At 35.5% G+C, this 144,179-nt stretch overlaps 1 long non-coding RNA gene across 1 annotated transcript; it reads right to left on the reverse strand.

Moving 5' to 3' along the window:
* Positions 1–92,474: 92,474 nt before the first annotated feature.
* Positions 92,475–93,973, reverse strand: LOC140248821 (uncharacterized). The gene is made up of 2 exons (XR_011902892.1): positions 93,376–93,973; positions 92,475–93,245 (listed from the first exon to the last, which is right to left on the reverse strand). It is a non-coding gene; the product is annotated as an uncharacterized lncRNA (long non-coding RNA).
* Between the last annotated feature and the right edge of the window lie 50,206 nt (positions 93,974–144,179).

The raw sequence follows: 144,179 nt of genomic DNA on the forward strand, positions 1-144,179 counted from the left end.
TGTGAAGTATAACTACAATATTTGTTCAAATTGAAATTTAGATGATTCTCTCTTCACATGCATCATGACATTTTATATTTCTGTGATTTGGAGTTAATGTTTTTCCAATCTCAGACAGAAAGAGAGTTCTGATTATCTATGGAGGATGATCCACAATTCTTTTTTCATTCATCCTGGAATGAATGAGCAAATGAGTATGTTTACTCTGTCATCTGAAAAGATGATACCCTTAAACCACACTATTGAGCCTGTCACAGTCCTGTTAGAGGGAGATGACCCACTTACTGACCAAAAAGGAAAAAAAAAAGAAAAAAGGCTAAAACATACAAAGCTACTCAGAGATTTTATTTAAACAAAACTAGCCCTGCTCTGAACTACTTACTTGCTCAGGACCAAGGACTGAGGAATGATACCTTAAATGTTTACCTATTAAAAGCTACAACTAAGAACATCATCATATTTTTTTCATCACGTTCCCACATTCATTCTAATGCATCTTCTCCAGAATATGCTTTTCAATGACTTTTCCAAAACTTTAAAAAACTTTTAGGAAAATGCAGATCATTTCAGACAAAAGCAGCACAAAGTTTGATCTTAGACATAATAAATGGCACTTTTGAGATTCCCAGTGGAATTCATTGGACAACTCTCTTTCATAGACAGTAACACCAAGAGAGAGGTAATTATATTGTGCTGTTGACTTTCCATTAAGGGTCTTTACATTTTGCCCAGTTGCTTTGTACTGAGCTCAATATCTTCTGCTTAGATACAGCGTATCTTCCTGAAAAACAATCTATTTTGAACATTAGAAGACAGGGAACTGATTATATCATTTTATATCTTATTCCAGTTGTTATCCACTCACATGGCTTAGTTCAACTTCCTACCATTAGATCTTATTCTCTTTCTTTACCTGATTAAAGAGCATTCTGGTACTCTGTTTTTCCATTCAGAGAGTACGTACAACTTTACAGTCATTTTTCAGTGAAGATTTTTTAATTCACAAAACAAAATAAGCTCTTAAAAATTTCTCACTATAGATATTTTTTGAACATTTTTTTTCCTGTGGTTCTTTATTATAACATCTCCAGATTTATACAAACAAACAAACAAAAACAAAACAATCAAAAAACCCCACAAAAACAAACCACAGAAAACAAAACAACAGTAACACACAAAAACAACCTGAAACCAACAAACTAAAAATCCCCAGACCATCTCGTTAAACTGGGAACAACAGAAAAGGACAAAGTATTTTCTTATATGCCTTTAATAGTCAATTAAAAATACCAGGATTTCAAATTCTGCTCCTCACTTTCTGATTTATAGCATTTCAGATGCTGTTTTTCAGAACTGTGCCTGTTTACCCCTCTACTATAATATGTGGATCTTCCCCAGTCAATGCAGTGCTGATCTGCATATTGTTTCTCTGTTCACAGTTCTTACATTTGGCCAAGTTGCAACATGTTTTTATTTGCCTGTTTGTTTTACCAGCAATTCAGAGCACAATGTATGGATGGTTCTATTGTTCTCAATATCTTCTACTGATTCTCCAGTCCTTATAGCATCCAGAAATTTTCTAAGAATGATTTAGATTTGTGTTTGGTGAAAATGTTGAGTAACACTGAGTCTAATGCTGATCCCTGAGGAGCCTCCTAAGATCACTTCTATTTGGTGATGATTTACCACAGACCAAGTCTTTTTTGAGATCATTCACTTAACTAATTCTATATTCATTTACATTGTGGTCTGTCAAAATCAGTGGTCTGAAAAAAGAACTTTAAAAGTATCCTGGTTAGAGTGACAGAAATTCTAAGCATTCACTGTGACATAATGAAATATAAGTAGTTGCCCTAGTTGTAGAATAATGCACAGCCCTCAAGTGTCAACTGAAAACATTCCTAAAGTATATGAAGTACTTAAGCAACATTTGTTCAAATGGAAATATCATAGAATAATAGAATATTCCAAGTTGGAAGGGACTGATAAAGATCATTGAGTCCAACTCCTATGTAGATGGACTTGTTTCATATCTATAAAGATATCGCATAAATTTCTTTATTACGAAGCAAATCTAGAAAGAATTTGGATGGAAAAAAAAAACAACAAAACCAACCCAACAACCTCTCAAACTTTTACTTTTCACTGTAGATCTCATCTATTTATGATGTAACAGTAAAGGGGGACTAGCCATCTTTTCCTTCCATTTCAAATCACACATGCATGGATACTGGACATGAAGAACACTAATTCATTTTAGGATATTAGGTTCAGAGTTTCAAACATAATGGAGTTGACTAATTTAGGAATACTATGAGACTTAGAAGTATCTGCAAATATGGAAGCTTCAGACCTTAATTTGCTCAGTTGCTAGTCATTACAATGAAATAAATTGATTAAAACAGCATAGTAGTTCTTGAGGCATGTAAATATACAAAGATTTCCAAATATTACAAAAAACCTAAAAGGCTGAGCATTTAAAGTTGGCTTTGCCAGCTCATAAGGACCATCTTAAATCCTGCAACAAACGCAAGAAATCATTGGGCTAAGAAACACAGTATTCCAATTTTTGTTGAAGAATTTTCTCTCAGAAAGTCAAAACTGGTTACCAGCTATATCATCTACTAAGATAAAGGCAGTGAAAAGCAGAGACACAAACAAAAAGAAAGTGAGGTGAAATATAAAATAACATTAAAATCCCACAGTCTGTAGAAAAAAACCAAAATAACCAAAACAGGCTACTGCCAATCATTTTTGAAAAACAATGAAACATCATTTATGGTCTAACTACTGTGATCCTTAGTGACTGCTCATATACTTCAAAATACGAGTGTGTTATAAGGACATACATATTTTGATTAGAGATTACTCCCTGACAAAACTGAATATAAATATAAATTAGAATTTACTCTTCTAAAGACTACACTGACAACTAAAATAGTACAGTAGCTTCCATGTTGGGCTATGCCAAAAGGATGCCCTTATCAGAAACCTTAAAGATCACGTCAGACTGATAGAAAGACATCCAAGAGAACCAATATAGTTATTCCTGCAGCCTAAACTTGCTTAAAAATATCACTGGTGTGCTTGTGCAGACCGGATACTGTATGCCCCAGTCAGGCCCTCTTCTAACTTTATTCCAGTTACTTAAGAATGCATATTTTTCTTTTAGAACTAGTGCAAAGAATGGTAAATCCCTTAAAAATTCACATAACTTTGCTTTCATCAGATTAAGGTAGCTTAGCAACTAGAGTAGTATTTTATCTGTTTTCACTGGGATTTGGTTCCCTTTATAGCACCCTTGAACTGACCCTGATAGCTGGTGTTTCTATCTTTTATCAGCCCTGAGTCTTTTGAATCACCAGGTCATTGAGTTATGAGACACTGCCATCTTCACATGTATACCTACACTAGCTTATCCTTACCATCCAATTTGGGTCTATATTAAAGAGCCAGAAAAGGCACATCTAGGTTCCATCTTCTGTACTATGACATTAATCCCATAGGAGATTCATGGTAAAAAATCTGATAAAGTTAGCTTTATTTTCAGCATGGATTTATGATAACTAAGTAAAATTTATAGCCCACATGCTGACATGGCATCTTTTTTTTTTTTTCCTTTGAGATCTTCAAAATGCACACAGTATTCTCCAACATTTCTTATTCACTAGTCGGGCTCCTTCCATAAATGACTCATCATAGAAGTGAGTGGCTTTTTTGCCCTTTGTGGCATACTCCTTCAGAGCTGTAGCTATGGTTCTAAATAAAAGGCAGCATGCTTCCAATTTTTTTTTTTTTTTTTTTTTTTTTTTTCTCCTCTCAGGGCTCACTGGCTGAAATAGAAACCCAAGTCCGCGTGGTGATCATATTTGTTACCTTAGGGACTAATTTTCTTTTACCTCCTTTCCTGTATTCCAAAGCTTCATTGCCATCATCCTCTTGCTCCCTATGCACTAACAAAAAGATTTTAATGTATTCATTATGCAAAATCTTGTCTTTTGTGACCTTTGCCAAGAGTGCCCCCAAAGGACCGGCCAGGCTTAATAAGCTCACAAATAAACTACGATGTCAGCCAAGGGCACTACTGGCCAATTGAGCTTGCACCATTGCCCTCTCCCCCAAGCTCCCACTTCACACCTGAGATACCCCGAGGTGGGATTGCAGGGGTGTTGTCTGCCCTGGAAAACTGTTAATCCTTTCCGGCAGCTCCCAGCTAGGCAAACAATCCCCTTTGTGAAGGCTGGAACAATCACACAGGCAATATTGCCTTTTGTCTCTCCTGAGATAGACTCTGCCTTCCTTTAAGTTCCTCTTTTTCCCTTTTTCAGCCACATTGTTTAATGCTTTCATTCTTCTTATTTCATCTATGTTATATCCTGTAAAAGCTTTGTCATGGGCAAGCCAGCTGGGTCATTGGAGGAAAGGCACTCTCTCATCTGATCCCTGTGTTAGTCCTTTTTCCTCTTGTCCAGAGTTATTGTCTAGGTTCTGCAGGGAAAGCATCCACTCTCCTATTCAGTTGTTGATGCTGTGGCAGATTACAGTGGTTTCTGTCTGCTAAGCAGTCAGCCGAAGAAAGGAGTAAGAGAGGCAGAGCAGCCTCTTCATTTCATATATAAAAGCTGCAGATCAAGCATATAATATCAGAGAATAACCTAGCTGCTGAAATTCTGAATTTATTGTGGAAGAATATAAACTTTCTAAACTCTAAAAGAGATTGGGCTTATAAAAGATAGATATTACAAATGTTAATGCAAATTATTAGTAAATCTGACCCCCAATGTGTGACTATGACACACATTTAAAATTTATTATGGAACACATTCAGGGGAATAGCTTTAGGGAATTCATTGCTCATCTTTCTCTTTCTTCCTCCATCTCACACACTAGCAGTTTTCAGACAGCTTCTCTGAATTCTTCAGAAATACTGCCACTCTGACCTCTGTACCATAGATCCATTGACTTACTTCATTTGACTGTCTGGAGTGACAGCTAAGGTACTAGTACAACATGTTCTCACAACTTCCTTGGCAGTGTACACATCTTTCCAGCTCATTTCTATATTATGATGCAGAATATCAAGGCACAGAGTATTTAAATAAAATCTTTTTGAGCTTCTGACGTTTTAATATACGTAGTCCAAAGAAAAATTACGAGCAAGCAGCAGAATTCGTGTTACAACGCCTCCCTGTTTTTGAGAGCATGCCAAATGGAGAAGACTTTCAATATCATGAAAAGTTGTGGGTATCCAAGTGTCATTAGACACAATTGCACATCAATATATTATATTTTACTATTCTAATTCTTTTTTTTGTTAAATTTTGAATCTTTTTTTCCTCTCCCACACTTAATTATCTCACTTTCAAGGTTAAAGAAATGAACTCTGCAATCATAACGTTACTTTTTTTTTTTTTTTTTTTTTTTTTTTTTAAATTATATTTCTTTTTTTTTTTTTTTCCCAGAAATCTTCTATGGAACTTAAGGCCAGGATTTCATATACGCAGAAAATTTAAACAATACTGTAGGTGATCATCACTGTAAAAACCTGGTTCCTGAGTTTAAAACTCCCTTGGTAATGATTTTATGTAACTTCTCAGTGCCATAACGACAGTACAGTGCTTCCAACATTTTGAAGAAAAGCAAGTAAGCAAACAAACAAACAAAGAAAAAGCACAAAACTCCTGTCAAACCCAGAAAACTTCTCCTCATTTTACCAGGTTCCATTTGCAAATGTAGAAAACAATATATCTGTTAATCTGACAGGATACAGCAATATCAGGATAACACATTTGCCATATGTGGAGCTGGACTGTAGCCATTTGTTCTTTTAACATGTACTTCAGACACTCAGACTGCATACAGTAGGTTCTAATTATCTGTCCAGAAGCTCAGGAAGAAAAAAATAAAGTACCTTTTCTGGCATCTCTCTCTCAGGATAAGAAAAAGCCTCCAAATACTGTAATAAAAATGAAAGCAAGGGAGCTAGGAAGACTATAATATTCATCAAAATCTGGGGAGAGAATAAAAAAGAAAAGGAAAAACAAAAGGCATATGTCAATAAATATGAGAAACACCCACCCTGTATTACTGTGGTTACTAACTGCTAACAATGAGCCTCTGGCAGGCAGTGAGGTGTGCAGACAAAAGGCCCTTGAGAAGTTGTACTGCTGCATCCTGTATAATAGTCGAAATCTGTGAGTGTTTTTCAAGGTTAGGCACAAATAAAGCGAAATTTCTTTATTAAGGTTCCAAATTACTCATCTTCTCCTACATTTCACTCCATTGTGGGGCTCTGAGTACTGTAACTGACCTTTGATAAACAGTCATTTCACCACAATGATGAGACTACATAAAGACTGGTCTGCACAATATAATGCAAATTAACTGAGGGGCATCCCAGCTTTCTTTAAAAATAAGCTAGAATGACACCAGAGAATTTGCTCATAATCTAGTCAGTTGCATGTGCACATATTCTTTGTGATTTTTTTTTCCAATGAGATAATTTAAACAATTAAGAAATTACTCCTGTATATGTGGATTGAGCAATTTAAAATATTTCCTTCAAAGGAGAGTCTAGCTAATGCTTTGTCACAGGTATGAATGAACTGATGATCCAGTGTTCATATGCTTCACAATGAGGTTGATCACTGATGTTACAGACAGAGGAAAAAAAAAACGCAAATGTGAAGTTGTTATAGGTTTTGTCATGGATAAGTTTGAAGCTTCTGAGTTAAACCAGTGAATAAGCTGGTATTGTAAAACTTGCACATTTACCTAGATGTAAAACCAAGTAAATAAAGCATGCTGGGTGGCATGAAAAATCAGAGAAAGCATCATGTCATACCAAAGGTATTCTGAAATGTTGACAAGAGATCCAGCCAAATTAATTAGTTTATATAGTTTCATAAGCAAAGCCATGTTAACGGTGTAGTATTGTTTACAGTTTACATGATCAGCTATCCATATCAATTTGCAAAGGTGTTTTAGCCCACTAATAAGAAAGTCAAAGGGAATAAGATGAAAAGATAACCACTAGAACTAGCAGTACCACTTTGCTGCACTGCATTTTCCAGCTTCTGCCATTATAGCTGGTCCCAATTTATCCTTTTCTCATTTTGCAGGAAAAAAATCATAAAAGGCACTAGAGATGAAATGATCAGTATTATTGTCAAGGCATTTTAAACAAGAATGCAGAGTCCTTGGGCCAGAGCTCCAGCAGTTCAAGGCAATCTTTAATCCAGCTTTGTTTCTTTTCCCTGTGTTCTCAATTTGTATGTCTTGATGCCCATTCGGAACGAAGTCTCTAAATTACATTACAAAAGGCAGTTGTCTTTTCAGAGAAGAAGCTGTAAAATTGAACTAGAATAATGCCACACATTATTACTGAAATGGCAATATCCGAAAGTCCATGAAAATAAAATCTGCACTTGAGGATACAGATAATTGATTCACCTAAACAAAATGCTGTAGTCTATAAATAGCACTGTAAAAGGGCAAAGAACTGTTCTTGCAGGAAACAAATTTTCTAATACCACTTTTAATCTTCAGAACTCTTGGATTGCACTTGATGAGAGGTAAAACCATTTTTAAGAGCTAAATGGCTTTATTTTCAGAATTTCCAAGCAGTTAGAGCACCCAGCAGTTTCAATGGAAACTGCAGGTGCTCAGGACTACTTGAAAACCAGTTCATACACATATCTTTTATATATGTATACATACATATTCATATATTATAAGTATCATCCATATATGTAGCCATCGGTATTGAAAACATTTATCACAAAGGCATTACAAAAGTACAGCAATGCACAATACTAATGAAACATCCCCAATGAAGGCTATGGGCAGCACAAAAAACCCCAACAAAACAGTGGATTAGAGAGGCTTTCTGGGTATCATCCTGCCATCACAGTTTTCTCCACTGAGAAAGAGTATTAATCATAGAATCAAAGAATCATAGGATGGCTTGGGTTGGAAAAGGCCTTGAAGATCAAACTGTTCCTACTCTACCCGTCATGGACAGGGTTGTCACCTGTAGGGCAGTTTTGCCATCCAAATGCTTAAACTTTCTTTTTTCTTATGTGATAGAACATAAAAATTAAGCAACATGGGAGAAAATGTTAAGAAAAATAAAAAATACCACTTCAATTTCCCTAGGCCACATTAGGAAAATTGAAGAACTGGGTTTTCTATTGCCAGTGTAACTTGTTGGCTGTTGATTTCTGAATCTGATTCCTCTGCTAAACATAAGCCCCAGAAAATATTCATAGCAATCGCAATTTTTGGGGCATGAAGTACAATTTATGTAGTCAGTCAAATTTACGCAGTTTAACAGATTCCTTGATTCTTGTCTTGCTTTTTCATTAAGCCCTTTAAACTGGACTTCTTGTCAATAAATAAAACTATTGACGTTAAAAGGTCACACCTGTGACCTTTCACATGTTTCTCCAGCTCTGTATCTATATACACTGTATACTTTACCTCGAGAAGAGATTCTTTTATTTAAGAGAGCTTAAACTGTTCAAATTTGTAATGTACTGGGGATTTTGGAATATCTAGAGGGCTTAGTGGATAAAGAACTGACCTTTCATCTCTGAACTCGGTTCCCATCCAGCGTAAGATAAGTGAAAGAGTTTTGTGTCAGCTGCCCATATGATAAAACTAGCTTTACCTTGTATTATTCAACACAATTTGGCATGACTGGCAGTTTTTTCCTCTCAGGAGAAACACACTGAATATGGAAAATGAATTGCTTCTGTCTCCAGAGAGGGTGGTCCTCCAGGTTAGGCTTTGAAGTTATAAATGGGAAGTGCTGGATAGCTCGTATTATTTCTGGTTGCCAGCTCCACATCAAATGTATGGATAAACAGTGGGTCACAGTTTTAAATAAGCAATATAAGATGATTTACAAATAGTAACGTATAACCCCTTATGTGACTGTTCCTCAACTAAATGGAAACTATGCAATGTAGCCCAAAGTAGATGTGAGTAATTCCATGGTCTGCACTCACTCCTGTAGGTAGTAAATTTCTACATATATTGTAAGGGAATATGTTTATGTATTTTCCCCCCAGGAAAAAAAATAATCTCTGGATTTCCATGATGCTACAGCTCCCTTATTTCTCTCTGTATAAGGCTCCACTTCACAGAAACTACTGTGCTGGTGCAAGAAGAGGGCAACCTGCCTCCGCCCCCACCTAGTGCCACTTCTGAAAAACCACTCTGAGGTCCTGCGATCCCCAGCCCAAGGAGCTGCTCTCTTTTTACAGGCCAAGCATTGCACCGCACCCTCTGCAGGCAGTGCTCATCTCTGAGGGGAGCCCAAGAGCCAGTAATCAAAGACAGGTCCCTAGCCTGGCATGGCGATGCCCAAACTGTAATGATAGGTTTTTGTTTTCTGCTGGATGCGGAGCTCTTCCACTGGGAATATGCGTATTTTAAAAGAAGTTATGATTTATTTTGATTAGAATTATGTACTGTATCTTTGTGACAAACTTTAAAAAGAAACCTACAGCCCAAAATGTGAATTCAGTTCATTTTGTTACTGAAACTCAGAACCTGCAATCAGTTAACATGCACCCAGTAATTAACTGGATTTCTTCTGTCTGGTGAATGTATTAATTATCTGCAATATAACATAATGCTCCCTCTTTTCTTGCAGTCCTTGGAACGAAGTTTGTTTCATTTGGTACTTTTTATGACTCTTTGGTAATATAAAACCATTTTTAAAATAGCAATGAAAAACTGCTCTGCAAGTATTTCTGGAGACAAGATATTTTTATAAACAAAAAAACCCACCTCAGTGGCACTCATTGATTAAATTTATCTTTATGATTTATCTATACATCACACAGATGGAATTTTTCAGAAATGCCATAAACTGCAATTTGAAACCATGTCCACCTATTACTTGTCTCGCAGCTCTGATCTCACGTTAAAAAAATCAAGAGAATAAATTTCCTGTAAAGATAATGACATCTTTGGAATGTTAATAGTACAAAACTTTCAAAAGGTAAAATTATTTCTTAGCTGAACTAGAAAAGAAGCAGATTGGCTTAGTCCATTTTGCACCTTTGTGCTTGAGAATGGCTGGGTTTAAATTACAGCAGCTTCAGTCTTTGCTTTTCAATCCCTTAATCCTTAAGGAGCAGAGGTTTCAGTTCAAGACAACTTCACACAGAACAGAAGAAAAGATTCTGTGAGCCTACCTCAAGTATGATGATCATTTTTTCAGCTGTAATCTTTCACTTGCATCCCATAGCAAAAAAAAGAAAAAAAGAAAAAAAAAAAAAAAAAAAAGACTGAGGAAAACCAGTGTCAAATAATTAATGCATTTTCAATCAAGGGTTGCTTTTCACTATGGTTTAATGCACATGCATGAAAAGCAATAAATGCTTTCATGTGAGCCAATTGCAGATATTCATACCTATGGTTTTCATCACTGTTTTACTGGTATCCCCCCACATTAGAGAGCCTTTGTGATATGCCTGAGCTCAGACAGAAAAGGAAGCTAGCCTGGGAGGTTTTACATCTGGTAGCCAACACTATTACTTAAACAAGCGACGTCAGTTTTCTAAAAAAGCCGCATAGGTCGAATCAGGGCAATTACGTTCTGATCTGAGTTGCATACATTTGTCAATTATTTCCAGGTGTTTTCTGGGCAACATATTTTCCTTATCTATAATTAATATTTCACTAATAGGGCTGAAGTGAAATGTCAGGGGCCTCTCCACTTGTCTTGATTTCATAAAAAAATGAGTTGTGACAGTAATCATTTGACTATGCTTAGGTTTTAAAGCATTATGTTGTTTTGTGTTACAGCTATTATTTGAAGCTTAGCTTGCAGGTACTGTGTGCATTACACTTCTAAGTCGCTCTCCATATACATGCATGCACACTTACAGATACATACATACATACCTCAAAGAAGACAGCAAAACTTAACTTACTTATCTTGGAAATTAACCAGTAAATACTTGGCGTGGAAATAATAAAATTGCAGAACAATTCTGGAAACAATCACAAAATCCTTTATTTAAATTTCTACCTAGTAATTTGAATTTTCTGTTTTTTTGTTGTTGTTTTTTTTTTTGACTTCTGGAGAGTTGTGGTCGAATACTTTGAAAAATATATAACTGAACAGTGTAGGAGTAAATATACTTTACTAACATAAAAAATTCAAAGTAACCTCATACAACCAGAAACCACCGTGGCTGGCATAAGCTGTGCATAAAGACAAATACTTGAAAAAAAAAAAAAAAAGAGAGACAGAGAAAAAAGAAGTTTTGAGAATCAAAAGGGCAAACATTGATGGACAAACCAAAGTACTGTTTTGGGGGGAAAGAAGGAGAGGTAAGTGTTCCCTCTGAATTATAAGGGAAACCTCATGGCATTATGTTCATGATTTTAGGTGAGCATTTTCTTTTTTTTCTCTTTTATCGTTCATAAGTTTGTGCTAAGTACTAACATCTCAGAATTACAGAATTCAGTTCACAGCCTTTTCACTTTCAGCTGGGTAAAATAATGCATGTCACTTTTTGAGGAATGCAAAATGCATGCTGCAACACAGAGTTAAAAATTTTATTTTTGATCTTCAAACATTGTTTGACCTTAATCAATATCTTCCAACAAGCTTAATGTGACATAGCCCTGAAACAAAAACACACAGCTCTTGGGTCCAGCTCTGGAATGAAAAAGCTGTGATTATTAGTCCTCTGTGTGATCTTTTCAGATTGCACTGATGAGATGAAGTTTAATCTCGTTTCACTCCTCTCCAGTATCACAAACCACAGGCAGTTTAAGTCAGCCTGGAAATCTCTTACATCTGGAAGAGCAATAATTCATGGGATTTCACTTGACAGCCATGACAGGCAGCAGGGCAGCCAGAAACAACTGTCTCTTATGTTGTGCTATTTGCAAAAAGTCAGAAGAGGAGGAGCAGGCACAGGACCACATCCTTCTTTAGCATATGTTAGAGGAGGAAACCCTTTTATTTTCTGCCAGATGCTCCATGAATAGGTCCTAAATATTACATAGACAGTAGCTATCACTTCCAAACAAAATTCCTTGGTGTCTGCTAAGCTGCAAAGCATATGAAGGCCTATTGTCTGGCAAAGGGTCATGGTTAAATTTGCACAGATTTTTTTTATAGATATTTCAGATTCTACGTTTTGATTTATAGGCATTTGCACACCCTGCTGTGCATGAATATGATACCATCTTCTGAGCAGGATTATTTTGTGAAATGTATATGGGATTTAGCTACAGTAACTTTTACTGGGCAGCTTAGAATGGCCAGCAAAGTACTAGAATTTACTGCAGCACAGCTTGTGCTGTCAGGCTCATGGCTGGTGTTTATGATTTCTGCAGAAGCAGAAATAAACAACTTCTCCTTAATGGCTCTCTTTATGTGTAGGCAGCAGTAGCTCTATCTGGTCTCACAACAGTAGCTGGTGCAGTGGTCTGTCCCATTTCATGTGGAACCAATGTCTGAAAATTTGCATTTCTGCTTTTCGGAGTTTTCAGTGGAAGCAACCAGGAATGAATAAATCAACTGCAAATGTCTGAATGAGTAGCATTCCATTCTACCGCTTTTTTGGGGCTATAAATACATCTGGTTGAAATGGCCAGGTTTTGGAGTAAGAGCAAAATGATCAGATTTAATCTGAGTTTGTCTTAGAGTCTATAACCACACTGTAAATACTCCGATATCAACTGAGACTTACTTAAATTACTGTCTTAAGGGAGGAGGCCTGTTTTCTGAGTGTCTGTGGTCAAGTAGCTTAATCAACATTTTTATAGGCATTTATGTAAGTATTTAAGTAAACATTACAAACTGGATGAATTACACCAGCCAGTATACAGATGAATTAACGATAAATTTCCATCATGTTTATCTGCATATACAGAAAAAAAGAAAAATAAAATTAAAAAAAAAAAAAAGAGGACCAAAAAAAATAAAAAAGAGAGAATGTAATTGTCTAAGTAAAGCTTTTTTTTTGATGTAACAACTGTTTTTAAAGTTCAAACGAATGTCGACACGCACTGTATATATAAGCAGGCAGAAAATACTTTTTTTAAAAGAAATGAGACAACTACTCTATGCCAAAAAAAAAACAATTCCTTTGCCAAACTACACATTGTTAACTTAAAATGTGTTCCATGTGGAAGTAGGAAGACTGATCTGATGGAAAGGCTAGTGATCTAAAGTCAGCTGGCTCGTTGCCTGTCAACTACACATTCTGGCTTCCAGTTTTACAGTTAGAATAGGAATTATTATTTTTTCTTTTTTTCTTGGGAGGGGGAGGCATAGTTTTTTTTTTTTTTTTTTTCTTTGTTGGTGATGCAATGAATTTGCCAGTAAACTTGCATATTTAATTTTCTAGACTTTAAACAAAGAGAATATTTGGATCACTTGTACATTGTGTGTTTTAGGGACTTTGTTTCATATTGGACTCATTTGTCAAAGTGAATTTCCCACTGTTTTTGTGTACTAATCACAGTGTTTCCAGGAAGATACTGTATTACTCTATCTTTTTGGTATGAAAAAAATATAAATCCGAGTTTGCTGCATATTCTGAGGGAGGTACAACATTTTACAGTTTGCAGTATTTCAACTTTCATACTGCATAGCGTTATCTGTGTTGAACAAACCTTTAGTTTTGCCCACCTCTCCTGTACACAATATTGTCCCTATATGTGTCCCAAAGCATAATGCAAACATAAAATTTTCAGATGGATATGAACGAAACAGCTACGCTACACGTGGTAAGATCTTAAAAAAAGCCTGTCATCCCATGGCATTTTCTAAAGGATTCTCAAAATTTCATTTGTTATTCACATTAAACCTACATCCATCATCCTATTTTAGTACATATTTTCCAGCACATGCTGCATGGTAATTATGAATACAGAAGGTTCTATTCATTGTGGAATATTTTCACATTCTTTAGATACACTGAGCACTATGAGGTTGAATTTTGATTACTGTACACGATTTCTGGGCACACAAAACACACACAGAGTACATTTGCTCTTATATTTAGCTTTAAAATATTCCTGAAACATCTAGCAGATCTCCTGAAACTTAAATGGCAGAATTTCAGACACAATACAGCCAGAGCTGTTTACTGCAAATATGATTGTATGGAGCCTTTATTTCTCTTTTCTTCTTCTTCTTTTATTTTTTTTTTTTTTTCCCCTTTGCTAGAATACCCACGTTTTATTTATGATTTTGGATTTTATTTCACAGCATTCCAGTTTAGTTTAGCACGATGTATTTAATAACCATGTCTACTGTCTTAATTACCCTATAAAGCAGGGTTCCATTGGCATTTGACCCTCCACAGCATTCCAGAGAAACTGCAGGACCATGATAATTACCAACTGCCTGTGAGAAAATTAAACAAAAAAGGCCTAACTTTTAAACCACCATTTTAAACGACCTATTACATCTCAGGAATAAATCATTGATGAAATAGCCTGCTTAACAGGAAAATAGCTATTCCATAGCAAAGAATTTCCCCTTGCATGATCATGAAGAGAATATTAAGTATTCTTCAGCTCAAAAGGTTAGGTTTTATGTCTGTCCAATGCCTTTTAATGACACATTTTTTGTGTAATTTTACTGTAATCAAAGGCTTTTCCTATGTAGGTTGTAGACTGTGACTATTTTGTCAGTCCTAAGTATTTTACTATTCAAAGAATAGAAAATATGTTTAAATATGTAAAAAGAAAAGAAGTGTTTATAACTGTGGTATCTTTCATCATGAAAAGAACCTGCTTTAATATAGCACGATCTGTTTCAATTAATATGGCCATTTGCTATATGTTTTTTTAAAAAAATGGCCATTCAACTTAAACTCATGATAGTACATGGCATTAATTGGTAACACTTAAAAATTCTAATAAATTTGAAAATCTAAATCATTGCTTGATTTGTTGACTCTGTTCCTATTCTGTATCAAATGACAATTACTACACTTATTTCTATTACGATCCTTTGCTCTATTTCTTATTACTGTTCTTAACAAGAGTTTTACTTCATGTATCTTTTTCTAAATCTCAATTTGTATTTTTTCTAAATAATTCATTTTTGTTGACAACTGACATTCAGTTCCATACCAGAACAGCACTCCATGCACACAGTGTGAAGACAGGACCATGCTCAGAACAAGCAAACAAACAAACAAAAAAACCCTACAATTAAAATATTTATTTTTTTACTTTTACATGTCTGATACAATGATATAAATCAACAAAATATCTATGACTTTTAAAATTCATACCAGAACACTTTTTAAACCTCTTTAAAACATTTCACTTGAAAGCATCTCTGTTTTCAACAGAAGCAACTAGAAGTCTAATGAACAAAGAGTTTATGGAAGAGCCAAGCCACAAAAGAAACTTAAATGGTTTTAGAAAGGGAGTTTGAAAAATAATTCTGTGTTCAATCAAAAATAGTGCAACCCTTCAACTTTGTGCCTTGTGGCTCAAAAGAAGCCTTGTGACATCTATAAGCATGGTTAAAGGCCTCTAGCCACAACTTTTATTTAAATTCCAGTTTAATTTATAATCCAAAGCAGAGATTAAATGCATAGCAGACAACTGAATCCTAGTAATGTATTATAAACTTCTGGGTTTGATGATCCCAGCACAGTTGTTCCCAGCACAAATTTGACACTCCCATACTATTGTTCCCATACTATTGTCTGATGAAGCACCACCTGTGTAATCACTTAGACCAATGCTGGAGCTACTATTGCAGCTTGGGATTTTCTAGAACAGCATGTGGCTTAAAATCATAAGAGAACAAGAACAGCCATAATAATTCAAAACAAAGGTCTAGCTAGACTCATATTCTGTCTCTGAAAATGTCCTATTATATATGCCAGGGAAAAGGATAAGAACCAGGCAAGCACATAATACTGTTTCCCATATTTGTCCCATCTCTAGCAAACAATTAAGGCTTCTTGAATAAAAATTGTTTATATTCATTTTTTGGCACATGACATTTTAAAACATTTACAGCACACAGCAAAGAGTTCCACAAATTATATGTGTTGTACTCAGAAACATCTCCTTTCTTTTTTTTTTTTTTTTTTTTTTTTTTTTTTTTTTTTTTTTTTTTAAACATTCCAGCAGCTTCTTTCATTTAGTACTCCATATTCTTCTATGATAAAGAACAGGGATAAATAAAGTTCATTTCCACTGTATGCTTTTTGGATAAAAGAATCAGAAATGCCTAGTTTGTTGAGAGAAGCCTTGCATTATGTGGTGCTTACATTTTGATACACAGTACCTGACTGTGCTTCTGAGATGAATCCAAAATCACAGTCAGACATTTTGATTTCTCTAGCATCAAGTATGAAGCGTTCAAGACCAAAAAGAGGTTAAATGCAGTATAGTGCTTATCAAGTACTAAGTAGCTTAGTGATTTAGAGTCTAAACTCACACAGTAATCAACAATCATGCATGTTTTTACAAGGCACTCATCTGTGCATCTGACACGTGCCAAGTTCCTGTAATTTCTGGTCCAAAATCTTGTCAAAAATCTTTCATGGGCAGGACTTCATTATTCAGTGCACCAGTCTGTTCATCAACTCATCTCTACACTTATGTGATTCATTCACAAGCCATCCTCATTTCTGCACCCAGATGTTGTTGTGGGGAATTGTTCCTTTCAGAGGCTCTACAGTCCACCTATTGAAATCAGAGTCATCTGAAGTAGCACTTACCCCTTAAACTCAGGTTCTGAATGAATCAGGTTCTGAATGAACTGCTTCCAGGCTTGGGGCCCCCAGTACAGGAAGGATATGGAGCTCTTGGAATAGGTCCAGAGGTGGGCCACTAAGATGATCAGAGGGCTGCACACCTCTCCTGTGAGGAAAGGTTGAAGGAACTGTGCTCGTTTAGCTTGGAAAAGAGCAAGCTCCAGGGAGACCTCATTGTGACCTTCCAGTACCTGAAGGGAGCACATAGACGGGAGGGGGAATGGCTGTTTACAAGGGTGATCTTGATAGGATAAGGAGGAAATAAACATAAACTGAGACAGGTGAAGTTTATGTTAGATATTAGGAGGAAGTTTTTCACACAGAAGGTGGTGATGCACTGGAACAGGTTGCCTAAGGAGGTTGTGGATGTCCCATTCCTGGATGCATTCAAGGCCAGGCTGGATGTGTCTCTGGGCAGCCTGGTCTGGTGGTTGGCAACCCTGCACAGTGCAGGGGGGTTGAAACCTTTTCAACCCAGACCATTCTATGATTTTATGATTCTATGAAGCAGATTCTGTGGATGGTTATGGGTTAATACAGTTGTTAAATAATTCTTAAATAAGAATGTTCACTAAAGATCTCCTTTTGAATTGGTTGTTGCAGAGTGTTGGAGCCGTAGGAACAATCCCCACATGAAAAGTTTCAAGGATCAGGTAGGTACAAAGCAGAAGATGTCTCAATCTGGCTAGCTACTGCCTGGAGGACCTGTAAAATAGTGCCTTGGAAAGTGTACTTAGTAAGGGAGCAGGAAATTCTATGGTTTCCCAGATGTTGCTCTAGATCTCCAAGCCTTAGAACTTCTTTCACACCGGCCTCCTAATCTCCTTTCTCTCATTAATACTGGGCTTTTCCTGGCAGACAGGAAAGGTTAAAGGTCTTCCTCTTCAAGGTGAAATATATTTCCTTTGCCCAAGCTCCATTAGCAGGATTGTGTAATATGATGTAGTAAGGGTAGATCTTTAAACTTAAAACAAAATAAAAGAAACAAGAAACTCATTAAACAAAATAAAACAACAAAAGCAAAACTGTGAAACAAAAGCAAGTAAACAAAAAACTAAAACTTAACCAAAGCCCTCAGACACCCAAGTTGGATCTAAGAACAAAAATGAGTACTGTTATTTTTATTGTAACAACATGAGGTGTCAGTGGAATTGTTTGACAATTTTTATGAAGGGGTCATACATCTCCTTACAATATCTCCATACATGGAAGAAGTCGGATGATTGCCTTCTATATATGCCAAATTCTGAAGCAATGAATACAGAAGGAGAAGACAGAAGAAAGAAAATGCTTTATGGAAGATTTTGGGATATTAAGTGATGAAGTTTCAGAAGTTTCTAGAGTCAAGATATTGTACAGGAATGTAGTATATACTAGTAGAGATAAACACCTCTTCAGAAACAGAAGATTTGGGAGGGGGAGAAGCAATGAGGTATTTTTAGTTATTTTTAGATTAAAACAGACAATTTGGTAGCTTCTCAGAGCACTCAGGGATATATAAATTTCACAAGTAGTCAGAATAGTAGTTTGTGTACATTAAATAATGTTGCAAATTTTGTTGATAAGTCATAGCTAATACTTCAGTCAGTCTGAAGTATAGTACCAGCTATATTAGTGGAGAAATAACAAGGTGATGTATTAATTCTTCAGCAGTTGCTGAAGGTAAAGACTATAGTAGTTCTCTACAAATCAAGAATAATTCATGTTAACCATGTATTTCATGGTCATTTGTCTGGGTTTCAGTCTTACATCTTTCTTTTGCACCATCAGAGAAAAAAAAAAAAAATGGATTCAGGCTCCATTTTGCAAGACTAAATGGCATAATGGTCTTGCCAACAGCTACCCCACTATAAACTTACTTTTTAGTTTACAGGTAGAACAGGTTGGAGTACTGGAGGAAAAGGCTTTGTAGCTAGTCCACTTAGAGAGGGCACTAATATCTCTTTGAGAATAGATATTTAAGTATTAACTTCCTGTGCATCTCTTTCACCGGAAAATTTGAAATTCAACTACTCAAAGATAGTATTTCTGGGTTCAGACTCTGAGATTCCTAACCATGTTATGCTAGCAGACTGAAGTGCTTTCTGAGCAGGAAAATTTTTTATATATGCCTTTACATTCAGATACTTACTAAAAATATATTTTTTTATGTACAACTCCAACTTTGACTATTGTTTCATTCTTCTGAGGACACAGAAATTTATCTGCATCATAGTTGCAATATTATAGTGTGGCTAAGAGCTTTACAATGCTTGCTTCATTCCCATTCAGTTAAATTTCTAATATCTGATGGAAAATCATTAAAAATCTCCATGACTGCTATGCCACAAAAAACTTCCAGAATGATTCAAGCAACTACTCCTGCTAATATTTAAAAGACACATTTCACATCCACTCCTTCTTATACACTGCAAGTTAATTTTTATGTTTTGCTCTCAGAGACCTCTTTTGACTTTCAGATGCTAGCAAGAAAGCTATGTTTCCAGAAAGCATATCAGGGATTCAAAAGGAAAAAACAAATCTTATTTTCTCATGAATTTAATTGCAGATACAGTAAGAGATGCTCCTTTTCAGGATATGAGGTCTTACATACCTGACCACTACAAAAAGATTTTCAATAGTACAACTTTTGTACTTTTAATTTCATCTTTTAATACTTATGTCAAATGAAATTACTGTCAGAAGATATAGACATTGTCAGAATGAAATTATTTGACACAGTTCTGGCACCACTCTTGTCTCAGACTCATTTGGGAGCAAACACCATATAATTAGGTGATACACCTGCTCAGGACTTAAGCCATGGCTATTTTTAACACACAGAGGGAAGTACAGAATTCCAGGACTTCTGGTACTCTGTACTAGCATAACATTCTTAAAAGGAATCAGAACACTAACAAGTGGATGCAAGATGTACTAAAATATGGTTTTTGGAATTCAAGTTACTTTTCTAGGAAGCTTCCAGTGACTCACAATAACTTCTTAAAACAAAGCATTATTTATTTGCTCAATTGCTACCTAGCAATCATAGAAAGTGAATGAAACAGCAAAAGATTTATGCCTTTACTATTTAACCACAGTTTTATTATTTTTATTTGTATAGCACAGATAATTCCATTCAGCTTGCTTACATTATTCATTGGTGAGAATTATCAACAGCTTTTGTGGAACCAAATACATGTCTTTCTCTGGCAGTTTACTTCAGCTGCTTCTACCTCTATCATTTCTTAGAGTCCTTAATAGATAGATTTGATCCCAGTTGTGGTCTGGCAAGAATAAATCTTGTTAGTTAACCTTATCTGGTTTCTGTTAGGTAGAATAGCCAGGTACAGAGTTTTCAGGTTCTCTAGTGTCTCCACAAGGATTCTTCATAATATACATAATTATTAAATTTATGCACAATTGTTTGTCTTTTTAAAATATTCTTTCTAAGTTTTCTTGGAATTGCCCAGTCAGGCAGGATATGATCAACAAAATAAACTCCAGAACCACAGTTGGTATTCATAAAAATAATCCAGATGTCTCTCTCATTCTCTTCAGCAACTGATGAATATTATTCATATGGTTCTCCAGAGGTTCAAAGAGGTAAAGCTGCATTGCTGTCAAAGTTGCTTCCATTTACAAGAACAGTTAATTTTGCATAGCACAGTGTAATGGAGGAAACAGCAGTGTTGGCACCAGAGCCTATGGAGCAGCTGATATTGTATATAAGCAAGAGATGGAGGTCTATGATAAGAGATGATGTAGGGGGGTGGCTTTAATGCTCCAATTCATTTTCTTTGTGAGGGGGAGGGATGGTCTATTGAAAGTTTCATTTTAGGCCAGTTAACTAATACTACCCCTTACTGATTCTCCAGCCATGCTCAATTAGAGGGACTCCTTTGTCCTGACACCAGTCAGGATTACTACAATTCATCAACTTTACCCCGAAGAGTGCTTTTATACCATCTAGGCCTTTCAGCTCTAGCTGTGAAATGCCTACTCAGAAGGTTACCAGTAGATAATTTTCCTTGTCCCTGTAAATATGAGGCTACTCTATATAAGCATCCATAGCTACCTGATAAGAAGAAATCTAAATATATAGCAAGTGTTATATATTAGGAAATTAATTCAGAGTAGTTGTTAGCACATACAGTAAGCTGTACAAATAGTGTAGAAATCTTTTTGAGAAATTAACGACTTTGATGCAAGTAGTAGTTGAGATTGCAAGATGAGAATGTTGCGAAATCCCCCAAATAACTTTACAACAATTTGGAAAAAACCTCATTGGCTTCAGAGTCAGAACAAGAAACCACAGACAATGCAATATATCAGTTGTTGTAGCTGAAAGAAAGCCAGGCTTTGCCAGCACAGCTTGTAAACTACAGAAGGTCAAATCACAGTGATTCAAAACATTTGCATACACTGCTATGAAAACCAAATGTTTTCTCTTTAATTCAAATGAAAATGAAAATTAAACAAACAATAAAAAATGATAAAAAAATAATTTTGGAGAATATGTTGACATGCAGCAAAAAATGAGTCCTCCACAACATTAATTAAAAAGTGAGTCGAAGTAGGGAAACCATTCATGACTAGCCGTGATGCATTAACCTTTAGCTAGATCAAACACTACTGTCAAGATTTTAGCTGTCTTTCATAAGTATAGTTGAACAAGCAGTTGGTCACCAATTATAACCTCATGTACAAAATGCCTGAGCTAATCTAAATAGACCACATTTAATAGTATTCCTTTTTTTTCTTATTGAAAGTATATTCTAATGTCAGTAAGAATTTCACAGCTTGAATCAGCCCTGCTAGAGAAATAGAAAATAAATATAATATTTTTATCTTTTGACTTAAACACAAGATTTAAAAAACAAACAAAACAAACCGAAAACCAAAGCAACAACAACAAGCCCAAACTATCGTGTCCATTACACAGATATCTAAAATGAATAGGGAAACAGAAATAAAACTACTTTCAAAATATGGGGCAAAGTACAACCATGCAAAGCATATATAAAAAAGTGCTTTGCCAACTTTATAAAAGCAAAGGAGCAGGAAATAATGGTTACAGTATATGTCACCGGAGTTATATATATATATATATATATTTGTATATATATATATATATATCTCAAATTCAAAATTGTTTTTACTGAAGTCAGTGTGATCTTTGTAATGATTTAAATAGAAACATGAAAAATTCTGTGGTGATCACATTCACAAACATTATAAAAGAAAATCACAACTAAAAGCCAAAGCTAGCAGAAAAATAAGTATATCAGTCAAACTCTGGACACTGTTTAAACAATTACAGAGTATATATGTAGTTATTTCTTTTGCATAGAATGTCTCCTTTTGACATATTCTTTCCACTGATTGCAGATGGATGTAACTAGGAAAAATAAATTAAGAGTGATCTTAAACAGAGATATAGGTACCAGTAAGGGTACTGGTAATTGAGAAAGATGCTGGGACACAGGGTTCTTGATGCCCACTGTAGGCTGATTGGTATTCAAGGACCACATTGTGTACCTTTCCAACACTATAAACTTAAACACCAATATTATAGCAAAAAGTGATTAGAATGCTTCCCACATCTTTGGCAAATTTGGATTTCTGTGGACAAATGGAATGCATTTAATATACCTGAATCCTTTATTTCTTGCCAATGTAAGCAGAAATTACAGAAATTACAAATGTTTTAAATTTCATTTCAAATTTTAACTAAAACTAGGACTATCTACATATGGTTTAAGCAAAAAATAGAAAAGTAATAAAAAAAATTAAAGAATGCACCTCATTTTTAAAGAAACTCTACTATTCACTGCAAGCTCTCTCTCTGCCGTATTTTTGTCACAACTCATTCAGAGTGGCTTTCCTCTGAGCTGAAGGTGGAGGAAAGTCAGAATTAGGTCACAGACATACAGACTCACACATGTATCTATACAAAAGTCTCTGTACTTATGAAAAGTTTGGGACAAATCCAATCTCAGGTGTCAGTGAGTCAATTAACCTTCAAATCCTGTATTTCTTAGGCATTCAGGTGGTAGTATGTACTGCCTCTTACATACTGCATTAGTAACAAAGACGTATGATCCTTATCTGATATTCTGTATGTCTGTTCTGACTCAAAAAATAAAATCACAAAAAAAGGTAGAAATTAGATCAATCTACATGGCATATAATTTAGGTACAAAAGTGCTCATTTGATGTGTTTTATTTAACTTGCTTTAAAAACAAACCTGGAATCTAGGGAAAGCCAGAATTTCACACACAGATCTCTGTATGGAAACTTGAAAGCTTCTAATGTACTAGATATGATTTCTGAGCTGAATTTTCTGAGTGTCATTACTGTTTCTGCCTTCTCAGCAATCATAGAAGCTCACATCTATCATTTTCTTTGTTCTGTGAGAGACAGACTTCTTCCAAGGGAAAAAAAAAGTAATGGAAAAGGACTGGAAATATTTACTGTGATGCAATGAAAAAAATTAAAGACACCGTCAAAATACCCCCGATATTTTATATTTTAGAGGTTTAACTATTTATCAGTAGTTGCACAATACGTACTGGCATCTACTAAATTAAATTTAATATTAAATTTAATATAAAATATATTTTTATATTTTATATATTATACATATCCACTGTGTGTGTATATATATATATAAAACATATTGCATAAATCCATGTTAACATAACCACATGATATAATTAGTTCTGTTGTTATCTACTGTCTAAAAGTATACTTAATTTTAGATTAATAGCTAGGTGAAGTATTTGAGATGATAGCAAAATCCTCTTTTACCCTGTTTTCATTTATACTCAACTATTTCTACAGTTATTCAAATGAATCATTTTAAATGGAATGTGTATTGCTTGCTTTGCAATATGCATTTTAATGAGCTTTTTAGTAAAACTTTTAGTTTATTACTGACTTTTATCAGATTTTCTTTGCAGCTACCACAATATGTTTAATGTGATGTATCACTCATATATACAGAAGATATCTCTGTTTTTCTAAGGAGACTGACAATTGGAAAATTTGGCTTGAAAATTTGATCCTAGCTGAAAATGCTGTAATGAGCTGACAACAAATGAAACAGTTCCTGTATTTTATTTGGTTAATCTGTTAAATGGCATTTGGGATTGTCTGCTGCACCATTTTGTTCCTTTTTTTTTGTATTGTGATGCCACACTTGTGCCTGACTACAGCAGAGGAGGTAACTCACATGCGCAAGGTTGTTCAAGCACCCAAGCCAGCATTAAAGCAGATAAGCTATCCTCATTTATCAGTTTGAGACAAAAAGGGAATTTCTTTTCCTGGGTTATTTTAAATGAGATTGAATAGCATCTTGGGCACTTCCAACCCATTTCTTCACCTTCTAGAAGACAGTTTGACCTCCTCTTTCTCAGATATTTTTTACTTTTCAGATATGTGATGTAGATGAACAAGTAGAGTGTACTCTTGACTACTGGCTGCACTGAGGGTGCTGCACAGTTCGGTATTTCAGGCCCACTGGTCCTACCTCCAAGGAACAACAAGAGATGAAGATGTTTTAATCTTCCCTAAATCCTTGTAGCAATGAAGGATCAGGTAAACTAAAGTCCTACACAGACTACAGAACAACCGACTATAACATTAAGAAATTGTTTCTTCAGAATCATATTAACATAATTTTAACATAATTCAGAAATATTCTTAAAAAAGGCGATGACCAACTTCATTTTATAATTTATTTATTTAACTACTGCTAAAAAACAAAGGAAGGCAAGTACCAAATAATTTCTGCAATGATATAACCAGCAATATTAATAATATAAACTTATGATCATATTCATGAAACTCTTTTATCTATCCTTTAACAAGTTTTCAGAAAACTATAAAATGAGGATCATAGATTTTTTTCCTAAAATCCTTCACTCAGATGTCTATGACAGCTGCTAAGTCTTTCTTTTCCTTTATTATTTATTTATTTAAATACTAAGTACTTCCAGATCATTCTTAAAAATATATTTGTCCATGTTCCTCAAGCAAATGTTTCATGGATGGAACAACCATTGACATTCTCTGTCACAGCTAACCACAGATCATTCCTAAAATTATTCTTTCTCTAATCTCTTCCCAGGTTCAGTCTGTGGAATGACATAGGTGAGAAAACACAGCTACTGGTCTGAAGCCAATTTTCTCGCTTTTTAAACCGAAAATACCAATAAATTACAAAAATGAATATTTTCTGTTTGTTTTTGATTTTCCCAATTCAAATACCATCTTCTAAAGTGTCACCGAATAAAAACTTTTGAAAACACATTCTTCTATTTCTTTGTATCAAGATCTCTATATGAAAAAAAAAAAAATCTATTAGCATTGATAGGAAGTGGATCTCTTCTGGGTTGTGCTAAACCTGAGTGTTGTAGTCTGAGTGGTTACAATTCAGACTGTGAATCTTGAAAAGATAAACTGAGTCTGGAATGCAACCATCTATGTAGCCAAATGATGATCTATCTAGAGTTTCACGGATGAAAAAAAGGCAGGTGAAAACCTTTAGGAATGTTTGCTGCAGAAAAAAAAAAGGAGTATGGTGAGCAGATCTGAAAGAATAAGCCAAGGCTTTTCAACATGATATATAGAACCACTACAATCATCAGGAGCAGCCACCAGTAACAGAAAAACTCAGGAAGATCTAAGAGGGTTGTGCTAGTGGCAACATTTTCAGTCATGCAAAGGAGCTGTCTAACAAACTGGTCGTTGTCTTTCTGCTTTTGTTCTCCGTGCTTGTGAGCAGTGCCTTCCGCATGTTTGCTCCTAAGCCAGAACATGGTTCTTCCTTCTTTACAACTCACCCATCACCTATGCAGTTTTGTGCTGGGTCAGATAACCTTCAGCGCAGTTAAACACTGATCCTTTATCTCATGCATTTAGTTTTAACAGTGTTACCCTCTGTGTTCAGTTGTTTGGTCTAGCTGAAAAGGTGAAGTGAGTCTGCCTCTCCAAACAACATAAAACAGCAATAGATGGTTATTTGATAATTGGTGTTTTATTAACTTCTGTATCTTTCTTACTCTGAAAGCCTACCCCTTGAATTAGGGTCACTTCACCATTTGCAGTAAGGCACCATTTAAAATATTGTTGCAAAGCTGTGTCACTTACATACATACATATATATATATATATACATATATATATACATATATATATACATATATATAATCCCATTCAGTACTGAGTGCTTCTTACAGTTTTTGGTGTGCTAGAACATTTAGAAGAGCATAAAGGCAGTATTTTCTTACCTATATAAGAGAGGAACAGGTTTTTATAGTGCTCCCTTCTGGAGAACATACAAGGTGGAATTCTAAGTCTCTCCTCTGATGCCAAGCACTCTGTTATATATGCAGTTTCATTTCTAGCCCAATATTTGTGCTCAAGACCCCATCATGTGCAAGGTACAGAACAGAGGACATTCAGCCTTTTCACACTCCTCCACTACCCAGCTCCCATACTTTCTCTTCTCCTTAGCCATCAAGTAGTGAGAGTGCTCTGGCAAGGTACTTTAAATAGATTATTGCTCTTGTTTTGTTTTGTTTTTTCCCTTGTTTGTTTGTTTGGAAGATACAGACTGGGATATTTGGCAGGGCAGAAAAAATACTTTTGTGTATGAAAGATGGGAGTGAAAGGAGGGGTGGGAGACTTGAGCTGTTAAAGTGAGGGGCAGAAGCCTGCAAATTTAATCCAAATAAAAAGTCTCAGATACCAAGGGGACTAAAAGGAAGTGCCCTCCAGTCTGCACCATCGCAAAAGGAACAAACAGAATAGCGGTCCTTACTTTGGTGGGAGCAGACCTGGGAGGCCCTCACGTTTCCTTGCTGTTTTGTTGGCTCTGAGAGTTGTATGTGGCTGGGGCATGTGCTGAGGCCTCAGAGACTGCAGCAGCTGACACATTTCCCCACAGACTGAAGCAGAGCTTCAGGAGACACTGTGCCTGCCTGAGGCACCATGTGTCCTGGAGCACCTGCTGAACAGTACGGCTCTGCATCCCAATGCAGACTGTGAATATGATACACAGCCCAGCCCTGAGTGGAGCAAAGGAGGCTCCTTGCCATGTTATTATGCACCCTCCTAAGGGCTCCAGGAGAGGCACTGCGTTCATTTGTACTTCTACTGGATGAAAACTGAAAATATCTGTAAATGATTAAAATGGTAGGAGAGAAACAATCATAAATATTCATCATCTATCACTACCGATTTATTTTCCTAATGCTGTTGTTGCTCACACGGCTGGATCTGGCTTGTGTTGTCTTCAGTAGCACATGTACAGCATACTGGAACTTAGCAATACTTATGTTTGCATAAATTAAAAACATCACACAGCTAAATTAAGGGGAATTACAGGTATGACCTTTGTGGTCTGCTGTCAGATTCTTTACATCTTCTCCCAAACGTAATAAACAAATAAACAAATGCACGTGGTCTTTGGAATGTTCTTTTCAAACACACCTTTACAAGTTGCACTAAAAGAAGTGGACAACAAAAAGAACTGTAAGAATTAATGTAAAAACTATTATTTTAATGGTTTTTCATCAAGGGAGGTCTTTTTTTTTTTTTTTTTTTTTTTTTTTTTTTTTTTTTTTTCTTTGCAAATGATAGGAGCTGAATTTAATCACCCTCATATATCCATCAGGATTTCAGCTTAAAAGATTTTACTGGGACACACAATGCTTCATTTAGGAGTGAAAACAAATATATATTTAATATGCAAGAAATTAAGATTAAAACAGTGCAACATGCTAGCTGACCCACAGCTTATCTGATAGTACTGCTTTCTTTAAAAATCTCCTTTAGTTTATAGATAAATCCCTTTCTCAGGTCTGTTTTGATGTAATATTTTGCAGAAAAACAATTCATCATACAATCTATATGGCAATAAATAGCGAACCATTTCAGCTTTCCATACAACAAAACCAAATCCTGTCCTTTTATTTACTAAACCAGATGAGTTTTCTAAAACATAGGGAGTTTTTTAATAGTTATGTGGCTCAGATCCAGCAGGCAAACCTGTTTTACTGATGGGGTCTCTACTTATCCAGTGTTTCTGTCATCAGCCTGACCTTGCAGCTTTCTACAGTGCCATTATACCCTGGGTGCTGGCTTATTTTCATACAGCAGCCCCCAACTACTTGATCCCACTTCATCTACTTCACGGACACAGACATTTGTTGGGCTTATTAGCTCAGCAGGAGCCTTATCATATTTTGTATCTGAGGCTGTTGGAGATGTCAAGAGATGGAAATGCTGTGTAGCTTTTTATCCTCCCTTCTTGCACTTTCTCTGAGAGTCCAACAGTGCATTTGGATTCAATGCTCTCCTGCCACTAGCTGCTGAGATCTCTTTAAATATGTCTAGCTTTGCCATCTGTACCAATAACACTGCGAAGGCTTAGCCATGATTAGGCTGTCAAGATTTATTAAGTTAAAAAGTATCAAAGTTTCTTGCTGCAACCCCAGACCTTTTAAGAGTCCACCTTCTTTGGAAACCCTTCCCCCTCCCGACTAACACTACAGTCAATGTGCTTCGCTTGACCTTGACCAACATATGCACCCAGGGAACGCTAATGAATTTGGGCCAATTCATCTTAGAACTCCAAATTTAATCAAGCTGACATGCCAGGGAAAGCAGACTGTAATTAACTCCTAGCATTTTAGGTAATCTGTAAATTTCATAAACTTAGCTCGATCTGTTTTTGTGGTATTAGGCTTTTGTTTTTATTTTTGTTTGTGTGTGTATGTGTATTTACTTAACAGACCACAATTGTTACAATAATATAATAATAACAATTAAAAAGTAAGCATTTTCTAGTAGCATTAAATCCTTTTAAAAATTGCAGTTTGTCTAGGAGAACAGAATACTACCGAGCAATATATGCTAAGCAGCCTGCCTTGTATAACCAAATGAATTCAGTGTTATCACTTCTTTTTGAAAACGAGTCATGCAGGCATTTCATGATGGTTGTTATGGAATGGTATAAACAGTCAAAAAAATAATAAACAAGATAAAACAAAACTGCTTGGTGTTATCCTTCAAATAGTTTAATTTTGATGAAAAAGAGATAGAAGAATTAAAACCTAACCCACTGGGCTCCTATTTTGTTCTGTGTCATTTTATTATTATTTGTATAATGGTAGCACTCAGAGGTTCTGGTCAGGATCAAGGTCCCACTCTGTGAAGCATTGTGTGAATGCAATGTTCTAGCCCTGAGGGGGAAAAAAAAGGAAGCATATGAAAATCTTGATTAAAAAAAGCCCTACCAAACAACAAAAGCAACCCAGCAACAACAAACAACAATAAACCACCCTAAACCACACTATGACTCAAATCCCAAAGTCAGTGTAGTTCCTCTATTTTGCATCCATGCAGAATACCAACTCACCTCCCCACAGTACACCTGGTAGGCAAGGCAATGTAAGTGGTACTGACTAGAATAGAAGAACAAAGTCAGAACAGCAGAGAAGCAGCAGGATAGTTCAAAAAAACTGAAACATACATACATACATACTTACGTATGTGTAGTATGGTATACATGTATTTGGTAAATACTTGTTAGAGGAAAACAATCAAATAAAACTGGAGATTGCTTCTGTTGAAGAAAAGTTCTCTATTTAACCGCAAAGGCAGAGAAACACCAAAGCCATTAAATTAAGCTAACATCAACAAATTAATTAATTAATTATAATTTTGCAAACAGCTTCTCTGTATTTTTGCAATCCACAAATTAATGGATATGTTTTTTCAAAGCAGACAGCCGTATGAAGTATCACAGTTAACAAAATGTTCACCCAGTCTTGTTGATATTTTCACTCTTTCTTTTCAAAGAGAACAATGAACAGTACTTTATTGAAAAAGAATTCAAATTACTTAATCTTAGAGTTTGTAATTCCTTAAATAATCACATATACCATTAAATGTACAGTGCATCCCATCACTAAACAATGCCTTTCAGTTCTACATCCAGACATTCCTTAAATACCTCCAGGGATGAGAAATCCACCAATTCTCTGGGATATCCAGTGCTTGACCACACTCGTGGTGAAGAAATTCTTTGTATACCCAATCTAAAACTCTACTGGCACAATATAAGACGTATATAAGATCTAGGGGATGATATTTTTGATTCTGTTCCAAGTGGTTAATGAGATCATGTATGTTTAAATTGGCCATGGTGTACCTTTCACGAATATCTTCACAGTGAAGGAACTATGGTGTTGCAGTACATGATCAAGGAAGCTCCTGCACCAACATCAGGCCTGTGATCAATAAAGGCTTTGATTTCTAAATGCACTGGATCAAAGGCATGAAATCAAATACAAGTTTTTGAATTTTTGTCCAATGAAAAGAGGAACCTTACCTGTCCTCGGTATGTATTAAAAGACTATGTAGACATCTACACACTAACACAATTAAAATACTCAATATAAAAACAAAACAAAACAAAAGTGGAGTCTATATATGCATGGCCAGTAGTGGACTATAGTGGACTGTGTACTTTACGAAATGAAAAAAAAAAAAAAAAAAGTCTTCACATTTGCTATTATGATTTATTAAGCAAATTCTTGACTCTAATAGAAAGTAAAAGCTAGCAAAGTGCAACTGGCTGCTTTAATGACCGGAAACATAAATGCTGGTTCAGAGAAAGTAATCTCCCAACCATCATAATGATATTCAATAGATCTTTCAAGGCACTAAACACTTTACCAGAGTGATCTCATCACCTGCTGTTGGATGCTCTCTAAAATCTTTGTTTTGACTGGTCAATGATAATGCTGTAGTCCAATGAAATGACTTATATTAGCACACTGGAACCCTCATAATCAGGCTACATGCAGAAACAGACAATGCAGACTACTTGGGTGGTTGCAGTGTGTAACCTTCATTTATCTGGTTAAGGCATATCCAAGGTGATGTAGAAGCATTTAAAATGCTTACTGAATTGTGAGCTAGGTGCCCAACCAGAAGACACTGAAATGGAGTCCTGTAAGTACAAATCAAAATCCTCCTTTTTAGAGACAACTGCATCTCTGGAGATCATTGCAGTACTGTAATTTTACTGTACTATCACCATCTCTATCTTTTCCAATCTCTACCATAGCCTCTGCAATCAGTATATCACACCCACGCAAAAAAGGGAAAATAAAATTATGACAAAAAAAGTTTCTATTGAGACAAGGACCTGAGTAGCTAAAAAGCCACTGATAGTCAACTGAACAAGACTCTTAACATTCTTAGAGCAATCTCTTACAGGGATAAGTAAGTTAATGCAAAACTCTGAAAGGATCTATCAGTAATGTTGACTGTACCTTCAACAGAGGATATCCCTTTACTAGCTGATAATGGAGAACAGTCTTGATGTGGTAATTAGATTCACTGATAATCCTGACTGAAGAGATAATTGTGGTAAGAAATGGTTGCACTTCCACTTCCCCAGGAGACTGTACCTATTTCTGTCATAGGAAGATCTGGAAACTCTGATTCATGCTTTTATCATTTTCATGTTGCTAACTAGGAGTAAGGGCTCCAGAGAAGTTTCATCTTATGCAACACTCAGCAGCCCACCTCTTAAGCAAGAAAACCTGCCAAGAGATCATAATGGAAATCTGCACACTCTAATGGATTTCTGCATTCATTATCCAGATACAAATCAACTTCCTGGTCCTTATATTTAAGACTTAATATTTTAGATACTGGCTTCTATCCAAGATCCACCAGTGCAACTCTGCTTATTGCAAATGCTACAGTGTATGTAAGCCATATTCAAATGTGCCTAAGTGTTCCTAGCTCTAGTAGGAATGAGGTAAATTTAATATAATTCAGGACATGCCGCAAATCATATTTCAAAAACAAACTTTCCCATCATAGTTCAGCTTTATAAAGGAGAAGCAAAGGAAAAAGAAAGAAGTAAAACAGGAGAAAAGAAGTGCATACCTTCAAATCCAGTTAAGCTTAAGAAAAGATATGAACAGAATCTTTATGTAGACATCCATAATTTACTTCTGAGAGTTATGGGCTTATTAAATGTATTGATGAAATTAGTGACACTTGACAAATTTCTTCCCAAGAAGCTTACAGTCTGAGAGTCCTTGCATGATATGCTGAGAAGAGCAAAAGGAGAGATGAGTTGGGATGGAGATAAATCTTGTACATCTGCAAGGGAAAAAGAGACATAGCATCACTTTGGCAGCACTTACTTGTGTACCAATACACCCCTATACTCAGCTACATTTAGCTACATTTTTGGCTACTGAAAGATGACATACCAAATACCTGTGTTTTTTGTTTGTTTGTTTGGTTGTTGTTGTTTTTGTTTTTGTTTGTTTTTTGCGTTTTTTTGTTTTGTTTTTTTTTTTGAGGGAAACAAGGAATAAGGAATAATAAGAAAGAGTTGAACTTTAGTTTTAGCATTTTTACATGTATTTTATATTGGCATAAAATTGCATACATTTTTAGCATAGCTTGGAATTTCCTGATTGCAAGGTCTATATTTTACTCAGTTCTAAGAAAGTATGGAACATGTCCACTTCTGCTGAAAGTTTAAGCTTACTTTGGGGTTTTGGCAAAGCTTAGATGAAAATGCACATTTTAACAAGCATATATTCCTAATCTAAATGCCAACATAAAAAAACATGATATGAATCAAAATAATTTTATTGTATCTTGAATTTTTCAAATTAATATATTTTCCAATCATACGGAAGCAAAGTTCTAGTATTTAGAACAAAAGGGGAGAAGCTTTGAGATCTCAAATTGCCAATTTTTTAAATCAGGATCAATGTTCCTCTATTTCAGCATTTATTGCACTAAACTACTTACATTCAAAGTAAGTCAATTTGAAGTTGAAGACACAGAAAATATTAATTCTGTCATGTTATGACAGCGTAGAAGACTTGTTGACTGGCTGATTTCCAGATGGTTTATTCTAATTTTTCCCAGCTCTTCAGAGCTACTTAGCATGGACAAACTCATCAGCTCATCATCATTAAAATTATACTGTGATGGGCTCTCTACAGAATCTAGTAGGAACTTTCTGTCCTGTCAGGGAATGAGTCTGAGTTTCACAAAAAGGCTTGAGGATGAGGCTCCAGTGGACTCATAAAATATTTGCCAGTCTGTCATTATCACCAACCTGGTTGTTAGTGGGGTGGGGTGCTCCATCTGGCACTGGTCCCAAATTTGCTGACAGATTTATGTGAAGCAAAATATATAAAAGCTTCTATGCTCTGCCCAATGTGCTGAAGGTGTCAGTTTTTTTCCTACGTCTGGACAACCCCAAGCTAATACTATGCTATTAAGAGACTCTGATTTTGTATAGTGAGAATAGGTAAAATGAGCAAACATTTTTGGAAATTTGTCTGAATACTGTTATAAATTACTTGAATAGTGGAAACAGTAGGCTAGACTACAAGACAGATAGTAAGCCAGAGTACTTTCTTCTAAGATCTTATAACCCAATCAGCATAAAGACAAAGACCTCAATCTTGGGAGATAGTAAGTGCATACAATGGTAGGTACTATAGAACAGTCCAAGTAAGATTCCTAGGGCAACTCAAAATTACTCCAAGGAAGTGAAAGGTTAGCATTCCATTATGTTCAATGTGAAGGATGAAGCATCTTAGCTAATATGCTAAGAGGAGTAAGAGTCCAGAGCTGAAAATCTGAGAATATAACTTTGATTTTGTAGAGGTGCTTTAGAGGGTACTGGGTACTGCTGCTGAAGTACTGTTGCTGAAAGGAGGAGTAATCAATCCTAGGTTTCATTAATTAGGTGTAAGCCAGCAAGAATGACATGCCAGTGCATTTTTAGGGTTTTTATTTGCTATTTAAGAATCACTGCTCCCACTGTACAATGTTAATTTCACTGTCTGGGATTGCCTGAGATGACAACCAGGGAGATAGTTCTGGGCTTATGTACTAATGAGAATTTTTTAGGTTCTGCTTTAGGATCTACCACCATATGGATAGAGTTGTCTAGATGGAGAACACAGATGCTTGAAAGCATCTATTCAAGTCCTACTGTGTGCAGAACTTGAATGGGAAGTGGAGTGGATAGCACCAAGCAGTACATAGTAGGAATATCCATATAAAAGTGTACTTGTTTAGACAAGTATGAAGACAGAGTACTTCATTTAAGAATTTATTATCTAAACAGCATATAAAGAAAGAAACCAGTCTCGTTAGGTGCTGTCATTAGTGCTCTGAATTCACACCCTTGCTTACTGCATGCTAACTTCTTGTATAGACAAGCAGAATTTAAGCCTTACAAAATGTGTATGGTTAAAGTGATCTCATATATCCTTTCTAATGGGACATCCTGAAGGTAATGCCATTAGTAGCCAAACCTTCTTTTGGCTCTGGAGAGGCCCTCCTTACATTGCTTCTGCCAGTAGGCAGAACAGTAACTTTTGCAATCACATCACAACTTCTACTAAATATACTGATGTGCCATTCTTCCACTAGAGATGTTCAAAGTGAGACTGCAAGACGAACAGTGAAAATATGCTAATACTCATGGCATCAATTCAATGCCTATGATGCTAGGTGCTAGCCACTCCTCCAGCTGACCTCCTTGGTGCTCCAGCCGACCTTCTTGGCTCCTGCCACTAGGTATTATTTGTTGTTTGGAGACAGCAGCATTCAGAAAAGCCCAGGTACATCAGAGAGATCCCAGAGGGTGTGCCTATCTTGCCCCTCCTTGAGTTACTAGGCCTTACAAACTAGTACTTCAGTGTCATTCAGAGACTTATGAAAATCTTCCTGGTCTGTAAAACATTGACAGCATAGAATTTCCTAGGTGTATCCAATACAAAAATATATATATTTCAAAAGTTGTATTTCATAATTAACCCAAACTTATGAGTAATTTCTGGACTCAAACAGTTCTGTTCACTCTTCATAAAGTTATGACTGGGTCTGTGGTCTGTCTCAAATAGGTGTATACATTAAAAAGCAGTCGTGCATTGCAACACTCTGTAGGTCAGGATTTGTTCACATTTAGAGTCCAGTGACCAACTTTGTCTCATAATGTTGTTTCAATTAATTTTCAGCCTGCCTTTCTTTCCTTGATAATTTACAGTAACTCAGTTCTCATTCCACATCATCAATTAATATTAAAAACTGAAAAAAAAAAATAATAAAAATCACTGTCCATGTTAGTGAACATGAAAATTAACCTCTTCTTTTAATGGCATTCTGGAAAGAAGTGAAGAGAAATGGAGCTCTTGTGCTTTGCATAGTCTTTTCAAGGAGAGTGAAGACAACACTTTGCAGACTCTGACTGAAGTCTGTAAGCTCCAATGGTTGCCCAGAACTGAGTTAGGAGTTTAGGTATCCATGTACTTGTGTGCCATGTCCAGTTTGGTCCACTTAACAACATGTCAGCAGAGCAGCATAAGATAACTCACCTTTGCTGTGCCACAGCAGGATTCAGTGGACACCACTGTGACTGCCCAGAAATAACAAGTTTTCTAGCCAAAAATGTAGTAAATGTACCTGTACAAGGTTAATTTTTCTGCTGTCCTCATCTGTTCCTGACAATCCAAGAAATTTCTATGGGCTTGTGGTAAAAAATAAAAAAATAAAAATGACCAATCTCTCTATAATAGCAAGCAACAAAGAACTGAGAATCACAGTGCTCATTGATCAAATGTGGTTTTTACCTCCTATGGAGCTCTGCAATCCACGTCTGCAAACAGGTAAGTGTTCTACCCCTTATGCCCCCATCTGCATCAAGCTGATCTGTGAAACAGTGTGGCGTGGTACCCATTTGTCTTATCTGTACGGGAAGACTTATATACTGTGGGTTTAGCTGGTCCTATGAAGAGAACAGCATGTGACTAGATATAGTCACAAAAGTATATCAGGCTATTAGTTATTTAAAAATGGTCAAAAAGATAAAAAATCAATTTAAGGGAGGAGGATTGTGGACAGAAATAAAGGAGTAAGCACAGCAATACACCCATCTTCTCTGCATTTAACTGTTCAGTCACCACTCTCTAGAAGGAAAGCAAGCTTTAAAGCAGCTGGCATAAATTCAGGAAGCATCTCTGAAATCAGTGATTTCAAATGAAAGCACCATGTTGCAGTTTTCATTGTTTCTTAAAGACCAAATGAGTTAGATCACTGTATTTTATAGGAGGATGATGTAGTGGGCATAGGTTAGCTGCTTGCTGAATGGGAACGTATTACAGTTGCAGTGCATTTATATAGAGAAGCAAAGTGCTTGCATTTCTGACTAAAAAATAAAGGGCAAAAAATCATAGAAATTAACCCTTCTGTAACAAATAAAAGCCTAGGTTTTTAAGCAGGTATTGTGTAAAACAGAACAACCGTATACATGTGGGTGAATGTGTGAGAGAGTAAGACAGACATGGAGAGGGTGAGAGAAATGCAGACAGGGAGAGAGCAAAGGGGAAAAAATGGTAGTGGATGAATGCTACAAAAAGTATTTTTGGTCAAGAAGAAAAATAAAGATCAGAGTTCAATAAACAGCCACACAGCCTGCTTGTTATATATTTATTGTTTCTTAACTATTGAAAAACGAACACTCTCACTGTTATTTTCACCCAACTTCGGAAAAAATACCAACCCTGAATATATGTTATACACTGCATTATCTCAGTAGGTCAGGTTGTATACTGTACATAGTTAAACATACAAGGATGAAATATTCACATGGGCTGCTGTCATTTCTCAGTTTCTCGTTTTCATACAGAGCTGCTAGGTGTGCCAGAATCATTTTCTTCTCTTCATTGCAAAAGAGTAAGCAAGCAGTCCCTTCAGGAACCGGTGCCAGTGCCACCCATGAGTCAGCCTGATGTATTTAATGTTCCATTTGTTAGAGGCTAAACATATTATGCATACAGTTTCCTAACCTCTAATAACTCGGTGCCAGGGAATCCAAGTCCGGTCCCGAACCCAAATTACTACTCCACATTTTACTGCAGTGTCAGTTGTCTATAATACATACATTAGATCCAGGCATCACCGTGTATCATTTCAGCATCAGAGTGTAGTATTACAAAATGTATCTTTATTAGAATATTTCTCATTTCCCTGTAATGCATCAAAAATGGGAATGAAAAATTAGACATGAATTTGCAGTGCAAAAATTTTATGCTTTCATCATTTTGTACTAAAGCTGGAGTAAAAATATAGGTGTTTGTAATATAGTGCACAGATCTGACATATAGCTCTTGATGTTCAGGGTTAAATTTAAATCTACATTGCCTGGTTACCAATCTCCGCAGTTGCACCCAGGCAGGACTAGGAAAGATTGATGATTGTGATTGTGAGATTAATCCTGTAATGTTTACAAGACTCCTGAGCTGAAACCTGGTTGGTCATATCATGCTATCCAGAGAAGGCCGCTTGGCTTGCCAGGGTAATTTCTTCTGATGCAGTAAATAACTAGGCATAATGAAAATACTCTGATGTATTCTACTGCCTGATTGATGCTCTGCATGCGATACGGCAAAGCAGTGCACTTCCTATCACAAATTTACATATACAAACCAGCAGAAGAAGCATGATAATGTCAGCATCCTCCAGAAGCCCTAGGATGCTACACAATTTTATAGCAGTTATGAATTACTGTTGACCTTTCTGGCCTCTTATACCAGTATGCTAGACTCAAGCATATTGAAAGTCATCAGTCTGAAGCAGTCATTCTTTACATAATTATGGCTATTTGTGTGTGGGAGGATAGCGTTTCTTTTATTGTTAAAAATTAGCATTGAAGAATATTACTGCTGTGATTCAATGGCCAATCTGTTTTAGGCATATTTTTTGATAAAAATGGATAAAAAGATTATTTGAATTCTTCAGATTATTTATATAATGCAAACAATACCAAAACACGGACTTCCACAATTTAATACATAATGAAACAGCAAAGCTGATGTGCCAGTTTCAACACAGTTTTTTTGTTTGTTTTGCTTTTTTTAATTATTATTATTTTTAATTTTTTAGGCAGGTTAGAGGGTCTTAGCACTTAGCACTATCATTTCAGCTAAATTTCTTGCTGGATTTTGCAAGTTGATAATTTGCAAAATTAACAGGAAATATTCAGTAGTGGTATAAACGTCTTTCAAGTACAAATATAGATTAAATCTTTGAAATCATGTAGATGCATTAGTTAAAGGAGCTTCCATATTTCATACTAAATATTTGAATAATCAGGCTTTCAGAACATCACTAAAACAGAGCTTCTTATTATCATTTGCATTTTAATGTTCTTAAAATTATTATACTAAGGGAAATGTTTTTGATACATTACAGCATTTCCTCTAAATGTGTGATTATGTTAATGGGTTTTCAATCAGGATCCTAGCCTGACACCATAGGAAAATTTATGCAAAGTTCATACCCTGTCAGGGCCTTTAATCAGGACCATTTATTAGACCCCTGCCTTCTTTGATGGTTGCTGCTCCCTTTATTAAATATACTGACTTGGCCATCTGAAGAAAAGGACAATAAAAGGTTACTGGGGATGAAAGCATGAATGCTATTTGCTCATGTTTCCTTTACAGACACTTCTTCAATAATTAAGGAAGGGCTTTCTTTGGCCTTTTAGGCTTTTGAAGTGCATATCAAACATAACACTTAGTTCTTGTTTTTATGGAATGTTTAATGCACAGATTTAGGCTTAAGCATAAGTAAACTAACTGAGGTTGCTAACAGAATTCATTTAAATAATTTCACCTCAAAAATCACAGCAGTCATGTATGTCTACTGACAAATCGAGCTGTATTTAATGGAGGCAATTAAGCTTACTGTAATTTAGGAGAGATATTCAAAATAATATATATACATATAATTCTTAATATCTTTTTTTCCTAATGCTTTTTTTTTCTTTTTTCTTTTTTTCTTCTTTCTTTTTCTTTGTTTTTCTTTTTCCTATGAAAACCTTAGCGTAGCAAAGGCATCACTGAGTCTGATAAATCAAACAGCTTTCAGTGTGAGAGCTGTTTCCTGAAGCCTTCAACCTGTATGCTAGTTACCTTAAAAATTAGATAATACCCTGCTTAGAAAGTTGTAGGAGGGTTGATACTGGCATGAGTGACACTATTTTTTCTCACATGCAGAGAAAAACACAACAAACTGAAGATCTGACTAAGTAGTATTGACAACCTGGGGTCTGGATACAAATTCAATATGAGAAAACAGAGTCACTTCAATGAAATACAAATAAACAACGAATTCTGTTTTAACATGTCTAAATAGGTAGTAGGTGACTGACAGGCTTGGGTCTCATAGGAAAGCCATTAGTAGAGCATTTGATAGGAAAACGTTTGATTTGAATGCAAGTTGCGTTTCCCCTCAGGGGGTGATCTGAGTGGTATACTGGGGATTCACAGGCGCCCTTTTCACTAGAAAATGCCTGCTGGGCTGTATCTTGGTAAATGAAATTTGTAGGATCCCCTAATACTAACAAGTATATAACTATATCATCTATTTAGTAGGCATGCTAATTATATTGGCTCACTGATGTTCATTTTCTCATTCTGCAAAAATATATTAAAAAGTTTTAATAATGAGCACCTGGGTCAATTCTGTGTCCAGTATGGAAAAAATAATAATACTTCATTAGTTTAATTATCAATATTTATTGCTTTCAAAAAAAGAATTCATTAGTTTTCCCCACAAGCAATTGACAAATGTTCAGTGAAAAGAAAGGATTACAGCAAGAAATTAGTTACATAAATGCTACTGACCTGATCCATAGAAAAGTTTTGGCTAAGAAACTTTATATTGTAGTTATCTGCTCTTTTTTTTTTTTTTTTTTTTTTTTTGTCATGTATGAAATACCTACATCATAATTTAGATGCTACCACAGCCAATGTAATTATATGGTGAAAAATAAGACATCCTTAGTGTTTTGGTTTCTACACACCTTTGTGATGGTAGATGATTTTTAGGACAAATGAAATGAATATCTAGCTTGCACAGCAAAAAATTCTGGTGTATTCTAGAAAATAGGGGGATGTTGATTTTTTTCCTCATATCTGAATCTTAAAGAAAAAAAACTGTAATTCCACTTTATTTTTAGCATTTTATTTTACCCACTAATATGTGGTTGATATATACATCTATAAATTTCAATTTGTTTCAATCATAAAGCAAAAAACATCAAATAATATGGGGCCAGGCTCAAAATAAGGGAACATGGCACTAAGGAGTTAATGCTCACAGATGAAGGCTGGAGTTAGGGATTGTTTATGACTCAGAAATGCTGCTGCAGATAATCTTAGTAAAACAACCCTTCAAAATTGGTATTACATTTAATTGTATGCATGTGTTTCTGATATATCTCATCAGTGCTAAACATCATTTTATCTTTCTGTTTGTCCACACAAAGAAACAGGCAGACTAAATGAACCCAGTAATGCCTGATAGTTTAAAAGCAGAGAATGCACGGTATGCAGCTTAAAGCACATCAAAGAACATGTAACAGGACCTCAGTATGTCTTCCTATTAGACAACACGTTGTTATTAAGTAGAAATACTATTTCTTTTATTTATACAGTTTAGTAGATCAGAAGGTACCTTTCAGAATAAGTAATTAGTAAAAAAAAAAAAAAAAAAAAAAAAAAATCTCTGCCAGTGCAATACAAAAATGTAAGAAGAAATGTTATATTTCCTTGAATAAGGAAAGCAGGAAGATGTTAATTCCTGTAAAACATGCTTTATTGGTTTATGCTGTAGTAAAGTACCCTGATTAGCTAAATGGATCAGGTGTAAGGACATTAAATGGGATAAGATGGCTTCTGAACATATATGAATATATAACATGTCATATAAATATATATCTGTAGCTGTCTATATTGCTCATGCGCATTCACACACATTCTGCATATGTTAGGCCCTTCTGAGAAAGAGGCAAACAATATAGATGAAAATCAGCATCTACAAAAGGCAGCAATCCCATGATTCCATCTGAGCCAATCACTTAACATATCATTCATAATGCTAGCCTGCTCCCATCATCCTCACCCTGTCACTAGCATCTTTCTTCATTTTCTTCTGCTTCTCAGTTCCAAGAAAGTGGAACCACTGTATCATTTACTGCCCACAACCTAAGCTGCTGATTTAAAGGCTGATTTTTTATTTTCCATAATGTCATATATAACTATCCTTTCTGCTCTCCATAAAAGTTTAACTTCTGAAAGATCTTATAGAATTTCAGCACCAAAAGCAGTGCAGGGAGTTCTATGTTTTTTTTCTTTTTTTTTTTTTCTTTTTCTTTGCGTTTTTTTTTTTTTTTTTTTTCCCTTCTCCCCCCCATTCACTTTCCTTAATGATAAATTTTATAATTATGAGCTTGGAAAAAAAATCTGATATGTGGTTCTTTCCTTCCTTTTTGTCTTCCGGGGTTATACTGGGCTATACAACTAAGTCATGGAGGAAAACTTAAATGTTAGCTGTGTTAGCTTTTATTTATGCTCAAGGAAAATTCTGAATTCATTAAAAAAAAAAAAAAAAAAAAAAAAAAGGCTGCTATCATTTTTATTCTCTAATGGGGACACATATGACATTTATTAAGCACATCCTCAAAATGCTGATAGTTACATTGCTTTTATTAATGATTCTTAAAAGCAAATATAGCTTTTTTTTTTTTCTTTTTCCTTTTCCCTATTATTATTATTATTATTATTATTGTTGTTGTTACAGTGGACAGTGATGACTCTGTGTCTTAAAACCTAATCACTAGCGCCTATTAAATTTGGGTTTCATATGTTGCTGGAGGTAGAACTGATTATCATAGTGAATGAAATACTTGTTTGGCATATTCCCAGAGGGCAAAAAGTCATTCTTCAAGGTGATGCATCTCATTTGAGGAATACATTAACAATTGAAGGCAGTTAAAAATACATGTGAACTCCCAGTGAGGCAAATCTGAGGTTGACCACATATATTTACTGACTGACTCTTGCCTCTTTCAGGGGAGAAAACTGTGATATGGAAGGCTGGTTTCTGCAACACATGAGACCTTAATTTACAACTCTAATGTGGCAAGTAGATCATAGCTGCTTAGAAAATATTTAGAATTTAACGCTCTGTATGGGTTTTAGATGCCTTTTGTATCTTCGAAGGTTAAAGAAAAAGTATGAGAAAAGATAAGAGTGAACAGCATTAAAGGTCAAGTTTCTGATAGAAATTAACTTCTCATTTCAAGGTTGCGTGATAAAATAAAGAATAAGACATGCATTTTTGAAACCATGCTGAGATCCACAGTGAAAAGTTTTAGACAATAGAAAATATGAGACAGGCTACATAAAGCCCAGTATTATTGCTCTGAAAGGCACAATACAGAATGATTGCATTAATTGCAGCAGCACCCTGTATGGTTAGAGTGATACAGAGGATATCCTATACGATGATGAAACAGATTACTGTAACAAATGCTATTCTTTCTCTAAATTCATTTTCAAAACATTTGATATTTTTGTGGAGCAGAGCAGAACCAAAAATAAATCGGAGTATTTGAATTTCTCAGGAACAGCTGAGCACTAACCATGTGAAACATGAAATGTAAAGAAAAGGCATGTAGAAAACAAAACAAAACCATGACAAACAGTGCAAAAAGCAGTACAGTATTTGAGTTTGTTCTGTCATCAAATAAAAGTCGTATTCTGCCACAAAGCTTTTTATTACTTTACAACTAGAAAACAAACAAAAAAGAAAGATTTTCAAAAGGTATAGATATTATGCTTTTGATTCACAAAGAATTCAAATTATCCATCTAACCGCATGTATAATCATAGAAATATATAGGCTTTCAGAAGGTGAAATAGAGACAGATCATGCCAGATTGTTTCTCATCCCCAAATAGTACCTTCCAGAAGCAAGGAAGGCTAATTTTTACTGCACAATATATTTATACATTTTCATATTCACAAATGAGTGCATTCATATATTTTTACCCTTATGCAACCACCATCACAGTGAAAACCTGTGCAGATTTTTTTTGAGACAGTATAATACAGTTGACATCATATATAATATTATCAAAAAAGTTTCAAGATAAAAATGTCCAACAACACACTGATATGTGGCCCCCACATACTGGCTTATTAACAACAGCATGATTTTCAGACAGCTAAATGTTGTCTAGTACTCTAACAACTGCTCTGCGCCATAACCCAACACACCTTCAGTTACTGGTTATGTTATGGCAGAAACCTTTTGAAATCAGTTTTCCTGCATAGTGAAGTTACTGGGACATTTTACTGTAGTCTATCAATTTCATTTCTTGAAGCACTGTTAGCACTGCTGTGAGACTGCAGGATATCCATGTTCAGGAGGCGGCAGCTGAAGTCACACTGGAAAGCAGGGCAATAGAGAAATAAAGTAAGGAAGAAAAGGGATAGAATTTTGTTAGAAAGCACCTCCTTCTCACAAAAGGTATCCTTTCTGTCCATAATTCAAATTGTTATACAAGAAATTCTGTGCTGAGTGTACAGATCTGAAACTCCATAAAGCAAAACTGCACTGAGGTTAGGAAGCCGACAGTTACAGAGGAAACGTGAGGCTGGAAAGACTGAGGCTTTGGCATTGAGACTAATTAGGATTTATACAGGGAGCTCTGTCTGCAAGTTTGGTTAGCCAGACACGTGAGAAGGAATCTAGTGCTTAGCCAGAAATTCCTGAAGCAGACTGCTAGGGGATCACAAGATGTAGCAGAAAGAAAACACTAGCCCACAAGTGGCTTTGGAAAGAGAGAAAGCTTTCTAACTTGTACAAGTGACTTGCTAGAAGGCAAGGCTAGATTTTGTTAAAATTGCCATCTCACTATAGAGTCTTAAGTTCTGATAGGCATCTAAAGCAAAAACAAAGGATCCAGAGCTATAAAGGACCATCACAGAGGCACAATCCACAGAACCAATGAGTTGGAAATATGCATGTTTCTTTTAAGGATGCATGACCCTGTTTTCAAGACTCTGACAGCAAACCTGTCATGTATTTTGTTCTTAAATTGTCATCATGATTTGGAATTATTCTGAGAGAGAGTAACACTCTGCTCAGCTTCTCTTATAAAATGATTAACCAACGCGTATTAACCCTAGGGTCCTGACAATTTTTTTCTCTGTTTTCCCCCAAAACTTTTGATACATTTTTTTTTTTTTTCCCCATCTGTCTCTACTGTTTCCTACATCTTTCCTAAAGCATGGATGTATGTATATCGTACTCGCAGTTTCAATATGATATGTATGAAGTGAAAATGCACTTTTTACTTTTACATGGTATCTGCCTATTTTTTACACCAAAGGGACATGCGAGACAGGAAGATAGGACCTGCAGAAAGAGCTCATGATCAGCAGTTGTCTCTGAATGATTGCCTGTGATGTTTATTTGCTGTCCAGTATTATCCAACCCAATGGGATCTAACTGGAGTTGGGTGGGGATTTTCTGTTGAATTTTTTTCTCCCTCTCTGATATACTCTCTCTTAATATCTCAAAAGTACAAAACTGCACCTGTTCTCACAGCCCATTCAAATTACTCTGTAAGAGTTAGATGTTCTCATCACTTAATACCTCACCAACCTTTATGTTATCTGCAAGATGAAAAGATGTGGTATCATCATCTAAATTCTTGATAAAGATTTTGGGTAACAATGAATCAAAATTTGAAACTCGGGGACAGACTGAAAAAGTCCTTTCATCGTAACTACTACTGCATCTACTTTCTGTGATCTGTCTATAAGCCAAACTGTGTGGCTTGCCATTCCCATAGAGCTCCAGCTTTTTAACCCCCAAATCTTGTAGCAATAATTCAGTCGGCTGGAAGAACTCTCTGCATAATGTTTTCATTAACAAACTATTGAATCTTATTGAAAGACTAAAAAAACCAGGACAAAAAAGACAAAACCCCACACAACTTAATGTCAAGTGTTACCTTTTGGGAAGAAAGTGGTATTAACTACATTTTACCCTTTCTAATACTAGTTATATTTCTATCTGATTTGTGGGTAAAGGCTCAAAGTACTTATATATTCTTTAAAAATTTAAAACTAACACCATTCTGTCCTGTTAGTAACTCTCTGGTTCATTGTCTGCACCCTTTTGAAATATTTTGAAATAATTTAGGATCTTTTACTTCTTTGGCATTTTACCTATTTTCTGTTTCTTTATGGTAAACATTTATAATTTAGAGACATTCTGAGAAGATCTTGCTTGTAAAATATCTCAGTCAGTTAGCTTAAAAATGTTCCAGCAAAACTTTGGCTACTGAGGATAAAATTTCAGTTACAACAGTACCATATGGGATAGATAGATCCCTATGTTTTATTTCAGATAAAGTACTGAAATATCAGCTGAACATTCCTGTCTTCATACATCAGTATTTGATCAAACAAACCCAGCAGTGAACCTATACATGTTACCAATGAGATTTCTGAAGCATTGTTACTACTTTTGGGCAATTGATATTTCATTGAAACCTTTGGCTTTGTTTAACTTCTCCTACAGGTTTTAACTTGCAGGTTATATCTACTTCCATTTGGTTTTCCATTTTTCTTTCCATCATACACTATTGCTTGTTTTATTCTGATGCCTGTAGCAGCTTTAAGCCATGAAATCCAAAATAACAACAACTTCTTGACTCTGAAGTTCTACTTTCATTGATACCCATCAGGATATCCTTGAGAAATTATCACTTAGGATCTCAGTTCAGTGTTAACAGTTCAAGTTAAATATGCATGCAAGCCCTACCAACAAACAAATCAACCATTTTAACAATGGTGATCATAGAGATCTTCCACATTTGCACTTTGAAATCTTCTAAGCAAAAAAATATATTTTATTTATCAAAAGGATGCCTGGTTTCAAGTAATACATCTTGGACAGAACACTTCATAAATTATCTATTACCTTTAAAATATCTTTCAAACTGGCTGCATGTTCTATGAGATGAATGCCTGTGTAGCTTTTTGTGCTGCTTCCTGTTGTGATCCGTTACTGTGTGTTAGACACCCACTTTCAATATTACCAGAACTTTTTATTAGGTGCACCATAAGTCTGTAGGTATGAAAGGCTTCATGATTTTCAGCAATGTCTGACTCAGTCTCTGATGTAATGTGTCACCTTGGGTATTTCGTTACATTCTCTGCTTACAGAATTGGTTCTAAGTGTTATATTTAATAGTCTGTTCCTATGATAAATCCTTCCAGGTTTCAGTAAACAAACCACTTCCTATTTCCTCTTAGAAATGAATATCTTCTCTTGTATGTCCTGTAACATTTATCATTAGTAAATACATAATAAAAAAGCCTCTATGTTTGGACTTAGCATATGTAAAATAACAAAATACATTCTTGAAAATCAGTATTTTGTATCACCAATGGTGTTCAGGTTTAAAAGCTTTCTACTTGGAATCAAAAAGAAAATTTGGTGGACTCTGGCTCTACCACTTCTTGCAGGTGAGTTACTTCATGTTAGTCTCAAATTATTTTAAGCAGATCCTAAGAATATCTTTAGACAGCAAAATTTTAATTCAAAACACAAATAAAATCAGTTTAATATTCAAACATTCATTAATTCTCCCTTGTAATCTGCATTCTATCAAACAGACACATATCTCTTTCTGCAGTATTCATCACCCTGGTGTCCATTCACCTTGAATTATACTTTCTGCTCTTCACTCATTTTACCATGGTAATCTTCCCAGGAATGATATATCCAGAGGAAGGAAGACTGACAGCTTTGTGACTGTCTCCGCTGAAGGCAGACTTTTACAGAAAACTTGTATCTCATTACATTGTTTTAAAGTATAAACATGTCTTTGCCATCTACAACTTGACTCAGGGGCTAGTCTCCCATTTTCTTTAAATGGATACTTTCAAAAAATGCTTTCTTCCAAAATTGCCGCATATTTTGTTTGGCACTTCAGAAAGATAATCCCTACTGTTACAACAAAGGTGTATATGATTATTTCTTTTTCTAACCTCTTAATGTTAAAGTATCCCTGTGTGTGTGTGTGCTCACACATATGGATGTCTGTGCAGGTTGCAAGACTTCACAGATGACAATTCCACATGTCATAAACATTCCTACCCCACAATGCTTGATCTACAACTGTCCCATAAAGATACATTCCTGCCAACTTCTTCAAAGCTGCCACATAGTCAGAGAGCTCTTGCCCTTCTAGCTGATTTCCCTAGTGTCGTTTGTATCATTCTGCAATAATGTTTGTTCTAAGAACAATATATTTCCTCAAAACATCAAGCTTTTAACCCTGTTTTTGTGGTGTCTGTCAATACTCAGTCAACATTTCTCCTAGCACTGGTCATAGACACTACCTTATATTTTTCTTCAGTAGAAATTCATGAGGAAACAAACCTTGAAGTTTTTCATTTTTACCATATAAAGCTATTTTCATGGTTTCTCTTTCAGGCAGGTTGATTCTTCTTTTGTAGACTCTCCCTGATGTGATTCTTTGGGGGGCAAGACAATCCTTCAGAGCTCTTAACTGATTCAGACCAGTGCTGGATTCTGTGCCAAGTATTCCCTTTAGTATATTGAGAGGAATCTTAAAGCTCCCACTTTGCAAACTTAACAGAAAGTCATTCCTAGGAAAGGAACAGAATTCAAACAAGAAAAACAGCTCTGGACACAGTTCCTGTAAAAACAGTCCAACTTCAGAAGAAATATCACAAATAGCAGGAAAGTTTAATTTCTAGATTACTAGTGTTCACAGTAACTCAAACACCAGCAGGAACACTAGCACAAATCAGGGCTTAATTTTCACAGCATGGTTTACTAAGGCAAGCTTGCTGAAAACACAACTCACTTTTGTGTTTATTTGCATGAAGGACAGTCTCGGCCTCCTTTCCTCTATCCCTTCTTCTTTCCTAAGTCTTACCTTTCTTAGTTCAGCTCCCTACCCCTGATCCTTTACAGTCTTAGGTAACAAGAGTAAATAATTTATGTTTGACTTTTTTGAAAGTGATCAGAAGTTCACAAAATAAGCTTCTGATACAACTATGTATGAGAAAATCATAAGAGGCTATGAAACTGTACACAAGCTAAAAGCACCCTGATTTTGTAGCAGCCAGAGGTTCGGACGTCTTGGCCCTACTTGTGACACAACACTTAAAATCACCATCTCATGGATGATGTGACAAGAATTGACACTATATAGGCTAGTACAGCATATCCACCTTGAAGATTTTAGATAGCCCTTGCTTATTCCATCCCTCCAATTCCCTTCAGTATTGCAGCATAAATCTTTAAAGTCCAGATGCAGAAATTATGAATCTTCCAGATATAATGTTGTACAAACATCATATTCTGCTTGGGATGATGAACTTACTGTTGCATGAGCCCACTCACTTTCATTATCATGTTCATTCTTAATACATTGTAGAGCTTTCAATTCAGTTGAAAAAGCTGCTTTAAAGCCTTAGGATAAGGATATTTTTATTATTATTTTATTTTTAATCTGAAAATTGCAAATCACCTCAAACGTTTACTTACATAGAGTATGATTACCAGTGTCATACATAACATACATGTGAATGGATTTTTTCCTGCATGGGAGTATGAAATGTACTACTGTACTATTTCATGCAGCCTATACATTTATCATTATTATTGGGTGACTCTCTTGCATCCTTTTAGAAGTTGAACAGATCCATAGGCATAGCTAAAATAATTCTTCTAAAAGCGGAGAAAGATTAGTTCTTCTTTAGTAAAATAAAATAAAATAAAATAAAATCATACCTAGGAAAAGGTGCAATCCTAGACCACAACATTTCCAGTGAAACAGCTCTAATCATTTTTTATGAACAGAGCTTTTTTATTTGATAGTAATAAAAAAACCAATTAGAAATAAAATCTTGATCTCCTCACAGACTTGATGTGACAGGTCAGATAGACAGTATTTATACTACGCATGTGCAAGCACCGACACTTTCATAAGACATTCTGGATATTTTATAACAGACTGACTATTTGCAAAATAATTTGCAATTTTGAATCATATATTTCTAGCATTACTTTTGTGTACACAAAGGCAAAACCTCAATAAGCAAGCTACTGTAAAACTTGCAACTGTAGAGAGAAATAATTCTTTTCTTACAGATTCGATATATAATATTTCTTTCAACTGTATGCTGGGTAATCCTGAAGGTAACAAACTTGAAACTTTGCAGCTTTGCAGCTTTGCAAATTACGTAAGAATAATTCAAATTGAATAAACTATCCATCTTTTATTTTCAAATGACATAGGTATCCAAATCATCTAGAACACTGACATCTTTAATGAGTCAAGGTTATTTTACCAGTTAACTTACAAGTGAAAATCAGTAGATAAGCTTTCTCTTTACCTTTCATTCAAGTGCAGACATGTTGGAAGCTCGGGGACTTAAAGGTTTATTTGTGGTCCTATCATAGACAATAAAAATTTCAGGAGGGTTATTCTGATTTTACCTTTGCTTGACCTCAAAGTGTTACTAGTTTGAGGTTTTAGGATGTCAAATATATGTCACATCTGACCTTCTGTTGTCAAACAGTTTGCAAGGTATTGTACATAAACTTGTCTTTTAAGGTGAGTAGTAACACATTTTCCAAGTCTTGAGGTATGAAATGAAATGCAGATTTTTGATCTAGATGATTTAGCTGTGAACTACTCTGAACAACTTTTATTTGGAACAGGGGCATAAAATTCGGAGCTTAAACAAGTAAGAACTAAATTTCTTCCTCTGCACTCCCAAAGATAGGAGATACTATACTCTTCTTTAAAGACCCAACTTTGTAGAACATTCTCTTCAATACTGTCAATGCTCTTCCAGTACATCTCCTTGAAAAGCTGTTTCATGTCATGGGCTAGGCTGGATCTTCTCAGTTTAGCAGCAGTAAATGTCTTCTCTAACTTAGAAGGAATCCTAAGTTTTTGAAAACGATGGAAGAGATTGTCTATTAATGAATCTTCTTAAGAAATTACTTATGAGAATGGGAATGCATTTGAGAATCATAGAATCATAGAATTACCCAGGTTGGAAAAGACCTTGAAGATCATCAAGTCCAACCGCAGCCTAACCAGTACCCTATCTCTAAAAAACCTCTGCTAAATCATATCCCTGAGTACCACATCCAAACGGTTCTTAAACACATCCAGGGATGGCGATTCAACCACCTCCCTGGGAAGCCCATTCCAGTACCTAACCACCCTTTCTGTAAAGAAGTTCTTCCTAATATCCAACCTAAACTTGCCCTGGCGCAACTTGAGGCCATTTCCTCTCGTCCTGTCACATGTCACTAGTGAGAAAAGACATGCCCCACTCTCACTGTAAGAACCTTTCAGGTACTGGAAGAGTGTGATAAGGTCTCCCCTCAGCCTCCTTTTCCTCAGACTAAATAGCCCCAGCTTCCTTAGCCTCTCCTCGTAGGGCTGATTCTCCAAGCCCTTAGAGAGCCTCTTTGCCCTTCTCTGGACCTGCTCCATTACCTCCATGTCTTTCTTGTGCTGAGGAGCCCAAAACTTGACACAGTACTCGAAGTGAGGCCTCACCAATGCCGAGTACAGGAGCAGGATGACTTCCTTAGTCCTGCTCACCACACCATTCTTGAAACAAGCCAGGATGTCATTGGCTCTCTTGGCCTTCCTGGGCACACTGCTGGCTCATATTCAGCTGACTGTCCATCAGCACACCAAGGTCCCTTTCCTTCTGGGAGCTATCCACCCATACCTCCCCAAGCCTGTAGTATTGCCTGGGGTTGTTGGCCCTATTGAAACTCATGACACAGGAAGGATGAGACTGATAAACAAGAATGAGCTAGTCTCAAGATCTCAAGACCAAATAAACTAAGATTAACATGCTTGACTTGTTATGAAATTTAATATTTTTGTCTCTTTCTGCAAGAGCTCTAATCGTACTTGTAAAAGAGGTGTAAATTCAGGTGCCCATCTCCTTTGGCTACTTTTTTTTGCTCAGGGGCCATAGTCCAGAGGCACTTTTGCCGGTTAAAATGTAAAAGCTGTGTACGTTACCCTTCGGATTTCAATGATCAAAGCAGTTGGGATCAACTAAAATGAGCATAAAACAGAGTGAGACTTCTATTTCCAACTCTGCCAATGTCTGTGTGATCTTGTCCCTTTACCTTTGCCATCTTTATCCATATAAAACCAATATGGCTTGATAAGTGCTTTTATCTATACACAAAGGAGAAGTACTGTAATCTTTATGGGAAGCTTTTTCATCTAGTTCATAGAGCACATCTCTGGGTTGTGCAATATAAGATTTTATTTTCACAAAGATATATTTTAATAATTATCCTAGGTGTCTGTTGGTGAAGAATGACAAAAACAGTTCCAGTGTCTCAATATGAATGTTAAAAATAATATAAGGTTATAAGATACAATATGACAGGACTGCAGGAATATTCTGTGATGATGGCAAAATTTCTGGTATCTCTGACAGAAATTGTATTAAAGAAAGCCCATTGTGAATCCATTTATTGCTTGTCACATAGAAGAGAAAATGATTAATTATACAGGCACAGATATTTACTTTGTCAGTGTTTTTAGAGTCTTCCATTATATTAGCAGTTGCTCCATGGAATTTGAATGTATGACTCGGGGAAGAGACTTTGACTTCAGTGTTGTAAACCAGATGGCCTGCTACACTCAGGTACAGCAGTTTCAGCCATGATATATCAGGTGCCAGAATCCTTGAGAAGCAGTAACATCTGACTAATACCACTTCTTCATACATTTGAGTAGTGCTAACTCTAAGCAGAGGTTGAATCATTGCACTGTGCTGGTAGGCACCTTCAGCTGAATGCTTGGGGTCACTGAAACCCAGTGAGGAACTGGAAGAAAAAAAACCCACACATCCAGCACCACTCTCAATTGATAAACAGCAATTAGCAGTGCTAAGACAAATGCCTGTTACCTTGCAATATCATGGGATTCTGGCCTCAATGGAGAAACAGCAGCTTAGAGTACTACCTTCCAGTTGCAATGCTCATACTGCGCTCTGGCTAATAGGAGAAGGCAGGTAACAGCATATTTGAATTGTCTACTTTTTGTTCCTTGAGACTGGAAGAGAAAAGGCATGCGCCTGCATTTGTGTTTCTGCCTGAGCCAGAAAGCTATGAAGTTAATTGCTGCTTGCTGTGTAAGGCCAGAATCCAATTGTACAGGGTTTCTTCCCTGCCTCCACTCCTGGGATTCAGCAGGACCCAGTCTCAGCTTGCAGGCTGTCCTGTAAATGGATACTTCCCAAGGATGAAAATGGATCACTCCCATGAAGTTAGGAGAAGCTTCCCACACAACATTATCTGAGAGGCAGAGTGTGCCAAGAAAGATGCTGATGTCTGAGGGGCAACAAGGGTGGAAGGCACTGATTCTGGGGCTCGGGTTTTGGCAGTGACAGACAGGGATTCAACAGTGTAGCCAATGTGAAATGTCACAGTGCTCTGAAGTCTTTTACCTCATTTATTTTTACCTAGCAGCAGACTTATTTTCTTTACCTTTTAACAGTCAGGTTTGTCTGTGGCTGTAGGAAAGTTTGAGGAGTTTGGGCAAGTTTTCAGGTGTGATTTTGTAGTAGCTGGATTTGCCCCATGATATATTTCTGTAGTAACTTAATGCTGGCCATTTTGAAAAGCCTTGATTTTATTCAAAGCTGAAGCTGGAACAATGGAAGTGGTACAAAAGAAGAACAGTCAGATTTCCTCTGAAGTTCAGTGCAGAACTGGGTTTTGTAGCATTCATGTCATATTCCCTATCAGTGCATAGAGCTTGTCTTTTTCAGTATGAACAATGTTAAAAGTGAATGTAGATGCATTAGAATTTCTACTCCCTTTCTCATTTTTTTTTTTTTTTTCCCCTATCTTGAATGTTTAGGCTTCTTTTCTTTTCTTTTCTTTTCTTTTCTTTTCTTTTCTTTTCTTTTCTTTTCTTTTCTTTTCTTTTCTTTTCTTTTCTTTTCTTTTCTTTTCTTTTCTTTTCTTTTCTTTTCTTTTCTTTTCTTTTCTTTTCTATCTTTTCTATTTTCTTTTTTCCTTCTCCTTCTCTTCTCCTTCTTTTTTTTTTTTTCCCCTTTCTCTTTTCCTTTCTCTTTCCTCTTCCTTTACTGTCTCCCTTTCCTTTCCCTTCTTCATTTCCATTTCTATTTTCCTCTGAGACCCATTTCCATTTCTCCTGTTTTCTGTCCTTATTTAGAACAGAGAAAAAAAACATTTCAATGAAAAAATCAAAGACACATGGAATAAAATTATTTTGCTTAGCTTTACTTATATCCATATGTTTTAATAGATCAGAGACACATCAACTTTGGAAAAATATCCATTCAGGGCTTCATAGTTCCTACTCTGAATTATTTGCAACATAATGAACATCAAAGGCACGTGGGGAGAGAATAAAATCTACTATCAGAGATTCACTGATGAAGAATTGAAACAAAAAGGAATTAAATTATTTCTTCAAGACTAACTCAAAGAAAGACTTCTAAAATCTCACATGGAATGGAGTATGTAATCCAGATCTTGCCAGTCTCAGTCCCATCCCTGTGAGATCTGACTTTAATCCTGGTCTCTGTCCCAAAGCTCCAGTGGGAATGAGACCTTTCTGGGAGTCAGAATTAGAGATGTATTCCAGCAGCATGCTGTGCTAAGTTGTGGTCAGCCAATCGAATATCAAAGGGATTAAGTCTGTGAATCATTTAACGGAAATTTCTTCTGCCTCAGTAGCATTGATGTTTTAAGGTGTGAAATTCAAGAACGGCTTAGCTCTCCTTTGGTCAAAAAACCACTCTGTAGCCTGCGTTATCAAGAGGCAGTCAAGAAGATCCCCTTGGGTCATGTGGCTGCTGTATATTTTTGCATTTTCATAGTAGGCTAGTTTTAACTTGCAGGATGTAATCCTATTTACTTCACATGTGGTCTGTGCCCAGGGAGCATGTGCTCCAGTTATTATATGCATTACCAGAGTACCTGGCAGCCCAAATAATGGCCCAGACATGATTGTGCTGTGTCCTGCGTAAGCATATAGCAAAATAACGCCCTCCCCTTCACCAAAAGGTTTTATAACTAAACACAAAAGATAAAATTTGCACAAATGTGCGTGGGCAACAACATAGTAGAGTGGCCTCAGGATGCTTGCAGGCAGTTCTCAACATTTTTGTTTATATTACTGAAAATTCTGAGAGAATTTTCAAAGAGCTTAACGTATCTCACAACTAACACAAATAGAAGAGCAAATGGCAGAAAATGTGGGAAGTAGGCAGTGAGAACCAATACCGTGGGCTGTTGGAAAGCAGAATGCAATAAATCAAGCTGGAAAAGGATAGACCAAGGAAAAAGTTCTGAGAGTTGCAACAGCTGATATTTAATTGAAATATAGATGAGAGGTTTGATACTGTTAAAATGCAATACAGCATTATCTGTTGAAAGATTGATGAGAACGTATTCATCAAATTTCATGAAAAAATACAGTGTGGAACAAGTTTTTTTGTTGCTGCTTGCTGCTTTTGGGTGGGAAGGGAAAGGGAGAGGCATGGTTTTTCATTTTGTTTGGAAGAAGATAAATTTTTTTAGTGATTAATCAGTAAATATGAGATGCGAAGAATGAAAAAATAATGTAACGCAACTGGAGAACTGGAGACCTACAAAAAAGTAAGATCACTGGTTATCTTATCACTAATCTTGATCTATTTATAAATTATCTTGATCTTATAAGTGAATTATCAGCAGAAGTATCACTGGTTTAATGCAGTGTTGTGAATGAATCTGCCACAAAACCTAGAGGGATTTTATCTGCCACAGTGGGCTGGAGTAGCAATCTGGGAAGAGACCACCTCTAATAGTAATAAAACTGCCTGAGACTTCTTAGCTTTGCTTTCCCATCTCAGTAACAGTAATTTCCATCATAGGTAGCAAAGCACAACAATGAAGAAAATGTACCCATATCTGTGATATATTTTACAAACCAGAAACTTAAGCACTGACATATATTTTAATTCACAAAATTACTATCAAAATGTTACCAGGTCTCGAATCTGCCAGTGTTATATCCAAACACAGATTTTAGTAATCCAGTAACCCATGAATAAGAAGTATTGCTTATTTTTTTTTAGCTGAGGTGGTAATTTTAAGCCACTGGTCATTCTGAATGTGCAGTGTTTCAAAGTCATAGCTCCTCTGGAATATACATGGTGAAACAAAAGCAAATGTTGGAAATTCTCCAGTTCTTTTGAAATGGAAGGGATTTCTCTCACCAGCTCTATTTACTACAGAATTTAGGAGTAGACACTGATTCTTCAAATTAAAACAAAATTGAGTGCTAAAAATATTCTTAGTCAAACAGTCAAAGCATGTAACTCTGTAAAAGGGAACTACTGGTTCTTAAATAGTCACTGTTTCTCCTACCTTTGTCATGATGCAGTCAAATAAATGCTTGCTTTTTTCTCTTCATGTTAGTGATTTTCCAAGGGGCCATCTCTTTATAGTGTTTCTGTAGGTTAGCTGGAATAGCAGATCCTTACTGCACATACAGTAAGTTTTGAACCTGGTTACAGAGACATATAAAAGTGAACCCTGCTAGGAACTCCACTGCTCATGCTGAGGTTTAAACACTGGAATTGGGTTCCCAGTGGATTTTCACTTTCACAAGTACTTAATGCAGCTTTAGGTATCCCTAGGGCAATCTGAACTGGCCACTGAATATCCTTTTTAAGGGGAGTGAACAATGGCTTAGTTCCACCTCTCTTGAAATACAGGATTCATGTTTTCCTCTCTTAAAATTTAGTGTTCCTGGAGGCAGTCAGTAGCATTAGAGAATGAGACTGTATTTATCTATCCCAAGGCTAGGTACAATGTAGGTAAGGGCAATCCAAGCTTCCCCATGGTGCTTTGTCAAAGCTTTTTAACCCTAAGCTGAAAGGATAACCACTCTGGAGTATGATTACAATTGAGACTCCAGGCCTATTAAAAAGTTGGGCCTTTAAGATTGGCAAAAGCTTTTGATTACAGAAAATTCTGTGTTACTTTTTGTGATGTGCATCTTTTGTACTGGGGGCTATACCAAGAAAACCAGGCAGATTTCACCTTGAACTGATTCTCAGACTGGATCTTAGATCTCTGGAGATTTTCCTTTCTCGAAAAACAGTGATTTTATTTTTCAGAAGAAAATAAGATAAAACATATATTCTAGGAAAAATAAAATGAAATAAAATAAAATAAAATAAAATAAAATGCACAAAACATAACACACACACAAGAAAATAGTCTTGGTAAATAAATAATTACTAAAGGATTTGAAATGAAATAAAAACTCAAATAAGAATAGAAACAATGAAAAAGTGAAAGTACAAAAGGAATTGCTCTTACAAAATAATAATAATAATAATAAAAAAAAACATTAATGAAGACTTAAGGATTGGAATGAACATATTAATGTTTTAAGTGACTTAGAGGTACTAAATACCTCCATTGTATTGAGTGCCCTTGACTCCTTTTGACCTTAGAAGGAGTTGAAGGCACTCAGAATTATGCTTGATCTTGGTCATCTGAATATGCACAAGGAGGCAAACAAAAGGAATTATATATATATATATATATATATATATATATATATATATATATATACATACATTATCTTGATGATATTCAAGTACCTGTTCATAAAATCAATTATGTTCTTTTAATGAAAACCTGAAAAATCTGCATATCTATAGAGTGCTGTATTTCATTAAATATTCAAATGGCATTTCAATATTTAAACAAAATCCATAGGCTAATTTCATTATTGTCACAGGCAGAATATTATATTACCTGAAAAGTGCTCAATAAGATTGATTTGTGTTACTCTGTAAAATATAGTCTCTACTGACCACTTGCCAGGTTGGGTTACAAGAGTCTTTCAAAACCACAAACTGTGCTGTGGTCTTTACAGTGCATTGCCTGGAATTCTCAGGCTCTGCTTTGAAATCTTACAAAATATCAGTGACCACCTTACATCTAATTACTAACTAGGCACAGACTCTTTTCTAAAGATCTTTTGAAGTACCTATTAGTGTAAATCAAAGGTTTAACATGTTCTTATCTTTTTTCCTCATGAGCCTAGAATATTCATAAATGATTTGTGCACTTCTGCAACCTTCTTTAAAACAAAACAAAACAAAACAAAAAAAACCAACAACTTTTAAATGCTATAATTTAATCTCTTCCGCATTTTTTTATGAACCCCATCAATCCCATTCATAATTAATGAAATGCAGGATGATTCCTGGATGAAATAAGTTTTAGTCCTCATTGCTAATCAATATTTCTGACCATGTCTGTTTCATTATTGACAGCATCTACCCACATTTACTCTTATAATTAAGTTATACTTCAACTCCTAACTTTTCCTGAGTGTTTGAAATGGCCGTATGGTGTTCTTAATTTCAGTTGCTGTTTCATCTCTCTCAGTAGGTGCCTGTTTTATTGTTAAAGGTCATACTCATTTGTCTGCGCCAACAAAGGCAGCCCTTAAAGTTGGCTGTGGTTTTGACAGACAGTGGTCCCTATAAGTGATGGCCTTAAGGACAGACCTGGCACTGGGAGACAGTCACCACAGCAAGGGAAATAACAGATAACAAATCATGCCACTATTTTTCCTCCTGGTGTGATTGACGACATCACAGCAGGTGTAACTTTTCAGTGTCTCCAGATTAAAAACCCCTCAAACAAATGAGTTCTTAAAATACTGTCCGGGGACGTCAAAAGGTTGCTGCTGGACTCAAAACCACTATTAAAAGCAGTTTCCATATTCTTTTATAAGTGAAGCGCATAATTTAGGACCACTGAGTGCAATTATACGATGTTCAGGCAACTGCCCACTCTGATAGCACAAAGCTGCCTTAAAAATGGAGAGAGAATTGTTTTAGATGGGTAAATATTTTTCTTATAAATACACCTAGAGGAAGCAGTATTTTCAGTGAGTAATAAGAGACTTGTCAATATGTAATAGTAATCTGTCTCTACTGTAGACAGCAGAAAAGCAGAAAACTATTTGGGTGTGGTCTTTTATTAAGTTCTTCAAGTAAAAGGAGAAGAGGAAAAAAAGAAGCTATGTCTGTGGTAGAAGTTGTTTTATGAACATCCCAAAGGTTCAGCATTTTGATTTGAAACCCATCATTTATTCCAATGTTAACGTAAATATATATTTTTAATTAGTATAGAAACTGTATAATTTCATGGGACTGAAATTTGGAGCTGTTTCCTAATTCTGTTGATTTTTTATATGAAGTTGAATTTTTTCCCCAAAGTCTGTTTTGATTGTCTTTGAAATCCAGGTTTCCATTTCTTTACAGGAAGTCATACAGAGTTACTTACAGTAAGTGGAATTAACGTTATATGAGAAATTATAAACATAAAAATAGTGTATCCTGCATGCATAACAGACCTTTTAAATACAACGTAACCCCATCTTCACAGTTTGTGCGACTGAACAAAACAGAGCAGATCCTGATTATAGAAAACAGGTGAAAGGCTTATATAGTATTTCATGGTACAGAACAGCATGCTCGTAGAAGTGAAAATACCTGACTGTTTTCTGTCAGACTTGAGTGTTAATACGTTCACTGTTTTAATCTGAAATACCAGCTTTTGACTTGTATAGATTCATTGTAAAATAAGATGTGCATTTGTCCCTTGGCTGTTGGCAATTTGCTGTCACTATGAAGAGACTACACAGAACAGATTATACAGTGTTCCACAAAGAGCACTGTATTGGATAGGAAAAAGCACACATACTAATTCACCAGTAATGTGTAATTCTCACCACAATACTAAATCTTTCTTCTGAGTTCATCAGCATCAACTTCTGTTTCCCGTAGGCATATGTGTAATGATGAGGAGTAGGATGTGGTGTCCGGCAAGGGCTCTAGCAGTGTTCTTGTGACCCCTCCCAGTCCCCAGAGCATAGAGGAGTCGTTAATCATAGACAACAATGGGGGAGATGTATGCCAATTCCAAATTCCCATATAAACTTCCTGTTTCTTCCATTGCAGCTTTTTTTCTGACTCACAACACTTTCATATTTCAACCCCCTACACCTTTTCTTGTCCCATCATACCTCTTAATAATGTCTGCACTCTCTCTATAATGTCTTCTAACTCTGGTGAGAAGTGCTTCCCAACACAACTGACAGCCTAGGTCTGACAGACTAAGGAGCCCCTGGTGGCAAACTACAAGTGCTTACCAGCACGGAAAGCTGTCTGAACAGCAGCACACTTGACTCCGGAGACAGCATAGTTTCCAGCTGAGCTACCAGCTTTACTGCAGAGCCTTGATGGCAGACTACCCATAGAGTACATTGCTAAGAAATATTGGGATGTTGAAACAATCCTGGTCAGACAGAAAAGTGATGAGGATGGTGAGGAAACAGATACACTGGAATGAGGGTAGGAAATGAATGGCATCTGCTGACCCATTCCACCTTAGAGAATAGGAGATAGGAGGATTTCTCCTTTTCCCTCCACAATTGCTTTTCCACTCAAAGTAACCCTCAATCTGTGCTGCAGAAATATACAACAGAAATATGCAGTGAACATACTTGGTTGGGCATTTGTGCATTTGTTTAACAGACACCATCTTGGATAAGTCACTGTAGATTACACCAGGCACCTCCAGAGCTAACAGCATGAGCTACTACAGCTTGAGAAAACAAACCAATCCCCTGTAGCTGTGGCTATAGAAGACATATATTTCCTGTGGATCCAGCACAGAGGGGGATCTGTAACACATACTTAGCACTAGTTTATACATGCACATTAATTTATGATATTTTTTTTAAGTATTGGTATGGGATTCTTTACATAGTGCAGTCCTAGAAAAGGCAAATCAAAAACATAAATAGAATAACATTTATAAATAGATAACACTACTAATGTTCTTGATGCTTTTAAAGACAGAAGAAATTATAAGAATCAGCTCATTACATTAGAAATCTACAGTCAGTATTTGAAGCAGAGTTTTCCAATATGAGATGTTCTTTTCAAAAGGAACTCAGATAAGAAGCACTGTTGGTCATAGGCAAAAGTCAGCATTCTTCAAGAAAAGAGTATGTTTGTGGAAAAACAAAATGAAGAGAGCGCTTATATGTGGCTTGCATGTGCATGGCTGCCTGAATTTGTTGGCAGCCTTAAAGTGTGATTCTTTGAATGGTTTCAAAGGTAAATACTAACAGTAATATCATGATAATAATCTTAGAATTTAGATATAGTCTTCCAAGTTGTTTCTTTTTTTCCTTAAAACATGAGCAGGTGTTCAGTTTTGGGGAAATATACAATGAATTATTGGTTTGGTTATTAATGGTGCAATTAAAGGAAATTCCACAAATGTGATAGACCTTTGTGTCCGTCTATGAGGTACTGATTTGTTGAAAAGGGAGAACTAATTTTTGGATAAATATTTTGGTGTTGTACTGAAAGAATGGCTTAATAAATACAACCATTAGTTTGCAGAGCTGGTGTACAAACAAAGTAAAGCAACACTGAATAACACGTATTTATTATTCCACAGTAGTGATTTCTACTTAACTGAGAATTTGGATTGTATCCTTCCTCCCTTCCTTCCTCCCTTCCTTCCTCCGAGTTTTACATTTCACTGCAAGAAAAGTAGAATCATGACATGAAATGCCTTAGCACTTTTACTTAGTTGTTATAATCAGTATCCACCATATACTATTTTCATAGGCTATTCCTTAAACACATATAAAAAGTAATTCATTAGGAGTCCAGAATTGCAACTTTACTAAGAGTTCAAATAGCTTTTTTTGTACGAGTCATGTAATCCTAAACAGTACAAGGGCACTACATGTGTTTTTGTTGATTTTAACTTTAATTTTTGCACCATTAAAAATAACCAGGAAGTAATATTGTAAATAATGACAGTTGACAAGAATTCATAATCCTTCTGAAGCCAGAAATTCATCAAAATAGGTTTTAGCAGAAACTGCACAATATTTTTTGTATGAATAAATAAAATTCTTGTAAAGACATGAGAGATTATTCTATTTTGCATGATACAAATAAAACCTGTCCTCACAAAATTGTAATCTCACACAATTTATGGTAGTTTCTCATAAATTACACAGTAATAATGGAAGCTTGTTAATAATTAAAAGTCTTTTACTTTTTCAACTCTCAAATAAGTATTAGAGTAAATAATTTCCAGTCTTCATCTGACATGACATCTAACCAATACAGGCATCACAAAATAAATAATTTATGAAAAATATTTATTTAAAGAGCTGTAATTTACCTTGCATTTACCATATGCCATTCATCCAAGTATCAGTATAAAATATTCATTAGAGAAACTCATTAAAACAAACTTCTATACAATGAGGTGACGGGCCAACAAAAACCATCAATCATCACAGAGGTTTAAGTTATTATCAGTGCATATAGATAAACTAATATTTCAAAAATATTATTATTATTATTATTATTTAATTTTACCCTGGAATTACCAAAGCTGCTTTGAAATTCTTTCTTCACCTGTTTCATGATGCCCAAGTGGTCTGTGACAGAACAGAGATCTAATTTATTAATGATGAATAAATCTGATGTAGTAATTAATGGGAATTCTATAGCTGATCTTAATGGAATAATAGGTAGGCATGTAATTATATTTAATTTTGAGATAAAAGATTTTAATATATGTATTGTAAGCAAGGTAATTACTTGTGAATGTATGCAACTCCAGATTAACAGAAAGGTAGAAAGCATTATAATTGTGCAGGACTGTCCACACTCAAAGGCAAGGAATCTCTTATAAGTCCTAGTACACTGTTTTTAAGCTCTACCTCAGTTTAGTGATAAGATAGATGTGTTGGTAGATATCCGGAAGTGTATATGTTATCAGTGTCTTCCAATGAAACTTAACCATCCTGTGTGCAAGTACTGTAAGATAAACAAATAACATGACTTCAAATCTAAACTCATAGAATGCAAAATACCACACCAACACGTTTTTTGGCTTAGATTGTTTCCATATATAGGCTCTTCCACATATTCACTAAGAAGTTCTGTTAAATATCTGCTGCACATAGACTGCTTTTCTGTTACACTGTTGATCTCTGATTAAATGTTCTAATAAAATTAACTGGCTTTGCTACAAACAGAACATCTGGAGCTATGTTTAATTTCATGTCAAACACATACAGGAAACACCTGCCTAGGTGAAGTAATTTGAAAAAAAAGACATTAATCCATTTGTTGTGGAAATGCATGTCATAGTTGTCACATTAAAAAGCAATATCAACAAATACAGAAACTTTAAATTACTTTGGAATGTGAGTCTTCTAAAATTAAAAAAAAAAATAAAATAATTAATCGAAATGTTAGCATGTCAGTCTGATGTCATAATGAAGCAGATTTCCCTTTTCAGATTAAAAGTGTCTTTCAGTTATTGCATTGTAACACTTCCAGATGTAAAACAAGCTACATCATTAGAAGATTAAAAGTACTGATGTGACTCTTCCTAAGCACCTGTCCAAAATAATACATTAAAAGGTTTTAAAGAGAAATAAAATGCATTGTATGCATATAAGGAAAAACACATACAGAAAGTATAGCTGGCATTTAGAATTAGGACCCTCAGAAGTTTGTAAGCAGTAAGTATGCTTGTTCAGAAGTAAAAAAATAATCATGTCATACATTCAAGAAACATTAACACTTTGTAACATTTCCTGTATTTTGATTCTTCAAGATATTTCTGCTCTGTGTACTACATTCCTTTTAAAATCTTTCTCGAAGACAAGAGTAAAAGAAATAAAGAAATAATTTCAATATCCAAGAAAGCTGCATGTCATTTATGAAAGAGTTTCTCGTCCTTACATTTCCCCATGATGTTACTATCTTTCAGCAAACTTTCTACCTAAAGAAATCTTTCAAGTCTGCAAGGAACTTCTTCAGTTGAAGGAACATTCAGTAAAAGCAGTAAAATGAAGAAAAAGATTAAATTTAAAAGGAAAAAAAAAAAAAAAAAAAAAAAAAGGCAGCTATTAAGGTATCTGTTACCAATACTATTCTGGTAGGATATATAAAAAAAAAAAATTGAGCAAAGCTTAATAATTATAATTCACAATGTCTTATGTTGTCCCCTGGCTCATCTTGCACTGTCCACTGTTAAAGACACAATAGGTTACTGGCCAAATTCCTATTTTTTAATCATGGATAATATTACATACTATTTTGTTGAATCATATCTTCTGTATTTCAAAACTAAATACCCTGTATCTTATGAACTAGAGTCATCTGGAAAGATGGGCTTTTGAGGTGGATTAAAAAGAAAGTTCATTGTGAAAAAGTATGAAGAAAACATAAATGTATAATCTCAAAGTTCTCTGGAAGTAACTAGATCTCTGAAGTTTCTAGATCTTTCTGTATCATTATCAGTAGTATGAGTAGTATGGGAAGGGGGTTCTAAGAGTGTTCTTGAACAAACCAAAACAAGTTGAGACCTACAAAACTAAATGTAGGGATAATAAGAGAAATAACTGTAGCAGCCCCTGCCTGCATGTCAGGGAATCTCAGAAGAGACTACAGGGCTTATGCTTTATATGCTCTTATTTGCAGGAGGGTGAGAGGACTCCTTGATCTTATGGAGGGACAAGCAGAAAATCATGCTAGAAGCATCAGAGGATTCAGCAGTACCATATGTGTTGGACTTCCAGAAGAGAGTAAATAGGTTTACAGCCTTCGTGCACCATAATAACCTTGCTGAAACACAGCAAAAGCAGAAAATCTGCTGTGATTGACAAGTTAAAGCTTAGACATATGAGGTGGAGCATAAGGTCAAAGTTCTGATCCCAGCTTGGCAGGCAAACTATAAACAGACTAGGAGGGACCATTTAACAGCATTAGATAGGTCAATAATATTATCTACATCATACTGCTTCAAGAGAGATAGTGGAAAGATGGACTCTACAGTTTGAAGACTAGCAAGTTCTAGAAGACATTTGCTCTACTGTATGTGGGAACAATGTGAAATGGGGGAAAAATCAGAATGGAATTAATGAGGTAAGGAAAAAATGACAAAGTAGAGGGAAAGATCTTCCCACTACAGGTTGTGTTTAGACAGGGAATTCAGCAGACAGAGGTCCCAAGTTCTATCACTGATGCGCTCCAAACAAGCTGGGAAAGAACTCAGCAGTAAAGCCTGAGGTGAGGGTCTTAAACGTTTGAAATTTTTGATGGTCAATAAAAGGGCATTTCCAGTCATTCTCTTGATACCATGAAAAATATACACTCTAACAGTCCCATCATCTCAGAACATAAATAAATATTTTTATAGTGATTTTTTTTTTTTTTCTTTTTAAATTACTCTTAATGCCTTATCTTTAAATATGTCAGGCAGCTTGGTCAGTTTACAATTACTACATCTGGAGAATGATAGTGCAAGCTCAGCTGGAATTAGAAGAGACAGAGAAACAAAAAAATGGGAGACACTACTATTGAGTGAAGACTCAATAACTAAAAAAAGCAAAGAGAAATCTACCTTTGGAACCTCCACAATGGAGGCTCATAGTTCTGAAGGTAAAATAGAATATACCTGTGGCTATGGCTCTAGGATTGCTGTGGCTCAGAGCAGCCATGCTCAGAGTTCCAAGCTTCCAAGCTGGCAGTGTTGCTTTCAGGAATGTGACAGAGACAGGCTTGCTCCCATGTAAGGCTGTAACGAGGCTTTTTGGGAAGGGGAAAGTCTCACCACACACATGGTGAGAGGGCAAATGCTCAGATACTAGCTCTTGCACAGTGAGATTCCTGCTGTCTCTCAGACTTCCCAAGCCGTGTACTCAAGTACAAACATACTGTGCCTGATGAATCTGGATGCTAGGTAGATCTTGGCTCAAGACCAGATTGGAACTTGTATTTCACAATCCATATATCTATATGAAGGGTATATAATGTATATCCAAATTACTATATACCCATACCACATACACATATAATGTACCCTGAGATACATTAGCTAAACCAAATGAAACTTTTGGTATTAGAAACAGCTTCTCAGACTTTTCAGTCTCACATACCTAATATGTTGTTGAAGGACGGTGACTAAGAACTTCTTTGTGTCCCTCTCAGAACAAGATAATGTAGTTATGTTCTCAGGTGATAAAGGCAAGGATCAATGTGACTTCTGAGCAGAAAGTGTGTTGCTTACTCAGTGAGAAATGGGAAAAAGTTTCGTGCCACCTTTGCAATTTATATGTCTTACATGTATGTATGAATCATTAATGGGGAAGCTTGGGGAAGTGTGTCTGGAAAGCTCCCAGACAGAAAGGGACCTTGGTGTGCTGATGAACAGTCAGCTGAATATGAGCCAGCAGTGTGCCCAGGAAGGCCAAGAGAGCCAATGGCATCCTGGCTTGTTTCAAGAATGGTGTGGTGAGCAGGACTAAGAAAGTCATCCTGCCCCTGTACTCAGCATTGGTGAGGCCTCACCTCGAGTACTGTGTCCAGTTTTGGGCTCCTCAGCACAAGAAAGACAAATTATGAATTAAGAAATGATTGCTCGAAATCAGCAGGAGCAACAAAATTAATCGTTTAACTTTTTGAATTGAAAAAATGATGATACCTCATGACTGTTTTCATGGTATGATCACCAAGAGCAAAGTTTTCTGACAATCAGACTATTTGTAGACATGCATCGTAAACTCAGTATCTGTGACTCATGTATCTAGACCAACTCATAACTCTAAAAATATTTTAGAACTCTTAGCTCATTTAGGCAGTTCAGTGTATTGTCCACCTTTGAAATGGACTGTAATTAGACAAAAAATAAGATTTCTTATAAAAAATACTACTGCATAACTACACATATATTTCTAAGCTTTTCTTGAATAAAGATGTTGCATGAGGACAAAGTTACAGTCTTTGGCTTACACCATATTCCAAAGAGATCACTAGGAATAGAAGAAGCTTTTCTTCTTTTCCTGGAATTTTGTAACTTCTTGCATAAGACAGATTTCAATCAATGCAGATGGTCTCCTATGTCTCCCTCCTTCAAACATTATGTTACAAAAGGCATAATGCTTTTATTAAACATGCATTCAAATCTCTTCTCATAGTTTAGATCTCTTCACAATAGATGAATATATGAGAACAGTTTTAGCCATTTCTTATTCTATAAGGAATCTATAACAAATGTTCCTTCAAGAGATGATGCCTCCTGTAATTCTACTGTCATGAATAAATTAAATAAAGATTCATTTTTCTAAAAGTTTTAGTCCTTTCTTTTCTAACTGCCATTAGTAATGTTGGGAAATAGTCACCAGATGCCAACATAAATGCGCCCTGGTAGAAATGCATTTTTTGACTGTAATGAAATTTTTCATGTACGAAAATATAGTTGAATATTTGCAAAGATCTTTCTAGTTCTACCACTTCAGCAGTCCAACCAGTTATTGTGGTAATGGTGATGACTTTCTTGATCCAATTTGTTTCTTCCTGCAAGTGAATACTTAAAGTATTTTTGATGCAGCACAGTCATAGATTGTCAGTGATCAATGCCAGATTAAAGAAATATAGAAAGGATATAGCATGTCCCAAGAACATATGTAGAGAGGATAGCATACAATTATTAGTTGCTTCTTTTGTCCTTTGCTGCACCTCACTCAAACTAAAACAACTGAGAACCAGGTCAATATAATAGCAATCCTGCAGCTGCAGACTATCTGTCCCTAGAAGAAAAGTCAACCATCATTGTTTGACTACGAATACTGGCATTTGACTGTGTGTCGCTGTGTTGTCTTGATCATGAATCTCTGTTATTTGAGACAATAAAGAGAAGGGCGTGGCCTTTCTCAGGACCTGCTTCTCAGGACCTGCTCCAAGGCCTAAGCTGAGTCTTTGGACATGCAGTCACATGCAACAGCAGAATTTTGGAAAGTCTGTTTGCAGTTCTGGTAATGGGATGATAGAGAACAGCAATGAAATGCTAATGATGGAAGTGAAGTCAAAAGCAAAGACAAGAAACAACTCTTTAGACTGTGCCTTATTCACAGTCTTGCACTGGCATTCTAGTTCCATGCAATGTTGAATGCTCTGGCTTCCCCTACCGTACCTGCAACCTATGCAAGAAATTCTGGTTACATAGGTGAAGCATAGTTACCCATTTTGACTATTCATTCTGTCAGGTCCCATGGGCTAGAACTTCTGATTTTATCCTAAACATTCACAGATGTTGCTCAAACCAACCACCCAAAGTAGTGTAGACTGTTCTCTGTCTTCCTTTGTGGTTTGGGCTTATGGTGATTTCTGCCAGTTTAAGGAAGAGCTCACCCAGAGCTAGAACAAGTGGACAGGACATTAAGGACTGTTGGTAATTATGTGAGAGGAAGGAGAATGGCCACACTTTTTTTTTATCCAAAAAAAGCCAAGCTATTTTGCTGAAGAGTACAATAATGAATTCCACATACAGAGGAAGCTTCATACCGAGACAGACTCTTCATTGTAGTAATCTGCATACTTCATCCTGAAAAGTAAGGGTCTAAGCCTCTCTAGACCTCCAGGTAACTTGGAAGAACTCTCCACTTTCCCAAACAAGGTAGAGATCAAAGACAGCACTTGCAGCATTTGCAGTGGGGACTGTCCAAGTGTCACAAACAGACAACTGCTTCAGCATTAGAAGATTAGGAAGAGATTAATTAAAGAAGTTAAAGTTCAGATGGCTCACAAAGATATCAAAATGTATTTTTTCCCTTGTTCTATTGACTGCCATTTGAGAGCTGTATTCCCCCACTACTTCTTTTTCCACAGCTATATTTATGGAACTGAACACAGTAAGGGATGTGAAAAATAGCAAGAGATTCTACAGGTGCTTTGGTCAGAAGGTAAGGGCCAAGGAGAGTGTACAAAATAATATTTTTCAACATGGTCATGCTTCTATACATTTTTGCTACTGATGAGCAAGAGCCTGCATGCTGTGCTCATAAAAATTTGCACCAGCAGATATGAACCACTGTTTCACAGATACTGTGATTGTGTCATTGCTAGGAAAATGTTGCTTATGCAGTCCATCATCTCAAACAGATGGAAATCAGAAGATGTTAAATCCAGAGTATATGGTAGGTGTGTTAGGACAGTCCAACCAAGACTGTCAATGTGTTCCATAGTCTTCAACCTTTTATGGGGCTGGTGTTATTCTGTTGCAAGACAGAGGTTGTCTTCTTATTCCCTGGCCTGATTCTGGAAGTTTAAGTTTTCAGCTTAGTCAGCATCACTATGTAGTGGTCAGAGTTGATGGTTTATTTGTTCCAGGAAACTCAGAAGGATCACCCCTTTCCTATCCAAAAAGACAGTGCACATCACTTTACACACTCGGGGCTGCATCTTGAAATTTTTTCTCAGTGGGAAATTACAGAATCACAGGGCTGGAAGAGATCACCGAATCCAACACTGCTGCAAAATAGGCTACATAGACCAAGTTGCACAGGTAGGGTTTTGAACATCTCCAGAGAATGAGACTCCACAACCACTCTGGGTTGTCTGTGCCAGTGCTCCATCAAACTTATTGTGGAGAAGTGATTTTGCATATTTGTGCGGAATGTTCAGTGCTTCAGTTTGTGGCCATTTCCCCTTGTCCTATTGCCATGCACCACTGAAAAGAGTCTGGCCTCATCCCTTTACCTTCTTCACCTCAGATATTTATAAACATTGATCAGATCCCTTCTGAGTCTTTTTTTTTTTTTTTTTTTTTTTGTGGCTGAACAGATCCATGTCACTCAGCCTTTCCGCATGAGAGAGGTGCTCCAGGCCCTTTATCATCTTTGTGGCCCTCTGCTGGATTCTCTCCAGGAGATCCCTGTCTTTTTTGTACCAGGGGGCCCATAACTGGGCACAATATTCCAGATGAGGCCTGAGCAGGGCAGAGTAGAGGGGAAAGATCCCTTGACCTGTGGCCATGCTCTTTTTAATGAACCCCAGGATGCCGTTGGCTTTCTTGACCACCAGGACACACTGCTAGCTCATGGACAACCTGTTGTCCACGAGGATCACCAGGTCTTCTTCACAGAGCTCTTCTCCAACAGGTCATCCCCCAACCTGTACTGGTGCATGCGGTTATTCCTCCCTAGGTGTAAGACTCTACACTTGCTTCTGTTAAACCTCATCTGGTTCCTCTTTATCCAGCTAACAAGCCTATCCAGATCAAATTCATGTCTCCCTTCCATGGACTGCCATTTTGACTAGCCACTGCTGAGAACCACCACTCACCACCTCACTACACTCAAATCCACTGTTTGGTCTCCATAACATTCAGCAAGCATTGATGAGCATCAGTGGTTGCAATTTTTTCTGGCTATAGAATTCAGCTCCACACTAACGCTTCATGCACACTTCCAGGTCAGACATCATTTAGTCAGACTGTCCTTCGGCTGCCATCTATCACACAGCAACAAAATTTAATTGACTCTAGGCTGGAATATTCAAACTCTACTGACATATTACCAACGTCTGCTTTATGTCGAGGGCCATCATGATGAATTAGGAGGCATTACTTTCAGAGCATTTCTCATATAACTCAGAGATATGCTTATAGTAAAGTTTTATGTAAATTGATTTTGGTTTGTAAGTTTCTTAGGGCTGGGAAATGTACACTTATATGTTCTCATTCCTTCTCATGTTTCATATATATAGATATAAAAACAGCATTTTATTTATAATAAGACTTCTGTGCTATCCTTTCCTCTGAGTTAAGCGGAATTTTCTATCAGAATGGTTACTGTACTTCACATAGACTTTGCTAACAGTGCAAACACATATGTGTTTTGATTCCAAACCATCTAGTACCAGAAAAGAGGCCATGATACCAGAAAGATTGGTTGTATTTAGTTATCATTATCTAAGACAGAATTCTACATAAAGAATAGTGGGATTGATCCCAACTCTGCAGAATTTACTGGCAGTGATTTCCATGAATCCAGGATTTCACATCATTTCTTGTTCTTCTCTGAAGATAAATAGACTCACTTGGTCTTAAAATCAAAGTATCTATTCTTATTTTGTTAATTAACAGGAATAGGAGAGCACAGATTCTCACTGGCTGCAGGCAGAGAACTGCAGGCAGAGAATTACACCTGTACTGCTTTTAAAAATTTATAAAAATCTGAAATATAAATATGAACTAACATAACTTTTCATTTTCTTCAATGGACTAGAAAGAAGGCATGGAAATTTGATACCCAAAAAGAAAAATCTTTAGAACACTGAAAACTGTTAATGCATTCTCTTCTTGGAAATAGCCTGCTAGCACTTACAATAGGATTCAGAGCACCTAGTGCCAAAGCAAACGAGAGAGAACTTGTCTGCATTGTGTGGTGTGTTTTGATAAATGTAAAGCACTCCTCTGGAATCTATCAGTTTGCAATTTTGTCACAGACCACAGAATTATGTTGGTTCTGGAAACTACATTCTAATCCATAAACTATTTTCCAACCTAAAAATATTTGCAGCTTGAAATCAGCATTTTGTATTTAAGCACACTGCTGTCACACTTTGTGATGTTGCTAATGATGTGCTATGCAAAACTGATGAGATACTGGCTACTTGCAAAAATCTGAAGTGACATTGTATACGCCTACCTTCGACAGGAGCAGTCCTTGTAACATATGTCATGTAGTAACAATGATACAGCCAACTGACACCAATTAAAAAGTCACAAGTGGTTGCCTTTCTCTAATGTTCAAGGAGCTCAAAGAATTTAGATGTGTACATTGAGGATCAGATGCTTGGTTGCATATTCTACAAACTGTGTTTTAAACAAATCAGCATACAGATGGATGTGACAATAACTACCAGGAAAATATGAAGGGTGAACTGTCACAAAGTTTGACAGGTCATTGCATATTTTTTTTCCACTCCCATATGAGTAGTCCCACAGTACTTCTATACAGTGTTGAAGGAAGATGGAGATAAGGTAGGTATTCTCATTAAAGCATGTGGTTGGGGATGCAAGAAAAATGAATTAAGTATTTCATAATTCTATGTGATCTTCCAATATGAACTTGGACAAGCATTTAATCAATGTCCTTTGCTTTTCCCTGTCTAAAAATTATGCACACTACTGGCTTCCTATCTGAGGTACCAGGACATCTGATTTTTTACATCAGTCCCATTAAAAATAATAATAATTAAAAAAAAGCAAAAAACAAAACAAACCACCACCAGCAGCAACAAAAACAAAACAAAACAAAACAAAACAAAACCAACAAAACCCTAAGCTTATTTTATGGAAGATTTTTTATAGTTAATGATTTCAAATGCCAGTAACCTAGAGAGCAAAATAGAGAATCCTAAACTAGTAACAGAAGACCAGAAATCTGACATTTGGTGACAAAAAGAACTAGGTTGCTTAGTTCCCTGGAGCAAAATTCAGGTGTGGAATAAGGTCTGTGTTTATCCAGAAATTTAAAAAAGAAAAAAAAAAAAAAAAAAAAAAAAGAGAGAGAGAGAGAGAGAGAGAAAAAGAAAAAGTAAACAATGGCAGAAAAGAACTACATATAATTATAAAGAGAAAAGGAAAGGATGTACATGTATTAAAGGAGATCTTGTAGGACCACAGTCACTTTGTGGTAGCCTAATGAAATTCCACTGTTGTAGTTAGTGACAAAAGTTTGTGTCCAGGGAATCAGATACATACATAACTGTGGACAGATTTATCTGGAAAATTAACAGAGAAAAAAAATATTCTCAGCAATTATAACACTGAGAATTTTAATTCTCAAGGTATATATTGAGAATGAAACCAACTAATAGTCAAAGGAACTGTGTATTCCTAGATGTGTTTAGCTGATTTGTTTCTTAATCAAGGACACCCTAGAAGTACTATTGGAGAAAATAACTTGAAGTAATTAATTAACACGCAGTTAATTAAAAAGTTGATTCAATTTAAATTAAAGGCAAAATATACAAAAGTAGGACATTAGGTAAGGTTGGGGATTTCTGAAGAATCTATTTTGATTTGGGAATTGAATAGTAAAAAAAGGTTGAAAAGATTCAGTACAGTTACCATAAGCTAAGGAACTAGAAGTTTGAAGCCTTTCCAAGCCAAATGTATTAAATCTAAGAGTAATCTTTTTTCACTATAAAGGGAAAAGACATTGCAAAAATGGCATTACTGCATACATAACCACCTCAAATAGTGTATAATGAGAGGGCATAGGAAAAGAGGGTAATGGGAACACAGTATGATCACAGAGAAGATAACATTTTAAAGTCAGGTTGAGATGGAGTTTATAAGAAGGTATAAAGTGTCTGAATTTGTCTTAGCTCAGCAGGCTGGTTTATGTCCTGTTTCTCTGAATGGAAGTTAATCCAAGGTTCTCTGTGCCTAGTTACTTCTGAAACTCCTTATTATTTTCTTTCTTTCTTTCTTTCTTTCTTTCTTTCTTTCTTTCTTTCTTTCTTTCTTCTTTCTTTCTTTCTTTCTTTCTTTCTTTCTTTCTTTCTTTCTTTCTTTCTTTCTTTCTTTCTTTCTTTCTTTCTTTCTTTCTTTCTTTCTTTCTTTCTTTCTTTCTTCCTTCCTTCCTTCCTTCCTTCCTTCCTTCCTTCCTTCCTTCCTTCCTTCCTTCCTTCCTTCCTTCCTTCCTTCCTTCCTTCCTTCCTTCCTTCCTTCCTTCCTTCCTTCCTTCCTTCCTTCCTTCCTTCCTTCCTTCCTTCCTTCCTTCCTTCCTTCCTTCCTTCCTTCCTTCCTTCCTTCCTTCCTTCCTTCCTTCCTTCCTTCCTTCCTTCCTTCCTTCCTTCCTTCCTTCCTTCCTTCCTTCCTTCCTTCCTTCCTTCCTTCCTTCCCCTCTTTCTTTCCCTCTTTCTTTCCCTCTTTCTTTCCCTCTTTCTTTCCCTTTTTCTTTCTTTCTTTCTTTCTTTCTTTCTTTCTTTCTTTCTTTCTTTCTTTCTTTCTTTCTTTCTTTCTTTCTTTCTTTCTTTCTTTCTTTCTTTCTTTCTTTCTTTCTTTCTTTCTTTCTTTCTTTCTTTCTCTTTCCTTCTTTCCTTCTTCTTTCTCTTCTTTCCTTCTTTCTTTCTTTCTTTCTTCTTTCTTTCTTTCTTTCTTTCTTTCTTTCTTTCTTTCTTTCTTTCTTTCTTTCTTTCTTTCTTTCTTTCTTTCTTTCTTTCTTTCTTTCTTTCTTTCTTTCTTTCTTTCTTTCTTTCCTTCTTTCTTTCTTTCTTTCCCTCTTTCTTTCTTTCCCTCTTTCTTTCTTTCCCTCTTTCCTTCTTTCCTTCTTTCCTTCTTTCCTTCTTTCCTTTTTATTTATTTATTTATTTATTTATTCCCGCAGTTTAGAGTACACAGAACCAAATTAACACTGCTATTGCTTGGGCCAATATTGTCTTTTTATTTAAGTCTCTCTTCCCCTCAGAAGAGGTGTATAATATCCTTAGCTTTTCCTCTGCTTTTTTTTTTTTTTTTTTTCTGCATAGTATACTTTTTAATGTTTTCCTTCTTGAATGAAGGTAAAAGGAACTGTAGCCATTACCAAGCTGTGCTGTTACAAACAGCTCTGTACAATCTGTGCTATAAGGAATGAGTTTTTACTGATGGGCCTGACTTTTAAACTCGCCTTTTCATGGCTCCATAACAGTAATGATCCCATGATAATCAACTAATACATCCCACAGTAATCCTTCTGTAGTTTTCCTGAGATTTCCTGGAGTGGATATACCTACCTATTATCTAGTAATAATACTTCGATGAGAGAAGAATATTTTTCAGATGTAACATTATGTTGATTATTTTTAGTTGAGGACTTGGAAACAAGTTGTTAGTTATTCGGTTTTTCTGGAAACTAGAAAAAGGACATCCTTAAGTTACTATTTTATTAAGCAGTAAGACCCTGATGCCCTCTTCAGTGGGCTAGCAGGAAAAATTATCCTAAATGGTTATCAGATAGAGGTCAATAACTCTATAAAAGAGCTTATATAATGTGTGCTCTGTGACCTTCAGTATCCAGAATATCTTCTCAAGACCCATATTTCTACCTGATCTGGTCTTAGCTAATTTTTTGCTATAATTAGATTTCTCTCATTATTCCTTAAATACAGTTTTAATTTTCACCTTTAACCTATGATTTACTCTATGAAACACAGAAATCTATCTTTACATTTTTCTCCTGTTTTATTTATGTGTTTGTTTGGTTTTGTTTTGTTTTCTTAACAGAGAAAGACCAATCCTATTGTTGATTTATGTTGTATATTCCTCTCTTTCAACACATACTTCAGTTTTAACACACAGGTTGGAGGAGACAGCATTATTTTCAGATTTGAACCCTGATAAAAAGCATGACACAGAGGGAGAAGGAGTAAAATGCCTGGAAAATTAAGACTTATGGCAATGTAATGACCCAAGAAGAAAGCACTTCCACTGCAGAGAATTCCCAACAGTAATTTCGGAAATCTCATTACAGACAGATCTTCTGTTACTTCAAGGATGGTCTCAAATACAATTCTCCTTCATTTCTGTGTAATAATAAGAAGCTCTATCTGCTGATTAAGCACCAACTCTTGAATGTCTGTAATTCAGGATATTTTGTAGAAAACATAAAGAATATAGTACACCAATTAAGTCTCCCATAAGACTGGATTACCAGAGTTTTGTTTGATCATAGCCTTGTTTAGTGTTTGGCAGGGTAACAAATAGCAGAAAGAGATGTGATATTCTTCTTACTTTAAGTTCAAGTGTTACAGTTTCAGTAGGAAAGCCAAAATTAGCTGTTTCATGTACTTGGGGAGACAGACGCTTATTCAAAGGCTCAACAGCTGGCTTTTCCTTCTGAAAATGAAGGGAAAGAAAGCTATCAAAACAAGACATTATAATGCTACTCCCAGCTATTTCTTATTTTTATCTATTTAGAGATGACTGCTTTTAGTAGCTTGATGATAGGAGAGTAGAGGACCCAAATCCTACTTGATACAAAACATTCAGTTGAAAAAAATGGTTGGTGACCAAATGGTTGAGCAATTCAAAATATTCCTCAGAGATGCTTAAAAAAGTATATCACAGACTAATTATTCTCAAGATGTTGCTGTACTTGCACTGGATCAGTAATTATAAAAGAAAAAAAAAAAAAAGAAAAAAAGAAAAGTAACACCATCAAACTCTATACAAATGCTATTGATATATATTTGATAACATCTTTATCATCTTTATTATTTTTCCAAGCATCTATTTTTTTTTTCTCTCTTTAAGTATATCATAATATCTTTAAAAATGTTATTGCACTTTCTAAAAAATTACTGCTGACCGATCTGTTATTTCAAAGGATTAATTCTGGATGAAGGAAAAGCTACCACTCTCTGATTGTTTCTTGCGGGTGCAGATGTCTCCCTTCCTTTAAGTTAATAATTTCATAACTGGTGATATGGCTGATTTGCTCATAAAAATAAAGGCACTCTGGTTCTATATGTTATTTATCATTTGATTTCTCAAAGGGAGCACATTTTGATGTACAAATCCATCCTCAAACAAATCTGATTCCTTGCTAATCCATAGCATATTTTGATCTTTACTGGGTAATGAAGTCTTCATTTTTATGTGTAAAAAAATCTCATGTATAATACAAACAACATTATCTCTAAAACTGTGATACATCATCATACATGCAAAACCAAAGCCTTTGGTAAGACAGCCTGGCAAGTTAGATGAACCACTTCAATTTTCCATCAATCAAATTATAGTTTATTGTTCAGTTGAACTACCTCAGGCAACACAAATCTAAAAACTGTCATTTTGGAAACATTACATTTTTTTTCTGTCACATTATAACCCAAGCCATGGCTATAAAAAAGAATGTCATACCATTACTGCCTGTAATATTCCTTAATTTAAGAACAGCTAATTCATTGGTAGTTTATGCAGTATTCCTGGTATTTGTGAGCTTATAGCAGTATTCAGTTACAGTAATCTTATCAAACTCCATTAGTTGCATTTATTATTTTTTAAATAATGGTGATTTTTGAAAATTCAATTAAGAATAGAATGCTTGTTTATAACAGCATTTTAATGTCCACATTAGAAATAAGGCTTATATTTCAGAATCATCTAAAGTTTCAATTGTTTGGTTTCTATGAGCACTAAGCTGTAGGGAATTTAATTAAAAATTAGGCTTCTATGACATATATTGATGAAAGAATCAACTATCTTGTTTTCTATTTCTTTGCAGCAGATGTTGTCACTGTAAGGCTCAAAAGCTAAGAATTAATCTAGTAAACATTAGAAGTCTGTTTGTATTCTGTCACCCCAGGTGTACTTGCAGTCTATTGCACACTGAATCTATGAATTTCCTCTAACATTGGAGACCAATAATGTACATTTTGTACATTTTATTCATACATTTGTACATTTTATATGTATTATTAGCTGTTTATCCTAAATTTCTAAATTATAACTTCATGGTGTGGTCTTATGTATGCACACTATGTCTAAGTGACTATACCTGTTAATGCAGGAGAAAAAAATGAGAATTATGAGCAGGATAAGGTGTATTTCTTCTCTGGCTAAAATATGTAAAATTGAGGGTCTGAAAAGAAAGAGACATAATATGGATATGGATATGCTCCCCTTGCCATCTGTATACTTAAATACATAATTGTTACCCAAGGAAAGCACAAACCTAGTTAAGATGTAACTCTTTAAATAATGTATGATGGATTTTTAAGATAACTGAAATGTTGTAGGAACATACATTTCACTGCAAAGATATATATCATGAAGACACCTGTCTCCCCTTAATTGACTACCTGCTAAAAGAAAAACCTGCTAAAAGAATAGATTTACTGTGCAGTGAGGCAATGAATTTAAGAAGTCTCCGCTGAATAAAAAACTAGTTCCATTGGTTGAGCTGTCCCCTGTTCTTTAACAGGTTCAGACATATTAACTGATCTTTTATGTGCTTTTATGCATCATTTATTTTTGAAAAATCCAGAATTTTCCCTGCAACAATTACGTATGTACTGAAGTCAGAAAATTCATGTTGTTGTTCATCTAATCTATGCTAAGCAGTGTCCAGCAAAGATTATTGTACACACTTAGCAATTATGTGCAGAAAAGCAAAGGGAAGTCAGTCAAAGAATATTAGCAAGCTTAATGAATTTAATGTCATGGTAATTCTATTTACCTTTAAAAAAAATGTTTAATTTAATCTGATTATTTTATGTAAGGTACAAATTTACACAAGGAACTTATTTTTGTGTTACCTATAAATACTGATTAAATTTCTGGAACCAATCGCTTCTCTGGCAGTCTATTACATTGCAAACTTATGTGTGAGAGTGTGTAGGATAAGACTCAGATCCTTATGTACTTTTTCTCCTAGAATCCTAGAATCACAGAGGTTGGAAAAGACCTGCAAGATCACCCAGTCTATCCATTTGCCTATCACCAATAGTTCTCACTAAACTGTGTCTCTCAACACAGTGTCCAAACGTTCCTTGAGCACAGGTTGAACTAAGACTCAATAGTGTATGAGAGTTCCCAGGAAAATAGAAATACCAGCTACAAATTAGTGTTTTAGTGACTTAATTCACAACTTAACTGAAAAGTATCACATGGATGGATATCTTAGATGCAGTTAGTAATGTTAAGCATCATGTATCATTTTCTAGGTAAAAGAGCTATTACTTGTCCTTTAACAGCTTTTTTTTTTTTTTTTTTTTTTTTTTTTTTTTTTTTTTTTTTCCTGTTCTATGCTATCTTATTTCTCTTCCCAAAGGAAATTATTTTGCTTTGAGCTGAAAGTGACCCCCTAAGCAATTTGCTGTCTCAGATATGAGTTTTCCAGATCAAAAGGAACCCTGAGAATGTTGTGATCTTCATTCACTTGGTAGGTAATGCAGAGGTAGGAAGAAAGTGTCATAAAACCAGTAACATTACAAAAACTATGACTAACACATCGAAGACTAAGTAATATGGGTTAAAACCACTTCCTCTCAAGTGAAAACATGGTTTTTGTGACTCATTCCATTGACTGAATATACGTATATTTTCACTGTGCCTATAAGTATTCTTGTTATATCTTGTTTTGCCAGAAGCTGAACTTTACCTACTGTGATACTAACTGCTGGCAGTAGAAGCACTTAAATCTTTGGCGTATTCAGCTTTACCATAAAATCAAGGGTGTTTCCTAGATACAGTGTAATTAACTTCAAGTGCCATGTTATAATTATATTCAGGGTGTGACAGACAAAATAAAGTACCTCTGAGTGAAGACTGTTGTGCCGTTCTAAACTCACTCTATTTTTTTTTTTTTTTGAGTCTAGATATTATAAATATTTCAGAATACTACAGGTAGCACCAAAACAAAATGTTTTATGTCCCTTAAAATTCTGGATCTTAGTTTTGCAATATGAGATCAATTAGATTATTCATTTTCAAATTCATTTAATCTCACACTAATTAAAACATGAGTGGATTCTAGGAAGTAATAGCCACATTTTTCCTAGTTATATATAAAATCATATATTAGGATTTCTTCAGTCTTAGTAATCATATGCAGAGCTTAAGGATAGGAGTGTTGAAGCTCCCTAGTTGGAAATGAACATTATAAGCATATGGGCATACCTGTTTCAGATCTTTTATAGAGTCTTCCAACAAACAGATTAAAATTAACATGTTCTTCAAGTTCACAAGTATGGCTTCCAAAATAACTTTTTTCATCTTTCAATCACACCAATCAAATCACCTCTATAACATACAGCTTTAAATTTACCTAGGAAGCGTATGCAGTCAAACTCATTTATTTTTTATTGTTATTATTTATTTATGTACCTTTTTTTTTGGTATTCCAACAACACTTGCTGTAGACAGGTCTCCTCTTGAGAAGTTTATCTTTGTCCATCAATTCATATGACAGGCAATAAGGGTACTATCCAAACTGCATGTATATTTTAGCCAAACCTATACCATCAATTTCAGAAGAGACTGGATCAGCAAAATAGACAGTATGCTCCTGCTAAAACTTAGCCAGGTTTCGAAATGGGCATCCTAAACTACTCCCCCCGGCCCAAATGTGGACTGTGGTTCTGTCATTCAGACTCTACTCAAGGCAGAGTTTCTTCTGAAGAGAAATGTTTCTGTGATATGTAACACTGTGTTTAAAAAAGGATGTTTGAATATGATCCTCTGTTGTCATCAAAGGATAAAAGGTGCTCAGAACCACACCTCAGCTGCTGTCCTTCAATATCAGCCTTCTAGTACACAGGGAATTTTTAATTTTCTATTAGTCCTTTATTAATCACCTTACACTGGGAAGTGGTATAAGCAGGAGGGAACATGACTGTATACATAGAAATGGGCACAGAAGGTGGTTCATGCAGTTCTCTGTAGACAGAGAAGATATTTCTAGTAGTTATTCAGTCCAGAAAAAAAATGAACTAAAATGAAAATGTGGATGCATTCTTAATAACAATTCATGGACAGGTTTCATTTATGATGTTATTATAATGGCATGATCTCATTACAGACTCTCCCATCAATTTATAAATAGTGAAAAAAAAAAATCAATAAATAGTAATTTATTCAATTTTTCATTAAGCCAATGTGTTGGTATAGCAATATGGTAGATCACCAGGCATTCAAATGATGCCCACAGCTTTCCTTCTGTGATATCCTTTTTCATCTCCATCACATTTCAAAATGTCTTCAGTAGCTTCAAGGGAGAGGATCAAATGAAGAGTAAGGTTTTTGACCAGGCAATCATTTTTATCTATCAAAATTCTTTCAATTCTCTACAGATACATATCAAGTAGAACTGCATTTGAAAATTCCAACCACAGTTTTAAACATAAAAGAAAAAAAAATAAGGAATTTCTTGTGACAATATTTTATGACTGGATCATTATAGAGTGTTCTACAAAAACTTTATAAATCTGAATCCACATGTAACTTTTAGAGCATATAAGTCTTAAAACATTACAGACAAAGGTTAATCAAAGCAATACTTTCGCTTAGTTTTGTGAGCAGGGAGGAATATAGTGAAAGAAAAAGACAAAAAGTTTCTTTAAACAATTACATGCAAAGAACTAAAAAGTACTTTTATACTAGTTTCCTGTATAACAATGTACTCTCTTTTATGGAGGATGAATGTGTAGCTCAGTATCTTTGTGTTTCTAAGTGTATTAGTCCAATATAAATGATGAGTTTGGAGTAGAAACAGCAAAGAAACCTTAACACCTTCTTCATTTGTTGAAACCTGGAATCCTACTTTAAACATGAATTGCTATAAAATACCAAAGAACAAGAAGTCAAAAAATGAGGGGTAGATTGACATCATACTGTGGGAAAATGACCTAAATATTCTAGTTTTTATGAGGGTGCTTGCTCCCAGTTCAGACCTTTTCTCCGAATCTATATTTGGAATAAGAAGGATGTATCCCCCTTTTGGAAATATCCTTAAGGAGGTTTGTAGGCAACATATGTTGAATCAAAAGTTTCAGAACACAAGGTCTTTCAAAGTTCTTTTAATTATTATTATTTTATTTTAATTATTTTTATATTGCTGTTCTTTTCATTACAACTCATTTTCATGAAGGTTAGGTGAACTGTTCAGGAAAAAATAATAAAAAAAAAAGAAATAGAGTAAACCTACCCAGAGTTTATTGTTGGTTTTTTTTTTTTTTTTGGTTTTGTTGTTGTTGTTGTTGTTGTTTTGCTGTCTTATTACTGTTTTTTTTTTTTTTTCTTTTTTGTATTGCACATGGAAACTATTTCACTCTGAAATAATTAGCTAGAAGGCGACACATCAGGTCAGTAGGCAGAATCGCAGAATCTGACTCTCCCAAAGGCATACAGTATCTTTAATGTCTTTCTGTATATGAAATGAATTCACATACTTAGTTTACCTAATTTTAAAATATACTCCATAAACTGAATTCTGTACCTTCTTTTTTTTTTCCTTCTTTTTTTTCTTTTTTTTTTTTTTTTTTTTTTTTTTTTTTTTTTTTTTTTTCCTACAAAATGTCGTATATATACAGCCAGTTGACAGTCAAAGATATATATTCTGGAAGCTTCATTATTTCTGAAATTTTGAAATTCCTGGATATTTACATTTTTTACAGATTGTTGACTTATAATCTTTTCTCTCTCTCTTTGCATGAAATATATATTTACTTATATTTACATATAATATGATGTCAGAGAGGTAAGCAGAGATTCATATTTATTAAAGATGACAGGGTCAAATTATACAGAAGTGAGATCAATTATATGTACGATGTATGTATTTCCACTGAGGCAATCAACAGACTCAAAGAAATGAGACAGAACTTTTTTTGTAAGGATAGTCAAATAAATATTATTATAAATGATCAATTGATCTTCATATTCCCTGGCAGTAAGAAAAGAAGCGTTTAAAGTACTTAAAAAAATAAATTGAATGAAGATTGTGGAAGAATTTCTAATTAAAATAATACCACTGGAACAGGTTGCTCAGTGAGGTTAGGGAATCCCCTGTAGTGTCTATTTTTAAAGAAAATTTTAGGCAAATATCTGTCAGCAGCACTGTGTCTAACTGATCTTTTACAGAGCAGGAGAATATATTATATGACCTCTGAAGTTCCATTCCAACTTAACTTCTCTGTGAAGTTCTGATTGAAAAGAGTCCGATACAAATATTTCTCTGACTTTTTTTCTTGTTTGTACTGTGAGAGCGCAGTGAACTGGAAGGAACTGACAGCAAATGTTTTAATTTGGCAGTTTAGGGGGAAAAATCTTTGTGTTTTTTTTGATCTCTGTAACTGGTGGAAAATACAAACAAAAAGCTGCCAAAATCTCTTTGAGATAAATTCAGTCAAGTAATTCTCTTTCAATATGAAACACACAATTGGGTTTACAGCCAATTTCCAAATTCTGATCTGTTTACTAAAGTATTTCACATTACAACCTTGAAGATCAATTTTGATATATGTGTACATAAAGACATATACACATAGACACTACACACACACACTTTCTTTTAAGTAGTCAAACTGAAGCAAAAGTGAAATTTAATTTTATCATACCAGTGCACAAAAAATCAAAAACAAAAAAATGTCGTTATAGTTAGAATCAGTTACAGAAAGCCAAGATCAGGACAATGGTCATATCTATTCGTCATATTTGTTAAAATATCAGCTTATTGTTAAAACTGCACTCCTGAGGAATTATTTGATAGCTATTATTATGAAATAACACAATGCTTATCTCTGAAGTGACAAATTCCATTTCACAGAAAGGCTGAAAAATCCCAACCCTTGTTTTGGATTTTCAGCCGAAACAGGGATATGAAGGTTTGGTAGCCTCAGAATCCAAATTTGGGATCCAGGGTGATTTCAGTTGCATGGTGTCCTTCTTCTGTGAGCAATGCTGAGAACAGTCAGACTGAAAGGGGGCCTACACTCTCCAAAATGGAATGACTGGGACTCCTTAATACTTTACATGCAGTAAACAGAAGGAAAGCCTTTTCATCCAACACACACTCATAAATCAAGAAGAATATCACCATAGCTGCTGTCTGGGAGTATACAGGAGTCCAGTGGATAGATTTTCAGCTAATCTGAGTAAGGTCAAGTACATTCAAACAACAGTCAGATAGAACATGAATATAGAAAAAGCATCACATTTGGAGAAATCCATGTACACTGAAATCCTAAATATAAAACCAGGACAAAGAAGAGAAGAACCTTTTAGTTCATTCTTCCAAGTAAATAAATCTGACATTAGCTTGAGAATATAGAAGTTTTGAAAAATTACAGCTCTTTCAAGCCTCTGTTATTAAGAATTACGATCACCACCGACTGCAGCAGGAAAACTGGTACTTTTCTTCCTAAGACTCTGTCAGACAATGATCCAAGTTACTTACATATTACAATATTGCTTTAATAACTTGCTCTCCTTCTCTTCTTCTACCATCACCACCACCAAAAGTAAAACTGGGCATTACAAGATTTTCTTCTGAGAAACTTTATGGACATGCATTTTGTTTACCTTTGAATATTCACAATTTTGATTAATAGTTCTTATTTCAAAAGTCTTTTTACAGTCATTTGTGCCAGTAGCTGCTTTAAACTTTGAAAACTGAACCTTCTGAGTGACAAATGTAAAATTTTGGAGTACCATTTATTATAATGAATTCACACTGAAGAAATACAACTTAATACAGTCTTATCAATAGGTTTACCAATAACTGTTAGATCATATTTTAATCCTTTTTTATTCTTCAAAAGAGTGTACATTAGCAGTTAAACTATAGCAGCATCAAATGTTATAATTATACCAGATGTTAACAGGCACAGTTCAGTTAAGCTTTAGACAACTTATTCTGTGAACAGGTAGCTTTGAAATCTCCTTAGAATCCCATTCTTCTGAAAGCTGTGCCAGAACTATAACTAATAACTATGCTGAAACTAGAATATTTTGAAACAGCTCTGGTGTGGGTGTAAGGCAACAGCAAGAGGTTTTCAACAAATTCAGCACAAGTAGTTTGAACACAAATGAACAATTTGTTCTTGAAAATGTTCTTTCCATCTTGTTTTACTATTAAGCGCAGTCAGGGACAATTGTTACAAATTTTGATGATTATCATGAAAACTTTGGCAGTCAAACCAGTGAGAATATACTGCAGGTAGATGATACCCCTTCCAATTTTATGGCCAATATTTAGAATCAACTGAAAAAATAGCAAAAGATGTCCACACATTTACACAGAATGGAAAACAAGACAACTGGATAAACTGCATACATTTCTTCACATTACAAGTACTGAACCTTAGATGACTGAGTTTGTAGATTCAAATTTATAGTAAGTCCCACAAGGTATCTATGTCTATGTGTATAATGAATTTAATGATGAGTCTTCAGAATATGACTGTAGATCCCCGAGAAACTTCAGATATTTTGGAAGTTTACAACAACCTCAAAGAAGAAATGGCTTCTTTCTGCATCTTCAGTTTCAACCAATTATACTGGATTTTTGCATTACCTGGTAGTGATTTGATTTTGTTCAAATAGGGATATGCCACTGCATTACTGCTGGACTGCCCAGAATTCACAATATAGCATTTATCATAAAATCAGTCATAGAATCATAGAATGGCCTGGGTTAAAAAGAACCTCAAAGTTTCAACCCCTCCCTGTGTGCAAGGTCGCCAGTCACCAGACCAGGCTGCCCAGAGCCACATCCAGCCTAGACTTGAATGCCTCCAGGGATGGGGCATTCACAGCCTCTCTGGTCAAACTGTTCCAGTGCATCACCACCCTCTGAGTGAAAAACTTCCTCCTAATATCTAACCTAAGCCTCCCCTGGCTTAGTTTAAAACCATTTCCCCTTTTCCTTTATTTTATTTTATTTTATTTTATTTTATTTTATTTTATTTTATTTTATTTTATTTTATTTTATTTTATTTTATTTTATATTATTATTTTTAAGAGAGCATTTAGTTGAACGATCAGGACAGTATCTGAGTCAGTGTTTTATGAACAAAGATACGTTACATTTGAACATAATGGGAAATACACCTTTAATCAAGTGACAGGGTTTTTTTTTTTTTAATTTTTTTTCCTGCATATACTAGATTTTTCTCTGCATTTGCTTTACTTACAGTGTAAAATCTACTACACATTTTAGGAAAGAAATTATATGAATTTCTGGTGTAAAAATATTTGCTCAACTTAGCAGTATTAAACAGTTCCATAGAGAGTATTATTAAGGTCATACCACAGTATACAGTCACACATTAAAAGAAGATCCCTAACCATGGTTGTTATTGTGTAATTTTTTCTATTAAACAATACCTTCTTGAAAAGAAAAAAAAAAAAAAAAAAAAAAAAAAAAAAAAAAAAAAAACCACTTGAATTTTATTCAGGGTTTTCCATTACATTTTGAAGATCTGCAGAGTTAGATATGTCTGGAAATGGCAAACCCTAGATCTGAGAGGCTGCAGTAAATAGTCTTACTCTGGATAACAAAAACAATGATGACTATTTGGAGTGATCACCAAATAGGAACCAAATAGAGCCTTACAAATGAAGTCTTAAACTGAATCAAGGTGCAAATAAGAAGTCAGCACAGTCGTCAGAAAAGTCAAATGCAGCGGTCTGACTGTCTAATAAGCTGCCTGACTGACCAAGAATACCACCAGGAAAAAAAAAGAATCACTTCAAAGAATCAGGAGGGTGTCTTCAACAAGTCAGAAATTGGTTTTTGACCTTTCTGACTCATATAAGCTTTCAGGATTCCCACCTGTGGTTTCTTTTCTAAATGATTTGATGATAAAAAAAAAAAAAAAAAAAAAAAAGGATAATATTTTTCTTCTTTTAAATGGACGAAACTCCTCCCTTTCTGAATTGGCTTTAACACTGCTCACGTCAGCTCTTGTCAAGCATTGCCTTTTCAGGGGGTAGAAGCAAGAATAGTGTCAACTGTATTTCACAACATTGTATTTCCTGTCATATTAAAAACTTGGGTAGTAAAAGTGTTCACTACAACCATACATAAATATATAAATACTGTAAAATGAACAGGTTTTTTTTTTTTTTTTTTTTTTTTTTTTTTTTTTGCATTAGATAATTTCAGCAAGAGTTGTGCTTTTTTAAAAAATAAAATTTCCTATCTAAAATGTACCATTTATTAATGATAAATGTTCTCATATGTTAAGGTAAGGATTGGAAACACTGCTGTTTTTTGTTGTTTTTTTTTTCACAGCTGGAACAGAGGTTTCATTTTAGCAAGTCCTGTCACACTTGTCCCTTTGAAATGGGCACCCCTAATCAGAAACAAATCTCAAATCTCTGTCCAGCTCTGAAGTCTTGGATTTCACTTAAAAAACTACATTTATTATTACTTTAATATAAATTGCCAATGAAAGCAAAACTTAAGGATCACCATCTTTGTATTCCACTGCATTCTCATAGATTTTTCTATAAATAACAATGTATTTTGAACAAAACCTTTGTTGCTGAGATCAGAGGGCCTCAATACATTCATGACATCCATTAAGATGACTAAATCTCAAGACTAAATCTCTGAAAGAATCTCATTGTAGTTACCCTTAGATTAAAGCATAAATTGGAAAGAACATAAAAGCAGCCAGGAAAACCAGAACTTTGATTCAACTGGGAAAGGATGACTCAGTAAAATATTAATCCCTAAGTGAGACAAAACTAGTGGATGACTTTTTAGAAAACCCTAACAGATGCTAGGATCTCACAGTCCTCCATTTTTATTGAGAATGAGGCAACCTTATCCCATAACTCTTGATCTCACTGTAAATTAACAGGATCGTTGCAGCTTCCTTCTTTCAGTTTTTAACTTTGAGTCTGCAGCAACACTTACAGCAGGTCATCCAGATATTAATAACTGTTAAGTATGAGAAAAATCACACTTGAAAAAGTACTTATTAGAAATTGAAAGCAATTCGATGACAGGAGCTTATAGATCACGAACATTATTGCTGAAAGTGCAAAGCAATGTAATTATAAAACTTTTAAAAGCTATGAGAACTTAATAAAATGTTTAATTGTTGGTTCTATAAATCATTTTGACTTTTTATTTCCTTAGATATTTCCACTGTTTAAGCAGTATAAATAATGTTTCCCTGTATAATGATAGAATCACAGTATAGTTTGTGTTGGAAGGTACCTCAAAGATCATCTGGTTCCAACTCCTCTGCCATGACCAGGTTGCTAACCACTAGATTAAGCTGCCAAGAGACCCATCCAACCTGAACTTGAATGCCTCCAGGGATGGGCCATCCACAAATTCTCTGGGCAGCCTGCTTCAGTGCTTCACCATTCTCTGAGTAAAACATTTCTTCCAAACATCTAACATAAATCTCCCTTCTTTTAGTTTATAAATATTTCCCCCTTGTCCTATCACCATCTGCTCATGTAAAAAGTTCGTCCCCTTGTTGTTTACAAGCCCCTTTTAAGCACTCAAAGACTGCAATAAGAACACCCCAGAGCCTCCTCCAAACTCAGTAAGCTTTGTGTTTTGCTAACACTTTACTGGGATAGAGATGTGCTTTCTACTTGCTATGGTCTAAGGGGATGCATGTTTTTGGTAGCACTGCCTGGACTCATGCAGTGGAACTGCACATGAATTTCTCACTTTTTTCTTATCAGACTTCTGTATCTCATCAACTGCCACCCCATAGACGACCTCTAGTTTTTAGTGCATTTGACCTTCTAATTTTCAAGAAGGTTCTGAAAAATGCTGGTGGAATGTCTATTCATCCTCATTTTCTTATTCTGGTTCTGAGATTCACCACTGTCATTCTCACTGCAGAGATTGTAGGAGGGGAAATTTTTTAGTTCACTAGGACTTGTGTCTCATACATTTGTATGTATTTTTAAGCAGAAGGAAAGCTAACCCGAATTTGGGAAATATGAGAACAAATTTCATAGCTGGACCCTTTTTAAAGCTGACTTTTACAGCATTTTATTTGTAGTTTGTAAGGAAGGGTGCAATGTATTGAAAAACCAAAGCTGTTTTTGAGATCACTTTATTTTTTGGATAGAGAATATTTATTGCAAAACCTTTAATTTACTGAAAGAAAAAAATCAAGTACTTCTCTAATGTATAGTGGTAAATTACAAAGTTTACTATTAATGGGAAAATGCTTAAAGTAGGATAACCAAACTTTAAGATGAAAATGACACCATAAATATGTTTCAGAATGCTTCAGAAGTTTAAAATGCAACCTCCTTGTCAGTGTTTAAGACTATGGCATAGTGTAGCACAAGCAACTTTTATGTCTTCTGTGTAAGAGCAAATACGGCTCCCAAAGTAGTCCACAGAAATACTCCAACTTACATTACAAAGACCAGAAACAAGCAGCCCTAAATTAGTAATAGCTGACATGTCATTAGATTTATCTTCTGCAGCCTACGACCACTTCTGTGTGGCATGATTCATTGCAGGTCCCAGTGTAAATTATGGATCCAGTCAAAACTGATAGTTACACATTGCAAGTTGAAGTGACTGGCATTTCTGTTCTGCTTCTTGTTTTTTCTTTCAACTATAGACATCCAGTTAAAAGTAAAAATATTGTTCAATTCTCCATCTCTTTGCACATTTTATCAGCATCCAGTTATTCCTTCTCAATTTCACAGAAAATTTCCCACCACCTCTCATTCCTATATTGTAGTAAACTAAAATTCAGAAGTTAAATTCTCCTTTCTTCAATCTTGCTCTGAGATCAGTTGTTGAGTTTTGTTATACAAGTGCTGATTTCAGCCAGAGAGATGGCCAAGTTTGATGCAGTCAAGTGGCTTATGTGTTGCTCTCTGACTCACCATGATGAAAATAAGTTGTCATGATTTTCAGAGAGCTGACCTTTCACCAAAATCTGTTCTCATTAAGCAAAATTCCCAATGAAAGTAAAAACACAATTAACGACCTCATGACTTTATCAAAAGCAGTAATCACTTAAATGAGATGCCGTTGATTATGCAAATAAACAACCTCTCTGGAAAACTTGCCTATTGTCTTCAACAGTACATTTATATTATTATTTAGGTTAAGATACTGATCAGAATTGGCTCTTATTACACTGGATATTATACAAACAAAAATTACTGGTTTGCAGTGTAAACTGATGCAAGGTAAAACAAGTAGCAAATCATAGAAAGATATCATAGATCTGAGGGAATTTTGTGCATATCCAGTTTATTCAATAACTAACAATATTTAGAGTCATTACAATTTTGTCTTTAGAAACCAAAGGATTGTTTTAACCTGAAAATAGTGCAGTAACAACCTTCTAACTCAATCCTAGCGATTAAATTAAAATCTTCACCATGTGACAGCTTTTTATATTGAAAGCATATTTATTTTGCTGAAGAAAAGATGGTTGGCCAAAGTAGAGGAAATAACACACTACAGTTGGCTACATCCTCCCAGCAAAGTCTTTAGCAAAACTAGAAAATATTTTCAATTAGTTGAAGAGAACCGCAGCATGCACAATCTGAGATTACCGATAGAGCCTGAAAAGACAGACCACAGAACTAACCACAGAGCAGGAGAAAAACAAGTTTCACTTTGTGAAGAAGATATTTAAAACCTACTATTTATAAAAAGTCAGTGGAAAGGCCACTTCACAGAATAAATCTGTTGCCTCTTCCCTGGTTTGCCTATTTGTCCATTTGCTTGTCTTAAAAATCACTTCCATTACCTTTATGTCTAGGAAATAATAACATGAAGGAGAAATAGTTTACTGTCTGTCTAACATAAACAGTCAAATTGTCTAAGTTCTAACTGTCACTATGTGCACAATGTAATGAGAAAAACAGAAAACAGAAGAAAAACTACTTAAGACAATACATGCCTGCAATTCAATTTGAAGACTATACCAGTGACAGAAAGACAACCAAGGTTCCAATATGTAACACAATCCTTGAGTAATACTCATCATAACAGTAGCTTACACAAAATAATCTTTTGGTCAGAAAATGATATCTTTCACTTAAAGATGTCAGCAGGTCTGAGTTTTACAATATAGACTGAATTCTGCTCCATTTTTAAATTTAAATTAGAATTTTTTAGTAACAATGAACGAGTCTGAAATGCTGTAACAGGCTTTGAGATCACTGATTATAAAATAGTCTTATACTATGATAAAGTTAAATGTGCTGTATCCTGTTCAGCGATAGCAGAGAACACTTCCATTATGAGTAGCACTGCAGTATTTTATTCAACAATAGTAAGAACAGTAGGCCATAGTACAGGTTGGAGTTGCTCTCATGTAACAGTAGCTTTGTATCTCTGCTTTTTTGTGTTTTTGTTTGGTTGGTTGGTTGTTTTTTTGTTTTTTGTTTTTTGTTTTGTTTTGATTGCCAGGAATTTTTTGTTGTTTGTGAATATGATGAATGCATTTTGAGCTTAAATATTTTTTAATGAATCTCTTCATTCTCTTTAATAGCCATAGTCTCATTGTGGCCATAGGCAGCAAACAGTTGTGAATTTGATACGGGAAAATAACAACGGGAATTATTTTTTGAAAGATTTTTTGAAAATTTTTTGCACTTTGCTAAATATCTGTTGTAAATGTATGTCCAGCAAAAACATTACAGGTTTTTAATCTGCTATTTTCTGTGGTTTTGTAACTTAAATGCCAAGGCTTCTTTTCCACTGTATTTTCTTTTTAGAAGGTTGATGAGATATTATTTTGTTACTTCCTTCTCAAAATAAAGCAAACCCACTTTGGTTATCTGTTTTGGAGTAAATTTCCAAAAAGCAGTTAATGGTAGACACAAGCACAAACCCAAGCAATGAATGTCGATATTAATTCATCAGGCTGTTATGCATGAGGAAGATGAGCTTGTAAATACATAAATTCCACCCTTCCTTTCTACTTTAAGCACCATTTTTATATGTAGTCCAAAACACTCTTTCAAAGGAAGGAGACATTATATTCCATGTTTTCCATTAGAGTAAAAAATCAAGTTTGAAAGCTTCCCAAGCATAGCTAATAAATAATGAAGCAGGGGTGCATTTGTCTTTCCATGGGTTACTGTTCCACCATAGAAAGTATCATCTTCCAAGCTCTGTGAATGCTAGATTTCAACTGACCATTCCCTAATTGATCAATTATACTATTACTGAGTAAAAATGAAAGCAAAACTAAACAGCATTAAGGTTTTGTGTATTTTTGCAGAAAACAAAGCTGATATGACTTTCCCAGCTGAAATCACAGCCAATAATTATATAGTATATTATTTACAACTTGTTTAGCCATTGCATTGCAATCATTTTTCAATGGATTAAGCTAAAAGACCTGACATAGATTAAGTCTATTAATTAAGATTATTTAAGGACTATCAAAAACAAGCAAACAACCAAACCAAACAAAACAACAATAACAACAACAAAACACACACACACAAAAAAAAACAACATAGGATTTTTCTCTTCTGTAGTAGCTTTCTAACACAGATGTCAGTTATAAGCAGTTATAAAAACACATTCTAAAGACTTTACTGGCATTCTGCTATTCTGTCTGATAAATGGGTCTGTATTTGATAGAGAGAAGCCATGTACAAAAAGAAGGCGTACTTGCCTTCCTGCATAGTTGATTGTTTTCTGCATCTCCCAGTTCAATGGCATATTCTTTCCAAAGAACTTTGGTTGCAGTCCTAAGATAACAACTTTAAAGTTTATGGGACATTTTTTGCACCCATTGGCTAAGAGCATTAATTTTGCTTCTGACATAATTCCTGTTATTGAGGAAGTGCCCCATATTAAAGCATAAATTAATTTCAATCACACAGAGTTAAAAAGGGGAATGTTAAGGTCAATCTTCCACTTTTTCAATTACTCTATATGAAAAAGAATCATGCAAGAGAGAAGGGAAGAATTTTTAGGGAAATATAGAGCTAAGTTCACATCTTATTTATTAATTTCAGTGAAGGAAAAGGTTCAGTGTCCAACCCTGGGAGAGAAGAGCCAGCTCTGCTTTCATACACACTACTCCAAATCGGGAGGCAATACAACCAAACCAAAGTGAAGAGCACCTGACAGCAGGCATACAAGGCCCAAAGTTTCTAAATGAAAGATATATTCATACATAATTATCATCACAAATATAATGATACATAAAGGATGGCAGCAGGATTGCTTAGTGCTATTTCAGAGGTTGTTCTTTGGATTCTAGTGTTCTTTTGATTCAGTGAAATCAAACCTCCAGCTGACACTGATGATCTGTTTCCTCAAACAATAGTGTTTATCTATTTATTTAAGAAATTCTTTCACGTGGTCTCTAGACACAGGAGTTCATACTTTATTTATATATCATAATATATCTTCAGCTAACATGCTTACTGCCAGCAAATCCATGCTTCATTTTGCTTCAGACCAACATCATATACTGCAAGGGCCAACATGCTTCTCAGAAATCATGTAGTCATGAGAGCATACCTGCCGCTACAGATATGCACATACATGCACATATATGCACATGTACATACAAATACACACACACACACATACACACACACATGCACACAGACACAATGACAGAAATAGGAAAAAACGACTCGGCAATTGCAAGAGTCACAATTTACCATGGAAGCCTCTACTTAATATTCCGCTTGATCTGCCAAGTTTATAGCCTGGTAAATCTGAATACAAATGTCGATGCAAATGAGGATTCATTATTCTTACATCGTCTTTGTGTTGAAGCTTAATGTAACTTGGTTCCTGTGGTTGCTCAGGGAATGTAGATTTCAAGACAGGAGAGAAAAAAAGCAACAAAAAACAGAAAAGCAAATAGGGAAAAGTAACAGAAATAGAAATAAATAGAAAAAAATATATACTAAGGTCTCAGACTAACAAAACATCAAGCTAATACAGTACATTCTTCTCCCATTTTCTCGTTTAAGGTACATTTGCTTACCATTATCAGCAGAGAAGGAGTTAACTAACCAAGAACAGTCTCCACAGAGTCAAAACACAACAATCCTCCTTTTACTGATTATACAATATTGTGCCCATTGTAAAGTCAGTGCCCCATTTATCTGAAAATTTCAACATTCTTTCATAATTATAGAGCTCGTTGGCTGGTAGAACCTGTACATTTAGATCTGTAAGAAGATTATAAATGAATTCAAAACCACCCCACCAGTGCTGCTTCTTTCATTATAAATTACTGCTGAATAATTCAGAAACACGTTAAGAAAACTACAGTACGATTAATAAACTACACAATCAAAATCACAATAGTTTAAAGCATACATTTATTGTCCCATTTATAGCCCAGCACAAGCAAGGTTTGAAAAGCATCAAATTAAAGAAAACATGAAAAGCTGCAAAATTAAAATTAGATCCTCAGTGTCATAGTACATTGTTCTGATGAATCTTTTGTACGGCAAGCTTATGCTTACATATAAATACCTTCTCGGTAAATAAAAATGTACTGTAGGCTTGACTTTTAGGCAAGCTGTAAAGCTTAGCATATGCGATGATCCCAAAGTCAATGCTGTAAGGCTTGCTTCTTCATCCATAAATAAAGCACATTTGCATCCATTCAGTCAAATTAGCTCCATATAAAAAGGTGGTTATAATTAGCCCCTCTTTCAGGTTCACGGTTAAAACTCAAGCATGCCTGCCGTCTTGATTAAATCCACCATCGTCTTCCAATAGCTGGTGCTAATTCTTCCAAGGAAATATTCAGTTGAGGTGTTATTTTATTCTGCACTGCTGTTAGTTGTCTAATTTACGCCAAGTCCCTGCAGTGCTTTCCTTAAGCCATCCTCTTTGTCTTCCCTTTGAAATTTACCAAATCTTACAAGAAATCAATACTTAATTGATTATTCACTTTTCTGCAGCTTCAAACAGCAAGCACGCATAAGATCCTGGAGTAGTCACCCGATTTCCAATGCAGGAGGTTGCTTGGTGGCAGGGATCTGCAAGCATCCAACAGCAGGCATTCCACAAAGCTGTGCAGTGGCGTTCAGTGCCGGCATCCAATAAAGCAAACGAAGATACTCTAACGAAGCAGGAAAAGTTCCCATGTGAGATAGATCCATATCAATGCCTTAAATAGAAAGCCGAGGCTCTGGCTTTCGGATACAAGAGCACCATTCTTTGCAGCTAGCCCTCTCCTCCTTTTTGCTTACCCTTTTCTTGCCGTGGCACTGAAGTGGAATATCCAAAGTGCCACCGAACTCGAAGAACTCCACGTCGGAACAGGGGCGAGACTTGTGCTGAACCTCTGACATAGAATAAGGATGGCAAGCACGTAACATTACGAAATGTAGGACAAATTCAGGCGAGAGAGAGAGAGGGAGAGCAAGAGACAGATGGCGGATCTGGCTAGAAGCCAAAGCCAGTGAAATGAATTACACTGCTGAATAACTGTACACCATTGATTCTGCCACTTGTTGCTGCATGGCAAAAAAGGGCCTGACGTCGGCAGGAATCTCCTTGTATGTCACGCGTGCCGCAGACAACTTTTCGCACGTAACTCACACCACCGATAGCGATGCGCTATGACAGCCAGGAGGGTCGCGTGTGTGCATGCGCGTGTGCTCATGTGCATGAGGAAAAGCGTGTTTGTGCGTGTGAGGGAGAGCCAGGGAGAAAGCTGAATGTGTGTGGGGGTGTGTGGGTCCGTGCCTGCATGCCTAGTGTGTGTGCGCGCGCGCGCGTGTGTAGAGAGGAAAACAATCCCTGCAATCCAGCCATTTTGTTTAATGAAGAATGGAAGGCTGGCATTCAGAGACGTGGTTATGTGCCGCATATTAATGTGCGCTCTGTAGACATCCTCCCCCTTTTTACATGAGTGGCACAGGAGCGTAGCCCTCAACAGAGCAGCCAGTGTGGGAGCGGGAGCCCGTGAGGTAACATATCATCACTGAACCCAGGGATGTGGCACACGGTGCTATGCAGAGGAACAAGTTGCTGTCTGAGGAGAAGGAGGAGGAGGAAAGCTGGTCCCACGTTTACAATGTGAGGGTGCTTTTGGAAAGATAGCCCGAGTCGAAGCAGACTGTTCAATAAATGCTTCATACCCAGGATGAAGGGAGACATTAGGGGATGCCCAGGGGGCCTTGGAAATCAAATACAATGTTTGAGTAGCACAATTTGAGGTACATTATAAAAAAGCAATTTGAATTGCCAATGAGGCGACACATATCTGCATGCTAATTAGACCTATGTCAAGCTTAGTCTGCCGGGTGGTGTTGATGGCTAGGAATGTGCTTGTAACTCTGCAGAGAGATTGTTTCTGCATAAATTATCAGCTTTGTCCTACTGATCATTTTCTGCAAACAAACATGAAATGCGAGATCAAAAGGCAATTCTGAAATTAAAATTATTGATTGATAAAGCCGAGATTTCAGAATCTAATTAGAGGAGGCACAAACAAAAGCTGATATTATTACAGATTGTGCCTGAGCTAGCAGCCAGATTGTGCAAGGCTTGTAATTTATCTTTGTTTATGCAGCCAGGATATTAAAAATGTAATTAAAATGGTAAAATGATCTGATCAGAAATAGCCACCTAGTGGCAAGTATATTATTTTAAATGGATTATAAAAGCATTGATCTGTGCAAATAAAAGGGTTTTTTTTCATGACAAACATAGAAGCTCATTGAAAGTTGCTGAGCAATTTGTCTTTTGCTAATAAGTTGTCTTTTGTGTTTTGTTCCATAGATAAGCAACATCATTTATAACCTTCATTTGCACACTAATAAACATTCTGTTATTACAGGTGGTGTTGGGAACATCTTTCACAAATTATGGCAGATGGAAATGGAAGAAACAAATAAACTCGTCTCTAGACATGCATATATGTTTTGTAAAATTAGAATATTCATCTGATGAGCAGGAGAAGGGCTTATTAACTTACTCCATTGCTCTTTTTAAGCCATGATACTGTAGAAACTGTCAGTATGTAGTTCAGCTTCTTGCCTATCTTGGATACTTACAAATACTATACAAACACTGAGGACCCAATTTACTAAGTCTGTGCAGATTCAATTACTAAATTTCATGGTAATAAAGATGTCTTTGTGATCTCTATGTTGTTTTTACCTGCATTTAACACCTTTCAAGAGTTGTCATGAGGTTTAAGTTTTAAAGAACAGACTGTTTGTTTGCACAAAATGCAGAAATGAATTGTAGAATTTCTCTGCCATCATGAGCTATGGACAGTGAAGCTGCCAAAGGAAGCTTTTTCATATGCTAATGAAGCTAGACTAGGAAAAAACAAACTGTAAACAGTTTCTCAAAAAAAAAAAAAATATAGCCAGAAGCTTGTAAGTTCATGAGCGAGGCTTAACTCATATGTTTCTTTTTATTTCAGATTTCCACATGAAACCACTATGGAAATACTCGATTCCTTTTTAAGAAATTCACAATTTAGGGTCCTGTCAGCAGCTCTGGGGTCTTTTGTTAGGTGCACTTAAAATGCCAGATTAAATATTAATACGTGGTTAGAGTTGTGCTATTTTGCAAGCCCTGAAACCCTATTAGTAAATCATGATCTGGTGACTGATGCAAGAAATTTCAAGGCACCAAGAGTGCAGATTGCCCATCAATCTGATGGATCACTAATTTTTAGTAAATCAGGCCCTTGGACTTTTAGCTGTAAGCAGACGTATGTTTCATTGTGACGGGAAAAGCAGTCCAACTAAAAGAGCAATTTTCTGCACTGAATGTGTACCGTAACAGGCAGAGTTGTTTTGCATAATCACTAAGTTATTTGAATACAAGTGTTCATTTAGCAGGCTGTGCATGAATGATGCCGTTCATGGAAGAAAAACAAACAAACAAACAAACAAACAAACAAAAACAACCAAAAAACACAACAACAACAAAAAACCACTACACATTTATATTTTTAGCTGGAAGAGAAAGCTGAATTATTTTAATAGAACAGTGCTAGTATATTTCAAAAGGGATCCTCAGGACTGGAGAGCTTCAGAAGGACAGTGCCCAAGGACAAGAAGGGTTATATCTTTCCAGCTCTCCAAAGGAGCTGCATCCCCTCTGCAGGCTTCATCATCCACTGTCCAGCCAGGGGAGGAGCCAGTCAGGGGGTGGTAAGTACAAAGCTTGCTATTGGGCAGAGCTTCCACGGGAAGCATCAGAAAAAGGTATCCAAATGAAGGAGCATGAAATAATATATGTGAAAATACGGAAAACACCTTTATGTAATAAGCTACTGTTATAGAGAAGAAAGATCCTCCCTGACATAAGGCAAGCTTTGATATGTGACTGAGTTCCAGTCTTCTGAGAAAAACACACACATTTGTGTGTACAAACCACAACCACACCGTCTTTATCGGGTGTCTTCACTTCATGTTGATGAATCTTTACTCCTAGTTCCTAATAATAGGGATTTAAGCGTCTGATTTGGTTTTGTTTTTACAGAACCTAACACAGTGCACATTGCCTCCCATTTCATATCTGTCCTTTTTACTCTCATGGCTCCTCTCTCATTTTTAGCAGTCTGATGTCACTCATATGGAAACTGGCATTGGAAAGAGACCTCTCCACACCTCCTTTGCAGTGCTGCTTCACAGACACCGAGAAGTACAATTCTGAAAGACTGACAGCCCTTGCACATATCTGTATTTTTCTTAGGTGAGCCTCTTCATACACCAGTGCAGACTTTGCTTAAAAGAAGTCGCCTTAATCATAATCTAAAATGAAATACAGTTAATAAATTCATGTTTTTCCTTAGAAGAAGGCTACAAATATAAGACATTAAAATCCATAGATTGAAAGTACAGCATACATTATTTTTAAAAAAATAAATAAATAACTGTAATGTGCAATAATTTATAGAATCATAGAATTCAAAGCTTTTTAGAGCTAATAGAAACTCTAGGAAAGAAAGTCATGCTTTTTGTTTGTTTGTTTGCTTTTACATACCAGGTGGCCACTTATACTATTTCAAAAACTTAGTAATTTCTTTTATTTAAAGAATATTATCAAAATCAATAGGCCATCTGGTACTGACACTGGGAAGTAACATGCAGCAACATCAACCATTCTGAAACATTCCAGCAAGCTTTTATCACAAGTGGGAGTCTGCTGGGACCATAGAGGGTGTTCACAGTTCCATCAAGCCCTGATCAATGGGAATTTATTACTACTTAGACAAATAGACATCCAGGATATGCAAACCAGAACCAGCTGTGATGTACACCCATGTCAGAAAGATATACTAGTATGAAAAAAAGAGTGAAAGATTACAAGAATAAAGGAATGCGTTTTTAGTCTTTTGCGATGCTAATACTTTGCTACTACATTCTATGAAAATGCAAATGCTAACAAAGGTAGAGTGATCTACCTATCATTGTTTCTGAACTATAACTCCTATTGTACTCCGTGTCAAACTCAAGTGTTTACCAAATGTCAGAAACCTCCTTTACAAGCTAGTAATACTACTGTGGTCTCTCCAACATTCATACAAATACACCCACTCCTCTACCACACACACTTTCTCAGTGTCCATCAATATGCACAAGTCTGAGTTTCATTACCATATCATATGGAGTATTGATTCTTGTTCCAAGCTAAATAATGTTGTTTTTTTAAAAGATCTTTTACCCTTTAAGTGGGGCTTACTAACCAAACCGCAGACTGGTAACAAAGACATATTGTAGTATTTGATACCATATATTCTTTGGCAAACACCAAAACCAGTAACTTGGGCAGAAATTTCAATGCTTAATTCAAGTTTTACAAACAGGAAAATTGTGCACAAGATCTAGTTACATACATTCCACGTTAAAAAGGGAAACATTCCTAATAGACCTTTCAACATAATAAGATTCAGGCCTTAGCAGTAAAGAAAATGATTACAAGTTTTATTAGGCTTCGACTAGTTTCCATACCAGATCTAAAAAGTCACCTTGCACCTATATAAAGAGGATTATTTATGTAATTATCTGTACATGTGTCCTCATCAGCCACTGTATACAATCATTTCATGGCATTCAGATTCAGCACAAAAACATCAAGGCCTAAGTACAAATATTATTACTATAATGGGTTTTCATTTCTAGAGGTCATCAGGGGAAGGGATTAATTTTGCTTGCTTTATTGTACACACAGAACAGCACATGGGGTCATATTACAATGCCTCTATCTGGAAAATCACATTCAGATGTAATGAGAAAGGCACTTCTTAAAACAATTTTACAATTTCAGGTGTATTAACTGTATTTTATTTCCATTCTATATTGCTTTTTTTTTTTTTTTTTTTTTTTTTTTTTTTTTTAAGATATCATTAATTGGATGTTACTGATTTCAAGTGTTTTTTTTAATCTTTGAAACTTTTTTTTTTTTTTTTAATTGTTCTTTTATCAGTAGTGATATGTAAACATTCGGTACCTTTGGGCATCTGTAGGCATTTTTTTCAGAATTACATAGAGAACTTAAAATCTCTTAACTGCAGTAAAAGTATTCCAAATACATTGCATTTTCTTACAATTTCTGTACATTGCACATAAAACAGTCTCTGGCTAATAGCTTACAGACACTGCCTATTTTTCTCTTGCTTCCTCAGAGTGTCTCATTATGAGGTATTATTTAAATAAGAGAACAGAATTCTCATCTCTGCTGAATGAAACTGATATTCTGCTACCCGAGCAACTTCATTCTTCCTATGCACATTCACATCAGATGACATTATGATTTGTACAGACAAGGTCAAAGTTAGCAAGAAAGTGAGCCCAAACCGTCACGCTATGCAGTGTACAGATATATACATCTGTAAATGATATCTACTTAATGTGTATAAATAAACAAATAGGTACTACCCAGCAACAGATGATTTTTAGTCCATTTTCAACTAATTTCAAAGTGGTGTGAGAAAAATTCACCAGAACCATGACTGGCTGCAACATCATGATAGAACAAGGTGAGATTAAAAAAAAAGAGAGAAAAAAAAAAAATTATAAAATGTGGAGAAAAACAAGGATACATACTAACGGGAAAAAGAAAGAAAGAAAGAAAAAAAAAAGAGTCAACAGTATTTCTTATATGCCTTATAGAGTTTATTCACTTGCACAGACTAAATTTGTTCGTATTTTTCCATGGTGGAAAAAACCTCAATTTTGCCCCAGTTCCTTTAGTAGAAGAAATAAACAACTGTGAAAAAAGACTGGTCAACCTGAAGAAGTTCCCTGACTATTCCCAATCTTAACATTTATATTTTTTCTGACTTATTTTGTCTTGGCAAAGGAGCTGAAAAGAAGTGACTGGAGACATTATGATTTCAGAGGCCAAGACTATCCATAAACCTTACAAAAGCACTAGAGAATTGCATAGAGCAACAGCAGTATAGGTAAGATAAAACACATGCTTCCTTTTCCAAGTGTACTGTCTCTGCAGATTGTCAGTCAATTTCTTCTAGGCTGTGTCTTTTTGGAGAACTATTTTTGGCATTGGAGTAATACACGCACAAGCATACTGACCATTGAAATTATGAAGAAATGATATGACCTCTCCCACTTTAGCAAGGATATGTCAGCCATTCTATCAACTCCAATGGGTTGAGGCCATTTCTCACACCAGCAAAGATCCATTAAAGGCACAACATAGTTTAGCCAAAGAAAATCCTTGCTGCTGTATGAGTAGCATATATCTCAGGCTACCTATTTTCAATCTTAAGTTTAGTTTCCTCAGAAGTTGCAGCCTACATATTTGTCCTTTCTTATTTGAAAAATGTGTAATAGAAGTATGATTTGTCCTGGAGCAGCATAGGTTTGAGACTGTAGTGACTCTACATGCAGAAAAAGACAATATGCAACAATTGCGTTGTACATTCATATAAAATTATGTTTTTTTTTTTTTTTGTTTTGTTTTTTTTTTTTTTAAGAAACAGATAAAAAGGAACAAATCAAAAAATGACCCTTACTTCTTGTTGCTTAAAACACCAACTTTTAAAATTCAATAAAAGTTAGTGACTAAACTGAGATCACAAAGGAGCATTCTGATAGGCTGGAGTCTACCAGTTCCCCAGCTGTTGATCCTATTTCAAAACCAAGATCTTAATTTCCCTACCCCAGATAGATATTATTCTTGTATGGGCTAGTGAAGTCGTGTTCTTTTTTAACTAGGAATTCTTGGCACCAGAAAGGACATTCTCATGAAGAATTTTGCTTTTCTGACCAAAACAAGAAATTCTGAAAAAGCTCTTGACTGGTTCTATCCAAACGCAGCCCTATGTGAGTCTATACAGTGCAATGCTGTTAAAACATATGAAGGCGTAGTTCCCCACATTGTTCTAGATATGATTGTTACTACTCCAGAGGAAATGCTGAGGTCAGTTGGCTCAGAATGTCCTATACCCATACTACCTAACTCTTCAAACCATGTAAAACAAGATATCTGTACTTAGTGACTGAAAGAAACTTTCTCAGGCTTATACTCCCAAGCCATGAGTTAGCCAGATGAAGGCTATCTGGCACAAGCCAAAATCATGCTGAGGAATACACTAGCACTTAAAGAATGGAAAGGATAGTATTCCAGGGTTTAGGAATGTTCCCAGGCTATGTTTAATTTTAGGCTATAAATTCAGCCTATAAGTCTTTCCATTAATGAAAGTGAGCCTTGGACTATTTCCTTAGAGGACCAGTGACATTTGAAGGATGGGAGAGGGATACAATCAATTTAAATATGCATTTGCAAATTTACAAAATATTATAAACATGTAAGGTAGTGCATCTATCTTCATCAGACTCTAAAGCTGTAAATACCAGATGTCATTTATAGATTAAATGATTTTCCTAAATCTAATTTTATATTTATACAAACCATTTGTCAATTCAACATGAAGGTTTCTAATTTAAACATACAAAAGTCATGGAATGCAAATGTTAGGGTTATCCCAGTGATTCATTGCACAAATCATAAATTAATGAACAGAAAAACTAGTTGTCTGAGAGGTGTTGAAACAGATCTGTAATTGACCTGCTCATGCCATTTTTACCTCTGGTTAAAATCCTTCATTTTGGAGAGAAAGTCCTCTACAAATCTCACAGTTTCAATCTGCTAATCTGCATTTGCAAAAATTTATCTGACACTACACAAAAATTCAACATTTGCAAGAGGAATTTCCCAGGCCAATGAGCCTCACGTCTGTGCCTGGGAAAATCATGGAGTGGATCTTCCTGAAAGAGGCACATGCAAGATGAGGAGGTGATACACAGTGGTGGCCTTCTATGATGGAGTGACAGCATCGGTGGACAAAAGAGGAACAACTAATGTCATCTACCTGGGATAGTGTAAGGCCCTTGATATGGTCCCATACCACATCCTTATCTCTAAATTGGAAATATATGGATTTGAAGAATGGACTGCTAAGGCAGGAAGTGGTTGGATGGTCACAGGTAGAGGGTTTTGGTCAATGACTCTATGTCCAGATAGAGGCGGGTAATGATGGCCAGAGGCCCATCATGGGACTGATGTTTTTCAATATCTTTATCCATGACCTAGACAGCGGGATTAAGGACACCCTCAGAAAGTTTGCTGATAACACAAAGCTAAGTTGTGCAGTTGACAGAACAGAAAGAAAGGATGCCAACCAGAGAGGCCCACATGAGCATAATGAAATTCAGTAAAGCCAAGTGTAAGGTGTTGCACTTGTGTGGCTGCAATCCCAGATATGTGTACAGAACTCAGAGGAAAACAAACAAACAAACAAAACCATTGAGAGCAGCCCTGCAGAGAAGGACTTGAGGGTCCTGATGAACAAAATGCTAAACATGAGCCAGCAGTGTGAGCTTGCAGCCCAGAAGGCCAGGAGTATCCTGGGAGAGGAGTGGTAAGCAGGGAGAATGAGGTGATAATCCCCCTCTATTCTGCACTTGTTAGTCCCCTTATGGAGTACTGTGTCCAAGTCTGGGGCCTCCTGTACAGGAAAGATGCAAAGCTACTGTAGCAAGTCCAGAGGAGGGCCATGAAGTAGATCAAAGTGCTGGAGCACCTCTCTTGTGAAAAGAATGTTGAGGGAGCTGGGCTTGTTTAGCCTGCCAAAGTGGGGACCAGGGAGTCATTACTGTAGCCTTCCCATACTTGAGGTCACAAGCAAGAGAGGGACTGACTTTTTACATGGTCTGATAGTGATAGGACAAGTGAGGAATGACTTTAAACTAAAAGAGGGGATATCAGAAATAATTTTTTTATTCAGAGGGTGAGAAGGTACTGGCCCAAGTTGCCCTGAGAAGTGGATTTCCCATCCCTGGAAACATTCAAGGCTAGGTTAGATGAGATCCTGGGCAGCATGATCTAGTGGGTGGGTGGCAACTCTACAGATGGCAGGAGGTGGAACTAGATGATCTTCCAACGTAAGCTATCTTCCAACCTAAGCTAGATCCCTTCCAACCTAAGCTATTCTATGATTCTATGATTCTATCTAAGGCATGTTAAGTTAAGGGGGGGTGGGGGTAAGGAGAGTGGAAATCATTCACAATTTAAGATGGACTTTCTGTGTTCCTGCTTACCTTCAGTAGTGATAGTTCCCGAAGTGTGGGATGGGTACACACTCTCTTTACGATTATCTCTATTACCACTCCAGGACTTATCGTCTCAGATCTTCAAGGTAACTGGCAAAGCTAACAAGAATGTTAACAAGCAGTTAAAGAAATTAAAGGAAATCATATCATCCTTAGATAAAAAGAAGGTTTTAAATGTAACAAACACATGGCTGATTCCTTTTTCATCACATTACAAAAAGACAAGGTATCACAGAAGACAGTACCATCAAAGCAAAATTGAACACATATTTGCTTCTACTGTTTTCAAATTAGAAACTTTACAGATTCATTAATTCTTTGATAAGATCTGTAGATCAGGAAAGGGAACAGTTTAAGAAAAAGCGTTTTGCCAACCCGTGATTCTCAGAATCCCCAGTAGAACTGTCAATTAAAGGGGAATAAATCCGCTCCAATTGACTTTTGCCTTGTTCTGTCGACAGTTTGGAGCTTGGATAAGGGACACAAACTGCCAGGCATAAGACAATGGGGGACATCTCTGCTTCCACCCTAGAGGCCATTGTGGATAATCAGCTTCTTTTATAAAGCAATGAAAAAGGAATGCAGAAACCCTTCTCAGCACCTTTCCTTCTTTACCAGTAAGCACCAAATCTTTGTGAACTCACACTTAAGAATGATACCTGACTTTGAAACCTGCATATGCCCATTGTTTCTTTCTCCATCTGATACCAAAGGAAACTATTTACCTGTATCAGTGTACAGGATAGATACACACAAAATGTAATGCTGGCAATGCCCTGGATGAAATTCAGCTATTTTAGCTTAGAGTGACACAAAAGCTTTTCTGTTATGAAAAGCTCCTTAACTTGAATGAGTTATTCAACCAAAGGTAATCCACAACATCTGGACTTTGCTAGGATAGTTACACATAGGAACACAAGACAAGTAAAGGTAAGGTGAAGACACAAGTTGGAGACCAAGTAAAAACATTAGAGTGGCCCATATGATCCCCAACAGACCCTTTGAACTGAACCTTGGCTGCAATAGACTTGGAGGTCGGAATAATGCATGTACTTATTGGTTTCATATGTCCATGTAAACATATTTTAAACTTTTATAACTACATTACTTGATGACAAGTATCAAAGTCCATCACTAAAATTTGGAATTAAACTTCCCGTATTTTTCAAAATACATCTATATTGCTTTCCTTTTAGTATTAGCATATTCTAATATTTGGAGTACTTACACAGAACTTAGATGTCAGTAACGTGTGCATTCATGACTTGGGGTATTTGTTGACTTTTTAAAATGTGAAACTGAGCAAAACTAAGATTTAATGGCATAGAACTTTATCCTGTAGGATCCCTCCACAGATCAAAAGAAATAATTTCCCAAATGAAAAATCAAAACATAAAATCAAGAGACAGAAGAGTCATCTAAACATTTATGCCTTCAACAAGTCTTGTACCATATCTCCTCATATGTGATCTATATGTTCTGTATGATTTAAAAAAAATAATAATCCCTATTAAAATATACAAGCTTAAGACTTGTAAATAAACAGAAGATGACAATACAAAATGAAAGTATAAACCATCTGTTTGAAGAGTTTTATAAACACTTCTATATTTTCATTCATGAAGATACCAGGAGATAATAAATCCTCATTAATGTACAATACTTCATATTGCATTTCAATGACTTTCACAGCAAGAAACTTCCCCGACTGATATCCAAGCATCTGTGATACTTGTTAAAAGAAGGGACTATAAAATCAAATCATTCCTACCACATCATTACATAATTTATTCTCAATTATACCTAGTGAATAATTTTAAATATTCAATTAAGCCGTATTTGAATTTGCCAAAGATTATTTCAGATCTTATCACCTTTGGATGTCTGTTCAAAATGCTTAGTGCTAGGGCTTTAAATGTACCCTCCCATATTGTCACACTGTACATAGGGTAAATGAGTATGTGATGATTTTTCCCTCCAAGGCTAGGAATATTAAATTAAAATCTAAGAGAAGCAACAACATTGTTTTTATATAACCAGGGGCCTCTCCAAACATAAAATATATTTGCATAGTTCCAGACTCAGGAGGAAGTTGACTTATTCATATGAAAGCTGTAGTGATGTGCTCTTGCATTCTGTCAAGCTGCAAATTTGCCTACAGGCAAATTGGATTTTATCTATCCATAGCATTAATATAAAACAAATCTACACAGCTTTTCATTGATATAGCAGTCTGGTTTTCTTACTTCTAGATTTAAACGTTATATCTGAGAGCACATTGCAGATTTTTTGTTTCTTACTTCTATAGATGTTGAAGTACAATATGTTCAGTGCAGTTCTTACCTCTGAAAAGGATACCTGCTTTTAATTAACAGCATTTCAACACAAAATTGCTCAATAACTACACTGTGTTGGTCCAACTCTTACGTCATGACTTGAGTATGTATTTCAGTGGAGAATTTTCTTTTTTTTTTTTTTTCTTTTCTGAGAAAAGACAGCAGAAGTGTTTGGGGTCAGTTTGGAAATTAATAGCTAGCAGTATTCATGTTCATTACAAAAAGCTTTCTTTTTAAAGTCTCTTCCATAAATTATATAAATCCTTCCCTACCATAGTCAATGAATTAGAACCATGTTGTAACATTGCATCATCTGTATAGTTGTAAAATAGATTTAATACAATCAAGAATAAATCATTGACAAATAAATTTAATAAACATGGTCTGAAGACTGAGTCTTGGCGGACATCACAGTTCATTTCAGCCAAGCCGGATTCCTTGCCCTGCACAAAAAAATATCTGTGCGTTCTCCTTAAACAGTCATGAATCTGAGTTAAGTGACTTATTCTCAAGATTATCATAGTCTTATCTCTTCTAATCAGCATTCTAGAGTCAACCAAATCAAATGTTTCTGTGAAAATTACAAAATACTTTGCCAGTACTTTGATTCTATCTAGTGCCTGGTCACCGGCAACAGTAATATTAAATGTCAGATGCCAAAAAATATCCTTGGCACAGACAAGAGGAAATGAACAAAACAGATCTGAAGACTTGAAATTCTGCCTAGTAGATGGGAAAATAAGAGAAAAAAGCAAGACATTTTTTATTCTTTTACTTACCGATGACTAACTAAAATAAAGTGAAATTACTGAAAATCATCTAGGGAATAGCCTTCTGGGAATTGATTGCAACATCAGGCATCACTCAGAGTAAGGTGAAATTCTTCTCATCCACTCTTTTCTTGACATAGCTAAAAACAAGTTCACTCCTTTTCTTTCAGAATGTGTTTTAACATTTTGACTGGTTGCCCTGAACAAGAAAGAACATCAATTCTTCTAACAGCTACCAGTTTTCCTACTACGACTCTTCAAAGAAAAAGTGAAGTCAATGACTTTTTCTCTTTGGCTGAAATCACAATTGAGTAAGTTTCTATTTGGCCAAATGGGGAAAAAATGTAAGGTAAAAATTTTTAGTCTGCACTGGAAAGCATAGGCAGAAATTAGCAATAAGTGACTATGACATTCCAAAGTGCAGTTCACATTATATTTCATTTTCTTAGTTGTAGTTTAGATTTTTAATTGTACTTTAATCTATTTTACCTGGAAATAGTCACATGAGAGTGATCCTTGGTTTAGCAATTATGTGTGCAATAGTTGTACTACAGATGAAGTGGTCATAGCATGCCTGATTTCTAAAGCTGTAAGTTTATGTGAAAGCAGATTTTTATCTTTCAGTCGTCTGAAATATCCTGGATATCTTTATAGCTCTTCTAAAAGATCCAGAAAATAATAACTAAGAAAAGAAACTTTAGAGTAGCTATGACTCTCATACAGAATTGAAAAGTACAATAACAAGCTTACAGGTTTATTCCATTATGAGGGGAGGCTAGATGCCAAACAACATACATTAATGCCTTAAATTGCAGTAGACATATTTGGACAAATGAATTGTACCCACCTTGTCAACAGAATAAAAATTCATTATAAGATATATAGGACTATAAGACATTTGATGCTTGAAGAAAGAATTGGATGTTAGGCATGTTTTTTTTTATTATTATTTTTTATTTTATTTTATTTTTTTGCTTATTTATTTTTCCAAATGTCTCATTAGGCATCCTTTTGTAATACGCACCAGACATTCTATTGTAACGTATGAAGTACTTCACATTCACTAAATGGGAGGTTGGGCACCTTGCTCAGTACTGTGAAACCCCATCTAGAACAGGACACATAACTTAAATCTTGCTATTCTTCAACTAAGCAAAATAGTATTTTATTAATGGCTAAGTTCTTTTTGAGATAGTTCCGCTCTTTCAGTATAAGTATAAGGTCATTAGAAGCCTAGACAAAATTTACGCTTTAAACTATTTAATTATATCTTCATAGAATTGTAGAATGACAGATTGGAAGAGACCTTAAAGATCATCTAGTTCCATCCCCTGCTGTGAACACAGTTGCCAATCACTGGATGCCCAGAGCTCCATTCAACTTGGCCTTGAATGCCTCCAGGCAGGGATGGGGGCATCCATAGCTTTTTTGGGCAACATTTGCCAGAGCCACATCATAGAATCATAGAGTCATAGAATCCTTAGTCTTGGAAGAGACTTTTAAATGTCATGTAGTCTAACTTCCCTGCAATTAACAGGGATGACAGCTAGATCTTGCTATCCAGATCTTGGTCCAGCCAGGTCTTGAAAATCATCAGGAAAGGGGCATCCACCACATCTCTGGGCAACATATTCCAGTGCCACCCTCAGTGTAAAATATTTTTTTCCTTCTATCTAACCTAAATCTACCCTCTTTGTGCTTGAAACCATTTCCCCTTGTCCTGTCACCACAGACCCTGCTAAACAATCTGTCCCCTTCTTTCTTACAGACACTTGATTGAAGGCATTGAAAGGCTGCTATCAGGTCTTCCTGGAGTCTTCTCTTCTCCAGGCTGAACAACCCCAGTTCTTTCATCTTGTCTTTGTAGAAGAGGCGTTCCATCCTCTGGACTATTTTTGTGGCCCTCCTCTGGATGTACTCCAACAGATCTATGTCTCTCCTCTGCCGTAGACTCCAGATCTAGACACAGTACTCCACATAAGACCTCACCAGTGCAGAATAGAGAAGAATCATCTCCCTTGTCCTGGCCATGCTTCTTTTGATGCAGCCCACAATATGGTTGGCTTTCCGGGTGGTGAGGGCACATTCCTGGTTCATGTCCAGCTTCCCATTCACCAGTACCCCCAAGTTCTTTCTGGCAGCACTGTGCTCAGTCTCTGCATCTCCCAGCTTGTATTGGTGGTGGAGATTGCCTTGACCCCAGTGCCAGACCTTGCACTTGGATTTCCTGAAACTCATGAGGTTCTCCTGGGTCCACTGCTCAAGCCTGTCTAGATCCTTCTGGATGGCATTCCATCCCTCTGGTGTGTTGGCCACACCACACAGCTTGGTGTCATCTGTAAACTTGCTGAGATCCCACTTGATCCCACTGTCAGTGTCACTGATGAAGATATTAGCCCTAGAACCATCAAGCAGTCTATCCATCAAACCCATATCTTTCTAATTTGGACAGCAGGATTTTGTGGTGTACCATGTCAAAGGCAATACTGAAGTGCAGATAGATGACATCAGTGTCTCTTCCCTCGTTCAGCATCCTCTAAGTGAAAACATTATTTTCCTAATATCTAATCTGAATTGCTCCTTTTTTAAGTTATAGCCATTCCTTCTTGTCCTGTCACTAGCTGCCTAAGAAAAAAAATCAGTCTCCTTCCTCCTTGTAAGCTTCCTTTAAGTACTGGAAGGCTGAAGAAATGGAGACAGTTCCTGGCTATCTCCAGGAACCTTCTCTTTTTCAAGCTGAACAGCCCAGATCCCTCAATTTTTCTTAATAAGAGGTGATCCAGACCTCTGATCATCCTCATGGTCCTTCTCTTGACTAACTGTAAGAGCTTCACATCCTTGTGCTGGGGGTCCTAGGCCTGGACATGGTATTCCAGATTAGGCCTCACAAGGAATGAGTAGAGGGGGACAATCACCTCCCTCACCCTGATTACCACTCCTCTTTTGATGCAGCACAGGATTCTCCTGGCCTTCCGGGCTGCAAGCACAAACTTCTGGCTCATGTTCAGTATTCTGTCCACCAGAATCCTCAAGTCCATCTCTGCAGGGCTGCTCTCAATGGGTTTTACTCCATATCTGAACAACATCTTGCACCTGGCCTTGTTGAAGCTCATTAGGTTATCACATACCAATTTTTCAAGACTGTCCAGGTCTCTCTGGATGGCATACCTTCTTTCTATTCTGTCAACTCTACCACTCAGCTTGATTTCATCAGCAAAATTCCTGAGAGCATACTCAACTCAACTGCCTAGGTCATGGATAAAGATGTTGAAAATGTTAGTCCCATGGTGGACCGCTTGGGGACATCACTCATGACCAGTATCCTCCTGTATATACAGCCATTGAATACAGGTGTATGGCTGCGACCATCCAACCAATTCTTTTTCCACCAAAATAGTCTGTCCTTCAAATCTGTATATTTCCAATCTAGATAAATAAGCAAACTTGCAGGCTGATCTTAAAAGAATAGACTTTACAGTGTCTTTTGACAATCTGTACCAGAGCTCAGTTTGCCTTGCATTGATGAAGTGCTTCCAGATGTTCAGAGGGTACCTTGTGAGTTCCAGTTTGTGCTCATTACCTCGTCTTGGCATTGGGCACCAATGATAAGAGCCTGGCTCCATTTTCATCACAGTATCATAGTATCGTGCGAGTTGGAAGGGACCTTAGAGATCATCGAGTCCAACTCCCGGGTTTCGAGCCCCCTGTGTAGCGAAGCGGCACTTCTACCCCTGCGCCACAGGGGGGATTCGAACCTGGGCCCTCCGGTGCCGCAAGCAGCAGCTTATACCACTGCGCCACTGGGTGCACACATTTTATTTGCATCCTTCTTTCATGTATTTTTACATATTTCTCAGCCTCCTTTTCTCCAAGCTGAACAGTCCTAACTCTTTCAGCCCTTCCTCGCAGAAGAAAGGCTACAATTTTTTGATCAAGTTAGTACTCCTATGCTGAAATCTTTCCAGCATGTCCTTTTTTCTCTTGTGCTGGTGAGTCCAGAACACAATAATCCAGGTATGGGCTTACCAGGGATGACTAGAGATGAAGGATCACATCTCTTGAGCTGCTGGTGATATTTTGCCTAACTTAGCCAACTGGCTTCTGATTAGACTTAGTACCACTGACCACTACCCTATGAGCCAGGCTGTTCTACCAGCTTTGATCTACCTCACTGTGTGCTCACTCAGCTCATGCTACAGCAGCTTTTTCATTGTTCCTTTCTCTAAAACCATTAAGCTGAAATAAAGAACATTTTATCACATCAGCAAAAGAATATGTTTGAAGTTGACTTTATGCAGTACCAAATACTGCTTTTATTTTTATAATGTATACTTTGAACCATATACTGTCCTCAGATATAAACCTGCAGTTGAAAATATCTTATGAGGAAGCACAAACTAGATTTAAGGTTATAAAGTAATGCATTCCACATATCTGAGGCTCAGATACAGATGCTTATTTATTTATTTATTTTACTTTGGATAATAATCACTAGTACTGTTCTGTCCATAAAGATCTGTTCAGAATTTTTCCAAGCTATGATATTCATTGTCATAGCTCACCTGTTAAAAGGCAGCTAGATGTATACCAGTAATATATCATTCTGTTCTTGTAAACATATATATTTTATTTTTTAGATTAGTTTCATCTTGAAAATTACAAATTGGATTAGGAGGTTTGATATGATTGAAAAGCAGACTGACAGTCTACTTAGCATTTTTATTAGTCGTGTAGATTATCTGTACACTATAGATGACCTCAGTCAACTTAACACTCTTTAGGCAGCCAGATGCAAAGCAACATCAGCCAATCATAAAAACATATACTTGATTATTAGGTCTCAAGATGTGTCAGATCAATACACCGTATCACCTTCAAGTCTACATACAAGAAGGTATCTGCATCACTGGTAACGTAGGAAGCTAAAGAAAAAAATGCTAAAATACAAAATGCCATTTACTTAAGATATATTATATATGTATACGTACAATAATTTAAATCTTTTAAGTGTTCTGATATAACAGTTGTATCTTTTGGTCCTCTTTGAAACCCAAAGAAATTTAGGTCATAAATTTACTAAATAAAAGTTTAAAAGAATTTCATTCTTTCCACCATCTCTTAGTCATTAAGTGGATTCTCCTGTCTAATTGTAACAAGAACTGGTTTAATATAAAAAATACACAGTAATACATAAAACGAGTGTTTGTAATGATGCCTAGCTGGTGTTGTTGTGCTTTATGATCTGAAGATTAATGCAAAAAGTTGCAACAAGGAGACAGTGGTTTTGCTGTACATGAGTACTACATGAGTAGTAACGTGGTGAGGAAATAATTCTTCAAAATTATTCATGTTCTGCAGTTCTTTGTTCCTGAGTATTCACTAATCAACAACTAGCCTTTAACCACTTGGCTATCAACTACACCCAACTGTCTCTTGACCTTTCTAACACCCTTATCTTATTTAGGAAAGCATGGAATTAAGTCTTTAAATTATTTAATTATCTCAAGCTAAGTGGTAGCAAAGTATGAAGTGTTATTAACCTCCATACATCTGGACCCACATTTGTGGAATTTGTTCGGACATAAAATTTACTTTCTGCTCTGAAGCAGCAACCTTGAAAATATATTTTCAATCCTTTTTTTTTCTTTCCTTTTTTTCCTTCTCCTACAGGATGTTAAGCCTAAATCTTACAGGATGTCTTAATATTATTGTTAACAGAATCAACTATTATCCTAAATAGAAATGAAGGTTAAAATGCAGTGCGATGTTTGCAAACTTATTGTTCCTTCTTCTACTTAATTAAGTCCCGTAACTCCTAATTAACAATTCCTAAAGCTTTAGCTTTTCTAAGGTACTAAGCCCAAGAATTTCAAGGGTAATAGGTTCTATGCTAATTGAATGGATAGTTACAAATGAGTTGCTAAGGGATTACCCCACGAAAAGATCAATATATTTAAGAAGGTTTTATGGTAGCTTTCTACGCAGACAGCTCCAAAGAAGCGTAACTAAAAACCCATAAAAAATGAACTTTATACCCATACAAACATAATGTGCATCCCCTCATCCTTCTCTCTTACTGACTTCAAACCAAAACAAAGCACATATAACATCATCAACTACACTTATGAATATGAGATTTAACTTCTTTATATATCATTTGTGAACATTATATGAACGGCCTCATTAGAAAGCTAGTAACACTTCAGTTCCATATCCCTTTGCACTGTCATTTTTATTTTTCAGACATCTTCCTGGCACTTCAAGTTAATTGGAAGTCAAATTTGTATGTATGTATAAGAGATGCTTCAAAAGTAATGCTTCATATTTTATTATGGTGGTCCACAGAGTCAGTGGGAGATATTGGTGATAAGGCTGTAGAGGCTGAACCTCCCCACCAATATTCCATTACATTTTGTTGCTGTGTGATGGATGGCAGAAGAGACATATCTAACATGGAAGTGCACATGAAACAAAAGTGTGGAACTGAATTCCTCCTTAGGGAAAAAAAATGCACCCACAGGCAGTGGATGTGAGCACACTGAGGTGGTGGGTGGTATGTTTCAGCAGTGGTGATATCAACAATGATTACCTCTGCTGGTGCAGATTTTTATGAGCATGGCATGCACTTCTTCATTGTTGCTGAAAATGCGTGGTTAATGATGATGGCTGTGTTGAAATATAGTTTTTTTTGTGTGTGTGTGTGTGTCTGAGAAGCTGCTATATCAAATAGCATTATTGTACTCTTTGTATCTATTGTAGCTTCCATGTCAATAAATAGGAGGCATTACTTTGAGAGTGACCTAATATTTAATGTTAATGCAAATTATTTTAGCATGTTTGTAGGTCAGCACATCAGATTTACTGACTTATGTAACATCTTGTTGTGACTCTATCCTATTCCTCCTTCCTGCTGTCCTCAATACCAAAGTCAGCCAAACACTGAGAATAGTTTGATATGACTGGTCATTCCTTCAGCTACTTATTCTTTAAGTAATTTAAGTCCTATTTTAGCAACTTAGGTTCAGGTCTCTGATCCCAGTTTATTTAGTTTTCATATATTTATAATGAAGATAGATCAAATGGAGGTATTTACTGATAATGGTATTGTAGGATTAACGTCGAAAAATTGGCAGCTCTTGAAAATACTATATGACCTAAGATCACAGAATTGTGAGATGAATACTACTGGGAAGAAATAAGCTTTTTGATCACTATGACCTTATCATTCATAAGTTCCTGAGAGCCCTGAAGATCCACACATTTTCACACATATTTTCACTTTACACTTAGATATGAATTTGTTGTTCTTAGCTCTCTCATTCTTTTTTAAATGCTTATCTAACATAATTTATGATCCTTTCTATTGGATTCACAAAGATAGGATTTTCAGCTTGGCCTAGTAGTCTTGCAGATTTTGCCATTTATTAATACTGACTTTTATCTTAAATTTTCTGCTGGAGTAAGTTATTCTCTTCATAATTCTGTTATAAAGCAGTCAACATATGTCCATCCCGAGCTAAAATTTAATTGTCTCCATGTTTGACTTGAGAGTCATTTTGACTGGTTATGCTATTAAAAGAAGCATTATAAATAAATAAATAAAATAAAATCTTTTCTTTAACTTGAAGTCACAGTGCTTCTTTTTGGATGTCACAGTGCTTGTTTTTGGTGTGCCTCATTCCAGTAACTTTTAAGGTTTGTCATTCTAAAATTAAAATGCTTTAAGCCCAGCTTGTTTAGGCAGTGTGCTAATTTAAATACATTTTAATATTAGTATTTAATTAGCAGTACCAATGCTTAATAGTAATAACAACACAATCTTTGATCTTTTTTATTACAAAGCATTCAATATCATATTCCTAACAATAAAAGTCAGTAATGCAAAAGTTTTCACTTTTATTAGTGAAGTAAACTTTAAATCTACAGCTTTCCAGATTGAAAACCCCTTCACTTCATTTTTTTTCCTTGAATTGTATGCAGTACTTGAGGAAGAAAACTCTTTCCATCTTCTGACTTCCATCAACCCTACAGCATAATTTTTTTTCAGCCCATCTTTTTACTTTTTTATGTATTGCATAAACTGAAAGAAAAACAAGCAAACAAACAAGCAAAAAACCCCAGCTTCTACCTCCTTCCCTTGAAGAATTCCTCCTGGTTTTGTGCTGGATCTCATATTTACCCCTTCTTTGACTGAGAATGTCTACTTAACTTTACCAACAAAACTCTGATCTCTTCAGCCTTGATCAGAAATGTTATGCCCGTGTTTTTCTCTGTGTCTGCCTTCAGCAAAATGGAGTACAACTGAATTTCTTACCATTACTTCAAGTATTTTTAAATTCATTTTTATGATTTTCCTAACAAAGGGAATCTTTTATTAGTTGGATACATGGATTATAATATGCTTAAAGAAAGATGTATAATCCCCCCCACCAAAAGAAACCACTACCAGCAACAAAACACCACCACCACCAACAACAAAAACTCACACAAAACCATGTCATTTATATTCTATGCTAACCATATAGATTTCTAAAATGGATTAAAGTCATTCTTCCAATTAAAAAGAAATTTAACATTGATCGTTTTATGGATAGGCTTTAAAATATTCTGAAATACAAGTTATATGTATATAGAACAAGATGCATTTTAAAATGGTACTCAATATATTTATTGCTGAGCTTAATACATGAAATGCAAGTTTTAGCTGATAGGAAGAGATTTGGTAGAAGCCAAGTTGCTTCAAATGAATTTCAGAGGCCCAAATCCTCCACGAATTCCTACAGACACTAAAAAGTTTCCCAAGCAGCTGCATGATTTATAGCTTTCAGCCACTTTATCATGATATCTTTTTATACATAAAAATTCCTGACCATATTTATCATTCAGTGTGGGAAAAGAAAGAAGCACAAACTGTGATGTGAGAAGAAGAATATATAACAATCTAAGAATTTCCACCTATTGTTTCAAGTTCACAGTGAATTGAATGGACACTGCATAAGCAAGCAACCTTGTTTCAAAGTCCTATTAATATTTTAAAAGTCTTAAGAATTAATAAATGTTCTTCTGGTGTCATCTTCCTTTCTTTTGCAGCATTGATACATATAGCCATTATGCTGGGGGATTTTCTAGAGTATTTATGTGCTGGGGAGGGGCTTTTCAAAAGGTACTTGCAAAACAAACAAACAAACAAAAAACAAAAACAAAACAAATAAACAAACAAAAAAATCCAAACAACCCAACACCAAATAAACATTAAAAAGCATCCCCCTTCTTCATGTTCTTTTCTTCATTTAAAAAAAAAAAAAAAAAAGGATTAAAATATGCTTAAATAATTTCTTAATGAAAATGGTAAGCTGCATTTTCCCCACAGTTTTACTGATTTAATTAAAATCTCAGATAAGAAAATTTTAATAAATTTGCAGAGTTTTGATATTTCAAATTATTATTGTTTAAAACAGTTTCCTTAGCTACTTTAGTTAGCACTGTTATGATTTAGTCATATATGTTTTTATAACACACGTTGGAACGTTTCCACTTGGTTTAAAAACGGTGGAGATTTTTTGCTTAATCACAGTTAAAGAAACTTGAAATCAATTTTATCCTATGTGGAAAACATATATCTCTTGACATTTAACTTAAGACATATCCAGTAAGTTCACATTCATGTGACAGCACTGTTCAAATTGATGAAAACAACTTCTTCCTTTTGTCATTGTAAATTTGATAAAAATCTCAGAATAAAAACCAAAAAATGGTTTTCTGCAAGCACCAACAAAGGTTTACTGTTCTGTTTTTCAAGTAAGATTTTTATTTTTTTTTCCTTCAGTCAGTCAATGCTATTTTGGCTCTTTAATTGTCTAAGTTGTTAATAATATTTAAGCTACTAGTCTTCCAAAAAGTCAGAATCAAATGAACAATGGACATTTCAGTTTGATATTACAAATGCTATGCCAAAATGCCTTGCATAATGGAATAAGTCTGCAAACACATAATTAAAAAAAAAAAAAAAAAGGAAGTGGACACCCATTTGAAGTATTGAAGGCATAGAAATAGAAGAAACCTGACCTGAAGAGATAATATGCATTTATGACTTAATGTAGGCAATGGTAGCTACATACAATCTGTATCCTTAATGATCAGATCCCATGAAACTATAAAACAAGATAGAACAACAAGTTGTACATGAAAAATACGAAGGAACAATGGGAATAATTGAGCGTGAAACCAGAGGAAGATAGATTTTAATAGGAGAGAATATTGTCTCATTTTTTACAATGAATACTATTTAAAAATTCTACCTGTAGGCCAAATCAGCCTCCTATGATCCTGTTAGATTTGACGTCTGAACATTACTTTAGGACTTGCTTAGAACAAAAGAATAAAAGCCATTTAAATCATATCTTCTTTTTAATCAGTGCAGCATGCATTTCATGAACAATTTATGGTACTCGACAAAAACATGGGACTTCTTTCAGATTTGTGAAAAACAAAAGAAAAAAGTATACTAAAAGAGAACACTATCACTATGGATAGAAAACAGGCAGAATATGGTAGGATATGAGCAGGCATAATTGCACGCTTTGATATTTATGATGAAAGACCTGAGCTGAAAGAAAAATGACAAAAATGCTATCTTAGCCTTTTATGAAACAAAGAAAACCTGAAGGTCGTGCAGTAGTAATTTTCATCATTCCTTCCAAGGCCCTGGCAAGCTTTGAAAATTCATATGTAATAGCAGCTACCTTTTCTAAGTGAAAGTGCATTGAAATCATCTTGGAATATACAGTACATAAAAGAAATAATCTTTCGAAACTCGAAATAATTTTCAGCTGTAACAAAAGCAAAAATATATTTCAGAACATTAACTACTTAAAATTATATTGTCTTAGCTTTAAAAAAAATCTTTTATTACATTGTAAAATTATTTTTTAAACATTCTGCTGTATATATTAATTTTAAAAGAAATAATAACTATTGCAAATAAGAAAAAAAATCAGCTCTTAATTTAATTTAAAGATAACTACAATCTCAACTTTAAAAATGTCAAAATTGCCTCAGAACTAGAATACTCTGCCTAGTAATATTAATTATCTTCCATCTTCTGAATGAGTGGGATTTATTTTACCAATAAACAAATACTTCTGATTTTCTACATTAGTTTGGACCATTGGGTCTTTTTTTCTTCTGTCCCACTAATAGAAGTTGAACATTTTTTTAAGCTGTAATTTGACCTTGGTGCCTTCTTCCTCCAATTGAGACTGAATTCCAAGCAACAGATGAAAGAATAACCATCTCAGGGAGGAAAAATATATCCAACAGTTGGAAATTATTCCATACTTCAGAAAAAAAGAAAAAATAATATCCCACTGGAAATGTACAGAAAATTCACACTTCTGATTTTCCTTCAGTATTACTAATACTGCATCATTTTTCCCCCATACGATAAGGCATGGATATTACATTTACTACATTTATTAACCCAAACAAATTAAGCAACCATCATCCTGTCCTATCAATTCATAAGAAAATGCACTAGTTAGAGGGCAGGGGGGAAAGGGAGAAGAGGAAGTGACAAAAGCATAGTAGAAGGCTCTATACTCTTCGCTCAATTTTATTTTTTCAGAAGGACTCTTATATGTTTCTCTCTAGACTCTCATCATTTTTTTTTTATGTGGGCAGAGCTGCCCTGCACTATGTAGCATCCCAAAGATACCTTCTCCAGTATTTTTTGGACATAAAGATGAACAGGATTTAGTTTTAAGACAATCGCATTTACACTTTTTTCTTTTGATGCAATTTAGCCTTTCAGAACTAAGAGGTCATTTATGAGATGTTGTCTGTTCTACATAATTAATGTTAGGCACAAACGTACTGCATGTGTGGCTGGGTATAATTGGATGTGCTTACACTGTGAACAATAAAATGCAGCTTAGATCCTTTGTTGGCTTAACCAACTAAGCCTCCAAGAATGACTGCTAGTGGAGAATGGAAGAAATGCTTTAAAGCTGAAATTTAAAAACTGGGTCTATGATGGCATTTGGTAGGTTTTAAAGTTCAGAAAAGTAAAGCAATTAGTGAGGTTCAACTGCTATGAGCAGTTGTCATGGTTTTGTGGTAATAGCCCGTACCGTGGCCTTGGGGCCAGTACGGAGAGGACAGGATGTAAAGAACAGCCTCTACACTGCTGCTGGAGAGAAGGGTCCCACTTGGAGTTTGTGGCAAAGAGCCTCAGGAGAGACCTGAGGCCGACCCCTGGGATTTTGGAGTCGAGTGTATAAGGGGTCTGAAGAGTGCTACACTCCAACTGAGAAGGAGATCTTAGCTGCATATGAGGTGCTTCTGAAGTAGTTGGAACTGAAACGCAACTCCTCCTGGCACCTCGACTGCCAGTGCTGAACTGGATGTTCAAAGGGGAGGTTCCCTCCACCCATCATGGTACCAATGTCACCTGGAGCAAGTGGATTACGCTGATTAAACAACGAGTGCGAATGGGGAACCTCAATCATCCAGGAATTTTAGAGGTGATCATGGACTGGCCTGAAGGTAAAAAGTTTGGAACATCACCAGCAGAAGAGGTGTCACATGCTAAAGTGGCCCCACCATACAACGAACTACCAGAAAATGAAAACAAATATGCCCTGTTCACTGATGGATCATGTCGTATCGTAGGGAAGCATTGCAAATGGAAAGCTGCTGTGTGAAGCCCCACACGACAGGTTGCGGAGGCCACTGAAGGTAAGGGAGAATCAAGTCAGTTTGCAGAGGTAAAAGCTGTCCAGCTGGCTTTAGATGTTGCTGAACAGGAGAGGTGGCCAATGCTTTATCTTTATACTGACTCATGGATGGTGGCAAATGCCTTATGGGAGTGGTTACAGCAGTAGAAACAAAATAACTGGCAACACAGGGGTAAACCTATTTGGGCTAATGAACTTTGGAAAGACATTGCTGCCTGAACAAAAGATATGGTTGTAAAGGTGCCCAAGAGTCGGGCTCTTGAAGAACAACAAAACAACCATCAGGTAGATCAAGCTGCCAGAACTGAGGTGGCTCAAATCGACTTGGACTGGCAGAATAAGGGCGAACTATTTCTAGCTCAATGGGTCCACGAGACCTCGGGACATCAAGGAGGAGATGTGACATATAAGTGGGCCAGAGACCGAGGGTTGGACTTAACTATGGATGCTATTGTGCAGATTATTCATGACTGTAAAACATGTGCCATAATTAAACAAGCCAAGAGGATGAAACCTCTCTGGGAGGAAAGGTGATGGCAAAAGTATAAATATGGGGAGGTGTGGCAGGTTGATTATATCACCTTGCCACGATCTCGCAGTGGTAAGTGTTATGTGCTTACCATGGTAGAGGCAACCACTGCGTGGTACCCCATGCTACCACTCGAAACACCATATTGGGTCTTCAGAAACAAGTCCTGTGGCGACATGGCACCCCAGAAAGAATTGAATCTGATAATGGGACACATTTCAAAAATTCCCTTATAAATACTTGGGCCAAAGATCATTGCATTGAGTGGATTTATCATATTCCCTACCATGCACCAGCTTCTGGTAAAATTGAACGATACAATGGGTTGTTGAAAACTGTGTTGAAAGCAATGGGTGGTGGAACATTTAAGCACTGGGAAAAGCATCTGGCAGAAGCCACTTGGTTGGTCAATACTAGAGGATCTGTCAATTGTGATGGTCCTAGCCAATCTAGCCCCCTACACACTATAGAAGGAGATAAGGTACCTGTTGTACATGTAAAGAACACGTTGGGAAAAGCTGTTTGGGTCCTTCCAGCCTCTGGAAAGGGAAAACCTGTCCGTGGAACTGTTTTTGCCCAGGGACCTGGGTGCACTTGGTGGGTAATGCAGAAGGATGGGAATGTTCAATGTGTATTGAACACACAAGGGAATTTGATTCTGGGGGAATGCAGCCAGTAATTCTATGTATCTATGTATATATTTGCATGTGTAGTGTATTTTAGTTATTATACATTTAGTTATATTACATCTAATTGTACTATTTAGCCACCATAGTTTTACATACATGTATATATATTAACCATGATGTAATAATGTAGGATAAGGGGTGGAATGTCATGGTTTTGTGGTGTTGCTGTCAATATTCCACATCATAACATCATGTGCAGTATGGATCATTGGAGGGTTCATGCTCCAGTTCCATGGAATGGCGGCGTCCCGAATACTCAGCTCTCGGAGAAGAACTACATATCCCAGAGGATGTTGTGGCCAGAGATAAGTCACAGGAGGAGGACATATATAATCTCGCTTCCAGGCTGGAGATCTCTCTCTCCCGGACTCTTGGAGAGTGGGAAGCGTTCCGGCTGTGTCGCCTAGAGTTCACAGTAGGCCTCTCGGTTTTTGGGGACTCTCTCTCTCTGTTTTGTTTGATTTATCAGCCTCAATCATATTGTATCATATTATGTTATCTTGTATTCCGATATCATATTTAGTAAAATAAGTTTTTCCTCCTTAGATTGCTGCTGCTGTTCTTTTTCCCATTCCCCTTTTTCCTTCCTTTCCAGGCCAGGGGACCTACGGGGCGGCTGCCCCTGTCACGGGCACAGGTAAATCTAGGTAACCCATGACAGCAGTGTAGGAGTTAGATCCTCATTCATATTTTGGAAATTATACATTTAGATTAATAGAAGAAGGGTCAGAAGCAACTAGTGTTTGATCAGTTTTAAAACTGATGCTTTAGGCATGCAAAATATAAATTCAAGGAACCTACTATGTAACCAAATTAAAAATGAAAAAGAAGATATCAATTGTTCTTTATGACAGCAAATATAGAGCCTGACAGTATTTGAAATTTAAGACAAGTCTCCATATCCTGAGATAATAAAAGGTACTTAAAGATCTGTCCAGTGGCTCAAAAAGTTGAGATTTATCTTTTAAGTCTGAAGTTGAATCTCAGCATTTGCAGGACAATTTTAGGTTATGTACAGCTTCTGGAAGATGAAGGTTCCTTGTCAGCTGTGGCACTCTGAAGTAACTTCTTCTATATCTTGTTTACCTTTCTTTGTCACTGCTCAGAAAAGAAGAGGGAGAAGCAGCTACCTTTAATAAACAGCCATCACTTTCAAAGTAATCTATCCATATTGACATTTCAAGGGAAATCATATCATTATGATTCTGTAACATTTAACTCTTCAGAAATTATTCTTTCTTCAAAAAGTAGCATGAGTTGTTAAGCAGAAGTTGTTAAGTAGCTTATCATCTGAACTCATGATTAGAAATGGAGAGAATGCTTTATTCCTATCATTGCTAACGAATACTGCCATTATTACTGTCATTACCATTTTTAATGGTAGTTGTTTTGATTCCTATATTGGATGTACATAAGGTTTACAAGATAATACTCCATTATACCAGATAGTACATAAATGTGTCAGCAGTCTGAAAAGTTTATCAGTGAAATATAAGACTTCTAAGATCAAGTGCCTACTATGAATGCACTGGAGAAGCATGGGGAAATTAACTGAGGTAATTTAGATGTCTCCCCCAATACAGAGCCCCTGAACTGTCCTCCGGAAGCAGCTGTTCCTCTTCCTTAACAGGAAACTCAACTACTTTCCCTTTGATGCTGCTGAGGTGAATCATACCTTAGATAGACAATGTTAGACTAAATTATTCTTTATTAGCCTCTCAAAGAGACAAAAATAGTAATGAGAAAAAAAATAAAATACATTATGTCATTTAATTTCATTCCCTAACTAAGGGAATCATAGCAGAATAAAATCTTAAAGAATGGGACAGAAGAAAAAAGAATATCATATTTCTATTCTCATAGCATTTTACTGCTTGAATGTTTTCACCATTAGCATCTATTCAATATTTGTAACAGTACCACAGTCTTCCACATTTCTCTGTCTAACGAGCATGAAGAGGCACTAGATGTTTCCACTAAAGAAAGATCCTTCCTTTCCTCAGTTTTTACTGGATAAAACAAGCCCTGTCCTTGCTCTAATCTGTTCTTTTTACATTGCAAGGGAAAAGCTGCTAGATATTTCATAGGGTACTTAGCAATCATGACCAGCTCCTACACAAACTTGCTCTAATCCCCAACTGTGATGTCTGTCTCCTACTGCTGTGCACAAGCTAGGGGTCCATTATGGTGAGTTAGGTCTGGTAGTCCCCCACTAGCCTTCCACTAGAGGGAAATTTCCTAAAGTAAGTAGGGAAGAAGTAGTGGTTTCCTGAAGAAAATATCCTTTATCCCTTGACACTGAAAGTCAGTTCAGGCAGCTAATCACAATTAACCCCTAGCTCCACTGTAGTGCACTTAACTCTTTATTTTTCCTAAAAATAACCAAAGACATAGCAAAACATTTAGCTGTAAGGTGCCACATACAGATTTCCAAACAAAAAAATAAAAGGAAATAGTCATTTCATTGAATGTACTTCCCTGTTATAACATCTAATGAAACAGTTTTTGTTTATTTTGCCATGATGAAATATCTTCTGTAGCAGTCAGTGCAAAGTCTTGTAACCTTTTTAGAAAGTTTATACCAATTAATCAACACCATTCACTGATGCAACTGTGTCTATGTTATTGAGCTGTATTATTTCAGACAGCTTTGTTTGCAAATAGGTACAAAAGGAGTGATGAAAACTAAATTATAAAGGAGCTTGTAGAATAAAACACAGAACTGCTTAGTTAGGACTTGGTTCAAAATTATATATAGACATGGTGGAGTTTAGATTTGAAAATTTAGCTTCAAACGCTGAAAGATTCCCTAAACGTCTAACAAAATACAGGAATTCTACAGAGTGAAAATGGTTCTAAATGCCTATTTGTGTTCCAGAGCTAAATGAGACACAACACCTCATTGCTGGCAGTAGAGACATGCATATGGATGAGATAGACTGTTATCAGGCAATCACAGAAATTTAGTATTCTTAAGATTTTCACCTGCAAGTCAGATTTTGTTGAAAAGAGTCAAAGACTTCAAAAACTGTCAATGTAGGTTTGGTTTTGATTTAGAAAAAAAAGAGTAGCCCTGAAACATGAATTAAATTTAAGTTGTAAAATCATTTATGGAGATCTTGAAACATCTCTGGGAAGTATAAACTGTCCCATTTTGCACTTTACAGGGGAGATACATCATCATTTGAGAATACGGGGTAAATCATTACCAAAGATAAACAGGACTGGACAGAAAAAAAAAAAAAGAAAAAAGAGATGTGGGAGAGATTTGACTTCACCTAATCACTGGTAAATCCTGAATGCGCAAAAGGAATGACATACTGGTCTATCATTTTTCAGAGACTTGTATCTAACATTTCATTCTAAAAATAAGTAATTACATTCAGAAACAGCTCTTCCTAAGCTTTTCATTGTTTCTACTGGTGTTGAACTAGAAGCTAATAGTCATTTCAGTCCCTCTGGGATTCTAGAGAACAGAGAGGGACAGAAGGTCTGTAGAATAAAGCTCTTAAGCTTAGAAGATGCTGGCAATAAAATTATCAGTTGGAATTTATCCTAAATAAGTTTAGGATGAATTTCCTGACAGTACTTTAGAGCAATAAAAAGAAATAAGCATCTCTAAAGGGAAGTTCAGTTCACCTGGGACTTGAGCTCTCTGAAGGTGCTTCTCTGTCTCCATTCATTATTTATGTACCTAGAGTGACTAGAGTACTAATTTAGTAACCTCAGTTAGGTGACTACAATTAGGTCTTAATCTCCTATTTAAAAGAAAAATATATATTGTTGTTTCTTCCTCCTAAATGCATTAATTTGATTGCTACTGATCTTGGGTAAATTAAGACTTGAGTGATTTACTTCTTTTGGATGTGTTTTTGTTACTCTTATGTATGCATTGAAAGAAAAGGACATACCTATCATGTTACTTATCTGAGAAAACTAGAGTCCTGAATTAATTATTTCAAAAATAGGTGATTACGGTAAGTATTTGACTTGGTTGAGTGTTTCTTTCAATCACTACATAACTATTACACAATTACGAGCCCACAGCGTCTAAAGGGAGACCAAATATCTCTTCTCAATTTTTCAAATCAGAGACTATTCATTGAGTGGGGATGGGAAAGGAGGCCTTGGGAGAGAGGTATGAAAGAGAAATCCAACTCAAGGTTTAAAAAGTAGATCTCTTCTGTTCTGTTACAAAAAAGAGAGGAAAAATCACCTGAAAAAGTTGATAGGTGCAGTTTAATTAATATAATGTTTTTCTTTCTGTATTAATCAGATTCTGGATCAGAAAATCAACAACCAACAAAACAAAAGAAGATTAAAAAAAAACCAACAAAACATCCATTTAAAAAAGCATCTACTTAAAAAAAATATAAAATAAAGAAAGAAAAAGGAAGGCAGCACAGCTGAGAAACGTTGGTTGTTTACAAACTAAACATTCAAATGTTTTCATCAAAAGCTTATTTCAGGCAGTAAATGAAGTAATCTTTTTGGAAAGTAATAGGATTTTATTCTCAAGAGATTCCCTCATGGAGAGGTGGCCACTTCCTAAATCAGTCAGTCAGGTATGATGATACCTCAAATCCCAGCTGCTTAAAGCATATAAATAATAAATGAAGGTGGCATTTGAGTCTGAAAAATCATCCAAGAGGTCGACATCCTTCCTTTTGGTGAACTCTCTAAGATGTGTAGTGCGGAAGCAGAAGCTAAAGGTTAGGAGCATGACCATGCACTGCACTTTGGCTTGTAAGCTCAAAAGTGGCTACTAACCATGAACCAAACACATCACTGAAGGTTGGGATTTTTTTTGTGTGTGTGTGTTTTTTTTTTTTTTCTTTTTTCTTTTTTTTTTTCCCTTCATTCCTTATGGTCTAAGGTTTGCTTTCACTCCAGGGGAGAAGAGAGTCAGAAAATACAGGAAAGAAAAGTTAGCATTCTTTCTGAGCACAAACCTGCTGCTAAGCTGGTATTTTGTATTGATTTTTCCTGAAGCATGTAATCTTGAAAGCTTGTAACAGAGGATGAGGTAAATATCATTTTATTTGCTCAAATAGGTTTAGATTAGATTGAGATGAAAAACTAGGGACAGGCCAAATTAGGACTGAAAGCAGCAATTACAGATTATTGTTTCCAGCAGTAACTAGAATAGGTTATTTCACTGATAAAAAGGCTTGCTGAAAGAAAGAATAGGTGATTTTTCCCAGCTTTAAAATAATATCAAGGAAATAATAGAAAAGGAAAATATAAACAGAAATTTACAACAAATCTGTTGTGTTGCATGTTTAAAAAGCCAGGCTACCTGTAGAGCTAATTAGCATGTGAATTATTGAACTTGCTTAAAATGCATGGTTTAACAATATATCTTCAGAATACAGTCTTCTGAATAAATACAAAATGGGTGCTTAGCCAACGAGTAATATACTTTTCATTGTGTACATTTTTTCTCATCTTGTTGAAAAACAAAGCATGCCATTCACCCTGAAGGATAATAATAAAAATCAGCTCATAAAAGTAATTCCTTCGATAAAATAGTTTCAGAGGGGGGGAAGAAAAAAGTGTACAAAAGCGTTCAAATGATACTGACAATAAGGCATGGAATTTAAAAGGCTTAACCATGTCTTATCTTAGAGTCTGTTTTATTTCTTCATCTTCTGAGCACTTCAAACATATGAGCTGTTATTCCATCTTTAGATCAGTAACTTTGAATTGTTCTACCTGTCATTCTGCAGTGACTAGCACAGCTAGATGTCATACAATGATTGTTTGCACTTTCATTCTTTCACATTAAATGGCAATCATCTGGTCCTTTTGATTTGTTTCTTTTATTTAGCCCTGAAGTTTTTACACTAGAATCTCATTAAAGCTGAACTAGTGTACTCCTGTCAAAAAACTAATGGAAAAAAAGTTTAAAAGAGAAATGTTTCACCTATATTGTCACTTACCGGTGGAGTTGTATTCATCAAGATTTGCAGAGTTTACTTCTTTTGGTTTACATTCTTTTGGCCTTGTTCACCTCTCCCTGCTTTTTTTCTCTCTCTATTGTACAAAATTAAGATGATATGTTCTAATAAACCAGACACCTAAATAAAATAACAACAACAAAAGGAAAAACAAACTGTATCTCCTGGATCTTATTTTCTCATAGGACAGATATATTTCCTGATGGCTTAGGATTTTGCCATTGCAATTCCTATGCAAAGGAATAAGTACTACAGTCACTGTTTACAAAAGTACAACAGTGTGTCTGAGTTGCTTGAACAAATAAATTAAACAGATTCTGTTGCTTATATTTCTAGTCATAGGTGATAATATTCTTTGTCAGTCATGCAGACAACAATGTTCCACCCTTGAAAATAACTCACTTGTAACCTCCCATCTTTTTTCTCCTCCAGCAACATTTGTTTTTTGATTTAGGTAAAGCCACTAATTACAACCTCAACAATTAATTAATTAATTAATTAAAATGATTACTGGGCACTTCATAGGAATTCTCAAATTACACAAAAGTTATTTATGCAGAAGTATGATTTGGTCTATCAGGAAAAGAAAAATTGTACAAGACCCATTTAATCTATACTATGAAGGACAATGAAAAATATATCCATTCAATAAGAATCTTCTTTTATCTTATGCTGCTGCACTGACAGATAAGAGAAATATATCATGTGGATTCTGATCCCTCTATGAGTTTCAGAAAATAAGATAAGGGTCTGCAAAATGCTGGCAAATTAATCCCAGTGAAATTACTAACCATTTTGTCTAAAGATCCGGTAGTCAGGAGGGATAACTTAGAGGTCACCTTTACTATTAATGCTAAGGGTTTTCTTGCTGGTATTGTATATATTGTACATCTAAATGCCTGATCTAAAAATGAATTCCTCAGCACTTCTGAATATGCTCCATAGACACAACTCAAAAAATGCAAGGCTTTTTCCTCCTATGTAAAATATGATGTTTTAAGCCCTATTTCTCCAATTTGCCTGTGCATAAATGATGACTTCTTCCCTCAAAACTTAAGTAGTCTGCAAGCTTCTACATGTTAAAGGATCCTTGTGACTTAAAAACAAAGATAGATAAAAAGTAGATACTAATAATAAAAAAAGGAAATTACTCTGACATGTAATTGTTACAGAAAATATCTGTTTATGAGATGCATATATAAGAAATAATGACCAAAAAGGAGGGTATTTCTCAGCAGTTAATGATGAGATAGAAGAGTTAATGGTTGAAGGTGAAGTCAAGGTCGCATAACTCAGCCTGTCATTAATAGCTTGGAAATGCCCAGCCAGGAGGTCATCACTGTTATAAATTATGAGACATGAATTAAAAAAAATAAAATAAATTACCATTTTGTGTTTTAAAAACTCAGGACTAATGCAGTTGCTATGGATATGTTGTTCTGTTTGCTAGAATGATCTCCTCTTAGCAGTTAAAGGCCAGGGTTGCAATTCAGCATGGTGCTGAGCCAAAACAATTAAAGTACACAGAACAAAATGCAAACCTCAGCATACTTCAAGATCAAGGTTCAGGCTAATAGGTAGAAAAGCATTCCCTCAGATTTATTCGGAAGAATGACTATTTCTAAGGCAGTAGATTTAAGGTAAATCATACACTAAAAAAAATACTTTCTAATTTTCGCCATTTAAATTTCAGTCCTCTTTTTTTTTTTTTCTTTTTTTCTTTCTTTTTTTTTTTTTTTTTTTTCCATAACTGTATCTTTACAGCTTTTCAAAAGAAAAAGATTATACAGTTAATATAACACTAAGTACACATTTACTCTTCGATTCTTCCTTGCTTTCACCATTTTTATTCTTACTGATTTTCTCAACAATTTCCAGTGTAGGAAATTATTGCTTTTCTAGTTTGCTTCTGCACTTCTAATATTTTAATTAAAAGTATATTAGACAGACTTATCCTTTTCCTGAATCCTAGTGAAATCAGAAAACAGCTTTCTCTTGGAATTAGTTCAAAAGGTTAATTAGGAATTGTATTTAATTTTTTTTTTTATTTTTTTTAAATTTCACTCTTTATTTTAGATGTCTTTTTCATGATTTAAGTTCTAAAACAAGATAAATAGCAGCACCAAAAATGTTCATTAACACTGATTAAGTCTGTCTCATTCTTGTTCTCTCTCTTACATAAGAGACTACATGGTAGCAAAGAATAAAACTACACAAAAAAGCATGTAAAACTCGCCTTTCTAGACCTCACAGCTTTAACCTTGGTAAAGAGAACAAGTCATTCAAAAGAATACCCACATTCCATGCCAGTTTAATAATGTGTTGTTAATCCTCACTAAATATGAGATTATAACATCTAATTAATTCTCTTCAATAAAAAAACTCTGAAATGTATTTTCAAAAAATCTATCCAAGGAGAATAAAAAACAACAACAACAAAACATTTTCATAGAATCCATGTATATAAAACTATTTCACACAGCTCCAGGAGGTAGCTTTATTTATCAGAATGGTTTTAGGTCTACTTGACCTGGATTTCTTTTACATTTACCAAATGTCTAATAAAGAGGAAGACATATAATTACACAAAAATTACTGATACAGTACTCAGCAAGTATAATGCTGTGATATCGTTGGATATCTGGGAATCGAATATTTTTACATAGAGAAACCAATGATAAATTTTTTACTGATCGTAGTATGATTTGGATTGGAATATTTCATGATCTGGTGGTTGGCACGCTGCCTGTGGCAGGGGAGTTGGAACATGGTGATCCTTGAGGCCCCTTCCAGCCCAGGCCATTCTATGATTCTATAATTCTGATTTTACTGAGTACCAGAATCCTGGTAAGTAAAAAAGCCAGACATATCTACATGTAGGTATGAAGATACACCCGCATGGATACTATGTAAAAACAATTTGAAGGAGAAGCCAAGGACACAGAGAAGCACCTATTAATATTTTCAGATCCCTTTTGTTAAATCATTCAGAACCTTTAAATTACAGCTGAAGATGAATATCCTACACAGCAAACCCTGTCTAACGTCCAAACTGTTGTACAATGCTAGTAATAGCTCAATGCAATATTCAAACTTCTGCCTATACATATAGCAGACATATCACCATAGATGGTGATAGTCACCATCAAACAACAAATCAAAGTAAAACAAATGCTTCAACGAGATGAAAAAGGTAAGGTAAAATTAGTTTAATTTCATGAAGACAGATGCAACTCAAAGTAAAGGCCCGTGGAAGACTGAAGATGGTTGAACTTAGTTCAGAAAGAATTTACCTTAGTGCAACTCCAAACAAAGATAGATCATTTTGTCAATCTGTATTTGTCTCAGTTGGGTCAAGATAGGAAGGAAGATAGAAATTATTTAACATAGGATGAGCTAATAAATCTGTATTTTAAATTGAGATTCCAAAACATAATTGTTCAAGATTAAACAGAAAATGAATACATGTAGTGTTACAAATCTTGGAATAAATGATTTTTACAGCTCCTGGAACACTGAAATAATTTTCACTTTCAATGAAAGTTATTCTATGATTGGAATTGATATTTATGATTTGTTTCTATAATGAATTATCAGGAAAAACTCTCATGTAAACAAGCCTGGCTTACTTGAAACTTCATCTCAATTAGCGAAAGAGAATTTGGAGCAGTTTGCCTGGTGTGCCTTTATTTGGAAACATACATCAATTGCCACGTGATATGTGAGATAATTTCAAAATTGTAAGGAACATAATGATGTAAGAGTAAGCTGTTAAGAGACAGACACAGAAGTACTTCAATCCTTTTATAAAGGAATGCTTACACAGGGCTTCCAAACTCAAAGAACTTGTTATCATAAATAAATTTTAAATAAATAAATAAATAAATAAAATCACAACAAGCATTCTCTGTAATTCAAAGGGAGAAAACTTGAATCCTTTTATTGAGATTTAGTTTAAATAAAAGTTCCTAAGCAAGCTTACTTATCTTGTCCTTGCAGGTTGGGTTCTGTTTTTCTAGTCTATTTTTCCAGTTCAGCTTCCATTAGCTTCCAACATTTCTCAGTTCCACAGTCTCAGACTCTAGAAAAGCTCCTACTTTCTAGGTCACCATCTGAAATTTTTTTTCCCATTCTTAGGATAACCTGTGGAGTTCTTAAAGCCACAGCCCCTGGACTCCTGCGATTACTTGCACATGACATCTTCTTTATTAAAAACAAAACAAAACAAAACAAAAACAAGACAAACAAATAAAAAACTTTTCTTTATAAAATTTGCAAAATATTATGGGTGTTCCTCAGTTCTATAAGATAGCAATATATATAATTTGCATAAATATATAAAAAAGGAATGTATATACAAATTTCCTTATTTCTTAAATTGGTATTAGCATACTGTTGCCATCATCTCTCTCAGCTGTTCTCTTTCAAGATACTTTGGCATTTTCTCTATTTCTGGAATGACAGCATTGTGAAATCACAAGTTTGTAAGATCAGATGAAGTTTTCCAGCCATGCAGTTCCATTGCCGTGACACCTACTGACACAAAAACTTACCTTGATTTGACTTCTGTATGAGTATTTGAGCTGTCAGAAGGATGTAGAAAGAAAGGACTTAGAAGTTGAGTTTTACCTAGCAGTCAAGAAAGGGAAAATCTACAGAGCAGACTAGCACAGCGTTTGTGTTGTATTAGAATAAGTAGAGGAGTTGAGCAATTGCTTTCAAGTCACATAGAAACATTTATAAAGCTACTCATGACCATTTCTTATAAAGTTTATTTATTACTGGAGAAAAAGTACAAAATACTTTTTTTTTTTTTTTTTTTTTTTTTTTAAATTAATGATTGCTTGTTCTCCTAATAATAATTTAAAAAAAAAAAAAAACAAAACAAAAAAAAAAACCACCTGTACAGAGTCCATTGAATTGTACAAAGCAGAGAACGAAGATTAAATCTGTACAGCAGATCTAAAGAAAAAGGAATAAATAACCTGGGGTAAGACCTCTGGAGACCAATTTAAATGGAAACTGAAAAGCAAAGGGTTCAATTGGCCTCCTATACATAAACATATCTTTGGATTTATTATAATTACTTTTAAAGCCAGAGAGGATCCCAAACTGATTTATGGACAGTGTAATAGCTGGGATTGAAATATCAGGATGGGTTATAAAAAGTAGAATATCATCCACATACAGTATTCATTTATGTTCCTGCTTGTGTGCATCAGTAATGATACAGTAAGTTTACGACATTTCTAAAAGCCTCAGGAAGTGTTGTGAAAGCTAATGTGGAGAAAGGAGAAAAAGATGGACAACAAAGCATAACTCAGGAAAAAGAAAAGATTCAAAAAGATCATGGATATTTTATCATAACAGTCTTTTATTTAGGAATATTTAAATTCATAACCAAATCTCCAAATTTATATTTGTACACATCAATTTCACCAATGTCCAGACAGTGTAGCCTTTTTTATACATGAAATACTATCACTGGAACTAGGGAGACTGCAAGGGCATTATTCTTAACCTTGTCTGACCAATGCATTAGATTACTCTCATAAAATCTCAGAAATACTGGACCCTCATGTAACAACTTGCTTAAAAGCTGCTTCTATCTTAAGGCACGCTGAGTTTAAATAATCCTGTTTACAATGCATTTCCAATTGACGTTTTTTTATTTCAAGTCTAGCAAAAATGTGATATAGTTTCTTCCCTTTCCTTCCTTTTTTTTCCATGTTGTAAAACACAGTGACCCTTGTAAAAAGACATTAGAGGTGTTTCTAAAATAATTTACTCATCTATATATATCCTAAAACTCAATTTTTTTTTGGAAACGTACTTTCTCATTGCATTTGATTTTTAAAAAGTTTAAAAACAAAACAAAACAGCTTGAGAAGCTCATAAGTTTTTGTTTGTTTGTTTGTTTTTTCATTTCAATTAATTTAACTGTTTCTTTGTAACATTCATATGTCTATTAAATGAGTATCTAGGTATGGTGTGATTGGTCTTAATCTTGGGCAGATGGAGGGGAAAACAAAGAAGGGTAAAGAGGAACATGTGTGAGCATGTGTGTGAGAGAAAGACCACTACAAAATTTCAAATCAGTATGGACTATTTGACTGGATTTTCAGCACCTGCAGCTACCATTGAGGTGTACAGGAGATCTGGGATTTGCTAGGAAAAAAAGGAATCCTTAAAAACTAGAAACTCACTATAAACACGAGCCCTAACATGTTTCACATTAAATGAAAATCTTCATAATTACTCAAAGAAATACGATAGAATTTCTAAGAACCTGTGGTCTTTACTTGAGCCCTGAGGACTGTGCAAATATTCCCTCTATTGTTCTCTGTATCAGAGGGAAGAATACATAACATATTTTTACAAGAAAAAGAAAGCAGGTTAAAAGACAATAAACATCCATCCATAAATGAGAGATGGATGACTTCCAGAATTTATTTTTTCTTTTTCTTTTTTTCTTTTTTTTTTTTTTTAACTGCTAAACAAAGTGCTTCATCAAGCAAAATATATACTCCTTTTATGATGTCTTTTTTTTTTTTTTTTTTTTTTTTTTCTTTTTTCTTTTTTCCCCCCTCTTATTTCCTCATATATATATTTTTGTTAACCACAGACAATACAAATGCTATTCTGGAAGAGTGATCTAGTCAGAGAAATGGTGATGTTAATGGATTTCATTTATTTAAATCCACTAAATGCAGAGTGTATGCAGATATCTATCTATCTATCTATCTATTTAGAAATAGTTCTAATTATCACAGAAAAAGTGATAGTCTTACTGAACTTATTCCTCTACAGAAAGGGTTTCTAAAAGAACCCTGAAATATGTGTTCTCACTTGAAGCAAATATTTGAGGTTCTACATTATTTATAGTATCATATGATGGAAGTTTTTGGTTCAATGTTTTTCTGTATTTTTGATATACAAAATCATAGAATCATGATATATCCCAAGTTGTAAGGGACTGATATGGATCATGGCTGCACACAGCACCACCCAAAATTCAAACCCTTTGTCTGAGAGCATTCTCCAAATGCTTCTTGAATTCCAGCAGTCTGTGGCTGTGACCACTGCCTTGGGCAGCCTGTTCCATGCCCATTTGCTCTCTGGTGAAGAACCTTTTCTTAAAACCCATCTGACCCACCCCTGACACAGCTCTATGCTGTTCCTACACCTTCTGTCAGAAGAGAGCTAAGCTCAGTGCTGCCACCCCCGCTCCCTGTGGGGAGCTGCAGCTGCCATGAGGCTGCCTCAGCTCCTCTGCTCAATCTGGGCTGAACAAAGGAATCTCAGCTGCTTTTCATATGTCTTGCCGTCCAGACTCTTCACCATCTTCATAGCTCTCCTTTGGTTCCTCTTTCATAGCTTTACATCCTGCATATATTGTGGAATCCAAAGCTGCACACAGTGCATGAGATGGGGCTCTACCAACACAGATCAGAGTCAGACAAATCTCCCCTCACTCGGCTGGCTGCTCTGGTCCTGATGCATCCCAGGGTTTGATAGGCTTTATTGGCTGACAGAGTACACTATTGACTCACATTCAACATGCTATTAACTTGCCAGAACTCCCAGATCCCTTTCTGTTGGGCTTCTCTTCAGCCCCTCATCCCATAGTCTGTAGAATTCCCAGTGATGTCCTGTCCCAGTTGCATACTTCTGTACTTGCTTTTGTTAAATTTAATGTGGCTGTGGATTGCCCAGCCCTCTATTTTGTTAAGATCTCTCTGCAAGACGTCTCAATCTCCAGGGGAGTCAGCTGCTTCCTCCCAGTTCAGTGTTCTGTGCAAACCTACTTAATATAACTTCAAGTCATGTATTCGAATCATTGATGAAAATATCAAAGAGAACTGGCAATAAAAAGGAACTCTGTAGAAAATATGCAGTTAAAAATAAGTACTTACTGGTAATTAGCTAATTTTATCAAATCATGTAGGCCTTCGGAGTGTGCAAAAAATTCCCCTTCAGTGCTTGCTTTTCATTTTTTTCATTTCCTTTGCCTGAGTACTGAGGACAGGGGCTTATTCTCAACAAAACAAACAGAAAATCATTTCTAGTCTTACTTGATCTCTCATATGCCAGGAAGAAGGTGTACTCATCTCTCATTCTTCTAATGCTCAGCATTGCATTTTTTCCTCCCAGCTTCTTAGAATCATAAATCTAACAAGGCAGCTGGCCCTTAGGACTTCACTGAACAGAGAGAATTCTTATCTCATCCATTTGCAAATCTAAGTGATAATCATATGCTGTGACTCCCTCGCAGGGATCATGATCTGTTAGCTCATTACAATTTTAACACATTGCCATTTCTGGCCTGAGCTGATTTTCAGTTTTGAGATCACAAAAACAACCTGCTAAGTTTACCACTCCAGAGTTTACTTCCTACTTTATCTGTGAACAAAGACAGTCCTGAGCTGTGCACTTCCAAAAACCATAATGAAGGGATGCTCTCTTGAAAAGCTTTCAAATTTTAAGTCTAAGGTGTTGTGGTAGGAAGAAGTGGATCTTTTTTTTTTTTTTTTTTTTTTTTTTTTTTTTTTTTTTTTTGAGAGTGTGATATTCTTTTTTAAAGGAAATGCAGATGACACCAAGCTGGGAGGGAGTGTTGATATTCCACAGGAGAGAAAGTGTCTGCAGAGGGATCTGGATGGACTGGATCAATGGGCCAGGGTAAACTGTATGAGTTTCAATAGGGCCAGGTGTTGGGCTCTATGTTTTGGTTACAACAACACCAGGCAACCCAACAGGCTTGGGGAGGAATGGCTGGAAAGCTGCCTGACAGAAAGGGACCTTGGTGTACTGATGGACAGTTGGCTGAATATGAGCCTGCAGTGTGCCCAATGGCATCCTGGCTCGTATCAGGAATGGTGCATTAAAAATAAAGGCAGTAGTACTTGTTCCTCAGACAGTACAGTTTGAATATAATTGTACTTTTACTTTCACATTGGTAAAACAGCCTTTTTTACAGTGCTGAATTTAGAATATAGGAAAGGGCAACTAACAGGTCATTCTGCAATTTCTGCATCTTTTGTGTAGTTGAGTATGTAACATTCCAGTTGGAAAATTATAACTAAGGAGCATTTGTCTCCAGCCTTTCTGTAAGTGTACAGAACTACAGAGAAATGCACTAAGCAGTGACATTTCTCTTCATTATGTAACCACCTTTTAAAATGCATCCATGCTTGACTAAGGTGAACCTCGGGTAAACTATGTACCTGTATGGAGGTAGAACAATTTTGAACTACTTATTCCAAGGACAGCAGTTTGTTTAGCAAAACTGTTATCTGCTATTGATAACTATACTCCATCTTTGGCTTTATCACTTTTATCATCACATAAATTTTTAAAGTGCTATGGAAAACAGTGTCTGCTCACTCCCCTTTTCATTTCCTTTACCTTCTTGTGATACAAGCAGGGATGATCTGACTTTCACACTGTTGAAATGATGAGTGGATATAAATTCTTTTCAGATTTCCAGAAATAATCAACAACAAATATTTAGTTTGGCATCAGAACTAAAGTGTTGAAGTGTTGTAAACTCCTTACTAGTACCAAGCAGGTGGATAGGAAAGTGGAAATGGTAAAGACTGAGATGAATAAGATTATCCAAATTGGGAATTTAGAACAGAGTAATTAATTTAACAATAACCATTTTAATTCTCTTTGCTTTATTTTAATATTTCCTGTGAGTAGTAGAATTCTAAAAATATGAAGGGTACAGTAATACTTTACACTATATTGTTTCATTTCAATCAGAACAAAATTAATATACTACTATTTATATATTCTATCTACTCACTATTCTAGAGTTCCAACACAGTCCAGAATATGTCCATGTGAATAGCATTGTCTTTTGTTCAACACAGGGCATAACAATATATCAGTTATCACAGTCTCCAGGTTGAGAAGATGTGTAAACATATCATAATTGAGGCCTTAATTTGTTTTTGTAAGAAACAATTAAATTGTATACAAATGAAGTAGAAAAATAAAATTACTACACATGCAGTGTACTTCAAAAATATAGGTTTGAAATGGTCATTTGTGATATTTTAAATCATAGATATTAGAAATGATCTATGCCAGGGACATGATATGTTTTCTATCATGTTATTAAATAAAAAAAAAAAAATATTTTTTGCTTTACTTGCAAAAAATTGTCCAGTTTTCCAACACTGACATTTGCTAATATATATAGGCAGGCCATTACTTTCTTGTTTTCTTTATTGTTTCAAGAGTAGTTATCTATCACAAAAAAGAAAATGAGAACCTATCCAAATTTTGCTAAACTATACAATCAAGCATGTTTTATTTTGATTTTGGAGATTTAGTAAATATTTTGCTAACCTTCCAGACCAACATGTAATGTGATGATATGCACAGAGATATTTCTGTCATCTGAAATCCACACAGAACTCCCATGCTCTTTAAGTATTCTTGGACAAATATTAAGCAACATTTAAAAGAACATATACATGGACAATTCCTTATGGAATTCTCACCTTAGTGCATAAGCTTCAAACTATATTAGTCTCTTTTACCTTAGTTTACATTTATTTGCAGAAGATAGAATACAGTAGTTTAATAATACAGTTTATTAAACCACACTGTGTGTAGTTTAAGAAAATCAGAATACGTATGCTGTGACTTGAACATAGGAAATATATTTTTTAAATACTGTCAGTGCGCTTACTCTTAATCCCTTTATTGTGAAGAAACTGCATTGAAATTAATGACTGATCTTCTGAATGCTATTTTTGCATATGTGCCACATGATAAAGACAGTTTTCCCAAGAAGGACAAGTTATACAGCCAAGATATTAAATATAAAAGAAGAGGACTAATTCTAAATTGTACTTGACAAAATCAAAGAAAAGAACAAGAATGTTGAAAAATCAGTAGAAAAATTCCATATGTTTTGTTATTATTGCTCTTTATTTTATTGTTAATTATTACTTCATATGAGCTACACCCAAGAAAGCAGTTTACTAACTCGCCTCTCCCATAAATACAACTCAAGCTCTACTGAGCTATCTGTTAGAAATCTCAAAGACTACATAAATACGTAAAGATTTTCTCAAAGACAAAAACTAAGTGCTCCACTACCAGAAGCTCCCTAAATTGTATCAAAACTCAGTTTATATTCCCACAGATGTCTAACAAGCTGTGTATATGGTCTTGGATTATAGACTGGGAAAAATCAATAGCTTGCTGTCTCAAAGGCACCAATATAGATTATGAATCACAGCCAGGAAGTTGTCAGTGATCTCAGCTGCCAACAGTGCTTCAGTAAAGATATTTGCTAGCTCATAGCTCATATTCTTTTAATGCAGAACTTCCATACATGAAACAGAATGGGTCACTTTTTGACCGAAAAAAGAAAAATAATTAAAAAAAAATCCACAAGGTAAATAGCATTCAATTTTATATAAATTATGACATTTTACCAGAAAGCTTTCTGTTTACTTATTTGTTTATTCTTGTGAATTCTCTAGCTTGGTATTGCAGTGGAAATGCTGAGTCACGGCTTGAACCAGTGATCACGCACCCGGTGGGAAGGCAGGACCAATGCAGGGCAGCTCATGTGCAAGTAATGCACCTGAATGACTGTAACCTTCTCAGACCTCCTTAAGGTTTGGCAATGGAGGCAAGAGTGTTTCATCTGGAGGTCTCTGCCTGACTGTATGGGCCTTCCTGTAGTAAGCATTATTTTCCCCCCTGTACCTTTTGGTATTACACTGAAGCAGACCATCTTTCTCTATAGTTCAAGCCCTTCCTGTTCTGTCTTCTTGTAACAGTTTGTTATTGTTTAGTTTAGGGTTTTTTTTGTTTGTTTGCTTGTGATTTCCACAGTACTACTACTTCTAATAGAAGTTCCAAAACAATAAACTGAGAGGATTTCCCCCACACACATACTTTTCCCAAATCATTGCATTTGAGTATTTTATGGAATAGGAATTAACTCCATTTTTGTACTAAAATTCTGTTTTAAGATAATTCTAAATCTACTGTTAGGCATTTAATATACACCCTGTTACCTGAGTTGCCCTCTAACACCACAAACTGCTCTCTGTTGACCATTTCTATTCTTTAACAGAGGCTACAAGTTCTAAATCTTCAACAGAATAAAATAGGTGATTACACTTAGATCAAAATTTTCCTATATGTTTTCTTACTTGGAGATAGTATAGATCTGGAGTGATGACATAGGGAAGCAGGAATTACTTATACTGTTGATATCTCTATCCTTAATTTTTTCTTTGACAGGATCTCAAATCTGAGCAGTGTTGTGGGATAGAGTTTAGGAGGTTTGAGAGAAAAGACAATGAGGAACACTACAGCCTGGGTGCTCTAAATCATTCCCTGATTTGCTGATTTCACATTGAATACTTCTGTTTCAACACTAATGCCCTCAGGACTTTGTGGTTGATGTTATGTATTGTAAGGTGACACACTGTCAGCATCGATTTCCAAAGGAAGGCTGTCAATGGGAAGTAAGAAACCATTGAAGAGACTGGCCTTGTATGTGATTGATCCAGATGTAAGACATTGCAGGAACATTTGCACTGTGGTTAGCTAGTTCCCTAAAACTGCTTCTTTGGTAACTTCAACATATGTTCAACTTCAAGTACATATAGAACAAAACTTGAAATATGATTTTTCAGAAGCTATTTTGAGAAAGACAAGGAGAAGTGATGATAAAAAATAGATATATTTGAATAATTTTTGCATTGTAGATGATGGAAGCAAAACAGTCTGTAAATAATTAATGTTATATGATGAGCACTTTTTACAAAGACTTGCTTGATTTTTCTCTTATTTTATTTATTTATTTCATAAGCAACTTTCTTCATTCTGTGACCATCTTTATCAACTAGTTCATCTGAGGACTGACTTCATTAATTTCCATACGTTTCCACTGACTGGAAATATAACAGTCAAAATCTTTCTAAATAAAGCTCAGTTCTGTTACTTAATAAATGTTGTTGATATAGGGGCTGGTTCTGACTCTTACTGCCATCTTTTTTTTTTTTTTTGTCATATTAATGTATTTTTAGGAATCCTTCGTTTTTTTCATTTAAGGACAAAGTACTTTAATATATTTAACTAGTAGATTATTCTGAAAGTGGTGTGGGGGAAATCAAAACTGATAACATTTCTTGAAGAAAACAATGTTCTTTACAGTACATTAGCAGGTAAACTCATGAGGGCCACTTAGGGAAATCAGAGTCAGATACATTCTCAAAAGGATCAGAAATGACAAAAAACAACTGGCAAAAGGAGGATTGCTGAGTAAGTTCTCTGTGATTCCTAGGCATTTAACTTTTCAGACTGTCATTACAGTTACCTTATGGAAGATTTTTGCCACTAAAAAAAAAGGCGTTCAGTTGAACAAGGCTTAATGTTTCATTGGAACATGAAATCTTGTAATCAGTAACTACAAAACTTTCTTGTTACATAGCATGGCTTTCAAATTCAGTGTTGAGTCAGAGCTGTTTAATAAGGAAAAGTCATCAGTGATTATGCAGTTGGATGGAATTGCTTTCTGGAGAAGCTAGTAGTCCATGCAGCCGATGTTGTCATGAGTTTTCTCCCTTAATCACTACAGAACTTCTCACTAGATATGGGACAGTACAAGTCAACCCATGCTTAAGAGCAAAGCACTGAGGACCAAGTGCTACATCCTTGACTCTGTTCTCAAGTTCCTGTATCTAGTTATGTTATGATTAGTTTGAATAAGCCTACGCCTCTTGGTCTTGATAATATGATGTTTTCCTTTAGGACTCAGCTTCAACACAAGAGTGAATGGTAAAATAATAGAGTTGGTTTGAGTATGTGTATGTTTTCAAACAAATTGCTATCAATTGTGTTCCACTAAGAGGCTTAATTTTTACTTTATTCAGCAAATTGTTGGTAATATATTCTGGAGTTTTCAAAAACATGAGTAAATATTTTTGCAGCCAATTGTTCTTTCTTTATATTGTCTGCATTTAATTTTTTTTATAATTTCTTCAAACTTTCAGAAGTTTTCAGCTGAGGGAGATGTTAAACATCTAGATTGGTGACATAAACATATCATTTATTTTCTTCACATTTAGATATTCATATTTCTTCAGAGTACTGGAGTTGAAATATTTAATCATCATGCTAATTAGAAAATCTGCTTAAGGAGCATATAACTTAACAACCTGATGTTGGTAAAGTGAATAAACACACTGAATGAAAACAAAATGTTTCTAGAATCTCTGAGTTGTACTTTTTGTTTGTTTTTAAATGCAGTATTTTTATGCATATTGCATAAAGTAAGGAAGAGAAGAATGAATACTACACATGGGAAGAGCATAAAAAGATTATACATTCATAAATTTTTCTTCTTACAATGTAAGAAACTCATTCTATATCACATAATGGTGGATTGTCTGTCAAATTGTGCCCTATAGACCAGATACGCTTTTGAGTGATAATCACAGAATTGGTGTGTCTGGAAGGGACCTCTAAGAGAGAAGACTCCAACCACCCTGCAAATCAGGCTACCTACTGCAGAATGCACAAGTAGGCATCCAGGCAGGTCATTAAAATGTTATGAATTATTTCATTAGCTGTAACTATTTATTTGAAGTCAAAATAATAAAAGTGTATTACTCTCAAACTCATATAACGCCACCCTCCAGAATCTATTTCAGAATTGTTTGTAAGACAGTACAGCTTGAAATACATTGTATGTCCACAGATGTTTATAAGCTATCTCTTGATTTTTGACATTTAATTTTTGTATAAAGATGCAACAGAATGAAATAAAATACAGATATTTGTTACGCCAAATATTCTAAGGTTTCATTTTCAAACTCAAGTTATCTGAGGTTCTGTTATTCTTTTTGATTAGCTCCTCCATCCTCTTTTTGTTGCTATCCAGTTCTGGTAGATTTCATCTACACTAGCATTTTAAAACATTGTTTTCAACCAAATCTCCTGATTGTTCCTGCTTACTCTGCTTTCATATATATCTCATTAAATGCTCTCAAACAGCACAACTGTTTTGGACAAAAATCTGACTGGGATATCCCAGAAAGCAACTAGCAAACTTCAACTCTAATCAGGGAGTTTAGAACTAAATGGTGTCTAAGGTCTCTTCCATCCCAAACCATTCTATGTGCTGTGATTCTATGAAAATCACGTTAGCTAAACCTCTAAGGCTGAAGTTACAGATAACACAGCTTGGACTATCTCAGATAATTTCAAGGTTGGTCATATCTATAACATAATCTCTCCACTGTTCCATGTAGGTTTACCTTGAATGATAAAGGGTGGGTGACATTAGCATAGGGTTTCATGAGCTCATTTAACTGTTTGAACTGGTCATACTGAACTTACCTCGGGTGAAATGCCAGAAAAAGGAGGAAGAAAAACCAAACAAAAACAAACAAAAAAAACAAAGCACAAAGTGGAAGTGGCCTCAGGAGCAGCACAATTATCTCAGCAGATAGGAAGATAATGTCAGCCTCTTTACTGTCATGCATACTTGAAGTATAAGGGTCAACCAGCATAAAGAGAAATTGAAAAGTTCAGCCTGGACATTAGGAAAACTTTTTCATAGTGAGGACAAGCAGATAAATTGATTTGGGCAATCTCCATCACTGGAGATTTATGTCCAACTGAAAAAATCCTGGGCAACCTATCTGATCTAATAACTGACCCTGCTTTGAACAAAAGGGTGGGCTAGATAATACTGAGGTTCCTTTTTACCTGAATTATTCTATAAACCTATATATATTGTATATCCTGTGAACCTATAGTATATTGTTGTCTTTAAAATAACTAAATCCCTACTGATTTACTAGTTCTATCATTTCAGCAATGCTTGCTATTCAGTCTGTCCTCTTCACTTCAATAAGCCTACTAGATCCAACTTAAATAAACACTTCACTTAAGCTAGAGGTTTTTGTGGGTGCATTAACTTCAGCATACATCCTGGACAGCCATTCCTATACATCAGTCAGGACTATTAGGTATATACTTATTTTAATGCATGAGAGTGCTCTCATACAGGAAGAGTAGCCTTATTTATACAAAATTAAATATTATTATAAGATTCCACAGACTATAGTCTAAGTGAACAGCATACAAAGACTGGAACAATGAAAACTGTCTTAAGATTTTTTTTAATTATTATTATTTTTTCTTGATTTCTGCTGCAAGTGCTTTCTGTTAGTCTGTTAATTGTATCTAAAAAAAATTATAGAATTTTAACTCATCAGAATACTTTTTATGAACCACTGTAATTATTATTAAATTTATTATCTTTTAATGTTTCTAATATTCTAGAGTTGTGTTCTTCAAGGTGCGATAAGTATCTAACATATTATTGTGCAGTTTAGATTTATGCATGAAGTGGAATCTTATTCATAAAAATTACTTCAGCCAATAAAACCTATTGTGTACTTCTGCTCCTTAGATTGAAACTTAGAATTGTTCTGTAATGAGAGAAATACAAAAGACATCTAGGTTCACAACATCAATACAATTTTCCAATCATAGTGTAACTATGCATATACACATAAACAAACATATATACACAAACATATGGTTTCAATACTGATCCCTCTGTATATTGTCTAATGCAGTTTTCTCAGAATTAGGACTGCTAAGATGATGAGCATGGTAAATTTAGTATTCCACACATGGTCTCTCTCCTACCTTGGTAAGTTTTAGAGGACATTGACTTTCTTTGACACCAATTCAAAAGACTTAGAGTAAAGGCATTAGGAAAATCAAGTATAGAAACACTAGAGAATAATATATTAAGTTCAGTTTCTTAATAGAAGTAAGCATGTTCTATGTTTTTTAAAAGAAAATGTTCGAAAGAATAAAAAAGGACTAAAAGCATTATGATCTTATGGATGTAACTCACCAGCTTCAAATTTTCAAACTCTCTATTTGCTATTATAATAATTGCACTGCAAACAAAGATAAACAATACAGAAAAAATGTTTCAATGTTTCTTTAATTTAATATGAACGTAGTTCCCTTGATTTCAGGAAAGTTTTGTCTCTTCATATCATTTGGAGATTTGGTTCTTGATATAAAATAATTAAACTATTCAGAAAAGTATTGCTATTTAAATCAGGCGCTTACAAACTAAGTTAATAAAGGATAAATAAAGTGAAGTTATAGTATTAGGTATATAGTCTCTTCTAAAATTATCTATTATGCAGGGATCACAACTTTTGATCTTAATTTTTATTATTATCTTATACCTTAATTCAATGCCTCAAACTCTGTATCCTATAAAAACACCTGAGATTGACATGGATGACTTTCTATTAATATCTAAATGTGAATCATTCATACATGACATACAGCTTTTCCCAAATGGAGGCCTTTTTCAAATCTGTCAGTATTTAAAGAATATTTATTTTAATTCTGATTTGCCTTTTTATAATTTCTTATTGTTTTTGACCAGGGGGATAGTATGACAATAATAAAATGGCAGTTGTTATCCATTATAAATAGATGAGTATCTTCAAACAAGCTAAAAATTGAGAGTAATATCAGATCTATAAATATGAGATTTTTCAGAAAGAAGCAAGATTTGAAATGCCATTTGCATTTTTACATTTTTACTTCAAGTTGTGAGACAGTTACCTCTCAAACTACTTGAAGTGCACATCATGTCCAATGCAACTTTCTATTAGTAACGAAGAAAGGAAGTAGATAGAAAATAGGATAAAATGCATCTTGGGTTCACCAAAGGCAGATCATGCTAGACAAACCCAATAGCTTTCTTGATAAGATAACTGATTCTCCAGACAAGGGAAGTGCAGTAGATCTAATCTGTCATGACTTCAGAGTAGTTTTTGGTACAGTGCCACTTTCAAAATTGTCGAGATGGTAAGGATTGGAATTAGTACAGGAGTTGTAATGTGTAGATAGCTGGATAGAAAACACGTAAATAGAAGATGAATTGTTCTAAAAGGAAATGTATTATCCTGAAAGGAATTCTCAAAAATTAGTTCTGTGGACAACATTTCATTGATGATCTTGATGCAAAAAGTTTTACAAATATTTATTCACACTCTCAACCTAATCAGCAAACAAAGACTGGTAATGCTATATGTGCCTTTGGAGTACTGTTAGGTGTTATGACTTCAGTGCAGACTCAAAATAAGCAGAGAGCACAGGTCTTTCTAGAAGGACAAAGAATGAAGTTAAATTATAAGTTAGTTACAACTATTTTCATATTCAGCATTTCATATTCAGGCTTAATATTAACTAATTTATAAAAAAAATTGGAAAAATCATTGTCTTAACAACAACAACAAAGAAAAAGCTCAAAACAACCCACCTCTATTTAAAATTGCTTTTGTATAACAACATGTTTTCTCTATTTATCTAGCTTTCATTCATGTCTTTGCCCTG

The sequence above is a fragment of the Excalfactoria chinensis genome, chromosome 2, assembly GCF_039878825.1.
Source record: "Excalfactoria chinensis isolate bCotChi1 chromosome 2, bCotChi1.hap2, whole genome shotgun sequence".
Classification (NCBI taxonomy): domain Eukaryota; kingdom Metazoa; phylum Chordata; class Aves; order Galliformes; family Phasianidae; genus Excalfactoria; species Excalfactoria chinensis.